The sequence below is a fragment of the Eptesicus fuscus genome, chromosome 7 (genome assembly GCF_027574615.1).
Source record: "Eptesicus fuscus isolate TK198812 chromosome 7, DD_ASM_mEF_20220401, whole genome shotgun sequence".
Taxonomy (NCBI): domain Eukaryota; kingdom Metazoa; phylum Chordata; class Mammalia; order Chiroptera; family Vespertilionidae; genus Eptesicus; species Eptesicus fuscus.
The window spans coordinates 20223251-20346128 of record NC_072479.1 but is presented as its reverse complement, the minus strand read 5'-3'; the positions used below and the strand labels follow the sequence as shown (position 1 = coordinate 20346128).

Sequence of the window (122878 nt, the reverse complement as noted above, 5' to 3'; positions counted from 1 at the left end):
GAGTAATTAAACACAGAATATATGAATACATATGCCAGTCATTCCCCAGTGGTTGCTAATTCACAGAGACATAGGGAGTCTGCGTGGTTTTAGAAGGGAACAAAGCCAGACATTGGCACATCCGTCAGGATATGTACCAAGAAGTGTTTTTTTCTACAATGTCTTTATATTCCACAATACAGTAACGGGTCCCGTGAGATGTTGAGAAGAAGTGAAACTGCTTACAGACTGCATGTACCGCACGCCTGGAAGGGAATCCCACGGCAGCATGGATGCAGGCACAGTAACAGGACACCACCTGGTACAGCTACAGTTCTGAGGAAGCTCACAGTAAAGAGCACGCTCACTGTGGGGAACAGTAGTCGGGACGTGAACCTTGGGCTGGGGCACGGAAGAGTACAGAGTAGGTAGGAAGGCTGGGGAAGCGTATTTCTAGAGGAAGGAGAAAGGTGAGAGCAGGCCCGGAAGTGGGGATGGATAAGACAGATCCTGTTGGGATGAGTTTGCCTCCAAGCAAATTACATTGATTGGGGTAAAGTGAGGCAAGTAAACAGAAACATCTCAACACCTTCAAGGAGCCGCTGTGCATTGTGAACCCCAAAGCAGCATGTGCAGTGTTTCCCAAACTTATTTGGCATTGGAGACTTTTTTCCCATGACACCACCTATTACCTTCTTTGCAAAGATTTGTTCTGTAGACACAATGAGGCAGAGGACACTCAGCTTTGGAGTGTGCCCGGAAAACTGGTGACTCAGAGGTCCCCGAAAGACCTCGGACCTTTAAAGGGCATGAACAGTGTGCTGGGTGGTGTGCAAGCAGCATTGGTTTATTCTCATCCTCCCACAATTCATTCCCACTGGAAGCAGCACTTTCTGGGTCACTTGGAAAGAGACTTGTTTTCTGAGACCTTCTTTGCCTTTTTTCATGATGATAAATCCGCTACATTTTTCGTCATATGATTCTCATATCCTTGCAACATCTCTTCCTGGCTTGGCAGGGTACTGCACTTAGTTTGAGCAACGGACTGTATTGCCTGCTCTTCAGCAGGCAGTGGGCACTCTCTCTGGTCATTGTCAGATGCCAGGCGGCACCTGTAAGACAAGCAGGAAGAAACCGGTCTGGTCCCATAACAGGAGCCCCAAGCCAGGAAGGCCCGTTGGCAGCCCCATTCTGCCAGTCCTCATTGGGCCCGACTTCCTATGTCTTTGGTGTCTTCCCTTTGGGTTCTCATTTCCTTACTCTTGTGCCTCCAGAACTAAGTCACTGGGTAATTGAACTTGACTTTCATCTTCCCTTCATTCTGTTTAGAAAAAGATCTGAAAATAGCCTGTTTGTTTTTCCAGTGGGGCCTGCAGCAAGCCCTCCCAGTGGTTCCCACCCAAGAGCGGTCCCACAGCCCCAGCCTCTACCAGGTGGCAGTTTGGAAATGTTTGGAGGCATTTTGTGTGTGTTGGGGAGGTGTCATCATACAGTGGCGGGGCCGGGGGGGGGGAGGGAAGGGGGAGGAGGGGGCACGGGTGATGGCACTGCTGCTGTGTAGTGGCAGGGGCTAGGGATACAAGGCCTCTGGCTGTGTGGGCAACAGCCTAACATGAAGGACAGTGGCCCAGCCCAACATGCCAGTGCCCAGTGGGAACCACAATGTTGCCTAAACTCCAATTGTTGATAATTTTCAATATCTGTGCCATCATGAGTTTAATATTTTTTCTTTGCATGAACTCACTTTTAAAAAATTCCTGTACTCTAAGCAATAGTGTGTTTTAAGTAATGGGTGGATATTGTTATTTCTATATTTTAAAGCACATATAAGCATAAATCCCTAACACCTTATATAGAATATTTTTCATTGGTGATTCACATAGGAAGTTTGGGAACCCTGGGTCCTTCTCATGGCCACATACCCTGCTGGGTTTTCAATGGGAACATCAGCCTTACACACATTTTCTCTTCGGGACTATGAAGGTATAAACAAGTGCACCTGATAGAGTCCTTGGCAGGGGCCTTATAAGGGCAAAGCCCACCTGTTTTAAGGTCCCTTACGGGCATTTGTTTTACATACAGACGTCTGTTGCACTTGACCCAAGCCAGCTGTCTCTTTGTCTCTCTGCTGGTTGCAGTGTCAGAGGGTTAAAGTTAGGCTCACTTGGCATTTGCTTCCTTGGACTGTCGGCTCCGCGAGGGCAGACCTGCGTCTTGTGCCCCAACCTTTCCAACCGCAGAGTCTGGCACACGCTTCGTGGTTACTGACCGTCTCTGTGAGTGAAGGAAAGCACCCGGCACAGACGACAGAGCACTGTCAACGCTACTGCCACTGAGTCAAAAGAGTCTCACGCACATGATGCTCGAGCAAGTTCTGTGACTTCTCTGCGCCTCAGTTTGCTTACCTCTGAAAGCAGGGATAACAGTACCAGCCTCGCAGCACTGTTATGAAGGGTCAATAAGATATTTGAAAGTGCTTAGAGCAATGTCAGGCATAGGATAAATGTTACAGAAACATTTGGTGATGAATGGATGGTGCCATTCTTGTACATAGGTCTTCACTGTTTGGTGAAAGAGTGAATGGACAGATGCTGGGCCGCCTGCTCCTGCACGCCACATCCCTGGTGTCCCGTGTTCCCAGGGGCAGCCGCGGATGCTGAGAGAACTTCCCAGGCTCCGGGCGGGTCCTGCCGCGGTTCTCGGCACAGAAAGGTACAGGCCACACAGAGATTCCCTCTTGGTATTTATTTAAGGCAATGCTAGAACACGTCCAGGTAACTGAACTCCTGCTCCATCTCAGCTGACAGACTCAGCAGGAACGCGGCTTTCACAGGCAATGAGCCTAGAGAGGCGGGGAGGGGGCAACAGAGAGGGATCAGCATTTCTGAGCCAGGTGACTGGAAGGTGACTGAAGTGTGTCATGTCATTTAACCCTCGGACAATGTTAGGAGCCAGGGTTTGGGCCTTATTTCCCTTATTTCCCAGGGCAGAAAACTGATGCCCAAGCCAGTTAACTAATTCAGACAAGGCTGTTCACTGAAATACATAGCAGTGCCAAAATTTGAACACAGGCCCATCAGAGTGATCTTTTTATTTTTTTAAACATATTTTTATTGATTTCAGAGAGGAAGGGAGAGGGAGAGATAAAGAAACATAATGAGAAAGAATAATTGATCGACTGCCTTCTGCCCACCGTACACTGGGGACTGAGCCCGCAACCCGGGCATGTGCCCTGACTGGGAATCAAACTGTGATTTCCTGGTTCTTGGGTGGAGGCTCAGCCACTGAGCCACGTTGGGTCAGGCCAGAGTGGTCTTTTAGAAACCCCTGAGGCACTGCCCAGAGCCTCTAAATGGCTATGTCAGCTCCAGACCAAAATGTTCCCAGCCCACCTGCTGGGTTTTGCTGTCAGCGCCGCTCTCCCCTCATATTACAGAGAATAAGTGAGTGGCAGTCCCAAAATAGAGCCGCGGTGTTCGCCCATCTTCACTCACGGCACATGAACTACTGCTAGCGTCCTGCGGCACACTGACATTGGAAGAATTTCATTCATTCACCCCGAATGGCTATTGTGCTGGCTGCTGTCATTTTCTTTTATTTGACAGTGTAAGGGAAAAGAGGGAGGTGCCCCTGACTAAATAGTCAGGCACTGCATGTTTTAAAAATTCTTGTGGCACACCGGTTGAAAAAGATACTCTGTAATAGCTCCTGCTTGCCACTGGCCAACAAGTCATGAGAAATAGCACAGCAAAGTGAGGTTGCAGTTATTGCCCCCTGGGATTTGGTCAAAGCCAATATAATCCCGGTTTTTGAATGGGGTATTTGTCGTATTGGCTGAAGGAAAAGAGCTCCATTCATAACCTCCTCCTGATAGCCTTTCGCATGCAAAAGTGCAGGACAGCCAGGGAAGAGGCCCGTTCCCTTTTGCCGAGCAGGGGATCCCACCTCCTGTTTCTGACAACACTGATTTTATTTTATTTTATTTTTTTTATTTTTTTTTTTTAATATTTTTTTATTGAGGTATTATATGTGTACATATCTTACCATTACCCCCCCCACCCCACACCCACACATGCCCTCCCCCCCCAGAGTTTTGCGTCCATTGTTTATGCTTATATGCATGCATACAAGTCCTTCATTTGATTTCATAACTCCCCCACCTCTCCCTAACTTTCCCCCTGTAATTTGAAAGTCTGTTTGATGCTTTACTGTCTCTGTATCTATCTTTTTGTTCGTCACTTTATACTGATCTTTACTATCCCTAAATGAGTGGGATCATGTGGTATTTTTCTTTCATTGACTGGCTTATTTCACTTAGCATAACTGATTTTAGATAAGCAGTTTACATTTCCTTTCTCCCACAGTTAAGGAGGCTGCGCAAGAGGATGTCTCTGGAGCTGGCTTTGGCCACAGAGCATTCTGGGGAGCATTCTGACTTGAGCCAAGTGAAACCTAAGCTCCTTCCTGACTTCACTGAAGAGCCCTCGGTGCTAGCTAGCTCCACCCCAAAGCAGACTCCAAAACTATTTTCGAAGTGGAATGTCATTAGCTTCCTCTCTGCTCTGAGGAATAATCCTCTGCCCTTTAAAGATGACTGACTGCATCCCACCTTCCAAACAGCGACTTTTTTCCTCAGTTGGGAAATGGTCTATCATCCGAATTTAATTCCAACAAAGGTTATGTGCGGTTGCTGTTGGTCAACCTGAAGTTTGGGCTCTTAATTAAAAATCTGAGGAATTCCCTTCCCAGCCACATTGTCTATGAGCTAAATTGCTCTCTGACGATGGGCCTGGCTCTATGACAGGGCTTGCTGGGGCAATCACGGCCCCGGGAGTCAAGGTTCACGGCGGGTGCTTCAGGACACCCCACCTGTGTGCGCCCCAGCTGCTGGAGTCTCCAGGCACAGTCGGCCCCTGTGAGAACCTCTTCCCTCCACATCCAGGCTGTGGGTGTCCCACATTAAGACATCATGGTTTCCCCTTTTTTCTCCATCCTCTGCATCTCACTTTGCCACCTCAAACTTTCCTGCTCTTACCTGATTCATTTATTCATTCATTTAACAAACAATGTTTGTAGTACCTCCTCTGTGCCAAGCACGGGGGAGGGATGTCATAGTGAACAAAACAAGCATTGGTCCTGCCTCCTGGAGCCAAGCTAGTGAAAAGTTACAGGCGGGATAAGAAGGGAAGGATCAGTGCCCTAACCCAGTGGTCGGCAAACTGCGGCTCTCGAGCCACACGTGGCTCTTTGGCCCCTTGAGTGTGGCTCTTCCACAAAATACCACGTGCGGGCGTGCACATACAGTGCGATTGAAACTTCGTGGCCCATGAGCAGAAGTCGGTTTTCGGCCTGGGCGAGTCTATTTTGAAGAAGTGGTTCTAACACCGAGCCACACTCAAGGGGCCAAAGAGCCGTGGTTTGCCAACCACTGCCCTAACCGGTTTGGCTCAGTGGATAGAGCGTCGGCCTGCAGACTGAAAGGTCCCAGGTTCGATTCTGGTCAAGGGCATGTACCTTGGTTGCAGGCACATCCCCAGTAGGAGGTGTGCAGGAGGCAGCTGATCGATGTTTCTCTCATCGATGCTTCTAACTCTCTGTCCCTCTCGCTTCTTCTCTGTAGAAAATCGATAAAATATATTGGAAAAAAAGAAAAAAAAGAAGGAAAGGACCAGTGAGCCAAGAGAGCAAACTGAAAGGAGACCTCCCTCTCCTGGGGGTTACAGGCTCCTGTGAGGGCACTCTGGTTCCCCAGCCAGGCTCCACTGCCTCCGGCCTGGTCCTGGGGTTCCCTTAGCTCGTAACCTTCCATCTTGGTGGCTCACTTGAACCATTTATTTGGCTTGTGGGTCCTTTTCACCCAAATGCCATCTCTCAGCAATGCCCCTTGGTTCTATGAACTGTAGCCAAAGACAACAGGGTAAAAGCTCTAAAAAGGCCATCTCTTTTACAAACGCCAGCCAAAGACTGTGGAAACAGGGAGAAGGCAGTTGACATGATACACAACAGCTTGAAACCTGGAGACATTACAGCAAATTTGTTGCACCAATTCTGTAGGACTGGCAGCAAGGAACCCTTTCTTGGGCCCGGCCCTTCACCATAGTCAGGCATCACGTACCATCCTGGGTCCTGTATCCCAGGACCCCAGTGTTCTAGGAGGTGGCATCATATACTATTATTTCATTAGCCTCTAATTTGCCTATAGGACTTAGTTTAAGAATGTTGTTTTATTTACTCACTGATTCAAAACGTATTCAAGCCAATGTGTCAGGTGCTGTGCAAGGCAATGGGGGCTGTGGGGACAGGACTGGAGCAGCACCTCGCTCCATGCAGCTGTGCCCACTGTTGCCAAGTTAGATGGAGACATCAGGAAGTCAGCGGAGGAACTGCCATCCCGAAGGGACAACCATCATGTTAAGGCCAACTCACATGGCCCAGACTTTCCAACACCTGCCAGGTATGGGCTGGAACTTCCAAATCTTTCCACATGGTCTTCAGTCACTTGCTCTTTAATTTTTACAGTCCTTGAAGGAATGCAATTCTGTAAAGACCCAAACAGCCTTGTAAGACTGATTACAGAGAATATCAGTCCCATAATGGCCTTCTCCCCTCATTTAAAGCCCCACGGTGGAAACCACTTTTAATTTATTTAGCTGTTTCATTTGGGGTTCACCGTATTTCTAAACAGCTGCCATGCATTTATTCTTTTTATGACAGTCATATTGAGATATAATTCATGTACCATAAAATTCACCACTTTAAGTAATTATAAAGTTCAGTTATTTTTTTAGTATATTTGTACAGTAGTTGTGCAACCATCACCACTGTCTAATTTTAGAACATTTTCATCACTCCAAAAGAAACTCCATACATATTAGCAGTTACTCTCCATTCTCCGCCCCCCCCCCCCCCCCCCCCCCCCCAGTCTCCAACACCATAGCTCTACTTGCTGTCTCTATGGATTTACCTACTGAGGAAATTTCATATGGTGGGATCCATACCGTGTGAGGCCTTTTGTGCTGGCTTCTTTCATTTAGAATAATGTTGTCAGGCTTCATCCTTGTTGTAGTACATATCGGTACTTCATTCCTTTCTATAGTTGGATGGTGTTCCATTGTATGGATATATGCATTATATGTTGTTTATCCATCCAACAATTGCTGAACATTTGGTTTGTTTCTGCTTTTTTGCTATCATGAAGAAAGCTGCTAGAAACATTTATGTACAAGTTTTTGTGCACACATATGTTTTCTATTGTCTTGGTTACATACGCAGGAGTGGAATTGCTAAGTCACTGATTTTTCAAGATTAGGGTTTATTTACTGCTTCTCATTGTGGACAACGGAATAATTTCACCTACATTTAATACCCCCTCCCCCACATGAACTTCCTCTCCTTCATTCTCCCAGTATTTATACCATAATTTTGGTTGGATTTATATTAATATGTTAATATAAATGTTGAACTATGATTGCTTTTCCTTACAGAGCTCTTGGTTTTACCTGGAGTTATTTGCCTTGTTTGTTTATTGTCTATGTATTTACCACTAATTCATTTTTAAAACTCTCCCTAGGGAGTTTAATATCCTCTCCAAATGTTCATGCACATTAAGCATCTGCCAATTTCATCTTCTTAGATTGCTGTCTTCTGACTGGCTCCAGTTTAGACTAGCGGTCCTCTAGACCTGCTGCGTGGCTCTTATCCTGAGATTTCCCTTCAACAATGTGCAGAGCGTTGCTTTCACTTCTCTGGCGTTGGATCCCTTTTCCCAGGCCCCAGGTCTTTCCCTTTCTGGCTCACTCCCCTGTTTTTGTGGAGCAGCTCATCAGCCTGCAGCCTTAGGACACTGCACAGTGGGCATGCCTTTTGAGAATCTGCATGTGTGAAAAAGCTTTATATGCTTTCATTTATACTTACTTTATTTTTATTAATTTTAATTTTTACGTTTCACTAGTAAAAATTCATTTTTCTACAGAATTCCTTCTAACATCCAGGGTTGCTGTTGAGAAGATTGAAGCCATTCTGGTATTTCTGTGAGATTCTAATCAGTTTTTCACTCTCTAGAGATTTTAGGATTTTTTTTTTCTTTGAAAATCTCCAATTTTCTTATATTTAAAACAGTGATATGTTTTGACTAATATAATTAATTTATTTTGCTGGACACTTGATGGATCCTTTTTATATGACAATGATTTTCAGTTTTAAGAAATTTTCTTGAATTTTTTTCAGAGATTTAATCTCCTCCATTTTCCTTTTACTATTCCTTCTTCCTATGACTCATATTGTTTGGATATTTGACTTCCTGGCTCAGTTCTTAAATGTTCTTATTTTTTCTCTCTTCTATTTCCTGTCATTTTGTTATCCTTTGGAAGGTTTCATCAAAAATTTTTGCTACTTTTTAATTGGATTTTTAATTTATGCCATTTTTAAGTTTTCTAAGACTTTTTTTGTTTTGTGAATGTTCCTTTTAAAATAGCATCCTATTGCATCGTGTTTGCAATATATTCTCTTAGCTCTCTGATCTTCTTATCTAATTTCTGTTTTCCCCAAATTAATTTAATCTGTTTTTAATCTCTGTCTTTAATGTCTGGTGATCCATGGATGTTCACTTATATTTAAAATGGGGGCACTAAAAAAAGCTTAATGGCAACTCTGTATTGTGGGTGGGCTTTGAAGACCACCTAATCATCGCGTGGAGATAAGGTGGGCATTTAATTGGATAGCCCTAATGCCATTCTCTTTAGGTCTTTTCTTTTGGCTTGTCAGATGTTTTTCACAGAAGAATCTTCTAACATCCTGCATAGTAATCTGGGAACCAAGAAATAAAAAAGGCCAGGAACTGTGGGAGAGGGACTGGATATTTAGTAGTTAATCCTTCTGTCTTCAAAACCATCACTAACCATGTATTCTCCGTCTCAAAGACCTCCTGTTTTCACTCTCTCCAGAGTATTAGTCCCCATTTTCTGCTGAGATAGGAAGGAGAACTAGCTACCTGGTTGTACAAAATAAGGAAGAGGAATTTTGTTGTTGTTGCAGGAGGGGGGTCGTCTAGCTGCCCCTTAGACTTCTGTCCTCCTCTTTATCTTTCCTCACACTTCTAATTCTTGAGACTTTGATGCTCTGTATTGGAAAATGGCTCCTACTGAGCTTGCTCACTTAGGATATAGCTTTCCTGGGTCAGCTAGCTCAGTTGTCGTTCCTCCTTCTGCTTTCTAACTTGCATCACTTTGTAGCTATTATTTTCTCTCCAATTCCCTTTACCTTTGGGTTCATATATATTTTTAAAAATCCCTTTGTGTAAGTTAGTGGGAATCCAGAGAAGTATGAGTAAACATGTCTGTTTCATTCTCTATCTTTAAAGTGCACTCGACTCTTTCTTCACATGTATTTTACTGAGAAAATGTTCCAGTATGCAATTTGCTCTCTTAATGTGTATCTTTTAAGTAAGGAAGGTAAGGAAGCGATAGCAGTAATTTTGGAGGCATATTAGAGCCTTTCCTGCTGACAAAGTTGGCAAAATTGTTGCAGGATCAAATGAAATTGCAATGACCTTAATTCACACAAACAGAACTATTTTAAATTTGGAGGAATGAGGTAAATTGTGACAGTGGATGAGGGGCTGTGAGGGGAATGAGGTAGGTTTGGGGAAGGGGTACCCAGGGAGCAGCAGCAGAAGGGGACAAAGCTTTATCAGCACAGCAGGGGCAGCATGCCTGGAGCTAGGACCCGAGTTGTTTTTGAGGAGAGCCCAGAAGACAGCATTGATTGTCCTGTTCAAAAGGCAGGCAAGACGAAGACGTGACGTTGGAAAATTGGAAGGGGCAAAAGCTCAGGGTCAAGATTGAGGACAGCAGAAGAGGGCTGGATATCCCCCTTTTATGAGCTGTCATATGCATAGTGTATGCTTATGGGAAAGAATTAAAAGACTAACAGTATCCAGTGTTATTTAAAATTATGAAAAAATAAGGATTCCCATATACTATTGGAGAGCAAATATTTATATAGGCTCTATTAGAGAGTAATTGGTAATTACACATTACATTTTTAAATGTAGATTTACTTTGACTCAGCAATTCCACTTCCAGGATAATAATTCTATTGGAAAGACCAAATAATTAATGTATAAGGATGTTCATTATATCATTGCTTATAATAGAGAAAACTGGAAAAAAACAAAATGCACATTAATAGAGTGTTATTTAAATTCATGATGCCACAGACCCAAATATAACTAGTATCTTATGGTCTATTTTTCATAAGGAGTTATATTAAAAATAAAGTAATTTAGTATCTTTAAAGAATATTGAAAAGATCTAACTCATAACTCTGGGCTTCATTGAAGAGTTTATCCTTGTTATATTGCCTTATAGATGAATACTTGGAGCACTGTATGTCAGACTAAGGAAATAAAGTGGGTGGATATATATATATATATATGCAGAACAATATCTAAAATATGTTGTTCAATTTTAATATGTTGTTCAGTGTTATAGAATAGCCTTGGCCAGGTAGTTTAGCAGGTTGGAGCATCATCCTCTGCATTAAAGTGTTGCTGGTTTGATCCCCAATTGGCATGTATACAGGGAGCAACTGATTGTTGCTTCTCTCTCTTCTCTCTCTCTCTCTCTCTCTCTCTCCCTCTCTCCCTCCCTCTCTCTCTCTCTCTCTCTCTCTTTCTTCTCTCTCTCTCTCTCTCTCTCTCTCTCTCTCTCTCTCAAATAAAAGAAAAAAATTGTGAAATAAAATATATAGCATGATCTCATTTGTTTTTTAAAATACAAAGACTTCCAGCTTCAAGTAGTGGCAGAGTTGTGTGTGTCAGACTAAACCTCTCACTGACAGTAATTACAAACTCTGTTTACATATTTGCTTCAAGGCACTGGAGAAGGGCTGAGAGCAGGCACAAGCTGAGGAGCTAGAATCCATTTACCTGGCTCTGCCCTGCAGATATTCATTGGTCTGCAGAGCACAGACTTATTGAATTAAATAAAAAAAGGCCAGTGCACAGACTGCCAGATCAACTGGGAATTGAAGGGGGCACTAATGGGGGGGGGTCCCCAGATCGATGTACAAACTCTTCCCAAAACCTTGGCTAACCCTCTAACTGCAAATGCACAGGGCAAGACTCCAAGGAGCACAGCAGAAAACAACAGCTGGGTGGCCGAAAGAGCTGAGCAGAGATTTCAGCAGCTGCCTGGTGCTGGGGAGGTAGAATTTGAAGTTAAAATCTACAAAATTAGAGGGGCTTAAACTAATAAACATCTCTTTTATTTCTGTGATATGCAGAAGCATCATATCTTAGATATAAGGACCACATCCCAGGACTCTGAGCTATATCCTAGGACTAAGGGCAAAAAATAAAATATAACTAGCCCAGTGAAACATAGAAAGAAGCCTGCAAATGATTAAGGATAGCCACAAGAAATTTAGCTCCTTTCTTAACCAACAGCCAATACTCATTAGAGGAAAATAACAGAATTTAGATTTTTTACAATGTATCGTTTTCAATGTCCGGTATGCAATAAAAACCACCAGATAAACAAAGAAGCAGAAAAATGAGACCCGTAGACAAGACAGATGTTGAAATTATCATTTAAGGACTTTAAAGTTACTATTATAAATATATTAAAGAATTTACAGGAAAAATAGAATGTGTGAAAATATGATGATTTCAGGAAAGATATGAAAATGATTTAAAAAGAACCATATGGTAATGATAAAATGAAAAATACAATATCTGAAATAAAAATACTCTATCTGATAAAATATTGTGTGGGATTAACATCAGTTTGAAAGTGGAAGAAAAAAGATCAAGAAACTTGAAGAAAAGTCAACAAAAATCACCAAACTGAAGAGAAAGAAAAAATATGAACAGCGCCTTAACTACCCATAGGAAAATAAGCAATCTACCATAAGTGTTATTCAGTAGTAGAGGAGAGCATTAATGGAACAAAGAACATTTAAGGAAGTTTGGCTGAAATGTTTCTAATTTGATTACTAATATCAATCTATAAATCTAACAAGTCCAGTAAAACCAAAACAGAGAAAAAAAATAAATCCATACCAAGGCATATCATTGTCAAGTGGCTGAAAACTGATGGAGAGAAAAAGTGGTAAGTGACATGGAGAGGGGCAGGACTTTCCAGACCCCTCTTCCTAGAAAAACAACAATTTAACTCATGAACATATCTATAATAATAAAAGAGAAATATGCTAAGTAGATCAGACAGCTGAATGACCTTCTGGACATCATTCTGGACAACCTTCTGGATGAAGCCGCCATGGTGGGGGCCAAGGCAGAGGCAGTTAGGGGCGATCAGGCAGGCAGGCAAGGGGTTAGGGGGGATCAGGCAGGCAGGCAGAGTGGTTAGGGGCAATCAGGCAGGCAGAGTGGTTAGGGGCGATCATGCAGGTAAGTGAGTAATCTGCATTAAAGTGTTGCTGGTTTGATCCCCAATTGGGATGTATACAGGGAGCAACTGATTGTTGCTTCTCTCTAGGGGCAATCAGGCAGGCAGGCAGGCAGGCAGGCGGTTAGGAGCCAGTGGTCCCGGATTGTGAGAGGGATATCTGACTGCCAGTTTAAGCTCGATCCCACAGGGATCCCAGATTGCGAGAGGGTGCAGGCCGGGCTGAGGGAACTCCCGCCCTGTGCAGGAATTTCGTGCATTGGACCTCTAGTATATGCCCAGTGCATGAAATTCATGCAAGGGGCTCAGCCCTCACAGCACTGGCTTCGTCCAGAAGGTCATCTGGATGGTTGTCCTGCTGTTCGATCTAATTAGCATATTAGCTCTTTATTATATATATATATATATATATATATATATATATATATATATATAGCTCTTTATTTTAATTTGATATTTTAGAACAGTAAATTATCTCTTACTAGAGGCCCAGTGCATAAAATTTGTACATGGGGGTGTGTGTCCCTCAGCCCAGCCTTCACCCTCTCCAATCTGGGATCCCTCTCACAATCCTGGACTGCTGGCTCCTAACCGCTTGCCTGCCTGCCTGCCTGCCTGATTGCCCCTAACCGCCTCTGTCTGCCTACCTGATTGCCCCTAACCATCTCCGCCTGCCAGCCTGATCTCCCTACCTGATTGCCCCTAACCATCTCCGCCTGCCAGCCTGATTGCCCCCAACTTCCCTCCCCTGCCAGCCTGATCGCCCCCAACTGCCCTCCCCTGCCAGCCTGATTGCCCCCTAACTGCTTGCTCCCTGCCAGCCTGATTGCCCCTAACTGCTTGCTCCCCTGCCGGCCTGATCACCCTTAACTGCCTCTGCCTCAGCCCCCACCACCATGGCTTTGTCCAGAAGGAAGTCGGACGTCCAGAAGATGTCCGGTTGACCTGGTCTAATTAGCATATCACCCTTTTATTACCCAACCAGCAGTGCCTCCTGGTTGGGTAATACAGTACCCCACTTCCAAATGCAGAGATTTAAGATAAATCAAAATGAGCAGTAAGGCATACAAACAGCTACTTCAAGTCCATTTTTAATTAACAAGGATCATTTTAACTTATTCAAATACATGGAATGTTGGCATGAAACTTGAAGCTGCTGTAGAAAGATCACAGATGTTCTGTGGGTTACAGAAACTTTCATTTCTCTAAAAACATACCCTTAAATGACCTTAATTTTACAAATTTAACTGTTAAGAAAATGTCTAAATAACAAGTAACAATTAAAAGACAATGTTTGTCTGTAAATTACATACAGAACACATTTTACTTTAGGACAAGGAAATGGGAAGCAGAGCCATCACCCTCCAGCAGCGCTGCTCACTCTGGGAGCAGAGATGGCCACCTTTCTCTGAGTCAGGTGCGCAAATCAGTTTGAATTTCCAAGTTGCAAAAGGAGAATTTGTAGCTAAACTAAAAGTGCTGTTGCAGTATTACTAGTTGGCTTTTTTCCACAAAATGCTTTTGAACCCTGTTAACTCAGAATCTTAGAAATTTCCTGGTATCTATAATAATAAAAGGGTAATATGCTAATTAGACTGGTCATCCTTCTGGACGTCATTCCAGGTGTCCTTCCAGAATAAGCCGGGGCTGGAGCAAAACCATCCGGGTCCTGGGTACCTGCCAGTGGACGGAGTGAAGCCCAGGTCCCGGGTGCTGGAGGGAAGCCGGTGCCAGCAGCTGGGGGAAGGAAGGCCTACTGTTGCACGAATTTTCGTGCATTGGGCCTCTAGTAATTTTATAATCAACAAAAGCTTAACTATCAAAAACAATGAGTTTAAACATTTCATTGCAACAAAACTATGAAATGGCTCCATAATTACACATAATCTGAAGTGTTGGTATTTCATTCTTATCCCTTTTAGTTATTTTTGATTAATCTAATAGTAAAAAGCCATACGACTATCAAAAATGCATTAATCTAAATGTCATTGTGGAAAGTGAACCTTTGACAACTAATGAGACCTACTTACTGTAAAATTATCAAATAGATAATACTTATAAATGGCCTTTGACTGTACTAATAATAGTATTCTGTGGAATGAGGGACTGAATAGTCCTTGGATGTCAAATATATTTCAGTAAGTGGATGTGAAGAATGCCACAAATGTCCTCTAGGCATCATGATTATCAGCCAACATAGAAAATCCAACCTTTTGTGCCTTTTTAGTCCCCAAATTGGGCAGATTATGATTTTTCATGTGAAGATTTAGTTGTTTCTCCATTGTCATCTTCTTCCTCCTCTTCATGATTCCCACCTGTTTGTTGTTCTGGTTTCTCTATTGTGATCATTTCAAAATCATTCCCATTTCCACTACTGTGTGGGATCAGTCACCTTCCCGCCTGTCACTCTGTGTGTCAGAATGCCATTCTCCACCTGAGTCGTCTATGATTCCCGGCCCTACTGTTCCCTCCTCATCTTCCTTTTTCCCCACTGTGACTTTTCCTCACTGTTGGACTTCTGCTGTTTTTTGGTTTCAGATTTCTCATCTTTAAGTTGCTTTTGGTCCTTTATATTCACACTAGAGGCTCAGCGCACAAAATCGTGCACTCATAGCTCACTGCTGCCTGCTGCTTGTCGCTCATGACCCCACCTGCCGCTTGTAGCTTGCCGCCCCGCCCACTGCCACTTGTCGCTTGGGCCGCCACTCATAGTTTGCCACCCCGCCTGCTGCTTGTTGCTCACCGCCCCACGCCCTGCCCACAGCAGGTTGGGGGAGGGACCGAGAGGTGGTCAATGCACCTCATGGTGACTGGTCGAGTGGGTCGTTCCGGTCGTTATGCTTATGGTCCCTGGCTTTTTACTATATAGGATTGTACAGAGGCCTGAAGGACACATCAGTGGTCAGATTTGGCAAGAACCAAAAGAGGCGCCTTCCTCCAGTTATGAGCTAAATGACGAGAAATAGAATGCAAGGAGCAGCAGCAAGGAGAAGGATGCTGGCCAAAAAACAGCCTGCACCCACACCTACTCCCATTCCTGCCAGTCAGAGGGTGGCTGCTATGCAAGCAATCATAAGAATTAATCCCATGACAAAGGTTTTAAAGTGAACTGGGTCATAGATCCTCACAAATACCTCATTTCCATCCAGAAAAACTTGATCATCATGTGGCTAAACTTGAATTTTTTCTTAGTTTCCATCTTTTGGGGAGTTTCTGGAATTTCCTCCTTCTTGGATTCTTCATTTTCACCATCTTTTTTTTCTTTTCTTTTCTTTTCTTTTCTTTCTTTTCTTTCTTTCTTTTCTTTTCTTTCTTTTCTTTTTCCTGTTTGGTTTTTTCATCCTTTAGATTTTCTTTCTTGCTCTTTTAATGTTCTTCTTTTCCACTTTTAGCTTTTCCTTTCCCCCTTTTTTATGTCTTTATCATACTTTGTTTTCATTATTTTTAGTGCCCAGTGAAAAATTTTTTCTTTAAAAGTCTGTTGCAGGAGTCAACCACAGAATCCCTTATAAATAAAGCTTCCTCTCCTTTCTTGCTTTACCTACTTTGAATCCAAAGGGCAATCCACTGCTTTTGAAGAAGTAAAATAATCAACTGGGTGACCCATCATATTGGTGGGTTTTGTTGGACAATTGAATTGAAGATACTTGGCTACAGAGTTCTCTTCTTTAGTTGGTTCACCAATTTCCTGAATTTACTTCTTGTGTCTGAAAAATATATATTTTAATAAATCATTCCAAGTCTCTGGAAATTGTCCTAAGGGTATACAGAAATATTCATTCAAGAAAATATACTAAATCTAGGCAAGAACAGTGAGAATCTGTGGCACTTAAGCCACAACTGTTCCATTACTCTCCCCACCCCCAGCTCTGCATATGGAAGCTGTGCCCTGGCTGTGTGTGACATGGGAGGGTTCCCTCCCCACACCTGCACCTCCTCTAGGGCTACAGTTTCACCCTTAGAGGGGCAGACTGCTGGCATTTTTAACCCTCTCCAGCCCCAGGTAGAAGGGGCTCTCTTGCTGTGATGCAGGGCAGAAAGGACCGAGATCTTTCCCCCACCCAGTCCCCCGCTGGTAGGGCGGAGCTCTGCCCCAGGTGTCCTGGATTTATCAAAACTCATTAAGCTGTTACAATGAAGAACCATGTGTTTTATTGTATCAAGTTTCACCTCAAATTTTTAAATTAGAAGGGAAAAATTTATTTGCAAATTTTAAAAAGATTTTATTTTAATTTGTAGATTTACCTGAGGAAATTTGAGTGTTTAAAATACTGAATCTTTCTAATAAGGAAGCTATTATTCTGTGCAGATACTGCTAATGGCCTCCCAGTATCCACTTTTCCCTTCCTCCTTTGATTTTCAGTTCAGCATACATTGCCATATAGTATATGAGATTAAATGTCCAGCCTCTCTTGCCCTAAGTATGAGCATGTGACTAAGTTCTGGCTAGTGAGAAGTAGTGAAAGTGTTGAATGGGATCCAAGGACTCGCTTTAAAAGATGTTATGTCAGTTGTGAATGCTCATTTGCCCTTCCTACTACCTGGACATGATGGGTGGAATTCCAGCAGGCCTGTTGGACTGTCAGATGGCTTAAAGATGACAGGACAGAAATTTAGGGGTTTAGGGTTCTGATGACATTGTTCCTGGTATACGAGCCCTGAACTACTTACCAGGCTTATTTTATGTGAATAAAAACCTCTTTTGTTCAAGTCACCTATTGTTTTGCTAATCTTTCTATTTTTAAACTCTTTGTGTAAAATATTTTTTTTTTTTCTGGAAATCATTTTTGTTTATGAAGTAGATACCTGTTATTCTTGATTTAAGTTTAAATTACACCACTGATAACCTTTTAATTTCTTTCTTGTTCTTCCAATTGCATATGTACTGTACAAACTTCTGAGTGGGGAAGCAATTCCATGTGTCTAGAAGCTAATTCTTCATTTTCTACTCAACCAGCATTTTCTAGGTAATGCCTAGGACTTAGTCTTATTTTATGTATCCCATTTCCCTGGGATTTGTGAAGGAGTAGCTGTGTTGGCTCAGTCCGCTATTTGAACTAACTTATTTTTCTTCAGGTGGAAGGAAGATGGATGGCTAGTGGAGTTCCCAAGTCCTTAGTCTATAATCTAGGAACAAAATAGGAGTCCCAAAGGAAGGCTTTGAGTGAAATTATTCTTACACTGGCTCTGGCCCTGGAACTGGAGTCTCTTTGGAGATGGAGGAAGAAATCACAGAGTTCTTGTTAGATTCTGGCATTTGAAGCAAGCTTAGAAGTGAGAAACTGTGCATCTTGCATTTTCATTCCACTTCTTCTAACATCCTCAATGATCACCTTAACAACTGTGACTTTAAAATATGGTTGAAAAGTGCCACTTTTGGAGCATCCTATATAATAAAAGGCTATTATGCAAATTGTCCCCTTGGGAGTTTGACAGACCAGGAGGTCAACTGACCAAGAGTTCTATTGCTAGTTGTGATGTGCGCTGACCACCAGGGGGCAGCGCGGAATGAAGGAAGGCCCCGGCCGGCAGCTGGAAGGCCCCTATCAGCCCTGATGTCCAGCCAGGCCTAGGGACCCTACCTGTGCACAAATTTCATGCACCAGGCCTCTAATAGGAACAGAAGAGCATTGGGTCCTCTCTTGTCCCCCACACATTCTTACCCCACACCCCGCAGCTATGCTTCTAAAGAAGGAGCTTTTGCTGACACTACACAAATTTCGCCTCACTCACTGCTTTCTGGAGATCAACCAGACAGGTGGAGTCTTCAGATCACCTTTAGAACCAAAAGATCTCTTTATACCATTCAATTGCTCTTATAGCTTTAATGGAAAACCCTATTTTCAGAACCAATATCAATTCTAGTTGGCTTTGTTGGTAAGTCTCCTCTCGCCCACTGGTTTAAGTACATTAGTTTTTGTTAGAACCAAACTGAGTGATAGGCTGCCTTCTCAGAAATGGCCCTCAGTTTCTCATCCTGAGTGAGGACCAACACCCTCAGTAGGCAAAAACCTAAATGAATATCTAGCAATTCCTTCTTTTGAAGCTGGAAGTAGGGGAGAGGGTCCCAGGAAGCCAAGTCCCAATTCTAAGAAAGTAAAGACACTATTCATGTTCTCTTCTTTAGATGATTATCATTTTTTACCTGTGGTTGCGTGGTCAACCTCTGAGACCTCTGTGACCACATTAAGGGGACAAAGTTATTACACCTCCACTGGCCTGCCTTCCCCAAAGCAAAAAAGATCTTGTCTTCTGGTGATTTTTTTACAAAGCCCAAGTCATCCTTGGAAGGAGGAAGTGAAAAAAGATTCAGACAGCACTTTTTAGGGAAGTAACAATATTTCCCTGGCTGGTCTCTTTTAACACAAAAAAGACTGTGGCTTTTCAGAGCTTTTTAGAGATGTGTCTTGTTTTTGTGTGTTTTGCAGCACTCGAAAAATAATAATAGTAAGGAAATTGGTCTTTTATGGATTCTAAGAAAAAAAAACAGTTCTCTCTTCTTTTTTGTTTGTCACACAGCTAATGCCAGAATCCTCTAGGAAGAGGGAGCGGATGAAGATTTTCAAGAGAACTGGCTGTCTCACTACCAGAGTCATATTCCACCCCACCTACGCAGACATGCATGTGCAGGAGAGAAGGCACTGTTTGTCTCACTGGATCATAATTTGGATGTTTGGTTTACGTAGAAAAGCCCTATATTGTAGCCAACATGGATTACATAAAATTGCCCCTGAGGCTGGTCATCAGAAACTGGATAAACAGAACTGTGCGCTCTGATAAAATGGCTCCTTGGGAGGTTCTCCCAGGAAGAGAAGAGAACGCTGGACCCTAAATCAAAGAAGTGGATGCTTTAAAAAATATATGTAACGTTTGCATATATGTATAATTTAACATGTGCATATATATACACACACATACATAAATGCACACACTCACCTAAATTTGTATATAGAGGTTTGACTATTTTTCAGAACTTTTTAAGATAAATCATTAACATAATGTCTATTCATACTATTCCTTTTGGTAACTCTCCCATTTCTCTCCTTAATCATCTTTAAAATAAATGTTGCCTCTTTCTGAGTGAAAGGTGTTGAACTTTTCAGTACCTACAAATAAATCAACTGGTTAACTTCTGAAGACTGCTTTGCCTTCAAGGGAAGGAGAAGGAATGCACAGGAAGATCGGAGCAGATATGCTGGGCCCTTTGGCTCAATGTGAGCTCAATTCTGAGAATCCAGATTTAGGAAACAAACGAAATGTCAGACTGTCCTCCTCTCCTTTGTCTTGCTTCTAAGAGGTCCACTCAGTCTTTGGAACTAACGCCTGCCAACCTCAGGGGACTGTGTAATTGAGTAAAAACAGACCCAAAGTGTCAATAGTAAGACTTGGAATTAATACATCTTTGGTCCAAAATATTCATCTTGAATAAGTGTAATTTGATAAACTAGATATAATTTAATTATGCATATAGACAAAGAGGTGAAAAAAATTAAGTTCTCCATTTTATGAAGAAGGGATTCACTCTATGGTACACAATAGAACTAAAATTATAAAGACAAATATGGAGACAGAATAGAAACCCCTATTTAAGTTCAAGGGATTTCTTAGACTTGTCTTTAATTTTCACACACAGTGATCTTAAATGTCTGTGAAATCAAGCATAGATTGCTACATTTGGCTTCTACTGAAATTTCAAACCCCATGCTTTTGACAATAAAATATGAATATTAATATAAATATTATTTAGCTTTAATAAAGAAGAAAGAGAAGAGAAAGGATTAGTTCTAGGAAGGAATCACAGAGGCCTCTCCAGAGGGTTTCTAAAGATATGGCAGCTGGCTTTCCCCAGAGCAAATGATTCGAGAGAGAACAGCCGAGACAGAAGTTACCTAGCATCACTTGTGCCATATTCTATTGGTCACACTGTTCAATCCAGGCACAGTGTAGGGGGGATTATAAAGAGGTATGAATACCAGGAGTGGGGCTCAATGGGGACTGTCTTGGAGACTGATTACCACAGTTCTGTAGAAAGAGACAGGTGGAAGGCATGAGTCAAATAAACAGTGCTGCCTTCTAGCAACTGAGCCACCATCTAATATCCTTATGATTAAAAAAGAATGGAAGCATATGACTTAGGGTTTGAGGCCTAAACAGGACCTCTTATTCCTTTACTCCTTCCTTCATTAAAATCTCTGGATCTTAGTACTCTCGAGAAGGGTGCATGAAGGAACAATGACCAAATGACAGAGAAAATAAGATGGCTAGTAATTTAACACATCTCCCTAAGCACCTGCATATAGGAGGCGGAGAGGAAGGGCTGAGCCCACTTGCCTATCCTACATATAGTAAAAAAGACAGAGAACCATTCCTGGGGACAGCGACTCTGCCCACTCATTACAGGGTCTATCTTGGCCCCAAACTCTCACCAATCAGGTTAGCAACTCCTCTTCCCTTGTGATGGGGCAGGGAGGGATGGGAGGAGACAAGATGACAGGGGGGAAGGAATTGAAAATTCCTCTTTCTCTGTACAGAAATATTGTCATCTCTGTTTTTCAGGAAAGTGAAATATGGAAAAGTTGACTGAAGTTGAGTGAGGACTATTACCAAGAAGCTATGAATGAAAAATCCCAAGTTTTGAATTCAGCCATAGTGGTCCCATTGAGTCAAAGATACCATAGTTGCTGTTGAACTTGTGATGAACTCCAATTTTTTTAAAGCATTTTTTCTATGCCACAGGTATTTGGGTTATATATTAAAATAACTAAAGATACACATCTAGTTATAAAGAAATAAACATGAGAGGAAACTTGGAATCATGTATTGCTACCTGTTCTTTGCAGAGTTAAGTAGACAGTGTCCCAGGAGTTAATCGTTAGACATGGGGCCTAGGCTTCTTCTTCTTTTTTTTTTTAACCCCAGTTTGATGCTTTTTCTCTGTGGCACTGGGAAGAGGTTCCGAGTATGTGCTTCCTCTAAAATTGACTGGAATCTTCCTCTTCCCCAGCTGTATGAGAGGCAAGAGAATGTGGTAGAAAAAAACACTGGTCTCAGAACCAGAAGCCTGAGGTTAAGTCCCAGCTGCATCTTGGGTAGGCTTGTCAAATCTCGGCATACTCTCTTCAGTTTCTCCTTCTGAAAAATGAGTATAATAATATTTGCTAACTTCTCGGGATAGTGGTAAGGAAGAAAGGAGATGTTAGCTGCGAAAGATCTCTGTAAGGTCCAGGTGCTGGGTAAAGGTAAGGAATCAGTATTTGGAAATCTAAATGTATTAGATGTCCACTGCCAAACTAGGATGGCCATACACCTCACTTCATTTTTTCTTTTTAATCCTCACCAGAGGAATGTTTTTATTGATTTTAGAGAGAGAGAGAGGAAGAGAGATTGAGAGATGAGAGAGAAACATCTATTGGTTGCCTACCCACCAGATCGAACCACATCCTTTTGGTGCACGGGATGGGACAATGCATCCCCCACTCTCTTTGCATGATTTTGTTGTTACTAATGGTGGTCCTGAATTCCGGAGCCAGAGTTTAAGTATTGAGACAGTGACTGGGTTTTCTATGTGGGATGAGGCTTTCTTTCCCTTTCCCAAGACTACAAGAATGAGCAGAGAATGTGAGCACTGCTGTGGAGGGGAGAAAGCAAACAATCCTATCATTTAATGTGAATCTTAAAAGCTTTAGCCCCTGGGGAGAATGTGGACACCCAGACTGGCTGGCAATTGCTCCTGCTAACAGAGTAGGTTTATTATCACAGAAAACCATTTCAATCCGCAGAGATTCCATAGGGGCCATTGCATGGTCAGGAGTATAATTAATAACAGAAGCATTTGGGAAAGATATTAACATTTATAGAGAGCCTTCCACGGTCAAGGCAGAGAGTGAGGGATGAGGTTGTGTTGCTCTTACTCTGCAGAGGAGAAAGCTGAAGTTCAGAGAGGCTCAGTAGCTTATCAAGGTCACAAGCTTATAACTGGTAGTTAAGACTTGAATCCAGGTCCTTTCACTTCCTGCAGTCTCACACCAGGGAGGGGCCAATGCATGAGAGAAAATGTGTTGGGAAATAAATAATTAAAATAGCGTAACCAATTGTCCAGAGTTTGGAAACTCTGGGCAAAAGGGAGATCAAAACATTGATCAAAAACAAAAATAAAAGCCTCATACTTCTGACTCTCAACAGCAGCCACAGAAGGCTTTTAATGAGAGCACTTTTCAGACATTGTCATCAGGGGAAAGTCTAACAGCAGGGCTTTTAATGAGTGGGCAGAAGGGAAAGTCACAACAAAATAGAGACCTACACCAAGCATTTGCCGTGTCAGTCTGGCAAAAAGAAATTAAGTGAAACTCAGAAAGTTCTCAAATACATAGAAAGAGATTTTGTTTCACAACTTATACAAACAAACTTCAAAATATGTGCACTTCTAGGAAACAGACTGCCAAGGGGTTAATAGTCAGTTCTTGGTATTGTTAAAGCACAGTCTGACTTACGTATCTGCCTGAAATATTTTCCTTAGCAAGCACACTCTTTCCTGGTAGTCATTCTCAGTGTTTCTTTTAAAAGTCAACTCATACATTTGGTAGTCTGGTCACAGTAATCAGAAAAAATAAAATTTATTGAGCATATGCTATTTGCCTGGCTATGACCTAGGTCCAGGGGATACAAATGTAAACAGACTACGTGCTAGCTTTCACGAAGTGGCAGCCTGTTAGGAAAAGCAATTAAGTCAACATGGAATTCTAACATGTGTGTTATGGTAGGACCTACAGTGAACACAAAACATGGTGCCCATGGCAAAGCAATAGAGGTGCATCTAACTCAGCCTGGAAGATCAGAGAACATTTCCTGGATAAAGTGCTATCTAAGCCGAGGCCCCAGGGATGCACAGGAGTTCATGGGAGTGTATTAGGCAGAGTTCTACAGAGAAACAGAACCAATAGGAAACATGGAGAGAGATATATGAGGAGTTTTATTATAGGCAGTGGCTATATGTCAGGGAGGCTGAGAAGTCCCTCGATCTATCATCTGCAAGCAGGAGAACCAGGAAAGCGGAGTGTAATCTAGACTGAGTCCAAAGGCCTGAGAACTAGGGAGCCAATGGTGTGAGTCTGGTTCAAAGATGGATGTCACAGCTCAAGCAGACAGCAAATTTGCCCTGCCTTCACCACTCTGTTCTATTCAAGCCCTCAGCTGATTGGATGATGCCCACCTGCATTGGTGAGGACAGTCTTCTTTACTCATCTCCTGATTCAAAAATGATTTCTTCCAGAAACACCCTCACTGACCCACCCATATGTAATGCTTTACCAGCTATCTGGGCATCCCTTAGCCCCGTCAAGTTGACACATTGATGAACCATCACAGAGGGCATATTCTCAGCAAGTGGAGGAATGCGAGCAAAGGAGTGGAGGTGAGAGAAAGGACTGTGTTTGGGGAACTGAAGGAGATGCAGTTTGGCTGGAATGTTGAGAGTAGAGATGGCTAGAGAGATGGGCAGGGGCTAGCCTTGAATGCCACGTGAGAGTTAGGACTTTATCCTAAGACAAATGGGAAACCATTGCAGGGGTTTAAGCATGAGGAAAAGATGATCATACTTGTGTTTTAGAAAGACCATGGTTCTGTGTGTATGTGTTTCAGAAGAGTTTGTTTAGTGACTTGGAGCATGAGGCATGGGATGGGGGACAAGAGTGGAAGAAGGATAACCAAGAGGAGGCAGTTGACATTCAGTCCAGAGATGGGGGTGACCTCGTCCAGGGTTACACCATTAGAGCTGGAGATAAGTAGACACATTCAAGAACTCTTCAGGGTTAGATTGAATCAATAAAGCCTTGACATTGATTAAACATGAGGAATGAGGTAGGGAAGCAGCTACAAAGGCTCCCAGGTTTCTGGGGTGAGAACATCAGCTCCTGAAGTACCCAACCCTGCTAAAGGAGCAGCTTCCAGAGGGATGCTGAGGAGTTCCATTTCGGAAATTGCTGGAGCATGTGTGGGGCATTCAAGGGAAAGGTACCTTCCATACAGAGGAGGAGTCAGGAGAGAGACCTGAACGGGTTATGGATTTGGGAGTCATTGGCTAGTAAGTCACTGGCAGTTGAAGTCAAAGCTGAAATCACATTGGAAAGGCTGCCTCCAGCAGTCCTGTCTTCAAAGTGGGTTGGGAGGCTCGTACTTTTTCTTGGTTTGCACTTGTCAGATCATATGCTTATAATTAAAACAGAAAACCCATTCTCATCTCTCCCCGTGTCCCTTGGACTATTGGGCAAGGTGTGTAGAGATACAGTGCACTTTTTATATTATGTCCAAGGTCATGAAGTGCCAAGCAGTGACAAAGCTCTGCTCAGGATCCTGCCTAGTGCTTCCCACTACACTCTTGAGACTGCCTTCCTGACACTCACTAAAGAATATGGGCAGCCATGACAGGACTGAAATTTATGCTGGCCCATACAAGACTTGAACTCAGAGAAGCAAGGGGGCAACCCTCCTACCAGGTTCAGTGGCTTTTAGCTTCCTCCATCCTCCCCCCATCTCCCTTTCCTCACTCAGCACATCCCACCTGTGTCGGCCTCAGCATAGTGTCACAGACACAGCGCTCCCTGTCCACACTCAGCAGGTCTCCGAGAAAGGTCCATGGCTCGGTGGCTCCTACATCTCTGGACGCTTGGCCAGTCTCCAGTTGTAAGAGGAAGTCCAACCGGCACCCAAGTGCTTAAAGGTAGAACTTAAATGTTGCAATACCATGGAGATATCTGGTAAGTTGGGAATGGGAGAAGGAAGTTCTTCTGATCCAGGAAATCATAATACCTTGGAGAGGACATGAAAAGGAGACCATCTGGGCTTGTGGCTTTGTTCCACTTTTGTTTCTGAGCAGTGGAATTCCTTTAAAAAAAAAAAAAGTTTGAACAAGACTCCAATATATGAAATTGGGAAAACAAAACTTCTCTGATAGGTGTAGGGGCCTGGGGGGGGGGGGGGGGGGGGAGTGCTGAGCCGCCTCCTTTGGAAGGGAGACCCCACACCTAATATACTCAGAGGCTTTGAGGCTTCTTGGAACACTTTTGAAAACCAGTAATTTAGTCCATGGCCCAGGAAGGGTGGAAGGTACAGAAGTATGAGAGCATAGACGTTAGGGTCAAACTCCCTGGGCTTGAATCTGGCCAAGCTACTTATTAGCTGTGTTATTTTGAACACATTTACGTTTTCTAAGCCTCAGATTCGTCATCTGTACAACAGGGGTAGTGAGTATGGCATTGCTGTGAGGGTTAAAAGAAGAGAATAAAGTGTTGCGCTTGTGCTTAGCATTGAGCATTTTCTCAATAAACGGGAATTATTATTATTGTTGTTTTAATCAGTTGCTAAACTTTGGATTTTTCAAGATCAGATGGAAACCTGTATTTTTTTTAAAGACAGGCTAGAAATTTGTATTTTTTCTGTGAATAGCTCCAATTTGTAAATGTTGTCAAGTAATTGATTTAAAAAACACAACTTTGTATGATGAAATACAATGTCCTCCAGCAGTCAGTTGGGGCCACTAGAGTAGTCATTGCACATGGTATGTACTGAGCCTGACTATGTCTGTAGTCTGCAATGGATGGGGCATCTGCACCAGAGAGGCTAAGCAGCTGGGAGGAGGAAGAGGCCCGGCGTTGGGCCTGGTCCCTGCTCAGGGGCCTGTGGGAGGCCATGTTCGGGGGAGGCTGGATTGTGCCACCCTGCTGTGGGTAGATGCCTGTTTCTGGGAGGTGGGACATCCTCATCCCTGACCTGCAGAGATGGTCTGAGGATTCACTTCCCCCCAGTTGAACTCAACTCAGGGGCTTCTGCACGGACCCTGTCTTTATTTGAAATGTTGATATTTTGTTCGTCATGGAATTTTTTGGCATTAATTTTGTTTTAAAAAAATATTGCATTAGAATGTTACTTGTGTGGAAAAAAAAAAATAAGAGCCACATGCTAACCTAATTCAGGGAAGGCCTGTGTGGTGGCCTTGCAAACTCAGAGACCTAAAGTATCCACAAAAGATGGTCTGAAATTAAAACTTTGATCGGGACTGAGCGAGATGGGCCGGACACACCTTGGAGCCCTCCCGCGGTCCCTCCCTGGCTGGCCAACCTTCTGAGTCCTTCTCAGGCCCAATTGTGCACCGGTGGGGTCCCTCGGCCTGGCCTGTGCCCTCTCGCAATCCGGGACCCCTCGGGGGATGTTGGAGAGCCAGTTTCGGCCCTATGGCAGAACGACCAGTAGCTATGATGCGCAATGACCACCAGGAGGCAGATGCTCAATGCAGGAGCTGCCTCCTGGTGGTCAGTGTGCTCCCACAGGGGGAGCGCTGCTTAGCCAGAAGCCAGGCTCATGGGGCGAGCGCAGGGGCAGTGGTGGGAGCCTCTCCTGCTTCCGCACTAAGGATGTCCGACTGACAGCTTAGGCCCGCGTGGGGAGCTGGCCTAAGCCATCAGTCAGACATCCCCTAAGGGCTCCTGGACTGTGAGAGGGCGCAGGCCAGGCTGAGGGACCACCTCCCCCTCCCCCACCCCCAGTACATGAATTTCGTGCACCAGGCCTCTAGTGTATAAAATAAGGGGCAAAACTGCCATTCTCCAGAGCATTATTCTGCTTTCCGGCAATTGTTGATAGTTTGCCTCAAATAAACTCACACAAATTCTTTACAAGTTTGAATGTTTCTTAAGTTAACACTCGTCTCAATTACTGAGTTTTGGGTGTCCCCTTAAACTTAGTGCCCAAGGCCAGCACTTCAGTTGCCTCACCCTAGTCCCTGCACTAAATCCCAGGGCGGAGTAGTGGATTGGTGGATTGTCGATGCAGCAGGTGGACTCTAGGAGGCCAGTGCTCAGCCCTCAGGGCCTGAGCAGACCATTTTGATTAGACTCTAAGAAATCTACTGGGGAGCAGAGGGAAGGAGCGACACACCCCAAAGGCAAATAAGAACCATTTCAGAGATTTATTCTTTTGGAATTTTTAAAATTTATTTTAGAGAGGGAGAGGAAGGGGCTGGGGAGAGAGGGGGAGGGAGAGAGAGAGAGAGAGAGAGAGAGAGAGAGAGAGAGAGAGAGAGAGAGACATCAATCTGTTGTTCCACTTATTTATGCATTCATTGATTTCTTCTTGTTGTGCCCCCACAGGGGGTGGCGGGGGCGGGGGGGAGGGAAGGGAGATCGAACTAGCAACCTTGGTGTATCAGGACGATGCTCCAACCAACTGAGTTACCTGGCCAGGGCTCTTTTGGATCCTTGACATGTCTTCCTTCCCCTGTTCTGTAGTAAGAAAATGCACGGGCTGACCTCCAGGGGATCCACTAAGACCTGTAGCTCCCAAGCTTACAAATAGCTTTCCCCCTTGTCCAATTACGAAAGCCACAGATTTGTCTCTGAGGAGCTCAGCTAGTCAAGGAGAAAACTATGTTACCTGAAGCATCTAATATCTGAAGCTTCCCCCAAATCCCAGCACGGGGTCTGAAAATGCCTGTGGGGCCCAACCCTGGGCTTCCAGGTCTCAGGTAGTGGGTGAGCCTGAGTCGCCACCAGCCTGCGCACCTATTCTCAGCATGGCTGGGCTTCTGCTCTCCTAGGGCAGCCATTACCACCAGGAGCACCGTCCCCCTGCGGGGCAGGTGGCTGCCCACTCGCTCAGACCCTTCGTGTGGATTGCCTCATCCACTCCCAGAAATCCTGGCTGCCTCTGAACCGAGGGACAAGGCCTGGAAGTTTGGCTAAACCAGGAGTTCTAGATGAGCTTGACCGTTTCAGACATCACGTAAGAAAAACTGACCAATAGATGGAACTTTCCATACCTCCCACCCACCTTCAGAAATAAAACATTACTGATACCATTGAGGCCCCCTTAAAACAACTTAAATGTCCACCCTTGGGAGAATGGCTATATAAGTGGAAGCATGTTCCAGAATATTCTACAGCAGGTAAAACAAATGAATCAGTTTTGTGTATCATCACAGATAGATTTAAAATAAGTTGTTGAGTTTGATTCTCTCCATGACGCTTCCCAGAAAACTAGGACTGACTTGCTCTCAGAGAGCTCTCAGCCTAAGACGGGGCCTGAGTGTCCTCACTTTCTTCTCTACCTTCTCTTCCTCCTTCCTTTCCTCTGCCCTCTTCCCCCAAATCCTGTTCTCTTGTTTCATCCAGTCTTGGCTTATGTTCTTCTTGCCTTTCCTGTTTCTCTCCTTTCTCTTTCTTTTCTATTCATGGGAGAAGCCCGAGGTGGGGGTGTGGGAATGCAAGGAGATGTGTGTGTGTGTGCGAGTGTGAGGGTGTGTGTGCATGTATGTGTGTTGTGTATGAGTGTATGTGTATAAGTGTATGTGTGCATATGAGTGTCAGTGAGTGTGTGTGTATAAGAGTGTGTGTGTGTGTGTGTGTGTGTGTGTGTGTGGTGGAAAGGGCCAACATCAGCTTACACCAGACTATACTGTGTGCTGTGCGCACATTACTTCATGGTTATTCATTATTATTTCCATTTTAAGACTGAGAAGACGGAAGCTCTGAGAAAATGGAAAATGGGCCTTTTCGCCCTTCCCACCCCACAGCTTGGCCCATCCCTCCTGCCTTTTCTCTCTTTTCCTCTCCAAAGCTGTTGCATGTCGCCTACTATGGACTACAATGACCAGCATTATTATTATACTTCCTGTGACACATTTTGAGGATGCCACAGGCTAGGGTTTATCAATGCTTTCTGAACAATATCCTATTTGGTCCTAGCAGCCCCTGTGAGGTAGTCGGGGCCAATATGAAGTCCATTTTACAAACAAGAGCCAGAACTCTGAGAGGCTGGGACATGCTGAAGGCCACTTAGCCACGAGCCACACTTCTGTCCCTGACTCTGCGCCCTGGTTGCTTGGCTTATTCTCCTTCACTGAGACCCTCCAAAGTCCTGAGGCCACGCCAAGCGACTGCTGGGTGCATTTGTGCCTGTAAGTTTCTCACCCGAGGTGATGCCTCACCCTCTCACCCTAGTCCCAGCCCTGCCTGTCTCTACCAAGTATCAGAAAAACACTGCTGGCTTCAAACGAGGTCAGCGAGTTTTACAGCAGTGCCGCCTGGCCCTTCCCGGAAGCCTGTCTGATCAGAGTGGTTCTTCGGGAACCGGTGGGGCCCTCGGGCCTGTGCTCCTCCACGGGCTCTGGCTGTGAGCGGATGCTCAGGGCTTTGAGAGAGTTAGCATAATGAAGCCTTTTTCAGGCAAGGGACAATTAGGGAATACACTTCAATGGATACCTCCTCACGCACCCCAGCCCCCTCCCCGCCACGGTTAGCCTTTAGGGAAATAGAAGGAACAGCCTGATCAGGCCTTTTCCTAGAAAAGCCCTTGGATGAGCCCATGATGGGAAATGAAGCTGTTTTTGTTGTCTTTGATTAATCAGTGTCCTGTTTCCCAAAGCAAACATGGCCTCAGATCTTCCAAGGAACACAGCTGCAAAGGAAGGGCCGCGGCTGCTGGGATCTCGACAAGGACCCGAGACGGGGAGGAGGGAGGCACTGTGACCTTTTCCTCAAGGACGAGGCCTTCATTTTATACCTTCAAGGGCGCCCAGGTTACTCATTTCCTTTATGTCCTTCTGCCAGTGTGAGCAGGAGAAATATTAGCCTTTAAAGATTTCTTTACAGTTCCTTGAAAGCCGGCAGGGTGAATTGAGCCAGAGAATTATATAACAGCAAAGCTCATTTAAAGCGACAGTGTCTTTCTACAAGGCTATGGCATTTGTCAGTTTTTTGTTTTTGTTCTTTTTACAAATTACAAAGAACGAGATACTAATTTTGTGAAGAAAATAGAGGGACCCTCCCATTTCCTTACTTTCTGTGTTTTAATGGAGGGATGCCACTTCTCACGTGTTGATAAAAGAAAAAATACAAAACCTCTTTCAAGGAAGATATGTTCCTTCACCTCAGATAGCCATCTTGTTTGAATTCAGAAGAAAAAAATAAATAAAAAGAAAAGTTTTCTAAAGCATTTGTTCGTTTACTTTAAGAGCCTTGGAACTTTCATGAATAGTCAGCTGTTTTCTCCTTTCAAAGGGAGCCAGGCCCTTTGAGGAAGGGAAGGACTGAGAAGCATTAGGTAATTGAAAGATGAAACAGAGGGCCGGAGACCGTGGGATACCTGGACACAGGCTTTATTGGAGATCACCCTGCCGGCCGCCTTCCAGAGGGGGAAAGGGAAGAGAGAGAGAGAGAGAGAGAGAGAGAGAGAGAGAGAGAGAGAGAGAGAGAGAGAGAGCCGGGGTGAGAGTGACTTTTAAGGGGAGGAAAAGAGGGGACAGGGCTTAGGGCACTCAGCACATGCTGATTGGTGGTTTCATGTAAGGCACATGGTTAGGGGCCTAGGGATTTAGGAATTGGGGACTTAGGGTATATGGCAGGTGCTGATTGGTGGTTCAATGTACAGTCCATATAAGGTGTTCAGGAATGTCCGGCTGCAGGTGGAGTTTACGTCATACTCCGTCCCTCAGTTGGGGGAAGGGAGGATCTATCAGTAATCATCTACGTTGTTTAATGTGGCCCTTCAATGCCTCTTGAAGTGCAAACCATGCATTACCTCAACTGACCTTCGCGTGCCCTTCATCTGCTCTTCTCTGACTTCCGTTTTAGAGAGGAGGAACCTGAGGCCCAAGGATTCTGCGACTGGCCTGGCGCCACACAGCTCCACTGGAGACCAGATGCTGAGCTTTTGTCTTCCTCTGCCCGGCCTCCCCAGGGAAGGTCCCATCTCCTTCCCTGGACACCAAGGGCGACTTTGCCTTCTCGGGGACATTTGGCAATGTCTGCGGGTGTTTTGGTCATCATGGCTGGGGAAGGGGGCGCCGGAGGAGGGGCTATCGGCTCCTAGTGGGTGGAGGCTAGGGGTGCTGCTCAGCATCTCAGAGCACAGCCCCAGCCCAGCGTCCCCCGCCCTACGTGCCAGCAGCGCTGAGGGAGAGGCCCTGGTCCTCCTGTGCTCCGCATCACAGGGGAATCCCAACCTCAGAGTAGCCTCGAGCTCCTCTGCCCAGCGACAGTCTTGGCCCCCTCCCCGGCAGCCCCAAGAATTAAGGCCGCTGTCTAGAATGCCCTTCAGCAGTGGCCAAGTGGCCCCTGCAGAGTTTACTGCAGGACACGCCGTGCATCGGCCGCAGCTGTGTTTTCAAGTTTCTGGTCACAGGACGCCTGTCTTCAGTTAGCAGCGAGCGGCTGGCAGCCTCCCTGCCGGGGAGGGAGGGAGGGAGGGAGAGTTCCAGGGCGGCCGACAGCCTGCGCGCTCCGCTCCTGAGGCCGGGCTCGGAGGCACCTGGGGGAGGCCTGGGGAGGGCGCTGAGCGCGTGCTCTCCCCTTCCGACCCATCCGTCAGTGGTGGCCCTGCCAGAAGATGGCCTATTGAACATTTCCAGGAATAGCACTGCCAAGCCTGTCAACTGCTTTCTTGGAAATACACTCAATAAGGATGGCAGGCCTCCAGGAGGGAGAGCAGAAAGCCTGGCCTGGACCGCGCACTGAGGAGCGGCAAGGCCTGGCTGCAGGCAAGGGGCCTCCTGGGGGAGGGGCGCCGTGCTCGCGGGGGCTTTGTAGCTTCTGGAGTCATTTAAAAATGTTCTCAATGGGAGGAGGTGTCACCCCCTCAGAGGCATGAGGCCCTGCTGACTTGATGCAACTCTGTGACCTTCACCTGCTGGCTGTTTGTTCAGACACCAGCAGACAGGAAGGCCACAGCGCTGGGAGGCCAGGGATTAACTGTCAGCAGCGACCAACCTCTATGTCATCTGGGGTCACTGGCCACCACTCCTGCTCTTATAAGCCTCAGTCCCAGCGAGAGCCATAGGAGCACTGAAAGGGGGAGTTTCTGCCCCCACTCCACCCCCCCCCCCAATCACTCTGGTGATGTAGCAAAAATAAGAGGCAAAGATGTGAAATTGAAAGAAATGTCTTTTAAGGCACCCTCCTCTCCCCACCCCCATGCAGAAGTAACCATTTCCCTCACAGAGGCCTGACACACCTATAGAAATTTGAGCCCCCTGGGCCCTCGGCTCTCTGAACTACAGCCTCTCCCATCTGGCGGGTGGATCTGGGGTGGCCCGGCAGGGGATGCCTTAAGACCAGCTGCCTTCAAGGAAAAGCTCTTTGAGGATGTGGGCATCCTATAAAAGCAGAGACCAAAACTCTCTGCTCTCTGTGTCCAGGGACTATTGGTTACTCACCTTTTAAAAATAATACTAGAACTACAAAGTTTATCATAGAATAGGCATGAGACATCTTATTTCCAAAAGCTACTGACCGACAGGACAAATATTTGAGGCCCACACTGAGCCACAGTTAGTTGTGGGTAGGGCTGCCAAATACAATATCAGATGCCCAGATAAATTTAAATTTCAGGAAACCAGCAAATAATTTGGGGGAGTATAAGTATATCTTGAATATTATTTGCTATTTATCTGAAATTCAAATTGACTCGTGTTTTTGTTTGTTAAAGCTGGCGGCCCTATTTGGGGCATAAATTGACTAGTTGTTAAAAAGAGGGAACATCAACACATATTGAACATATATGAACGACCATACCAGTTAAGAGAGGAGGAAGGCAGGGAAGAAGGAGGGTAGCAAGAGAAAGGCCAAGAAGAAAGGGAGATGGGCATAGTGAAAGACAAAACAACAACAACAAAACACACACACACACACACACACACACACACACACACACACAAAACAACCCCTGCTATGCCCGGTTCCATCAACCGATCTGGGCCCAGGTCCTGGGCGGGGCTGCTCCTCAGGGCTCTGGACAGGCCCAGGTGTGCACATGCTCGCGGGTTGGCCAGGCCAGCTGCCATGGCGGCAGGCTTGAGCCTGCATAGGTGCACATTAGTACCTGGCATAGCTCCTCTGCGCGTTTGCATGGTCCATGTCCCTTCTGACTTCATGAATTCAAAGATAAAACTGTTAAGAATTTCAAGATGGTGACAACCAAGCATGAAACGAAGCATGGTGTCCTTTCTGAGGGGCCCTGCCTGACTGCACGGGCCGCACACCCCTGGAGCCCGTCCCGCTCCTGGACTGACCAACACTAGCTTTGCTTATGGAACATCCTGTATTATTTTCTAACAATGTATCAGCCTAAATTATTTAATGTCTATTTCCCCCAATAGCCAGCTGCCTGTTTTGTAATATAGTTTTACTGGAACACATTGGCACTCATTGGTCTAGGTATTGTCTGTGGCTGCTATTATATTACAATGGCAGGTCTGAGTAATGCAACAAGGAATGTTTGTCCCACATTGCCTAAAACAGTTGCTCTCTGGTCCTTTATAGATGTTTGTGGGCATCTGCACTTCACTGTGAAACCCTTGAAGGCAGGAATCCTGTCTGTCTAGAACAGTGCCTGGCATGTAGAAAATGCTCAGTCAACACTCGCTGAAAGAAAAGAACGAAAGGAAAAAATGAATGCATGAAGAGCCTAGTTTTGGGGGACGTAATTATTTTACCTAAAAGAAAAACATGTAAGTTTTAACTTTGACTTAATTTTTTTTGTTTTCATATAAAAAATATATGAAACTCACCACCCTGTGAATTGGCTCTCCAGGGAAATGTAAGGTGTTTATCTTGTGGCTTGGCAGACCCACCCAACACACTGCTGCACACCTCAGTCTGAAGAAGCACAGGCGCTGCGTATGTATCATTCATCATTCAATAAATGTTTATTGAGCAAAGCATGGGGCGAGGCATGCGTTCAGGAACGACAATGATTCACTTGTGTCTTACCCAATAGACCTACAGAACCTATCGTCCAAAGGAGAAAAGACACACAAATATATATTCCATACCAATGCCAATGTATAACTATATGATAAACAGTGCTAAGTGCAGAGGAAATTTCTGGATCAATTTATGGGCTTTCAGAGTCAGGACAGATTCCTTTTGGCGGCAGAATCAGAGGAGGCTTCTCGCCAGTCTTTCTGTTTGGTCTCAGATCCAATCCCTGCCCTTCTGTTTTGCTCTGCACCACAAGGAGCAGACGCCCGCAAACTTCGTCTCCCTGCTGCCCTGCCAACTGGCTCCAGCTAGGCTCCATCAGTGGGAGGCCACAGAGCAAGGCTGGAGGACTGGAGGGAGGGAGGGAGGAGCCAGGCTCCCAGCTCCTGGCCTCAGTTTTCTCGCCTGTGCAATGGAAAAACCAATAGTATATATGTATAGAGTTTTTATGAGAATTAAATGAGATAAGACATGCAAAATGCTTAGCACAATCGCTGATATATAATAAGCATTCAAAGACTAGAGCTATTATTTCGGTAGCCTTGCTTAGATAAGTGGGAAGGAATGCAGTGATCAATTACTGAGATGTGCTAGGAGTGAAGGGTGGGAGAGGCATGCCGGGAGAGGAATATTTACCAACCCTAACATTTTGATACTGTAGTGTGGAGGTAAAATTGATAGGACCTGGAAAATGGATTGACAGAGTCTAGTAAGGTATTAAGAGAAATCAAACAAGAATGATGATACCACAAGTAGGTAGAAAGAAAGTTCAGGAGAGAAGGATTATAAAATTAAGTTTTAGAACAAGCGTGTTGGACTCTTTTCAGTTGAAAAAACAAATAAAACCAAAAATCAATGACATACTTGAGAGTACCTCAAGAGATTGAGGTTTTTGATAGAGATACATATATGTTCAATGAGTTAGCCATCTCAGCAGCTATACATCAGGCCTCATGGAGAATTGGAAGATGTTGCAAGAAACCATAGCAACTCTAGTCACCGGGGTCTGGTCTCCTCTGAGAGCAGAAACCATTGTTCTTTATTTAGCAACTAGAGGCCCGATGCATGAAATTTGTGCAAGAGTAAGCCTTCCTTCCCCCGGCTGCTGGCATTGGTTTCCCCCTGACACCTGGGACCTGGGCTTCCCTCATAGCCCCGGCTTCGTCTGGAAGGTCATCTGGCCTAATTAGCATATTATGTTTTATTATTATAGACTAGAGGCCCAGTGCATGAAAATTCATGCACTGGAGGGGGGGTCCCTCAGCCTGGCCTGCCCCCTCTCACAGTTCGGGAGCCCTCAGGGGTGGGAGACTACCTGGCAATCAGGGGAAGGCGACACCCCATCACACCTCTGCTGCTGCCACTGCCGGCAGCACAAGCCTCTGCTGGCCCGGGTTACCTGAGCCTCGGGCTGCCCTGGGTGGCTGGGCAGCTGCCATCTGAGGCTTGCCTGCGCCTCGGGCCAGACCTGGGTGGCTGGGGGGCTGAAGGGACTGGGGGACTCTGGAAGCAGGTGCACAGAGCGGCTGGGCCTGCCTGGGGGTGGGCCCGGCCTTGCCGCGCACCTGCTGCCCTGGCGGGGCTGAGGGGATTGGGTGTCTCCATCTTGTGGCTGTGGACACTGCCATCTTTGAGGGCGTGGCAGTCAATTAGCACATTCCCTCCTTATTGGCTGTGGGCACCGCCATCTTTGCAATGGTGTGAGGGTCAATTAGCATATTCCCTCTTTATTAGATAGGATTCTTCCCTGCTCAAGACTCCTTCCATTTATACTCCTCTCTTTCCAGTGTTCCTCTTTCTGCCTCTGTTGCTGTGGTTATATGCTCTGTGTCTTGCATCGGTTTGAATGGATATTAGCCATCTAATATGAAGCTTCCTAACTGGGCCCCATTCTCAGTGCAGGCCACTCACGGTCTCCTTAGGTCTGGTGCTTATCGGATGCTTTGGCTAGAGCAGTCCCCTGATGCAAGGTGTGAAGGCCCACCTTTCTGAGAAGAAGCTGTGTAACCGGCTGTGAAACCAGTAGGTCTCACGAGTGAGTTGGAGATGTCAGTGAGCTCTCCATGAAGCTGAAAAGGTAAGATTGGGTCATGTTGAGAGAGTCTCGAGGGTTCTTAATTACTTCTGATATTACACATCTCATATGGATTTGATCATACAAGATCAAAATCTGCCCAAGGTTTAGGGCAAAGAAGTCAGAAATTACTATGCAGAAGATTTTTTTTTTTTTCCCAGTGAAACTCAGAAAGTTAAACAATTTGCAGAGGGAGGAATTTTCTTACTGTCCTCACAGGGACTTTACTAATTTCTTAGAGAACAACTTAGAACTTGGCTTGCAAGGGTGGGTGTGGTGAGGTCAGGGTTTTCTTACTGCTTTGAGAATAAAATATTCTACAGTTCAGGAAAACCAACAAAGCAACCCAATCCTCAGTGATTCTTCCCAGAACTCTTCCAATCCAAGACATCCATCACACCGTTGGAACTTGAGGGACCCAGAGCTTGCAACACACATATTCCAAGGATAAATGGATACAAACTCACTTATATGAGTTTCTTTAAAAACAAAGAGAGATCCCTTGCTGATTTGGCTCAGTAGATAGAGCATCGGCCTGCGGACTAAAGAGTCCCAGGTTCGATTCTGGCTAAGGGCACATGCCCAGGTTGTGGGCTCGAGGCAGTAGATGCGCTTTTCTTTCAGTCCTTGAGAGAATCGCCCCTCCCTTCCCCCCGCCCCCCCACAAAGTCTTTTCTTAGAATAATTTCTATTAAAAAGAGGGATTTCAAAGACACTATTAAGAGATGTGGAAATTTTAAATGAAAGAAAAATGGTCAGCATCCTATCCTTTAACCATACCCCCTTGTTATATAAGCACTTTTATTATTCTCATTCACATGGATGTATAATTTTTATGTCATTGTTGTCAGAAGCCCGTGAGCTCAGCATACAGATCTGCTGGGTGTGAATGCTGACTTGCCAAGTTACTTGAACCCTCTGGGCCTCAGTTTTCTCATCTGAGCAGAGGGGGTAATAATAGTAGCTACTTGAGGATTAAATGAGACAACTTCTATTGAGTGCCTAGTTCAATGCCTGGAGCACACTTAGTCAATTGTAACGGTGATGATGATCTATCATGAAAATCAGGCAGCTCTGAAGTCCCGGGTTGGGCAGAAGAGTTGAGCTGTTGACATCTGTGTTTGCCTCTCCATTTTCTTCCCTTTCCCGCCATGATGTGATCCTGGGCCTCCTTGCTGCAAGAAGCAGCACACATTGTCAAGTGAGCACCCAATAGGACCACACTAGGCCTTGGGGAAACAGTGATGCTGGCTGAACCCGCAGAGGTGGCCATGCTGAGCGCTTCAAGGCACAAGCTGAGCCAGCACCTGCAAGGTGGCCACAGATCTTCTGAGGAGACTGTTTCTAAATATATTTTATTTATTTTTTTACAGAGAGGAAGGGAGAGGGATAGAGAGAAACAGGAGACTGTTTCTCAGGAAGATCACTATTACAGGCTGAAGTGTGTCCCCCAAAATTCATACGTTCAAGCCCTAAGTGCAGTACCTCAGAATGTGACCATATTTGGAGATAGGGCCTTTAGAGGGGCGATTAAGTTAAAATGGGGCTATTAGGCTGGGCTCTAATACAATCTGAGTGGCGCTTTTATAGGAAGAGGCAGTTTGAACACGGGAGATGCACACAGAGGAGAGGCCGTGCGAGGACAGCGGAGGTGGCCCTCTGCAAGCCGGGGAGAGAGACCGCAGAAGAAACCAGTCTGTTGACGCCTTCCTCTTGGACTTCCAGCCTCCAGAACTGAAGAAATCAATACCTACTGTGTAAGCCACCCAGTCTGAGGCCTTTTGCTGTAGCAGCCCTCGCAGATGATTATAGTTACTCCTAAGGGGGTACTCGGCCTTAAAAAGGAAGGGAATTCTGTCACATGCTACAACACACGTGACCCTTGAGGACATTGTGCTAAGTGAAACAAGGACAAACACAAGTCACAAAAGGACAAATACCCTTTGGCTCCACTCAGATGAGGTATTGAAAGTAATCAGAGTCATAGGGACAGAAAATTAAAATGGTGGTTTCCAGGGGCTGTGGAAGGGAAGAATGGCAAGTTAGTGTTTAATGGGCAGAAAGGTTCAGTTTTGCAAAATAAAAAAGGTTCTGGGGATGGATGGTGGTGATAGTTGCACAACAATGTGAATGTACTTAATGGCACTCTTAAAAATGGTTAAAATGGTAAATGTTATGCTATGCACATTTTACAACAATGAAAAGTTGCTTAGGGGCCTCCCACTCTTTGTGAAGTTCAGTCTCACTGAAATCTTGGCTAATTGCTTTTGGGGGGATGAAAGAAGGGGGTTGGAAGAAGAGGAAGGGGTTGGGGAAGGAGAGGCAGGACTCACAGGTGAGGGGGCCTGTTTGCTTTGCTGCTGTCAGAACATTTGCCTGCAAATCCGAATGAAAGTTGCCAGGTCCACCTGCTTTCCTGTGCCCGATCATGGAGTGCATACGAGGATCCTTGCCTTTGTCAATAGGGAAGATGGAGGAGAACAGGATTTCCAAACGCGGGGCCGAGTTCCCTGAGATTTTCCTTTTGTTAAAACGCCGTTTCCTCTTTTGTTTCCCAACATCTACTGGGCCTTCCCTTTATCACACACAGAAAGAAAACATTTCCCTCATTGGCGGTCAAAACACTTTTCAGATTTTCCGCAGCGACAACAAATCGGAACAGCCACCTCATGGCCACCTCAGACTTGATGGCTGTCAAAATTTATGACAGAGACCCCAATCAAGGCAGGGATGGGGAGGGCTGTGGGAGGAGCTCTCACACCCCTCTGTGTTTAGGACAGAGCTCTGTGGTTGGAACAGCCGCTGCCCTAACTTCCCCCCTCTCTGTGAAAGGGCCTCTTGCTTCCTCAGCACACGGCTCCCTAAGTCTGCATGTACTGAATTGCAGTTCTTCCTCTCCCCGCAATAAATCCTTTGTGGGGATGGAATGCCCAGTCAATTTTTGTTTAAGGTCAGCATGACCCTTTGCACTGGTTCCCCACCAAATCGAAGACCTGGGGGTTTGGGGCTCTTGGTAGACAGATGCCAGCTCTTTTGGTTTGAATTGCTCAGTGTGGCCTAGTGGGGGCTCCCCCAAGCAATCCACCCACGGACCCTAAGGAAGGCAAGCGCCCCGATCCTCTCTGTCAGCACTCTGCCTTCACCTCCTGCTGTGGCCCCTTCAGGGGCCTTGAAATCCTCAGAATTGTTAGGGCTGGGAAAGACAAGGAAATACTTAGAATGATTCTAGACTAAGAGAGACAAAAGAGACAGACAACCGACTGAAACTCGGTTCTGGACGGCGTTGTTTTGCTGTGAAGGACATGATTGGATAACTGGCATTACTCAGACAGGGTCTGAGGATTAGGTCGTACGGGTATATAAGGATGTATTTCCTGATTTTGATGCGTGGACTGTGGTTATACAGGATAATGTCTTGATTGTAGAAATTGCACGTTAAAGCCTTAGGGAGTGACAGGCCATTAGATTGGCAACTTACTATCAAATGGTTTAGGAAAAAATAAGTCTTTGTACTGTTCTCCAACTCTTCAATAAGTGTAATTTTGTTTCAAAGTGAAAAAGAAAAGGAAGGAAGGAAGGATGGATAGAAGGGAGGAACGGAGGGAGGGAGGGAGGGAGGGAGGGTGTCTTGTTTGGTTGTGAGGGAGGCCATCCTTATGTGAGCACGTTTTCTGGTGGTTTCAGGCACAAGCCTGAGAGCTTCCTTGAACGTGAGTCACCTCTGAGTCTTCCTGGTGATGCCAACGAGGTTTGGGAGCTTGTCGGACTGTGATAGCATGCCCTCCTTAGGCTGTAGTCTCATGGCCTTCCTTCCCTTTCTCATTGTTCTCCTGGCATAGTTCCTTGTCCTTGCCAACTTTTTCTTCCTTTTTCTCCCTCTTACACAGAATAAACAATGTGTTAATTTGTTATTTAGAAATCTGAGAAATGAATGCTCTGATATTGAATTTTTATTTTAAAATTTCTTTTTTCCCCCAATCTAAAAAAAATATCTTCAAGAATTACTGATACTTATAGGCTAAAATCAGTTTTAAGAAATTTCTTCTAGCCTCCTCTGTCCTCACCCTCCTCCACTTAAAGACTATTAGACTTGATTAAAAAAAACTGTCTGGGTAGAAATGGGTGGTGGGGTACCACATAAAAGATAAACAAGTTTGTCCATAATCTTGCTACTCATGATGATTCGATTTGTAAGCTTATAGAGGTGTGCGTGTGTGTGTGTGTGTGTGTGTGTGTGTGTGTGTAGAAACTTATTTTTTTTTTTTTTTTCTGGCAGATTAATTTTTTTTATTTATTTTTTTTACAAAAGATGTTGACCTTGTGGATTTTAAGGGGAAGGAAAGCAACTAATTCAATAAAGGAGACCTTTTCCCCTTACGATAAAGGATTAGGTCTTTAATTATACATCCTAGTAAGGAAGGGAAAAGTCTCTTTGATCTGTATCCTCCCAGAATACAGATCATATTCTGTATAACTTCTTTTTTTTTTTTTTTAAATTTCTTTATTGATTAAGGTGTCACATATTTGTCCTCATCCCCCCATTCCCATCCCACCCCTCTCCCCACGCATGCCCCAATCCCCTGTTGAACTTAACCGTTGGATAGGCTTATATGCATGCATACAGGTCCTTTGGTTGAACTCTCCCCCTCCCCCCACCCTCCCCCTACCCTCCCCTATCCTCCCTCTGAGGCCCGATAGTCCGATCGATGCCTCCTTGCTTCTGGTTCTGTTCTTGTTCCTCAGTCTATGTTGTTCATCATTTCCCCTAGATGAGCGAGATCATATGTCACTAGATATATACTAATAAGAACTGAATGTGAGACGAGCAATAATAGTTATGCTGACAGGCAAATGAATCAATCTGTAGCGAGCTTCCCCCTGGACCAACAGTTCTTTTGAGACCCAATTTCAATGTCCAGTAGTTCCTTATGTGTACATGTCAGCACTGACCCCTCAGCTCTGGATGGTGGACAAATGGTGGTAATGGAGGTCCGACTCCCTCTGGTTTGGTCTCGGCCGAACCCAGGGGCACGGCGTCACCCAGACTAAGGGGCACGTGGCCTCACCCCTACCCAAGGGGCGCGTGGTCTCACCCGGGCCTGGGACCCAGCTTCACCCGGATGGATCCAGGGGTGCACGGCCTCACCTGGACCCAGGATCTGGCTTCACCCGTACCCAGGGACGCTTGGCCTCTCCCAGACCCAGGGCCACTTGGGCTCACCCGGGCCTAGGTGTACGAGGCCTCACCCGGATCCAGGGACACATGGTCGCACCCAGACCCAGGGACGCTTGGCCTCTCCCAGACCCAGGGACGCTTGGGCTCACCCGGGCCTAGGTGCACGAGGCCTCACCCGGATCCAGGGACACATGGTCGCACCCGGACCCAGGGACGCTTGGCCTCTCCCAGACCCAGGGCCACTTGGGCTCACCCGGGCCTAGGTGTACGAGGCCTCACCCGGATCCAGGGACACATGGTCGCACCCGGACCCAGGGACGCTTGGCCTCTCCCAGACCCAGGGCCACTTGGGCTCACCCGGGCCTAGGTGCACGAGGCCTCACCCGGATCCAGGGACACATGGTCGCACCCGGACCCAGGGACGCTTGGCCTCTCCCAGACCCAGGGCCACTTGGGCTCACCCGGGCCTAGGTGCACGCGGCCTCATCCGGATCCAGGGACACATGGTCGCACCCGGACCCAGGGACGCTTGGCCTCTCCCAGACCCAGGGCCACTTGGGCTCACCCGGGCCTAGGTGCACGCGGCCTCACCCGGATCCAGGGACAAATGGTCTCACCCGGACCCAGGGACGCTTGGCCTCTCCCAGACCCAGGGCCACTTGGGCTCACCCGGGCCTAGGTGCACGAGGCCTCACCCGGATCCAGGGACACATGGTCGCACCCGGACCCAGGGACGCTTGGCCTCTCCCAGACCGAGGGCCACTTGGGCTCACCCGGGCCTAGGTGCACGAGGCCTCACCCGGATCCAGGGACACATGGTCGCACCCGGACCCAGGGACGCTTGGCCTCTCCCAGACCCAGGGCCACTTGGGCTCACCCGGGCCTAGGTGCACGAGGCCTCACCCGGATCCAGGGACACATGGTCGCACCCGGACCCAGGGACGCTTGGCCTCTCCCAGACCCAGGGCCACTTGGGCTCACCCGGGCCTAGGAGCACGAGGCCTCACCCGGATCCAGGGACACATGGTCGCACCCGGACCCAGGGACGCTTGGCCTCTCCCAGACCCAGGGCCACTTGGGCTCACCCGGGCCTAGGTGCACGAGGCCTCATCCGGATCCAGGGACACATGGTCGCACCCGGACCCAGGGACGCTTGGCCTCTCCCAGACCCAGGGCCACTTGGGCTCACCCGGGCCTAGGTGCACGCGGCCTCACCCGGATCCAGGCACACATGGTCTCACCCGGACCCAGGGACGCTTGGCCTCTCCCAGACCCAGGGCCACTTGGGCTCACCCGGGCCTAGGTGCACGAGGCCTCACCCGGATCCAGGGACACATGGTCGCACCCGGACCCAGGGACGCTTGGCCTCTCAGACCCCGGGGCACGTGACCTCACCCATGCCTAGGTGCACGAGGTCTCACCCGGATCCAGGGACACACGGTCTCACCCGGACCCAGGGACGCCTGGCCTCCCCCAGACTCAGGGGCACGTGGCCTCACCCGGGCCTAGGCGCACGAGGCCTCACCCGGATCCAGGGACACACGGTCTCACCCGGACCCAGGGACGCCTGGCCTCCCCCAGACCCAGGGCCACTTGGGCTCACCCGGGCCTAGGTGCACGAGGCCTCACCCGGATCCAGGGACACATGGTCTCGCCCGGATCCAGGGGTGCGTGGCCTCTCTCAGACCCAGGGGCACGTGGCCTCACCTGGACCTAGGTGCACGAAGCCACCCGGACCCAGGGGCGCGTTACCTCTCTCAGACCCCTGGTCGCGTGGTCTCACCCGGATCCAGGGGCTCACGGCCTCACCCGTACTCGGGACCCAGCCTTGCCCGGATCCAGGGGCCCACGGCCTCACCCGGACCCAGGGTTCAGATTCGCCCGGACCCCGGGGCACATGGCCTCACCCGAACCCGGAATCCAGCTTCACCTGGACCCAGGGGCGCGTGGCCTCACCCAAACCCGGAATCCAGCTTCACCTGGACCCAGGGGCGCGTGGCCTCACCCAAACCCAGGGGCGTGAGGCCTCACCTAGACCCAGAGGCGTGTGACCACATCTGAGCCCAGAGGCTCGCAGGCTCGCCTGGACTCAGGTCTCAGCGGGGTTTCGTCTTCTTGATCCCAATTCCTGTTGGTCAATTCCCTCTCAGCAATTCCTTCGGTCATTTTATCAGAGCTCCAGGGCGGCTGCCGCAGAACTCGTTGGGCGGCGGGCTCGGCAAGGCTCCGGTGTGCCCGGTGCCCGGCGGTGGGCTGTTCCTGTGTCGCTGCGTCGGCCCTTGGGTCTGCAACGGTGGCCAGTCGCTGAGCGTGCGCACCTGGCCACTTCGGGGCATTGAGATTCTTGAAGGACTCGGAGGTCAGCAAGCACGGAGTCTCCCACCCCATGTCTCCCAGGGGCTCGTCTGTCCGTGCTCGGCAGCGAGTGGAGCCGTCCCCTCAGCCGGAGACCGCCGGGGGAACTGCGCCGAGCACGTTCCTGGCCACCATTGTGTCGCCTGAGCCATAGTTCTTAAAGTGTGGACTTTGGGTCACCGGCATCAGCATCATCCTGCGTACCCCTCTCTTTTATTCTAGTTGTAGAGCATCTGCTCAGCCAGCCCCCCGGTCTTTCTGGCTGGTGTCTGCTCTGCTCTCCCGTCGTAGTCTCAATATTGTTGTGGTAGGCAACGATCAGGCTGCCGCCCTATGTCTCCATCTTGGTCCTCCTTTGTACAGTTAAGTCTTGATTGTTGTTGGTGTCACTGGGAGGAATTGTCCTCCAGGCCAATTGGCCGTGAGGACCCTCTTTGTCCATATAGGAAGAGTTGCTGTGCAGGAGACATGTTTGTGGGCCGGGTCTTGATGCAGCAATGCCTTGGCGCTCACTGAGTCTGCCTCTAGAATGCCTCCCTTATGCAAGTGATTGAAATCTGGTGTCATCTCCCACCAACCACCAGATGCCCTCGTTTCTGGGTCTCCAATGCAGTGTGGGTCAGCCACTACCTGAGGCACTCAGCAGGAAAAAGCTTCTGCTCAGCTTGGCTGGGGCGGAGCTACAGGGTGGAGCCTACAACCTTGGCTTCCTGTCTGCCCCGCCCTATGAGGCTCCTGTGTCTGTGTCCCTCTGTATTCCTTGCAAACACCTCTGAGAGAAACGCGCCCTGGAGTTTCGCCCACTGCCAAACAGTCCAGTCCCTCCCCTAATGAATCTGGACTCCCAGATTCTCGCCTGGAACTGGGTTTCAGTGCAGTTGGAACTGGGTCTCAGCGCAGTCTGGCGTCCCTGTCTCCTTCCCAGCAGGGCCACCCAGTGGCGCAGGCAAAAGTCCGTCCTCTGCGCACCTTCCAGTGCGCGCGTCTGGAGCCGCCGCTTCTCTGTGCCTCCGCCACCACAGCCCAAATTCATTCCCCCAGCGTACGCCTGGCTTCCCAGGGTTTCGCCCGGAACTGGGGTTCAGTGCAGTCGGAACTGGGGTTCAGCACGGTCCTGAGCTTATGTCTCCTTCCCGCTAGGGCAGTTCAGTGGCACAGGCAACAGTCCGTCCTTTGCGCCCCTTCCCGTGCGCGCCTCTGGAGCTCTGCCTTCCCCCGCTCCTCTGTGCCTGCGCCCCACAGCCCAGATTCATTCCCCCAGCCTGCGCCTGGCTTCCCAGGGTTTCGCCCGGAGCTGGCGCTCAGTGCAGTCGGAGCCGGCGCTTAGCGCACTCCGGAGCCTTTATCTCCTTCCTGCCAGTGAACGCCGGCCAGGCCGTCAGCCGCCCCTTCCTCTCCGGCTCCATCCTCCCCGCAGGCGCGCGTGCTCGTGTCTCCGCCAGTTTCTCCATACCTCAGGCTTTTACGGCTCCCCGGATTGTCCCCGTGGCCTTCTCCTTCCCCCCAGCTGTGGGCATTTCAGTCCGCCAGCTCTCCTGTGGTTCTGGACGATGTCCGTTCTGACCTCTAGTTGTGCCTTTGAAATTGTTGTGCCCGGCTGCAGGTTAGGTGTTTCACCTATGCCGCCATCTTGGTTTTCCCGAAACTTATTTTTTTAATGGAAATCATTCTATACATACTATTTATGACCTCACCTACTCAAAATATTCTTTTGCAACTTCATATGTAAAGGCTAGCTAGCAAACATCCCATTGAATATGAATTTTATTTTTGCTTACTAATCCCAGCTGGGGTTGGATTTGACATTCTTTGGTCCACCCTCCATGCCTCAGATTTTTGGCTCACATTGTGCCTCAGTGTGAAAGAAAACAGGAAGACTTGCCAGATTTCTTCGTGAGGATTTGTATTGTTAACCACTTTCCCATGAACAGAACTGGGCTCTGAAGAGGAGGTTTCAAGGAGTGATTAAGATTACACTCCTGAACAGGTGAGTTGGACTCCAATTTTGGTTCTCCTCTTATCAGCTATGTGAAGATGGGCATGTTACCTAAGTCTCTGTGCCTCAGTGTCCTGACCTGTGAGGTGGGCTGAAATGAATAGTGTCTGTCCCACAGGGTTATTGAAGGATTAATAAGCTGTAAGTAGCTGGCACATGGTAAGTGCTCATTGGCACTGGTCATTGTTAATACTACGAATAAATGAGGCAACTATCGAGGTCTGCAGAAGTCTAGAAAGACAGTAAGTGGAGCAAGCTCCTCCCAGGAAGGGAAATAGTTCTCCGTATTGGTGGCTCAGAGTAATTATGATGGAAAAAACATATTCCAAGTTCTGGAGTTGACGTGTACTCCTTGTGACATTTTAATCACTGAGTAATATATTCCATTGCCTGCAAAGCTGTGATTTCTCAGTTTATTGCTTTTTCCTCTTCTTTCTCAGACCTGAATTCCTTCTCCTCTTGGCTCCAGCCGGTCTCCAGCAACCAGGAACTGGATAGTGTGGTTATGGAACCAGTTCCTTACTTCAGAAAGGTAGTCTGAAGCCTCAGCAAGGTGCACTGCCTTCCCTGGGGAAGGTAGAAAAGACCTACTGTGTGCTCCATCCATCACATTGCCTTTCTTGCTCACAACAACCCTGCAATGCAGATACTGTGACAATCTCCACTCTAGGGTCCAGCAGAGAGTTTCTATGCATGTGCTTTGGAGTCAGCTAGCCCAGGTCTGGTTATGTCACTCACACACTCAATGAAACCTTTGGCAAATTACTTAACTTCTCAGAGGCTTAGTTTCCTCATACCTAAAATGAAAAGGATAATAATGCCGGTTTTAGAGGGTTGTTGGGAAGATTAAATGTGTAAAGTAAGTATGTGATATAGCACCTAGAGCATAGTACATGCTCAATAAATGTTAATTATTAGTGTTGTTATTATTTAGGATTGAAAAAATTGAGTCTCGGGGAAGTTATAATTATTACTACATTTTGTAGGTGAGGAAACCTCACTATTTCTTAGTCCTTTTCTCACTTATACAGCAGCTTGCCCCTCTGTGGCTAAGACTACCATTCTTCTGTCTTTTGAATTTTATTTTAATTTATTGATTTGAGAAAGGGAGAGAAATACCAATTTTTGTTGTTCCACTTATTTATGCATTCATTGGTTGATTCTTTTTTTAAAAAATGGTTATAATTGAGAGTATTATAGATGTCCACCTTCCTTCCCCCCTCACTCCCCCCCCCCCTTCATTTCCCCCTCCACCAATACCTGCCCTGCCCCAGGCCTTCACCACCCTATTGTCTGTGTCCATAGGTAATGCATATATGCATATAACTTCTTTGGTTAATCTCTTCCTGTTCGCCCCGCCCTCCTCCTGAGATTTATCAGTCTGTTCCATGTTTCCATGCCTCTGGTTCTATTTTATTCATCAGTTTATTTTGTTCATTAGATTCCTTGTTCATTTATTTTGATTTTTAGATTCAATTGTTGATAGATATGTATTTATTGTCTTCTTCTTCTTCTTCTTCTTCTTCTTCTTCTTCTTCTTCTTCTTCTTCTTCTTCCTCCTCCTCCTCCTCCTCCTCCTCCTCCTCCTCCTCCTCTACTTCTCCTCATCTTAAGGAATACCCTTCAACATTTCATGTAATAATGGTTTGGTGGTGATGAACTATTTTATCTTTTTCTTGTCTGTGAAGCTCTTTATTTGACCTTCAATTCTAAAAGATAGCTTTCTGGGGTAGAGTAATCTTGGTTGTAGGACCTTGCTTTTCATCACTTTGCATATTTCTTACCACTCCTGCTCTGGCCTGCAAAGTTTCTGTTGAGAAATCAGCTGACAGTTGTATGGATGCTCTCTTGTAGGTAATTAACTGCGTTTCTCTTGCTGCTTTAAGATTCTTTCTTTGTCTTTAACCCTTGGCATTTTAATTATGATGTGTCTTGGTGGGGGCCTCTTTGGGTTCCTCTTGTTTGGGACTCTCTGCACTTCCTGGACTTGTAAGTCTATTTCTTTCACCAGGTAGGGGAAGTTTTCTGTCATTATTTCTTTAAATACGTTTTCAATATCTTGCTCTCTCTCCTCTCCTTCAGGCACCCCCATAATGCAAATGTCAGTATGTTTGAAGTTGTCCCAGAGGCTCCTTACAGTATCTTCATATTTTTGGATTCTTTTTTCTTTTTGCTGCTCTGATTGGGTGTTTTTGCTTCCTCATATTTTAAGTCATTGATTTGATTCTCAGAATCCTCTACTCTACTATTGAATCCCTATAAATTATTCTTTATTTCAATTAGTGTATGCTTAATTTCTGACTTGTCCTTTTTCATGTCTTTGAAATTCTCACTAAGATCTTTGAAAGTCTCATTAAGTCCCTTGAAGCTCTCATTAAGATCCTTGAGCAACCTTATAACCATTGTTTTGAACTCTGTATCTAGTAGTTTATTTGCTTCCATTTCATTTAGTTTTGTGTTTTTTTCCTGGAAATTTCTTCTGTTCTTTCATTTATGACATTTTTTTTTCTCCACATTTTGGCTGCTTGACTGCCACATCCATTTGCAGCAAGGGTTCAGGATCTGACGAAGGGGCCAAATGAAATGCACAAATGAAAACACTAGACAAGAAATATGAATTTAGAAGGCATGGGGCCAGGTGGAAGACTTCCCTCTAGTGGAGAAGCTCCCTGAAGCCCTGGATCTGTTAGCTTTTATTCAATTTTAGATACACATCTTGCCCTCAGTTAGGCAAGGCAATCCGGTAGCAGACAGACTATCTCAAAGGTCAGTAAATATTAGTAAAGATTTACTTTGAGACTATTAGGTCAGGAAATTGCTTCGATCTTGACAGAATAATTGGTGCATAGCTTTAGCCCTTGCTAAAGCTCAAGGTTCATCTGTCTTCTGAGTTTCTTGTTGCACTTTCATGATAGTGTTTGACAATGGATGGCTTCCCGCACTTGCCTGCGTTTGTTTCTATGTATTAGGTAAATCTGCTATGTCTCCTGGAATTCGTAGAGTGGCCTTGTATATTAGGTGTCCTACAGGGCCCAGTGCCTCAGCCTCCCCAGTCACCTGAGCTGGGCATTCTAGGTAAGCCCCTGTGTGAGCTATGTGCACAGTCTCATTGTACTTGAGCCTTGATTGCTGTTGGCGTCACTGGGAGGAATTGACCTCCAGGCCAATTGGCTGTGAGGACCAGCTGTGTCTACAATGGAAGAGCTAGTGCAAGAGACACCCATATGGAGCAGGACTTGCTTCAGTGGGGCTTTGGTGCTCACTGAGTCTGCCCCTTGAGTGTGTCACTTGTGGATGTGTAGAGTTGTAATCTGGTAAGGTCTGAAGCTGTCCACCAGGTGCACTGGCTCTGGGGCCTCCTGGGAGGTGCAAGTCAGCCACTGCCTGGGGCCACCTGGCAGGAGCTACAGAGGGATTTGCAGATGGCTGCTACTTGTGTTGGGCTTGGAAGTGCCCAGGTGAAGCCAAAATGTGAAGCAAGGTAGGCTGGTGCTAGTGCCAGGACTTGGATCTCTTATTGATAAGTATGGGGCATGCTGGTGCCAGCTGCTGCTTGTTTGAGAGATTTTTAAAAAGTCTGAAGCCTGAGCCAGACAGAGCATTCAGATGGAAAAGCCACTGCAAAGAGCTTGGGTGTGGCTGCACATTGGATGGGGCAGGGTCTCAGGGAATCACCAGGGCAGAATGAACTGTGTGAGCCAGGCTGATGGAAAGTCAGATATGGCTGCCAATGAGCTCTGTGACAGGGGAGGTCTCAGCATAGGAACAATGACTTCTGAGAGCATCCCTGTCTGGGAGAAAGTTGCTCCCAAGTTCTTGCTCTGATGTCAGACAATCCAGTTCCTCCATATATGTCCCTGGATCCCCTCAAACCTCTGCCTCAACACTGAAGCTCAAAGGGAGTGAATCCAAGTAAATTCATGTGCCAGCCCTTTTAGAGGAATTGCCAGGGTCTCCAGCAGCATCCATGTCACTCAGCCACAATCCCCGATACTTTTTACAGCCCAGAGTTATGGAGATTTCTCTTCCTAGCTCTGAAACCCTGGGCTGAGGAGTCTGGTGTGGGTGGGATCCCTTGCTCCTCACAGGAGACTTCCACAGCTGAGATATCCCTCCTAATTAAAAATACCCCACATGTGGATGTTGGACCAGCCCATTCTGCACCTCTACCCCTCCTCCCAGTCTCAATGTGCTTTCTTCTTTACTTCTCTAGCTGTAAGAGAAATATTCAGCCATATTTCAGGTGGTTCCGAATGATTGTTTTTCTGTATTTTAGCTGTAATTTTGATGTAGTTGTGGGAAATGGTGAGTACCAGCATTTACCTATGCCACCATCTTGGTTCCCCTCATTGGATGATTTTTGTATGTACCCTTAACAGGGATTGAACCTGTAACCTTGGCATTGGGGCAACACTCTAAACAACTGAGCTACCCAGCCAGGATTTCCCCTGTCTTTTATAATAATAGAAAATTTTGATGAGGTAAAGGCTACATTTTTCAGCATCCCATGTCCTTAGATGTGACCATGTGACTAGTTTGGCAGTACAGTGTGCCTGGAAGTGATACCTGAAGCTTCCTGGTTAGGTGTCTACAAGGAAGGGGCTTGCTTGCCCTTGCTTTGTAATTGACTACATAGGCTTTTACATAAAAAGGATGTAAACACTATCTTGTTTAAGGCATTGTATTTTGGGTCTCTTTGTTAGAGCAGCCAAACCTATACAAAGTGGGGCTGCTGTGTTGGTGGTAATAGGGCTCTAGCTAGGAGTCAGGAGACCTGGGTTTCCTGGCCCTTCCCCTCATGTGATGCATGCCCAAAGTATTCATTTGCTCCCTCATCTCACAACATGTACTTTGCCAGCAACTGTACTAGACATTAGCAATACAGAGATAAATAAGACACAGCCCCAGAATTGATCATATCTACCCACAGGCTTGGTAATGTAATCCATGTTAATCTTTGAGAAGATTATATTTCCTTATATAGTATACACATTCAGTTTCAGAGGCAGGCCAGGGCAATTTCTTCACAGATTTCAAACCCTTTATGGGTTCCAAATCTGTTATCATAGTTAGAAAAATGCTCAAAACTATTTTAGGTGCTTACACACTAGTTTTAAGTCCTTAGCAAAATATTGACACTCAGGTCCAATGGTTCTGTGTCAAATGTAAATAGTGGTATTTAGAGGATTAAATGAGAAAACATGTAAAGCACTTATACTATATCTGACATTTGGAAAGCACTCAATAAATGATGATGAAGGTGTAGGCTTTTGCCTAATGGCTGCTCTATAAGTGAGTTGTGGTATGAGTTGTCTAAGAAAGGCCTCTGAAGGGTGATCATCATCAGTACTCTGTCACCGCTAGGCACCATGAGGTTTAATTGAGGCTGTGTATTATTTACTTATTTATTTATCCTTAAATTTCTCTTGATTTATTTGTGTTATTTAGTCTTTTTTGAGGCTGTGTTTATTAAAACACTTTTCAAAATGGTAACGTGGTAGTGGTGTGAAGTCAACATTCAAACCTGCAACTTCCCTGCCTTGGCACCATAAACTGCTTTCCGTGTCCTTGCCAAGTCCCCGTCTGATGACACTGCTGTGTTGCAATGCTTTGTTATTAATCTGAGTCAATATTATGGACTGATGCTCATCTAGTGCCAATGTCCATTGGGACCTGTCCACATACAAACACAGTCAGACAATTCAGGAAAAGGAAGAGGTTTTATCTAATCATTACAGTATGTTGTCTTTCTATATTTGAATATTTACAACACGTGGCCAATTTTTGAGTTCTAGAATGCTGACTTTCAATACAAGGTGCTGTATATATTACACTAGAGGCCCGGCATACACAATTCATGTGTGGGTACGGTCCCTAGGCCTGGCCTGCAATCAGGACCATCTTTCCCAGCTGCCCGCAGCTGGCCACGCCCCCTGCCACCACCCACCCCTGGTTCCCTGTTCACCATCTGATGATCAGTGCCTGACAGCCGGGGGAAGGGACCGAGAGGTCGGCTGTTCCTGTCCAATTACTGCGCCCCCCCTCCCCCGCCCCCCCGTGCTGTGGGTGGCCATCAGGCAATCGGAGCCTGCCAGCCAGGGAAAGGGACCAAGGGGTGGTCACTGCGCCTCACAGTGACTGGTCCAGCAGTCGTTCTGGTTGCTCTGCCATTAGGGTCAATTTGCATATTACCCTTTTATTATATAGGATTATTATATAGAATAGAGGCCTGGTGCACAGGTGGGGGCCAGCTGGCCTGCCCTGAAGGGGGTCCCGGATCGGGGTGGGGGGTTGTCACTGGGGGGTGGGGCTGGCTGGGGCAAGGGACAGTGGGCTTTGCAGGCCAGCCACCCCCTCGATCAGGGTGGGGGTCCCCACTGGGGAGCGGGGCCGGCCTGGGCAAGTGACCACAGGCGGTTTGCAGGCTGGCCACACCCCCGGCTTTGCCAGGAAGGATGTCCGGAATGATGTCCGGAAGATATCCGGTCTATCCGGTCTAATTAGCATATTATCCTTTTACTAGTATAGACTAGTGGCCTGGTGCATGAAATTCGTGCATGAGGGGTTGTCCCTCAGCCCAGCCTTCACCCTCTCCAATCTGGGACTCCTTGGGGGATATCTGACTGCCGGTTTAGGCCCGATCCCTGTAGGATCGGGCCTAAACCGGCAGTCGGACATCTCTCTCACAATCCGGGACTGCTGGCTCCTAACCGCTCACCTGCCTACCTGCCTGATCACCCCTAACCACTCTGCCTGCCGGCCTGCTCACCCCCAACTGACCCCCCACCGGCCTTCACACCCCCAAATCACCCCCTGCCAGCCTGATCACTCCCAACTGCGCCCCCTGCCAGCCTGCTCACCCCCAACTGTCCCCCCTGCTGGCCTGCTTGTCCCCAATTGGCACCCTCTGCTGGCCTGCTCACCCCCAACTGCCCTCCTGTTGGCCTGATCACCCCCAAACTGCCCTCCCCTCCTGGACTGATTGCCCCTAACCGTCTCTGCCTCAGCCCCGCCACCATGGCTTTGTCTAGAAGGATGTCCGGAAGGTTCCCCTGGTCTAATTAGCATATTACCCTTTTATTAGTATAGATATATAAGGAATACATATATACATTTCTGAATTCCACAGAGTAATGATTATAATCCTGATACTAGTAGCCCTGCACATGAATCTGAGCCAGTAGCTCGCCAGTAGCTCGCTGCCACCCTTCAGTAGCCCTTTGCCCACTGCCCTGCCCTCCTGTAGCTCCCCCTGCCCCCCAGTAACTCCCCCCAGCCCCCATCATAGCTTGCTGCCCTGCCCCCTCCTGTAGCTCTCTGCCGCCCGCTTGTAGCCAGTAGCTTGCTGCTGCCCTCCTGCCCCACCCTCCGCCCACTGCCCCACCCTCCTGTAGCTCCCTCCACCCCCGCCCCCCCCCATAGCTTGCTGCCCTGCCCCCTCCTATAGCTCTCCACCACCCGCTTGTAGCTCGCTGCCCCACCCTCCTGCTGATCCGTGATCCGGTCATTACATGGTCGGTCGTTACACTTCACGGCGTAATGACCATTTGCATATTACATCTTTATTATATAGGATTATAGCTGATTCAGAATGGTCATTATATAACTTTTCTCAGGTACCTAGAGGCAGGTCTACCATGAAGCCAATAAAGTTTAAGTTCAGGCCTCTCACTTACATGAACCTCTTCCATGGGCTGATATTGATTTTGAATCCATGCATTTGTACTCTTTTTCTGAAAGGTCTCCCCAAATTATATAAGCTTCAGGCCTTACAAAATCTAGCTCTATCCCTGTAGAGTCACACAGATGCTAATCATTTGGGATTTCAATTGAGTTTCAATTCACTGAACTCTTACAGTTCATTGTAATTTATGAAAATAGCTATTTTCACTTAAAGTTGTGCTGACGGACCAATATTAGTTCATGAGGTTCGGATTGGACTCTTTCAATGATATGTCCAAATGATATGCTGGATAATTTTATAAGGTCAATTTATTGATATTAGCACTTCCTGATACTGTCTAAAACACTACACTGTGATAATGACCATAGTACCTTGGTTTTCAGGGCATATTTCTTGACATGCTCAGTGATTGCAACCATTTTTCGTATGGGGCAGAATTACCACTTCCATTTGATAGTTGTTAATTGAGCCAAAGAAGCAAACATCTTAATAGAGAACTAGATTAGAGGATGAGATGACTGGTCATAAGGACATTCAAGACGCCCCTGGGAATTCCCAGATATGACTCAGTGATATGCTTGAAGGTGCTGGGCAGCTTGCTTTTAAAATGTGAGTACATGTAATTCTTCGCCTGACTCCTGTATGTCTGCAGCCTGAAAACTTCTAACGTATCTAATTTCTTCCCTTACACCTTCCAGCGTCAGATTCCTTTGTTCCTTCCTTCTGGACAATCACCATCTTTCAGACCTTGGATTGGGCACGGCGGAGGAATGTGGAACAGAGGAGATGACCACTCTCATCCAAGGGTGCAGGAATGTGAAGATGGGAAAAGGACACATGCGGCACCTTTTGAGCTGAATGCTAATGTAATACCAATCTTACTTCTTGGGCCCGTCGGCGAGAGGACCGTGGGATTCTCTTCCTGATCCATTCCACAATCTCCGTGCATGGCTTAAACCACCATAAGAGCTTCTCTTGGTAGAGAAAAACAAACACCCTTGAAGGTTCTGATTTTCCCTAATTCAAGCCTGGGAAATGTGCCATCTGCACAACTTCAGGATCAAGGTCTCTCCTTGTCTAATTGGCAAAATGCCGTTAAAAAGAAAAAGCACAGTAAAAACTATGACTCACATTCAAAACAAATTCATAGTCTTAAAGATATAGAGACGTTGTTTTCTTTACCCTTTGAATTATCTCAGAATTAGGATAGGACTAATTTTAATATTCCAGGAAAGCTGGGTGAATGTTGGGTAAGGAGATGGGCAGAGAACAAACCACAGCATCCAAGTGCTGTGACAACTACTCTACACATGGCAAAGTCATGTCAAGACAATGCAAAGATATGCTTATGGTGGTCAACTGTGAGGGCATTCAGAGAGGGTGATGGACTCCACCTAGCGAGGGGTCCATGCTGATCCACCAATGCAGGGAGATTTTCTCCCTCCCTGGGATTCTGAGACAGAGATGCTATACAATGTGTCCGTTTCCAGAACAGCTTCCATGGGCTGATTTCTGACTATTTGAGAAGGCTTTGAAATTTCTGAAACATCTCCTTTAAAGACAGACCAATGATATTCCCCCACCACTACCACCTATTTTAACATTGAAACATTTATCAATTAGTACATAACACAGAGGGGGGGGGGGATTAAGAATTTAAGATGACTTTATAATAAAGTCCCCTGTCCTGCTCCTCCCTAACTTGCTCCTTTTTTCTACAGACCATTACTATTTTTAAATTTCAAAGTTTTAAATTTTTTGGTGCTTGCTTCCAAATTATATTGACAAATTAAATTGACAAATAATTAGCTATACTGCCCTTTCATGATTTGGCAACATTATATTTTTTACATTGACTTCCTGTTAAGATATGAGTGTTTTGCTCCCTGAATCCCTTTCCTAATCCCCTCACCCTTCACATACTTACATCACTATTTTTAGTTCCCATCTTTTATAATTTAAAACACTATAAATTAATTTCTATTTATCATATTATCTTATTAATTGAAATCAATTCTTGCTAATTTATGCAAAAAGATCAGTATTTTTTTGTTTTATTTTTGGTAGGGGAAGGACAGATATCCATAGAATCAAAGAAGCCGAAGAGTCAGGCTTTAGAAAAGCCAGGAATAGGAGTTGTTCGGGGACTCTAAGGAGTAGGAATCAATGCACTGTCTCTTTAGGGCACTGCCCAATGTGAATTAATGGGGATTCTTAATTTTCCAGGAAGAAAAAATCTGATTGGCTTACATTGGGCTACATGCTCAGCCTTTGGCTAGCCGGAGGAGGCTATGTGGACTGACAGTTTCCCTAAGACTGCATGTGTTGGGGAGGGGAAATGACTCAAAAGGAAAACGAGGAGCTATTACTCGATGGCAGGGTGGGGTGATAAGGATGATGGACACTGTACTCCTTACTCTGTAAGATACCATTCTCTCACCTCTCTTCCCTCTTTTCTCATTTGAATTTATTTTTTACATTAAGATTCATAATATTTTTAGTCTTTTCTGTGCATGCTTTGTCTTTTTGCTGATTTTAAAAATTGAGAATCATTAAACAGTCTTTACAGTATTATCTTTCTGGAGAGAAGAGTAGTATGCTACGATTACATTCATCATCTCATACTTTTGTATTTTTCCTGGAATTTCTAATTGCCTTAAATTTTGCATTCGCTGCCTTTATCATATTTCTTATACTTCCACAATGTCTCCAGCTTACTGCTATCCAGGTTATGAAACTTCTTTTCTCCCCAGGGCCCTCCTCTTGGAAGTCTCCATTTACCTCTTCTAATTTAGGCAGATCGCCTTCTGGGACTGATGATTTGCTCTTAATTTCCTTCTGTTCAGTTCTTCTCTAAATTGGGCACATCATTTCCTGGGTCTTCTGACTTTTCTTTCTTGATTTACTTCCTCATTCTACTGGAGTGCATCTCAAGTAACTCCCAAGTGAAGGGTGGATAAGAGATAAATGTTCTGAGTCTTGCACATATAAAGATATCTATTCTGCCATCATTATTTAATGACATCTTATCTGGGATAGACTTCAAGTCTAAGAACATTTTTTCTTCAGTTGTAAAAGTGTTGTTCCATTTTTCCTTAAGCACACGGTGTTGCTTTGACAGTCTATCTTTCTTGATCCTTTGTAGATGACTTTTTCTCTTTCTGAAGCTTTTAGGATCTTTTCTTTACCTTTGGTATTCTGAAATTTCACGCAGCTGTGTCTAGGGTCTTGTAAAACTCACACTGCTTAGTGTGGAAACTCTTGGCCTTCATCTTGGGAAATTAATTTGTGTTCTTTCTTTCTCTCCTTTTTCTATTTCTGGAGCTCCTATTGGTCAGATATTGGATTTTTACACTGATCCATGGTGCTTATTTTTTTCTCTCAGATTTTAAGGAATTCATACCAAGTGAAAGAGACAGTGGTGTTATGAAGCTTGACACACACATGTAGTTGGGTGGTTCACTCAACATACCTCCTACCATGCTTCCTTCCTCTGCTACAGAGACTAGAAAACTAAGCCCTACATTTCCCAGAACCACCTGCGGGTAGGGTTCAGACAAGTGGCTGATATTCTTCCAATGGGATGTTCTAGCACAGGTGGAGGCGGAGGTGATCCACAGGAGGTGGCAGCTGTACACGGGAGATTACATCTTCCAGTGAGAAGAGTGGCAGAGACGTCAGTTCTGAGGTGGCTGTATCCATGCTTATTATATCCTCAGGTCTTCAATGGGTGGTCAGCACTAAGGAGCAGCAGAAGCAGCTGCTATGTCTCCTGACTCAAGCAGCTAGTATACTAGTAGTTGGGCTCTTTCCTGGCTGTTATTCCCAGCTTGTTAGCATTGAGCTGGTTTTCTATCTCTCTCCAAAATTCTGTGGGTCACTCAATATCCTTTAGGTGTTTAGCAAGACTCTTTCTGCTTGAACTGGCCAGGGTGGGCTCTGTTGTTTGCATATAGAAACCTTGGCATGGATGTATGGCAAGCATGTCAAACTCATGGCTTGTGGGCGGCATGTGGCCCACAATGAATATTTTTGCAGCCCAGCCAATATAATAGTATGTAAGAAACATTTTAATAAAAATTTTGAAACTTAATTTTTACAATATCCTGTTATACATAATTATTAATAACGAACCACAACATTCGCTAATGACTGATTACTATAATTGTGTTGCATTCATTTCCCTTACACGCCTTACACACAGGCGCACCATTTCTCTCCACTAATACCAGCAGGGAATATTTTAGCAGCTGATTGCCGCGTCATTAGTCTTGGACTGACTTGTTTGGTGTGCGCAACAGGAAATATTTCGCTTTCGGAGAACAAGAAAAATAGGGTTATTTGCGTTATGCTTATTAATTTGTGCAGTTATTCAGTGTCTGGTAAGTTAATGTTCAAGAAAAAAATATTAATTTTTATTAAAATGTTTTATTATTTTATGTTAACGATTACTCATTTATTTCAGCCCTTTGTATTCAGCATGTCTCTATAGAAATAAACCTACGTTTCTATGAAAATTGAAGCTTTTGTTTTGTTGTTTTAAGCCCACATAAACTTAAACCTAATTTATTTGGCCCATGTTCGCCTTTGAGTTTGACATGCTTGATGTACGGGATTCTATGGGAGCAGAGGAAAGGGCTTCCCCTACCTAAAATGAAAGAAATGATTTCACAGAATGAATGGCAACTGAGCAGATGCTTTTAGGATGAGTAGAAATTTACTGAGAGAATAAAGGTAGAGATTTCAGACAGAGGCACAAAAGTGAGAGAGCTCATGTACATTCATGTATTCAACATTCATGAATACATACTGTGTTTTAGGTACTGTGCTAGATTCTGGTGTACAGAATTCCTAACCTGTAACAATTTAGATATGAAAGTCACAATAAAGAAATTGTGCTTCTTTCTGTTCACTTATGTACTTATATTTGTCTCTTAGGAAGTGAAGAGGAATATATTTTCTTACCTGCCTTCCTACAGGTAAGTAATGGTGATATAATCCTCAGAATATTGTGCATATTTGGTTACATCCAGATGAAATGGATTGTCCTTTTCTGAATAAGTAGGATAGTCTTGTCTATTTCACTTAATCCATGTCCAAAGGGATATGTGTTGGCACCACAGAAAACCAGGGCTAGAGGAGGGCAGGCTGTGAAAAGAGGGGTGGAAGCATGCCTGTGTCGAGGCCCACTTGTCCATATCAGGTCTCATGGTGAAAACAGTCCACGTTGGAACTGAAAAATACTCCAGATGCCCACTATCGTTGAGGTCCCCTGGCTTTGTGTTTTGGACTCCAAACGGCCAAGCCCAGTCATGGCGGTACATGCCCCGAGGGACTACATGTGATGATTGGGGCTGATGCTCCTATCCAAGGAAGTTTGCTGTCGGCCACCTTCTGAGAGCCCATGAGCCCCCTCCCTGGAAGGCTTGATGCCTTGGCCAAGTTTCTGATTCATTAATGACTTGAAAGATAATGCCCCTTCCTGATTCACAATGAGTTACTGTCTTTAATACCAAATATCCTCCTCCCATTTCCTTGGCTTTAGAGTTCAGTAGTGAAGTCATGAGAACTGGTGGGGAGTCAATGGCAATGGCGATCCGAGAGGCAAATTCAGGATTCCAATAGCCAGTTGAAGAATCACATTTTGAAAGATTTCATTGCTGGGAACTTTTGTGAAACCAGCCTATAGTACCCATAATAGTTAATATTTATAGAATGCTTCTTATGTGCCAGTAACTATGATAAGCATTTAATTACATTTTCACCTTTAGTCCTCACATAGCCGTGACTTACGTGTTCTTATTGTTGCTATTTTGTGATGTTGAGGTTGAGGGTGGTTAAGTAACTTGTTGAAATTGAATCAGCTAATAAGTGGCAGAGCCAAGAATAGGACCCAGGGCAGTGAAATCTAAGGCCTGAGCTCTGAATCCATACACTCTATTTTCTCCCTGGGACAGCTGCGTTTTTGTTTGGATAATGTATCTCTATTTGACACCCTTTCTCACCCCTGGAATAGACTTTAAACAAAATTAAGACTTACTTAAGCCAAAAGTTTGATCAAATTATGAATTGAACTTAGTCAAATTATTTTCCTGTGGAGGCATAACCTAAAATGAAGCATTGGAAGTTCCCTCTCCGATTGGTCTGACTGGCATATAAAATGCAAAATTTATGGCTCTAAGTAGTTTGAGTTTTAACTCAATAAATGAAAGAAAACAAAAAGTGGAGCATATTGAAATTTAAACTGTGAATATATCCTCTTTGAGGTTCCACTATGGTACGAGATGATGTTTTACAATGTTCAATGATAAACCATTGGTTATCTATTTTAATACAAATATTTATTTCTAGAATGTTTAAATGGCATATCACAGAAAGTCAGCTGAGTTTTTATTTTTAAAAATATGGACATGACCGAAATGTTTTTCTGGATTTAAGCAAGAACATCTCCCTGCTAAAAGGGCACTTTGATTAGATTCATTTTTAGCACTGCATTGCTAACACATGGAAATGGCATACATTTGTGCTGAACCATCTGCAGATGGTGGTTTGTCCCTCCCCCCATCCCCCCAGTAAACAGCCAGGAGCTGGGAAGTGCTCTTTAGAACAAACAGCATTTCATTCTACAGCCTCTTCATGTTTGCATAGCAATGTCCTGTTCCTTGAACTGGGTCCCTGGTTCCTGAAAACAAGGCTGGTTAACATTGGTGACTGCATCTTGAAAACAGAGAGCTTGCTTCCTGGTGAAAAGATGGCCTGTTTTCTATGCCACCCTGTTCATTTGGAGGGTGGAAGGGCCAGGGGATGAAAGGAAGCAGTAGGAAGGGGAAGGAATGCCAGCTACAACTTTAGAAGGTCCCACCCCTTGTGCTCACAGCGTGCCTCCTGAGTCCTCCTGGTGGACTGGGAGGCGGCAGCTCGGAGGACAGGGGCTTTCTAAGAGGAGGTATTGGGGCCCACCCCTGTTCTTTCTACCTGGGTCCTGTGGTCCACACTCTTGCCCATCTGGATGCAAACACATGGGGGCGGGGGGAGGGGGGTGGGAGGTGGGAACTTCCCTGGTCCTAGACCTGGGCGCTGGAACCCATTTAGGAAGAACCAAGGGTTCCGATCTCACCTCTCACCCTGATTGTGGGGATGGAGGCAGACAGGGAGGGGGAAAACCTTGGAGGGAAATACTCTCCTGGGGAGAAATGTGCTTTCTAACACTAACGTAAACATGATTTCTGCAACTCCCACGGCCAGGCTCCTTTCATTTCCCTGACTCGGAAACACAGGGTGGGGTGGGGGGTTGGGGGGTTATTACTTATCTTCCGTCCCAGGAGGGGCCATGATCAGGGGCTGGTTTTGCTCCAGCATCTGAAGTATAAACCGCAGCCTTGAGACAGTGCCAAGGCAGCCAATTAAGAAGGTGCTGACGATACTTCCCAGGAGCATTTTTCTAGATGTTTAACTTTGACCGAAAGTTTAAGCTTCTAATAAACCCCAGGAACTTCACATTTTCCAGGGAATATTGCCTGGGCTTTTAAGAACTTCCAAGAAATGCTGATTCTCAGAAGACTGCAGCTTTCAAGCTCACCCGCCCATTCAGGAGCTTTCGGGAAAAACCAAAGGCGAAGGAAAATGGTGTGTTATCACAAGCCCTGAGAGATTTAGACAACTAACCTCTGATAAGAAACCTGGCACTCACTGGGTCACCTCATTGGCTTTAGAAAACGAGGCCCCGCCTTTGGGCTCTGCCCTTGGCCCTGGGTGTGACAGGGTTGGCCAGCAACAATGCCTGTCAGCCAAGTGGCTCAGGTTAGTGCTGGCCAGACTTTGCTTCCTTCATCCGGATTCTCTTAGCATTCTCGTTCAGATTCATGTGGTATTCAAAATGACCACAACCTAGCTATTGAAATCTAAATTGTGTGTATCTACTGACCCAGCAACCCTACCAAGAGCCCTGCAAGTGGACTTCCATGCCCATCTTACAGATGTGAAAAGTAAGGCTCAGGGGAGTGGAGGGGTTCATGAATCAGATATTGGACTTGAACCTGGGAGTTCTGATCCACACTGGGAATTCCCAAAGTGAGAGCAGGAGCATATCTTGGCCAGGGTGTCGGGGAGGGTCCTGCTGCCCACAGCATCAATCCTCCAGTTTCTGGGTCCTGGGTGGTGTGGAAAGTGCTAGAGGAGGGAGCCTGGTGGAGCAGGGGCTGGGGGAGGAGGCACATGGGAGTCTTGGGACAGCGGCTTTTTAATCAACCTCATGTAGCATTTCAATAAATTTGCAACTGGTGCAGCCAACCTGGTGCATGATGGTTGAATTTTAACCCTAGTCATAAATACACTGATTGAGATCTAAAGCAGTGAGATAAGGGTGGGAGGGATCAGCTCTCCTTGGACGGGAAGTGGAGGCATTAACAAGATGTCCACCAGCCCATCAAAGGGTGGGTAAAAGGCAAGGGCGTTTCAGGGAGGCGGGAGGTCTGTGAACTGTTTGTTGTGGCCAACTGAGGGGTTAGGAGGGTGGGGAGGGAGAAGATCGACAGATAGGGGCTGGAAAGACACACAGAGACCTGGCACCTGATTACTTGACTAGGGAATTCTGATAAAACATTGTTATGCTTTGGACATGGGGACACTCGTGGGTTATTTCTTGACTCTAAAACACAAATGACCAAACTTTCAAATAAAAGTGTTAGCCAACTATTGTATCTACCAGACATCATCCCACCATGACGTTGATGGCATCCTTGGTGCCTCCTGTGCCCACTGAGACACCGGGCCCTGCTTGCCACTCCCCAGTGGTCTTGGCTTACAACCGAAACTCAGCTCCCAACGATCTTGCTGGAACTGGATCCCTTTTTAAAACCCCCGACTGCTTAGGTGACTCCTGCCTGCCTATTCCCAGGCCCCTCCCCGGTGGCTGGATGACGATCCCTTTGCTCAACCATGGACTGCGGATTTTCTGTGAAGAAAGTTATCAACCAGAACCATGCCACATCTTCCCATCTGCCTGATTCCCAGTGCTCAGCCCTCCTGCTGAACCGGATCCCCCGCACTGGGAGGCCTGCAGCGCACACACCGGAGGAGATGGGTACTGCGGAATGTGCTTCCTGCCCTCCCCGCTCAGGGGCCAGTGCTGCACACAGGGGCATTTCTCCAGCCCTCCATTCCTGCCCCACTCCACTCCAACTACCCCACAGGGTCTACCCTTCCCCACTCACCCTGGTTAATGGAGACCCAGCTAGAGCACCTTGTAAATTAGGGGTGGGGAGCGTCCGGCCCTCGGGCCCTTTAAGGCCTGCGAAATCATTCGGTCTGGCCCTGCCAAGGCATTAGGGGTGAGTTAATTAAATGTTTGACCAAATAGAGCAGGCTAATTTTTAAGTTGATAATTTTGTATGGCCCATGAATGATGTTAATAAATACCCAAATGGCCCTTGGCAGCAAAAAGGTTCCCACCCCTGTAATGCATGCGCGTATCCAGGTTAAACGTTTGCAGCTGTGGCCACTGTAATTCAAGATTATCTTCGGTAAGGTTAACCTTGTTCAGCCTCAGAGCAAAATTGTATTCACCTGCGGCTTCCCACTGGGACCAATCCAGTTTATAAGTTAAGCCCAGCCCAACCCTGACCTGGTCCGGTACCTCAGTTGGCTCCAGTCCAACTCCAGCGGTTTCTGGACCCAGTTCTGTAAAAGAAAAGCCCCGATAATGTCTGAAAGCTCATGACACTAAAGCCACAAAGCTAGGATCACGGAGGGACTTACCCCCACCTCCTGCGGCAGCGAGAGGATGGAGAGCTCCGTGCTGAACAGGTACCCACCTCTGGTTGTCTCATGCCTCTGGGGACAGTTGGGGGCGGGGGGCTCCTTCAGTTCCATCTTTTTACACCAGAACTCTTAAAAAAATCAACGGAGGCACATTACACTTTTTATGAGTTTATTTGAGCAAGAATCCATTCTTATTGGGCAGCATTCAACCTAGCAGATAGAAAGGAACTCCAGGGAGCTATACAAAATGAAAGACTTTTACAGGCAGAAGGGAGTGGGAACAAGGAACAGAAATGGTTAAAAAGTCATTACAAGGTTACTTTCCTTTAGGAGTGGCAGGAGTCTACCAGGCAGATTATCCAACTCGTGCTGACCAGGCGATTCCTGACTGACGGGTTTAAGATTCCATTTCCCGGGAAGCCACACTGTAATTAAGCCTCAGTTTGATGACATAGAGCCTAACACAAGCGACTCCATTTGGGGCCTGTTGGCTTGTTTTTAACAGTTGTTAAATGTTTGTTTTGGGGGCAGTACATTTTTGGCTCCGCTGTATTCCTATAAATAATTTTGCATTTCCTCGAATGCCCTTTCCTAACATCTGTTGGTTTATTGCTCTGAGCACAGAAAATTATGATCAGTTTAGTTGCTCTTAATACAGTTTGAGACTTGTTCATCAGAGAATGGAGAAGGTTAAAGCTTTTCAGAGCTAAGCAGCGGAGAGATCAAAGGAAATCCCTATTTCACATCATATAAAGTGTAACTTATCTTTAAACATCAGAAATGGACATTTGGAATTCGGGTTTTTATCATAAAAATGCTTTCTTGCTTCTGAGAAAACAAGTTAGTTACTCAGCCACAGCCCACATTTGTGCCAAGAAATGGGGTGGGATTGAGAAGCAAGGCCTGTGATCTTCCTTTGCCTCTCTAGTGAGTCTCATTCATCGGTTTGATGACTATGTTTTAATGTCTTTTCTGGGCCAGGCATGTGCTCAATGCTGGGGATCTATTGGTGACTGAAGCCGGCGAGTCTCTGTCCTCATATAGCCTGGCTGGGAAGACAGGCGATTACCTCACACGGTAGGGAGTGTTACAGCTAAGGACACAGACACCGAGTGGCGGGGGGGCCCGTGGGGGGACACAGCCTGTCTAGGCATCCGGGACGAGCTCTGTAAATAAACACCTGGGGACAAGCAGAAGTGAACAAGTGAGGCATGGCAGTGGAACAGCATGGAATAAGGACAGGAGGTGAGGACAGATTGGTCCTGAGCAGGAAGGGAATGAGAGGAATTCAGAGTGGGTGGAACAAAGAATGGAAGGTGACATTGCCAAGAAGGACAGCTGAGCGGGAGGCAGCAGCCAGGGCGCTCAGGGCCTTGTAAGCCAAGTTACACCGCAGGAAATCACCGCAGGGTTTCAGGTGGAAGACTAACCTGATTGGATTTGTGCTTTTGAAGATGCTGAGAGTTTATCTGCAAAGGCTGTCTCCCCCCCCCCCCCCCCCCCCCCCCCCCCTCTCTCTCTCTCAGGAAGGAACAATACATAAGTGTGTATAGGCATTGACCATCTCTGGAAAGACACCTAAGACGGGCACAATGGTTGCCTCTGGAGGGGAGTGAAGTAGAAGGAGACTGACTTTCCCACCTACTGAATTATGTGACTACATTATCCAATTTAAAAGTGTTTTTCAATCTGAGCATTAAAGATTTTCTTAAAGGAGACAGAATCCAGTTCTTAATCCTGTCCTTTTTCCATCTATTCTCAAGATAACAGAGGAATCCCATTGCCATGTTCCCAGGGCATCTGACTGTCTAAACACTTGCTGTGACAGTCTCAAGACTAAGAAGTCAAGCATTGAAAATTCTTTCTAACAATGAGCTGAAGTTCATGTTCCTAGAATTCTGCCCTGCCAGAGTGAAGCAGGCCGAGCCTAGACACCCCGGGCACTGGGTGACCCCCCACCTGGAGACGAGGATGGGAGGAGGAGGGGTGAGGCCCTGCCCCAGAGACAGAGAGGCAGCAGCTATTCTCCAAGGAAACCCTGCCATGGAGGAAAGACGACCAGATGTTGCCATATCCTCCCGGGGATGTTGGAAACAGATCATTTATTTTAAATAGCTCAATTGAAAAATGTTGGCAACGAAACCAACTTGCTAAACAGCATTTGGGAGGCTAGAGTGGAGGAGCTGTGCACCTCTATTCTCTCTCCAGGGCTGTGCTTTGGCCGTGGTTCTGTGCCTTGATGTCCTCACGGCTCTGGCTTATGGTGCATACCTATGGCTACACCTCTCACCCAGGGCCAGTAACAGCTCCCCCTCCTGTTCCTTCAGTCTAGGGGTGATGTGGTGTCCCACCGTTCCTAGTCCTGGTTTCCTTACCATTGCCCACACCTCATGTGTGGTCCCTTCATTAAACTCTCTTCAATTCTCCCCATCTCCTTCCTGCTGGACACTGTCTGATGTGCCCTTGCTGTGGACAATCCTGCTCTCAGGTGTGACAGTGTTGGCTTTCACCTCGAGGCCAGTCAGAGCACTGAACCGCCCAAGCCACAGTCATCGGTTCACATACAATTGTTCCAATTGCACAGACTAATAGTACTAAGTAGAAGCTATCAAGAAGTGCTATCTATTCCCTTGGATTGGAGCCTGGGGGAGTATAAATTTGGAGCCTCCAGTAGCTATTTCGCGAAGCCTGAGGGAAAGACCCAATGCCAAAGAAGGCAGAGTCCAGCAGTGCCCTTGTTTGAGTCCCTGGAACTAAATCCACTTCTCAGTGTCCTTGTCACTGAGACAATACGTTTCTTTTTTTTTTTTTCTCCTAAAGTCAGTTTGAGTTAAAGTTTCTGCCACTTGCATCCAAAAGCATAATTTATCCAAAAAATCCCCCAAAACTTGTTATACTTTACACAAATGTCATTATACTCATTGATTTAACTAAGCATAAACCAGTCCTGTTTCATCTTTGCACTAGCTTCACACTAATGCAGTGTAGGTAAACCCACACCGGTTTCAGCAGTGACAGCAGCTAGAGAGTTGGTTTGCCATCCACCAACTTCCAAAGGGAACCAACGGGGGTAGAGCAGCATCTCTGCAGGCATTGCTTCCCGTGCCAGGAAGAACACCTCCCAAGCCATCATCCTGCCCACTTTGACACTTGACAATAGCAAAGAGGGAAAATCTTCATCTGAATGAATGGGAAGATTGATGTTGGCAAGGCAACCAATTGAAGCCTGGTGTTTATTGACCATTGTAAACAAATTATGAATTTGTGCCAGTAACCACAATATAGACAACTAGGCATAATAAACCTTAATTCTCAAAGAGATCATGTAACAAATAACCCAAATAGCAAATAATCTTTGTGGGCTCCAAGGGTGTCAATTAAACTAGACCTTATTCTATTCATTAATTTATTCAAGAGTTTGTTGAGCGAATGTCGGCCTAATTCAGTACAGGGATGCCAAATAGTTCTCATTTCTTGTACTAATGTGGTTGTGGCTGCTCAGTGTGCTGTGTCGAGAAAGATTGTGGTGCCAAATCTGGGTTCAACAAGCATGAATATCATAGTCAGTAAAGGTGTCTTCTGTAGAAGAAAGGACTGCCCAAGGTTTTGTCATCCTTTTGAATTGAAAAGCGCCTCATCTAGAGTGAGGAGTCGATTTGGGGTAAATCACTTCCAGTCTTTATTTCCTCAAATTTGTAACATGGGGAAATTGATCTAAATAACTTGTAAGGTTCCTCCTTCCTTCCTTCCTTCCTTCCTTCCTTCCTTCCTTCCTTCCTTCCTTCCTTCCTTCCTTATGTACTTATTTATCCATTCTAATTATTTGTTGGCTTATGTGTGGCAGCTATGGTTGAAATTTGTTTTTGTGTTTGGGGTAATTTTCCATCTCATGAATTCAGTTCCCTCTAGTATAGAAGCCAGAACCTCACTTTCCCAGCCTCCTGTGTAGCAAAAATGCAACCGTGGAATCTAGGTCCACCAATCAGGCACATCTGTTCTGAATTTGTTTGGAAGCTGGTGATGGCGAGAGGCAAGGCTGCACAGAATCCAGTTGGCCAGGGTGAAGGCAGAGACATCCAGTTTGTCGAAGCTGCACTCACAGAGGGCCCGCTGGCAAAGTCCAGTGCCTGGCTATGGGGCAGCCCAGGGGAGGGGGCGGGCAGGTGGGCAGGCTCTGATGGCTTCACTGGAGCAGCTCTGCAGCGCAGATGGGGACATTGATCCGGTGGCCAGCTTCCAATCCTTCATCTGTGGGCCTCCTTTAGTGACCTTTAGATGTTTAATTCTTTTAAAAATAAAATCATTTCACTGCTGAAATTAGCCAGAGTAGATGTCTTTGTTCTGCAGAAGCTCAAATACTTATAATCAAGACTGAATACCATCAAACAGATTTTTTCTCCTTTAACAATGAAAAAAAATTAATTCTCATTTATGAATTATAAAGTGTATGCTTAGCTAATAGCTTGCAAAATGTATTTTGTTGCAATTATTAGCAAGGTAATTGTTTTAATTTGCATCACAAAGGGAGTTTTTTCCTCACTTTTATCTCTTGATTTTTCTCAGTGCACTATAGAACATGTAATTCCTTCAGTGTTTATGGTTCACAGATTTACACTGAGAGAAGGACCCCTCTTCTTATCATTGCTAGCATGGCTTTCAAAGAGTTTGCAGGAGTGTTTTGGCTAGGTTTCTAAAGTTTAAGTAAGTCCTTGAATTATCTAATGATTAGAACTAAGTATCTTATGAGGTTGTATGTCTGCAGCAAAGAAACTCACTTGACTAATTGCCTTTATGAGAGTTTCTTAAGAGGATTTGAAATTTTTACCCCAAACTGTGTACAAAAAAGATCACATTGCTTTATTTTCTTTAATCAATTGAAATTCCACTTCACCCTCCAGCCTACTGTAATTGGCACCAGCCTACTGCTATTGGCTGTCCTCTCCTCAGTTCTTGTCAGTAAGAAAGATTTCAAATGAGTGACAGACAGCAAGCAAAGCAAGGGAATTTATTAAGGAAGCAAGGCAAGCAAATTTATTAAAATAGTAGAGGCCCGGTGCACGAAATTCATGCACAGGGGTGGGGTGTGTCCCTCAGCCCAGCCTGCACCCTCTCCAATCTGGGACCCCTCTATGGGCAGTTGGACATCCCTCTTACAATCCAGGACTGCTGGCTCCCAACCACTCGCCTGCCTGCCTGCCTGATTGCCCCTAACTGCTTCTGCCTGCCAGCCTAATCATCCCCTAACCACTCCCCTGCCAGCCTGATCGACGCCTAACTGCTTCCCTGCCATTGTGGTCGCCCCTAACTGCCCTTCCCCTGCTGGCCTGATCACCCACAACTGCCCTCCCCTGCCGGCCATCTTGTGGTGGCCATCTTGTGTCCCCATGGGGACGGCCATCTTTGACCACATGGAGGCGGCCATCTTGTGTGTTGGAGTGATGGTCAATTTGCATATTACCTCTTTATTATATAGGATATACTTGGCATAAAGTCCAAGCGGGCAAGTCAGATGGTCTGAGCGCATGCCCCGTGCAGGATCAAGGAGTTTTATATCCTTCTTCCTATAGGTTTCAACAAGCAAAGCAAGAGAATTTATTAAGAAAACAAGGCAAGCAAATTTATTAAAATACAGATATCTTGGGTAGCAGATTAGGTTTCAGTCTCCCTTTTACTTTGTTGTGGTTTTTCTTGGGATGTTTGTACATACACCTGGTCATCTTGTTTGGCAAGTCCTAAGGCAGTTGACTTCTTTGTTCACTGAGTGAGATAAAACTCTACCTTTTTAGCTCCCTCCTCCCCTCCTCCTGCCTTCTCTTCTATGGCTAAGGGAAGAGGGGTATTAACCATTTGCTCTCAAGTGTCCTGGATTGGGGAAGATAAGGTCTTGAGATTCATAAGCTGGATGCAAGCTGCCCCAAACTGATTGGCCTTACTTAATTTTCTTGTCTCAGTGTGCCTATTCTACTTGCCCTGGGTTACTGACCTGTCTCATTACCATACTGTTAAAAAACATGCTTTTAGGAGTCTGCCTCAAAGTAGGCTAAAGGGGCTTTGCTTCCTTCATATTATCCACCAACAAACCATCTTCTCATTCTTTGAAACATAATAGGTATTTTCTTGATTTTTATGCAAAAGTGTTATTCACATATGAATTTAAGCTCTTTCTCTGGGATCTGATTGTTGATCTTAATCTCTTCTAGTATTGAGATTTTGGAGCCTAAATATAAGGGGATTCTTCCTCCTCTTTTTCTATCAACCCTTCCTCTGCTAAGGACAAACAAATTCCTAGGGTCTTGCAGCAGAGCAAAAACTGGGTGCAACTTCCGATACCAGCCACAATAGAAAAGTTGGTATCAGATTGCCCTCCCACTTTAAATAACTATAATGCTGGGCAAAATGTATGAAGTAGTGGTATGTGGGCATTAGACAACAGGCAATCGAGAGGCGTAATCCTTGAGAGGAGGAAAACACACAAGGTGAACTTCTCCTTTAACCCTGTGAAAAGTTCAATACTAGGTGAAAAGAAAAATCTGGTTAGAGTCATGTTGCAAATCAAGGCACAGAGAAGTAGAGCCCAAACAGATGCAGTGGTTTTTCTAGGTAGAGAGGAGATAGATCAGAATTCAGGGATGCTGAGGCTACTGGAATTGTCAGGTAGGGCAGCTGAGAGGAGAGAGGCCCAGAATTATGTAGCGAGCTCCTTGAATCTTGGCTCAGTCCTAAGCTGCACATGTTCAGGATGAGGATTCAAGGGTTCTGACAGAGAATAACTACTTATGAAGTGTGAGCTGAATAAGGATTCCAGAGATAGTTCTGTTCTGATAAACCAGAGAGTAAAGATTTCACTAAAAATCCACAGCAGTTAGCTGAGACTCCAGAATAACCAAACATCAGAAATAATGCTACGCTAGCCCCCAGGATAAGAACTTTAGACCTGCCCTAACAAAGCCTAAAAGCAAACCCTGAAAAAGTCTAAGTTGCACATAAACTAACTGCCAGCCAGAACAAAACTCAACACTTAATAAAGGAAGGCCCTCGACAAAACTGCATCCCAACTTTGAGCACATAGTAACAAATTACTAGATATAGAAAGAAGCAGAAAAACATGCTACATATTCAGGAGAAAAAAATTCAATAGAAGCAAATTCAGAGGTGACAAAGATGTTGAAATTAATAGACCAGTACTTAAAGCAACTTTTATAAATATATTCAAGAATGTAAGAGAAAATATTCATACATTTTGTGTCAATTGGAAAGGAATCAAAATAAGGAAATGAAAACCATAAAGAAAAGTAAGTTCTCAGAGTGGAAAATACAATATATGAAGACTTAAAAAAAAAAATCACCGGATGGACTTAACAGATTTGATGTTGCAGAAGAAGAGTTCAGTAAACTTGAAGAAAGGTCAAAAGGAATTATGTAAAAATTTTAAAAAGTTATAAAAATAAGCACAGTCTCAGTAACCTGGAGGACCTTACCAAGAAGTCTAACATATTTGCAATTGTAGTCCCAGAAGAAGAAGAAGGAAAGACTGGAACAGAAAAAAAAGTTTGAAGAAATAGTAACTGAAAATTTTGAAGTTTGATGAAAAATAACAATCTGAATATCTTAAAAATCTCAATATATTCCAAGTAGGATAAACACACAGAAAATTCTTTCTAGTCATGTAGCCTAATTGCTGAAAATAATACAAAATTCGTAAAGGGGGGGGGGGGATATCACCTACATGGGAATAATGATTAAAATAAGAACTAACTTCTTATCAAAATCAATGTAAACCAGAAGATAAGGGAATAACATTTAAAGAGAAAATGGGAGGGGAAAAACTCTTCAACCCAGAATTCTATATCCAGAAAAAATATCCTTAAAGTAAAAATAAAAACAATTCCATATAAACAAATGCTGAGAGAATTCATTACACTAGACTGCAGCATAGGAAATATAAACAGAAGCTCATTAGGCTGAAATAAAATAATAACAGTCAGAAAGTTGTATCTACACAGAGAAATGAAGAACACAACACCAGAAATGGTAAATATAGTAGGTATGTTTCTTGTTTATTAATTTGTTTAAAAGACAATTGACTATTGTAAGTAGAAATAATAAGGTAGGGAGTTTGTAACATATATAGAAGTAAAATATATGACAATAATATCAGAGAGGACAGGAGGAAGAGAAGTATATTGCATAAGTATACTGCATATATGTGAGGTGGCATAATCTTAAGTCATAGTAGACTAAACTAAATTAACATTGTATTTTGTAGTTTTTCAAAGAATATGCCAATAGAGGAGATAAAATGTAATACTAAGAAATACTTGTTTAACACAAATGGAGGCAATAAAGAAGGAACAGCAGAAAAAGGACAGATGTGTCAAGTGGACCACAATCAGCAAAATGATAGTCAAATCCAGTGGTATCAATAATTATATTAAATGTAAATGGAGTAAATACTATAATCAAAAGACAGAGATTGTCAAGCTGGATTAAAACAAGATCCAACTATATGTTGTTTATAAGAAAAACACTTTAAATAGAAAGGTACAGATTAATTAGAAGGAAAATTATAAAAAAAAAGATGTGCCATGCAAATCCTAATATATATAAAGAGGTATGTGGCGTCACAACCGAATGGGTGACGGGTCACCATGAAGTGAATGGAGCACCCAGCCCCCGAGCCGCTCACCATGAGGTGGGGCTGGTGGCGGGATGGGACTGGCGACTGTTGAGTGGCAGTGGCGGGCTGCTTCGTGGGGTGGTTGTGAGCTTAGCGGAGCAGTCACCCAGGCGGCAGCGAGTTTCTCGAAGCAGTGATGGGGCAGGGGGAGTTTCCTGGAGCGTCCAGCAGCGAGCTTCGCGGGGCAGCAGCAAGCTTCTCGGAGCAGTCGAGGGGTGCGGGGAGCCTCGCAGAGCAGTCGAGGGGCCGCGAGCATTGCAGAGCATCCCGGGGTGGGGAGCTTCATGTAGCGTCGCAGGGCGGCAGAGGCCAGCGACGGAGGCCAGGCTAGGCCTAGGGACCCTAACCCCGCACGATTTCCTGTGCGCTGGGCCTCTAGTACATATAATAAGAAAGCTAGAATGGCAGTATTAATAAGACGCAGTAGATTTCAGAGCAAAGAATATTACCAGAAATAAACAGGGACATTTCTTAACAGGGTCAATTTATCAGAAATACACAACAATTTTAAATGTGTATGTACCTAATAACAGATCTTTAAACTACATGAAGCAAAAACTGACAGAACTAAAGGGATCAGCAGACAAATCCACAATCACAGTTAGAATTTTTAATACCTTTCTCTTAGTGCTTGATAGAAAATTTATACACACACACACACACAAAAAAAAAAATTTAGTAAGGATCTAGAAGGCCTGAGTAACACTATGTCTAATTGACATTTATAGAACAGTATGCTCATCAACTGCAGAGTATACGCTCAATTCGCCCATGGAACATACACTAAGATAAAGCACAGGCTGGGCCATTAAACACGTTTCAGTAAATTTTACAGGATTAAAATTATACAGACTTAGTTCTCTGATTAAAAAGAATTAAGTTACAAGTTAATAACAAAAAGTTATCTGAAAACTTTCCAAATCTTTAGAAATTAAGCAATTAAGTAACCCCATGGATAAAAAAATAAATCACGGGGAGGGGGAGAGTTCAACCATAGGACCTGTATGCATGCATATAAGCCTATCCAACGGTTAAGTTCAACAGGGGATTGGGGCATGCGTGGGGAGAGGGGTGGGATGGGAATGGGGGGATGAGGACAAATATGTGACACCTTAATCAATAAAGAAATTAAAAAAAAAAATAAAAAATAAAAAATAAAAAATAAATAAAAAAAAAAAATAAAAAAATAAAAAAAAAAGAAAAAAAAAAAAAAAAAAAAAAAAAAAAAATAAATAAATCACAAGAAAAAAGTTTAAATATTTCAAGCTAAATAGTAATGAAAACACAACATATCAAAATATATAGAATGTAGTTCATGCAGTGATTAGAAGAAAATTTATAGCTTTAAATCTTTAATAGAAAAGAAGAAATGTCATTTTTATTTTTTTATTTTTTTTCCATATATTTTATTGATTTTTTACAGAGAGGAAGAGAGAGGGATAGAGAGTTAGAAACATCGATGAGAGAGAAACATCGATCAGCTGCCTCTTGCACATCCCCTACAGGGGATGTGCCCGCAACCAAGGTACATGCCCTTGACCGGAATCGAACCTGGGACCCTTGAGTCCGCAGGCCGACGCTCTATCCACTGAGCCAAACCGGTTTCGGCAAGAAATGTCATTTTTAAATTAGTGACATAAGCTTCTACTTTAAGAAGTTAGAAAAAATAGAAAATTAAACCCAAAGCAGGTAAGAACAGAGATCAGAAAAGGCAGAGAACACTAGAGAAAATAAAGTTATTTCTTTGAAAAGATTCATGAAATTGATGCACCCCTAGAAAACTGATCAAGAAAAACAAATTCACAAACTACCAATACCAGGAACGAAAGAAGGAATATCAATTCATATACTTCAGCCAGTAAAAGGATAATAAGGTAATTGTATGAAAAATTTTATTCCAATGAATTTGACAACTTAGATAACAATAAATTTCTTGAAAGATACCAATACTGACACACACAAAAATGAAAATCTGTATAGTTACATGTGTTAAAGAGACTGAATTTATAGTGGAAACCTTCCCAATGAGAAAATTCTAGGCCAGCTTTACTCTACTGGTGACTTCATCAGACACTTCAGGAAGAAGTAATATATATCTTATACAAACTCAGAAAATATTTAAAAAAGGAAATACAATTCATTTTATGAGACCATCAAAACCCTGATGCAAAAATAAGATAAGGACATTACAAAAAAAAAAACCACAAAAAACAAAAATTGCAGTCCAATATTCTTCATGGAAGTAGATTTTGAAAATCCTTCACAAGGCATTAACGAATAAAATCCAGTAATATAGAAAGTAAGATGTCCTGACTAAGTGGATTTATCCCAGGAATACAGGGTTATTTTAACATTGAAATATTAAGCAATACAATTCACTATTTAACAAAAGAAGAAAGTGTGATAATCTTAACAAATGCATAAAAAGCATATGATAAAATTCAACTCAGCAAACTAAGGTGAAAAATTTGGCAATATGATAAAGACTTTTTATGAAAACTCCAAGATGATTATGAATTAAGTTTGTTGGAATGTTAACAAACTTAAAAGCATCATTATAAAGCAGTATTATACATAATGTCCCCAATCTGAAAACTACCCTAGTGTCTAACAGGAAAATTAAGATACAAATTGTAGTTTATTCATACAGTGAAATAATCCTCATTAATAAAAAGAATAAATTACCAATATATACAACATCAATGAGTTATAAAACATTATGATAAGTAGAAGATGCAAGGCACAAAATTGTACATACTGTATGCTTCTGTTTATATGAAGTCCTAGAACATATGAAATTCATCTATGTTGATAGAAATCAAAATGGTGGTTTTCTTGAGGATGCTAGCATCGGAAGACATGAGAAAGTTTTCTGGGGTAACTAAATGTTCTGTATCTGTACAAGTGTGTGGGAATATGGGTTACACAATTGTCTGCATTTGTCAAAACTCAACAGGCTATGCATTTAATATCTGTACCAGTACATTTCATTGTATACAAATTATAGCTCAATGAACTAAATTAAGGGGGAAAATCTTTACTAGATGTACCTCTGATCTTTGGTCCACATTAGTTTTCTAAGGTCACATAGTAGAAAACCTTTTTTATATTTCACTCTCACACACACACACACACACACACACCTCTGAAGCCATCTCAAATCTAAGTCATCCTTAAGAAAACACCAATATCTGGATCAAAACCCTGGAGACTGATTCAATTTGACCAGACATTGCTCTTTAAAAACAACAACAAAAAACTCCACAGGAGATTCTAATGTACACTTAGGATCCAGAATCATTGTTTAGATATTGCCACTTAGCTGGGACACAGAGAACTGGAGCTTAATCCTCACTACTCATGGAACTCTTGGCTGAGTCCCTTTCAAGCCTCAATAGTCATTGTCCTACCGGACAAACATGAACCACTCAGGATTTGAAATAGAAAATGTAATGCAGGGGATTGGTTACCCTGGTAATAGAAGCACTGAGAAGCCAAAAAAATATAGTGAGGCAAACATTAGCAACAGCCCAAAGTCACTGAAAAGGATCAATGTCTCAGTTCAAGCACGCTAGCAAGAGGGTCAACTTTTTGTTCTATTCAGCCCTTCAACCGATTGGATGAGGCCCACTCACATTCGGAAGTGCACTTTGCTTTATTTGGTGCACTGACTCAAATGTTAAACTCCTCCAGAAACCTTTGCAGACACCCAGAATAATCTTTAACCAAATGACTGAGCACCATGTGACCCATTCAAGTTGGCACATAAAAGTAACCATCACAGTTGCTCATAGAAAAACCCTAGAATTGTCCTTGAGTTCTCTCTCATACCCCAGATCAAATCAATTAGCAAGTCCAACGACCCTACATTCAAAATATGACCAGAACGCGACCACATTTCATCACCTCTGCAACTACCATCCTAGTCCAAACCCCCATCATCTCTTGTGTAGATGATTGTGATAACTGTCTCTCTGCTACTATTGCCCTTGCATCCTCTTCTCTATTTAGTCAAAATATAGCCATCAAAGTGATGCAATAAAAATGTGTCAGCTACTGTCACTCCAGCATAAAACACTCTAATGACTCCTCAGACCATTTTGAATAAAAAGGTCTTCCTACCACTTCACTCACCTCTTCTCCTCCCAACTTCCCCCTTTACTCATGCCACTTCAGTCACTCTGGCCTTTTTGCTCAATCATGCCCAGCACAGACATCTCAGAGCCTTTGCACATGCTTTCCCTTCTTTTTCAAAGGCTTCTCCCCAGATATTATTATGCCTCACTCCCTCACCTTCTGTAGCTCTCTGCTCAGCTCAAAGGAAACCATATTTAAAATAGCACACTCCATTGCCACCCCCCCAATTTGTCATTGTTTATCTATGTTCTCTGCATTGTTTTCCTTTACAGAACTTATTACGACTGGTACCTAAAACAGTGCATGACACATAGAAAGCACTCATCAATATCCTATATAATAAAAGGGCAATACGCAAATTGACCCTAATGGCAGAATGACCCGGGACGACTGGTTGCTATGATGCATACTGACCACCAGGGGGCAGACGCTCAGTGCAGGAGCTGCCCACTGGTGGTCAGTGTGCTCCCACAGGGGGAGCGCCGCTCAGCCAGAAGCCGGGCTGACAACTGCAAGCACAGTGGCGGTGGCAAGAGCCTCTCCTGACTCCTTAGCAGCGCTAAGAATGTCTGATGGCTTAGGCCCGATCCCCCGGGGAGTGGGCCTATGCTGGCAGGTGGGCATTCCCCACGGGATCCTGGACTACAAGAGGGTGCAGGCTGGGCTGAGGGGAAACCGCCCCCCCCCCCCCCGAGTGCACGAATTTTCGTGCACTAGGCCTCTAGTTTATTTAATAAATAAGTGGTTGAACAAGCTACATAACTAATTAACATCACAAACAAATAAAAGCTGTTGGCTTAACCATTCTGCAAAACTATTACCACACAAGGAGCTGGCTTAAAGCAATAGCTCCTATAGAGATTCATAATCATAGAATTTCCCTTGAGGTAGCAAATTCTTATCCTTCACATAATTATAAGCCAGAATACTATTTACTAATTCCCTTCCCTTCCAGGATTCTAGGAATGAAGATATTAGTAAAACCTCAAACAAACAAAAAAAGAGAGAGAGAGGGAGAAAATGCTCTTTAAATATCAGGCTTTAAATTGCTAGTATCTATTTCTCAAGCCTGAGGGTACCATAGTCAGTGGGAGGTGTGGGATGAGTCAACAACTGTGTACAGTTGTAGAAAGTGGGTAATGAAGTACTGTCCCTTCATATCTCCACTGAGCTTGAAGGAGGTACCTTTATATTGCATCTTTATAGTTACAAAAATAATAACTGTTGTTTAACGAACCTCTACTGCTTGCACAGTACTGTGTTAAATGCTTTACCTTAATCTTCATTTTAGACATAGGGGTAATATATTTCCTTGTTTTATAGGGTAAGAGACAGACACAAAAGTTATGTTCCCTTAAATAAAAAGAAGGATAAAAATCATATTATCATATCAACATATGCAAAGAAATACATTTGACAAATTTCAACATTCATCCTATCCAATAAAAGAGTAATATGCAAATAATAGTAGGGGAAGAAACCAAGATGGCAGCATAGGTAAACACCTAAACTGCTGCCTCGTACAACAATTTCAAAACTACAACTCAAAGACAAAACGGACACCATCCAGAACCACAGGAAGGCTGGCTGAGTGGAAATTCTACAACCAGAAGGAAAGAGAAAAGCACAGTGAGACTCAGAGGAGCTGTAGGAGGCAGAGGTACTGAGAAGCGCGCGTGCGGAGAGAACTGGCAACTGAGTGTGCAGCTGGCTTTCTCAAGCGGGAGGGAGACAAAAGCTCCCGACTGTGCTGAACTCAAGTTCTGGGCAAGACTCTGGGGACCCAGACTCATACGAGGAGAAACTGGACTGTCAGGAAAGAGAAAAGCACACTGAGCCACAGAGGAGCTACAGAAGGCAGAGGTACCGAGGTGCGCACGTGGAGAGGGCGGGCAACTGAGTACGTGGCTGGCTTTCTCAAGCAGGAGGGAGACAAAAGCTCCTGGCTGCACTGAACTCCAGTTCCGGGTGAGACTCTGGGGACCCAGACTCATTCAGAGAGAAACTGGACTGTCTGGCAGTGGGCAGAACTCAAGGGCAGCTTTGTCCCAGAGGTGCTTGCAGTGATTACCACAGGACACTGAGACACAGGGGCCTCATAGGGCAGGGCTGACAGGAAACCAATGCTGTTTGCTCTGCCCTGAGACTCCGCCCCATCCAAGCTGAGCACAGAGGCTTTTGCAAATCTTGTCTCATAAGGGTGTCTCCAGCACGGAAGTTCTCCCAGTGTAGACACAGCTGATCCTCACAGCCAATTGGCCTGGAGGTCAATTCCTCCCAGTGATACCAACAACAATCAAGGCTTAACTACAACGAGACTGTGCACATAGACCACAAAGGGGTGCACCAAGAGTGTCCACCTCAGGTAACAGGGGAGGTTGAGCCACTGGGCCCTATAGGACACCTAGCACACAAAGCCACTCTATCAACTCAGAGAAGAAGCCAAAATGTGGAGACAAAGAAACAGATCACAAATGAAAGAAATGGAGGAAAGCAAATGACAGGATATAGAGTTCAAAACCACGGTTATAAGGTTTTTCAAGAATTTTCTAGAAAAGGCCGATAAATTTAGTGAGACCCTTGAGAATATGAAAAAGGACCAACTAGAAATTAAGCATACACTGACTGAAATAAAAAATATTATACAGACACCCAACAGCAAACTAGAGGAATGCAAGAATAAAGTCAAAGATTTGAAATACAAAGAAGCAAAAAAAAAAAAAAAAAAAAAAAAAAAAAAAACTCAACCGGAAAAGCAAAAAGAAAAAAGAATCCAAAAATATGAAGATAGTGTAAGGAGCCTCTGGGACAACTTCAAGCATACCAACATCCGAATTATGGGGGTGCCAGAAGAAGAGAGAGAGCAAGATACTGAAAACCTATTTGAAGAAATAATGACTGAAAACTTCCCCCACCTGGTGAAAGAAATAGACTTGCAAGTCCAGGAAGCGCAGAGAACCCCAAACAAAATGAATCCAAAGAGGACCACACCAAGACACATCATAATTAAAATGCCAAGAGCAAAAGACAGAGAGAATATTAAAAGCAGCAAGAGAAAAACAGTTAGTTACCTACAAGGGAGCACCCATATGACTGTCAGCTGATTTCTCAACAGAAACTATGCAGGCCAGAAGGGAGTGGCAAGAAATACACAAAGTGATGAATAGTAAGAACCTACAACCAAGATTACTCTCCCCAGCAAAGCTATCATTCAGAATTGAAGGTCAGATAAAGAGTTTCACAGATAAGAAAAAGCTAAAGGAGTTCATTACTGCCAAACCAGTATTATATGAAATGCTGAAAGGTATTCTTTAAGAAGAGAAAGAAGAAGAAAAAGGTAAAGATAAAAATTATAAACAACAAATACATATCTATCAACAAGTGAATCTAAAAATCAAGTGAATAAAAAAATCTGATGAACAGAATAAACTGGTGAATATAATAGAATCAGGGGCATAGAAAGGGAGTGGACTGACAATTCTCTGGGGGAAAAGGGTATGGGGGGTGTGGGAAGAGACTGGACAAAAATCGTACACCTATGGATGAAGACAGTGGGGGGGGGGTAAGGGCAGAGGGTGGGGTGGGAATGGGGTGGAGAGGAGCTATGGGAGAAAAAAGAGGAACAATTGTAATAATCTGAACAATAAAGATTTATTAAATTTATAATAAGAAATAATAATAGTATGAAGTGATATGAAAAATAGCAAATAAAGTTTCAAAACATATAATAGAGAACTGAAATGCAAAAAAAGTAATATGCAAATTAACTACCACTCTGCTACACCCACAAGCCACGCCCACCAGCCAATCAGGAGCGAGTATGCAAATTAACCCAACCAAGATGGCTGTGGCCACGGAGTGAGCAGGAGGCTTGGGTTTCCCCAGCAATGGAGGAAGCCAAGCTTTCCGCACACCCTGGCGGGCCCAGGCCTCCACTCAAGGCTACAAAGTTTCAATTATAGAAGATAAATAAATCCCAACAAAAATGACTGCAGCCATGGAGCAAGCAGGAGCCTTGGCTCCACTCAAGGCTACAAAGTTTCAATTATAGAAGATAAATAAATCCCAGGTACGAGGGCCTCTGCTTTTGTCACAGGGGGGCATGTCTGGCCTGCAAACCACCACAGGCCCCTCACCCAGGCCACCCCATGCCCCAAGGGAACCCCCACCCTGATCTGGGACACCCTTCAGGGCAAACCAGCTGGCCCCCACCTGTGCACCAGGCCTCTATCCTATCTAATAAAAGAGTAATATGCAAATTGACCATCACTCCAACACACAAGATGGCTGCCCCCACTTGGTCAAAGATGGCTGCCCCCATGTAGACACAAGATGGTTGCCACAAGACGGCCAGCAGGGGAGGGCAGTTGGGAGGGACCAGGCCTGCAGGGAAGGGCAGTTAGGGGTGACCAGGCCTGCAGGGGAGGGCAGTTAGGGGCAAACAGGCTGGCGGGGGAGCAGTTAGGCGTCGATCAGGCTGGCAGCGGAGTAGTTAGGGGGTGATCAGGCTGGCAGGCAGAAGCGGTTAGGGGCAATCAAGAAGGCAGGCAGGCAAGCAGTTGGGAGCCAGCAGTCCTGGATTGTGAGAGGGATGTCCGACTGCCCATTTAGGCCCGATCCCAGTAGGATCGGGCCTAAATGGGCAGTCGGACATCCCTCAAGGGGTCCCAGATATGAGAGGGTGCAGGCTGGGCTGAGGGACACACACCCCTGTGCATGAATTCCATGAACTGGGCCTCTAGTTTATAATAAAAACTCAGTGGGGAAAAGCTAAAAGTGTTTTCCTTAAGATTAGGAACAACACAGGAATGTCTATTTTCACCACTTTTATTAAACATAGTATTGGAAGTACCAGCCACAGTAATCAGGCAACAAAAAGAAATAAAAGGCATCCAAATTGGAAAGGAAGAGGTAAAACTGTTAATATTTGCAGATGACATAACTAAAGCATTCACAAAGAAAAAAAACTATTCAAACTGATAAATTCAGTAAAGTAGCAGGTACAAAATTAATATTCAGAAGTTAGTTGCATTTTTATACACTAGTAATGAATTATCAGGAAGAGAAATTAAAAAAAAACACAATTCTATTTATAATTGCATCAAAAAAGTAAAATACCTAGGAAGAAATTTAACCAAGAAGGTAAAAGACCTGCACTTAGAAAATTATAAGACATTGAAGAAAGAAATTGAAGAAGATATAAATAAATGGAAGCATATACCATGTTCATGGACAGGAAGAATTAATATCATTAAAATGTCCATACCACCCAAAGAAATCTGTAGATTCAATGCAATCCCTATCAAATACCAATGGCATTTTTCACAGAACTAGAACAAATAATCATAAAATTTATATGGACCACAAAAGATTCTGAATAGCCACAGCAATCTTGAGAAAGCAGAACAAAGTTATGCTACCTGATATGAAATTATACTATCAGGCTACAGTAAATCAAAATAGCATTGTACTGGCATAAAAACAGACACATAGAATAGAGACCCAGAAATAAACCCACGCCTATATTGTCAATTAATCCATGACAAAGGAGGCAAGAATATACAATGGGGTAAAGATAGTCTATAATAAATAAATGGTGTTGGGAAAATTAGACAGATACATGTAAAAAAATGAAACTATAGCACTTTGTTACACTGTCCACAAGAATAAACTCAAAAGACTTAAATGTAAGCTAGGAAACTATAAAAATCCTAGAGAAAAACTTAGGCAATAAAATATCAGACATTTTGCATAGCATTATTTTTACTGATATTTCTCCTCAGGCAAGAGGAACAAAAGAAAAAAATAAACAAATGGTACTACAGCAAATTAAAAAATATTTGCACAGCAAAGAAAACTACCAACAACAACAACAAAAAAAAACAACCTACCAATAGGAGAAGGTATTTGCCAATGATACATCCAATAATGAGTATACCTGGGTACACATTTCTCCAAAGAGGAAATACATATGACATAGATATATGAAAAGATACTCAAAATCACTAATCAACAGAGAAATGCAAATCAAAACCACAAAGAGCTATTACCTTACATCTTTTGGAATAGCTTTCATCAGTAAATCGACAAACAAGTGTTGGCAAGGATGTGGAGAAAACAAAACCTCCATGCACTGTTGGTGGGATTGAAAATTGGTGCAGCCATTATGAAAAACAATATGGAGTTTCCTCAAATAATTAAAAATGGAACTACCATATGACTTAGCAATTCTATTTCTGGGTATTTATCCAAAGAAATCCAAAATACTAATTTGAAAAGAAAAATGTAGCCTATGTTCATTGCAGCATTATTTATTACTAGAGGCCTGGTGCACAAAATTCATGTACTTAGGGGGGGAGGAGGGTGTCCCCTCAACCTGGCTTTCATGCCCTTGCAGTCTGGGAGCCCTCAGGGGATGTCTGACTGACGACTTAGGCCTGCCACTGCCACTGTGCTTGCCAGCTGTGAGCCCGGCTTCTGGCTGAGTGGTGCTCCCCCTGTGGGATCAGGCCGAAACCAGATCTCTGACACCCCCCGAGGGATCCAGGATTGCGAGAGGATGCAGGTCAGGCCGAAGGACCCCACCAGTGCACGATTGGGGCTGGGGAGAGACACGGGAGGTTGGCTGGCCAGGGAGGGATTGTGGGAGGGCTCCAGGATGTGTCCAGCCTGACTTGCTCAGTTCCAATAGGCCGGACCCCAGCAGCAAGTTAGCCTACCAGTCAGAGCGTCTGCCCCCTGGTGGTCAGTGCATGTCATAGTGAGCGGTTGAGCAGCCGTAGCATATCATTAGTGTATTACACTTTGATTGGTTGAATTGCCGATGGGTCGACCGGACACTTAGCATATTAGGCTTTTATTATATAGGATAGCCAAGATATGGAAGCAACCCAAGTGTCCATCAGTAGATATGGTACATATACAGTATATGTATACAATAAAATAGTACTCAGCCATAAAAAGAATAAAATCTTGTCATTTGTAACAACATGGATGGACTTAGAGGGTATAATGCTAAGTGAAGTAAGTCAGACAAAGGAGACAAATACCATATGATTTCACTTATATATGGAATCTAAAAAACAAAATATATGGACAATCAAAACAGAAATAGACTCAGAGAACAAATGGATGAACATCAAACACATGGGGGTTGGGGGAGATGGGTGAAAAAGGTGACTGGATTAAGAAGTACTAATTGGTAGTTACAAAATAGTAATGGGGATGTAAAGTACAGCATAGATAATATAGTCGATAATATTCTAATAACTATGTATGGTGCCAGGTGGTACTAGACTTTATTGGAGGGTCATTTGGCAGATCATTTTATAAGTTATAAGAATGTTTAGCCACTATGCTTTACACCTGAAACTAGTATAATATTGAATGTCAACTGTAATTGAAAAAAAAAAAAAAGTTATGTCCCTTGCTTGGGTCATACAGTAAAGAATGTGAAAGTAGGGTTTCAACCTAAACCTGTGTAATTTCATAACCCACAAGACTCGTGGGAGTGTTTCTTTCCCAAAATGTAGGGCAATTTCTCTTCATTTTAAAATTGCATTTCTTAAGAATGGCATTTTGATCTCTTTTGCCCTGCGTCTCTTTATTACTATTACTGAGAACCTTCCCCTTAGAATTTACAACCTTGCCAAGAGAGAAGATAGGTACAGTCTGGCTAGTGGAATTTTCATAGACTCAGTTGACTCCGTAATGGTGATCTTGTATCGTGTGATTTGTGGTCCATGTGATATATGACACAGATGATAGAGACTATGTGATATCGCAAGTTAAAGTTAAAGGTGTAAACTAACACAACAGTTTTTACAAGTGAGGCCTCCTTACCGCATTTAGATACCTTTTTCTCCTCAGATGTTTAGTAACTTCTACTCCAAAGTAGGCAGGGAGGCTGTGATGAGTAGAGATGGTCTCAGGAAGGATGAACACTGTGAGCTCTGCCCCAATTTGGAGATGTTGGTCCATATTAGACAGGTCTCACCTGGTGACCTTATCTCCTTAAGTTCTCTCAGCTTCTTGACATCTGACGCTCCAGGTGCCTTGGCTGTAGGACATTTAGAATCTCCAGGGTCTTCTCTAATATTGAGCAAACTCCAAAATGTACATAAATCCCAAGCATTCCAGCTTTGTCTGTGTAATCACACTACAGTTACAAATGCAGACTACACATGTTTTAGCCAAAAGGAAATTGGGGCTCCTAGAGAATGATAAAAGCACCTTCTAGGCGGCCTAAGGAAGGCCAAGTTGGGTTGGTTGCATACTTCAGTCCTTTAAGCTGACTCCATTTCCATTTTTAAAGTTTCCACTATAGTTACTTTCTTTTGATCTTCTTGTGGGTTGCATAATAGGCATTTCCTCCCCAGTAATTGAACAGTGGAATTTGGTTATGATTTCCTCCTAGTTCTAGCTGATGGCCTCTGCCGAGGATTGCTAGGCTGTTATGATGTAGTCTTTTGGTTTTTGATAAAGATATCCTGGCAGTCAGCATCTTTCTATTTTCTGGAGGGAATCGAGTTTGCTCACACTTCTCCCCAGATTTGCGGTGATCTGTTCTCAGCTTTAATTGTTGCATTCATGAAGTCTTGCCATAATCATTTCTTTAAACTCTGCACAATTCATAGATATTTGACCATAGCAGCAGCCAAGGTTCTGGCTCGTGCTTTATTCATTCCCCATTCTGAGACTCCTGGCTGCCTTTCCCGTTCATCTGCAAGGATTGGCTTGCCAAAACACTATTGCCTATTTCAAGAATTTTTTGTTTTTTACTTTCTTTTTAAGTTTCATGTTAACCTGTTATTTGGTCAGTTTCATTGTTTCTCTTTATCTGAAGGTTGTTATTTTTTAACTTCCTACTTGTTGGAAGCTTGCTATCTCAGGACTGTCACATTTCGTGTAGAAATCAGATTTTGGCTTGCTGCTTTGGTATATTTCTCATAAATACTTCTGTTATATTTTCCCTTCCCTTAATGACCTCCTCAGCTGATGTCATATTTGGGCTGTTTGCCCCAAGAAATGGGAGCGGTTGGGTATGATGACACTAAGCAAGCATCCCGAGGCTGCGATGAGTTGGAGAATGACAGAATCTTAAAGCTGGGAGGGCACCCAAAGGTTAGTAAGTTCAGCTTCCCTTCCAATGCAAGAATTGTTCTACAGCATACATAATTTCGTCCTCTGCTTGACTCCTTTCATGCAGGGAGAATTCATTAGTTGGCTAGGTAAATTGCTCCCTTGTTTCCCGTTTTGATTACTGAAATTATTATTTTTTTCTTTCATTGAACTGAATTCTAACTCCCTATAACTTCCTCCCATTAGTTCTAGGTCTGTCCTCTGGAGTGAGACAAAACAAGTAGATTTAATCTTTTTATAATGCAGTATAACTAGAGGCCCAATGCACAAAATTCATGCAAGGGCCATGGCCCCAGCCCCTGCCTGCTGCCTCCCACCTCCGCTGCAGCCACTGGCCACTGGCCGCTGGCCGCTGGCCACTGCCCACTGCCCGCTGCCTCTGCTGCAGCCTGGGGCCCTCTGCTGCGGCTTTGTCTGGAAGGAAGGACATCCAGTCTAATTAGCATATTATGCTTCTATTATATAGATTAGAGGCCCGATGCACGAAAATTCATGCAAGAGTAGGCCTTCCTTCCCCCAGCTGCCGGCACCGGCTTCCCTCTGGCACCCGGGACACGGGGTTCCCTTCTCTGGCCGCCGGCAGGCACCCAGGACCTGGGCTGGCTTACCCTGGGTCCCCCGCAGGCACCTGGGACCCAGGCTGGCTTCCCTCTGTCCCTGGCCTCATCAGGAAGGATGTCTGGAATGACGTCTGGAATACGCCCAGTCTAATTAGCATATTACCCTTTTATTATTATAGATAGTAATTGATACCAAGTATTGAATACTTGCAGGGTACTTTGCGAAGTGTCTTATACCCTGTAACAATCAGGGTTCTTCAGTTGCAAGCAGTAGAAACCAACTCTGGCTAACTGTATTAGTTCTCTTTTGCTGAATAATAAATCACCCCGAAACATAGTGGCTTAAGAAAATAAACATTTATTATCTTACTATTTCTGTAGGTCAGGAATTTGTAAGCAATTTTGTGGGTGATTCTGGGTCAAGGTTTCTCATAGCGTTGCAGTGGAGATGTCAGCTGGGGCTTCAGTCACCTGAGGTGTGACTGGGACCGAGGAATCCACTTCTGAGGTCCCTCACGGGGCTGATGGCAAGTCGGGGTCCTGTGCCCTGCAGACCTCTCCACAGAGCATTCCTAACATGGCAGCAGGTCTCTCCTGAAGAGAGTGACATGAGAGAGCGAGAGAAGCCCTAGTGCCCTTTATGACCTAATCTCTGAAGTCACTAAGTTTTATATCTGTATTTTATTTTAATTGGACAGTAAACATAAGGCTTCTAGGTCAGAGTCAAACTGAGCATTTAGCTACAGAATATCTCAGTGGCAGTTCACCTTTCCTGATTCCCCGTCGGGGTTGGTTCATGCCGAGAGCCAGGTGGACGCTGGCCATGGCGAGGGCGGGGTGGGGCATCTGTGCCACAGGGGAGGAATCGGAAATAATGACTCTCAGAGCTTATATAGAAGCTGGGCCATCTTCCCCTCCTCCAGAGAAAGGGAGAGAGGACTTAGAATGTATTCTTTTCTTAGGTGGAAAGAAATGTTCCTATCTCAGAATGTAAGCCTTTAGCTTCAGAGAAGAAAAGGTTTTATTATCCTTTGAATGGAGTGTTTGGCTCCACCAAAAAGGAGACCAGTGGCTCCAGCCTAGCTCCTTTGGAACAGGAAGAGCAGATGGCTCTGGAGAAAAAGGAGATATTCTCTATCTTTATAGTCCCCCTAAATTACAGGGAGCTCCTGGGTCTAGAATTCAGACAGAATTAGGAGTCTGATAAGGCTCTGGCTGGCATGGGGAAAGCGGAGGGCTGAGTCCGCACCTTTAGTGCCCAAAGCCAAGTGGGAGCAGGCTCAGGTTAAGAGCTGTTCTAAGCCCTATAAGCGTTTGGGGTTAGTTACCACACAACATGATGCTCAAATTCCTCACCATCACTGGCCTTTCTCCAGACACGCTGTTGTATCAACATCCCACTGACAGTGAGAGTGTAGTGCTCCAACCCTGGTCTGTCCAGGGCAGGGAACAGTGGGACCATTAAACCCTCTGAAATTATGCCCCAAGTGCTTATTTGTGGGAGGAATCAAACCAAAAGCGCTTGTCAGGACTAGAGCTTGGGTGAGGATGGAGAAATGTCTCTGGGATTCACGGGATCCAGTTTAGTTAAGTTCAGCATGTATGGGATCCTTTTCTATCCCTAGGCCACTAAGTTAGCGTTGGGGAAGTGGACGTGAGCACCACGCATATTTCTTGCCGATTGAGGAACTCCCATCCTTGATTCTCAACTTCTTCCAACAGCCTCTCCACTAGCCCAGCCACATCACCTTCTGTGCACCAGGAATGCACCCACCCTTCTCCCTCTCCACTGTCACCCAGGCAAAGCCACCATCGGCATTCTCCTGGAAGGACACTCCTGTGTCCCTCTGATTCTGCACTCCACACCGCACCCAGAGTGTACTTTTAAACCTTACACCAGATGTTTGTATACAATATTAATAAAAGATCACTCCCCTGCTTAATTCTTCTATTGCTATTTAATTCCCTTTGAATGAAATTCAAACTCCTTACCAAGGCCCTTTGGGATCTGGTGCCTGCCTCAGTTAAACCACCTCTTTCCATTTGCTCTCACTGCTGTCTCAACCACATTAGCCCCCAGTGCCGGGAGCTCTGAGGCATTGCACATCGTTCTTTTTTTTTTTTTTTTTTTTTTTAATATATATTTTTTTATTGATTTCAGAGAGGAAGGGAGAGGGACAGAGAGATAGAAACATCAATGATGAGAGAGAATCATCGATTGGCTGCCTCCTGCACACCCCTCACTGGGGATCGAGCCCACAACCTGAGTATGTGCCCTCGACAAGAACCAAACCCAGGACCCCTCAGTCCACAGGTATCCACTGAGCCAAACCAATCAGGGCACTGCAGGAAAGATTTTTTTAAAGATATATTTTATTGATTTTATTACAGAGAGGAAGAGAGAGGGATAGAGAGTTAGAAACATCTATCAGCTGCCTCTTGCACACCCCCTACTGGGGATGTGCCCGCAACCAAGGTACATGCCCTTGACCGGAATCGAACCTGGGACCTTTCAGTCCGCAGGCCGACGCTCTATCCACTGAGCCAAACCGGTTTCAGCTGCACATCGTTCTTGACTCAGGACCTTTGAATGTGCCAGGAGGCTCTGTTTTGTTCCCGTCCCCACTCTAAGACATATCCTTGCCCTGTTCTCTGCATGTTCAGATCCATTTCATCTTCCAGGTTTTCCTCAATGTTCTCACCTACATCATCTTATTTTCCAGTCAGGGCGCCATTTGTTTCCACCAGAGGATGCATTACACATTGTAATTATATGTTGTTTGCTTCTTTACAAGCTTTCTCTCTTCACCAGACTAACGCACCTTGGGAGAAGAGACTATACTGTGTCCTACCCGGTCAACATGAGCAGTCCCTAGACTAATAGTAGTTAAATGAATGTTTATTTAAATTATCATCTACATAATTTACCCAAAATAGTTATTAGGAAACATGAGACATGCTAAATTTTTGTGAGGATTAAATATGTTGTTGTGAAGAACAATTGAGATATGTGAAAGCCTTTAATATACTGTGTGTCCTCCTTCTCTCCCTGCCTCCCTTCTAGGGCTAAGAGAAACACAGGACTCTCTAGAATTCTCTTGATTACAGTCTTTCCCGCCCACGGACAGTTGACTGTGAAGAGATTTTACCTTTCTAAAGAATCTCTCTTCTTTGAAAGACATGGATTATAGAGAAAAGAGGGTTTTGATGATCTTTTAAAAACACCTGTAAGGAGCATTGCTCTGCAAAAGTGCTCAAGCCTCCCTACCCCTGCGAGAGATTCCTGGGCAAAGTTGTCATTGGGAATTTCCAATTCATTCTCAAGAATCAAGGCACAGACCATCCCTGAGGTAACTTTAGAAATAATAACACAACTAGTACTGAAAACGCCAGGCGCTGTACCTGCCTCATGCAACTGACTCCACCAACACGCCGAGGAGGACCGTGCGGTGATGACCCCACTTCACGAAGGAGGCTATGGGTACAGCAAGTAGGACCCTAATGCAGGCTGTCCAACTCCAGAACTCTGACAATCCCCTAGCTGTGTTCCCAGTGTTTATTCTCCTCTTCCTGTTTTGAACTTCAATCTGGCCCAAATCTATGCCTCACCCTCTCTTGCCACACTCTTTTAGGTTTCTAGAGGACTGGAGGAGTGTACCTAGTTCTGGTGTAAATTCTCCCCACTCGCACAACCTCTTACATGGTCTTCCCACCTCCCTTTCTTGTAAGTTAGTCCACATTCTGTATAGATTAATATTTCTGAAACACATTTTTTGTGTATCACCTCATCTCAAAGGTATTCATTCTCCTGGCGTTCAAGATATCATTTCCAGTTCTGTCTTTTCCTAGCTGTGTGTCCTTGGACAAGATGGTGAATTTCTGAGTCTGTTTTCTTATTTCTCAAATAAAGATATCCACTCCATGAGGTTGTTGAGATTAGACAAGATTCTCCGTTAGTCTGGATAGGCAAGGTTGTGCTGCTATGATAAATGAGCCCTAAAACTGTGGGTTTTTTCCCCCCACTCACACTGTATGCTGATCCCATGCCCATTGTCTTCACTTCAGGGCTATAACTGATGGAGCAGCCTTCATCTGAAGCACTGGCAGATGTGGGCCAGTGAATATGGCTGATCAGTAATACAATCCCCCACATATATTGTAGAGGCCAGGCCCTGGCACAGTGTCTGACATGTGGTAAGAGCTAAATAAGTGATTTTTCCTTGGTGTGTACCCTCAAGTAGGAAATGTGTTACCCTGATGTCTAAGACTTTATGTACAGCCTGTTCCTGCAGGATGTATGGCATTTAGATGCCAACCATAGTACAGACCTCTCCCGGTGGGCTTGTTCCTCGGAAAGGTTAAATTCTCCTTTATGTCTCCTCGCTGCAAAATCTGTGTGCATTGCTGTAACTGACTCCTGGAGTAGCCATCACAACCTTTCACAAAGAATCTTTGTTTCTTCAAGCCCCTGGTGGCTGTCAGCATTTCCTGACGTGTGGCTGTGTCACTCCAACCTCTGCCTCCACGGTCCTGTCGCCTCCACTTCTGTGTGTTTGCTCTGTGTGTCTCCTCTAAGGACAGTCATCATTGGATTTAGGACCCACCTGGATAATCGAGGACAATCTCCGTATCTCAAGATATTTAAATTAATTATATTTCCGAAAGCCCATTTTCCAAATAAGGTCATATTCATAGGTTTGGGGAATGAAAATATGGACATATCTTTTTTTTTTTGGGGGGGAACCCTTCAACACTACAGTTATCAAATGAGTACTTTGAGCATTGCACTCAAATGACCCAGTGGGGTTTTTTTATTATTTTAGGATGAGGTTAATTTTAGACATAACCTTTATGTTTTAGTGATCAAATGTTTTATGTAAACCCAGAACGCAGTGAAGAGATTTCATTTCCACCACAGCATTTTGTGTCTCTGAGAAATTGCCTGAATGTAGACCCACATTGTCACATCAGGAAAGCAAAAGAGTTATTATAGTAAGAACAAACTAGGTACCCTCTCTTCTTTCCTTACTCTTTATTTTCTAGGACCATTGGTTCATCAGGTATAACCAGTTTTGCTGAGATTGCACATACAGACTGATGGTGCTTCTAGGAGTTCTCCAATGTGAAAAAGACATATTTTTCACCTTTGACTAACTTAGAAATTTTCCATGTAACTTTGCATTGACTGAGGTCTTCTGGAAAATTCCTCTGAGAAGTCTCTGTACCTGAAACACAACATCTTTTAGAAAAGATACCCTAAGATTAAAGAAAAATCATGTAATCATATAATCTTATAATAGAACTTGGCATTTAATTAATTGCATTTCTTAATGAGTTGTATTTTCTTTACTGCCTTTTGGAAGAATTAAATATAATTTACATTTAGGGGGGAGGGGCGGAAATCAACCTCTTTGTGGACATATTTGGTTTTTTTCCTAGTGTTTGTTCATAGTTAATGAGGCATATTTTCCTGTTCACACAAGTCCCTACTCTTGGCATGACAATATATTGACATTCACTGCCCTTTCCATAGTGTGTGTAAATGAAGGATGAAGGGAAACAGGGAAAGAGCAGTAATTTGTTGTCATGGAAATCAGTTAATACAAAAGCTGGTGGTTTGAACTATTACTACTTGAGATGCTTAGGAGGGGGAGGAGGAAGGATAACATCTGTATCACTATGAAGCCAAAATCCTTAGAGAAATATTGGCAAATACCTGGCCAGGTTTTTGTCCCCTCTCTCTCTGTTCCCCTCATGTGAGCCTACACTGATCTACCAGAACCAGACAAGGCCCCACGAGTTTCTTATCCCTCTGAGCATGGCACGGCCAAGTGTGCTGATGGGTAAAACTAGCATTCAGTGTCTGTGTTTCTTGGACAAGTATGACTCTAGTTTAGATAAAAAGAAAAAAATAGAGGCATTTATGCTGGAAGCTAATTCCAGCATGTCAGCAGGGCTGAATCATCTGGAATGGCTGAGGGCATTTCCCCAAACCTGAAAAGAATGCATAAATGATTGCTTGCTGCCAGACAGCTGAGGGCATTTCAATCTACATGTTATTGCCTCCTGCTGGCCAAACACCTGAACAGCCATAGGCAGTTTCCCCCAATCTGACAATGGATTCTGTATACTAAACCCTGGCCTTTGATATGTATATCTACCTTGCTTTAGGACAATTTGTGTTAATAAAAAGCAAGGGGTCCAGAGAGACAGGAGAACTTGTTTTCTTTAGCTAAGTCTTATCTGGCTCACCAAAATGCCTTCCAAAATTATGTTTTGTCTTTAGACTCTTTAATCATTTACAGCAGCCCCTTCTCCAGATTCCTGAACCCCTTCGAGATGCTGGATTAAGACACCCGGCATTACATTTATAGAAGCGTCCCTTCACTCCCTGCAATTGGACTGATACCAGTATGCAATGATACCCCTTCTCTGGAAATGACCCTAAGTCACAGAGTTGTCCCTTTGGCCATATCTGGACTATTATCCTGACTCCTTCCATTGGGTACCATTATGTAGACATCCAGCCACTGGTACAGGGGTGGGACCCTGAATTTTTAAATTTCAATTTGGTCAATCATGGTAATTTGTCCTCTGGTCATAGTTGATTAGTCCAGGAATGAACATCTGAGTCAAAGAAGACCAATCAGAATAATTCCCAGAACTTTTCAAGTTGAAACTAAGAGAAGACCATTGCCTCCATATTGGAGGCAAAGGTGTGTGATGTGAGGCCTGACACCTGAAAGTGGCCATGTTTCAGCATTCTTCAAAGACGTCTTTTTAAGCAAATAAAGTGTAGAGTGGCAGATGAGAGGTGTAGAGTAAATCTACTAGCAGAGCTCAAGTCCCCAATTCAGTTGTCTCTAAGGTCTAGCTGCACTTTGAACCTTTGCACAGTTATGAGAATCTGCCTCTACTAAATTCCCACAGCTTAATCAGGTAACTTAGAAATGGGTTTCTATCCTGGAAAGCATGAGTCCTAACTAATACACTCCCTTCACCCTTTTGAGTGGTGACTACAAGTATGTCTCAGTCAGTTCCTAAGCTTCTCAGGAGATGCTTGGATGACCCAAATTAATGAAGTCACAAAGCCCTTAAGATACTGCTGTGCCACACAAGCTAGAGGGAACCCAGGGAGTTCAGAAGTGGGAGTGTTCTGTTTTTGTTTTGATCAGTTTGCTGAGATATGCTGAAGACTCCCTCTTGGATTAAACACAAGCACCCCTTCAGGTTGCAGAAATTTAAAAAAAAAAAAAAAAAGCAGTTCTTGATCTTGGCAGAGCTCTTTATGTCTTCCATGTCTCCTATGGCACTTTCACATCCATTATCATACTTTACCTCTGAACAGCTCTTGGAGGCCAGTGGGGCTCAATGTCAGCATTGCTGTTTTAAAAGGAGGGGCAGCAGTGTTCCAGAAAGATTAAATGTTTTGTTCAAGGCTGCTGAGTTAGTTCAGGACAAACCAACCCAGAAGTTGGGTTTCCTGACTCTCAGAACTTTATCCCTGTTCTACCCACAGTTGACTGGAAACACATGAGTCTTGTGGCTTTCACTGTAGGTTCTTAGTGGGAGGAGGCAGAGAACTGGACTGGGAAACGCCCCTCCGCTGGTGTATGTGGACTTGTAATAGATACACAGAGATCATGGTGGGACAAGGGGGCGAGGCTCATTTTGCTGCCTTCTCAGAAAGTGGAATGGGAGAATTAGATGCACATTATTAACAGTCTGGTGAAGTAGATTAAGGATGACAAGAACAATGTGAACTAAGTCTGAGGAGGACAGTCTGACCTGAGAAAGACCAAAAAGTGCGTGTTTCTACCATCTGCATCTGCCTCAGGAGAGTTGGCATCATGGCTCAGGCCATTTTCCAAATTGGGAGAAGGAATCTCTCTATGCCAGGAGGAGTGCTGGGAAGGCTTCTTGGAGGCAGGAGTCTGCCTGCAGAATTGCTTGGCTGCAGAATTGGATGTGATAAAACTCCTTTGAATAGGCAAAGAGTCAGGAAGGGCTAGGGTTTCCAGATGGTTCTTCCCAATGCACACCTAGGAAAAGGAGCCACTGAGACTCCATGAGTGGGGAAAGGGAATATAGTTGGAGGCTGCCTTCAGCCACAGATGAAAGGGCTCCTATTTGTAGCGCAGGGCCCTGAAAAAAGAAGCTTTGTCAATAGTATTTAACTGTTGTTGGTATTTAGAACACCCCAAATTTAGAAATGGGAAAAATAGGACTGACTTCATGAGCATTAAGCTTGAATGCCAATATTTATTGGGTTGTCCGTGAAAAGTCAGTAGAGAAAGACAGGATGGCTTCCAAGGCTCTTGGACTGGTTGGGCATGGGAAGTGATGTTGTAAAGAGAAGTGGTAATAGTCATGGTCAACCATGGAAACAGAAAAGAGACAAGCACAGAAATAGTGTTTCTTCAAACCCTGTCCAGTGGAGAAGGAGCCTTTGCCAATGGAATTTGAGTATGAAGTACCATTTTTAATGCGTAGCCATATGGAGAGTGTAATAGCCATTGTTTTGAGAATTCACATCCTACCTGCAAGAGTATCTCTGTGTGAGACTATAATGGTAAACTCAAAACTTGATTTTGTCACAGATCAAAGATTTGGTAAACTCAAAACTTGATTTTGCCTACCATTAGGCCAGCTTGCCCATAGCTGTAAACTTTTGATTTATCTAATTCCCCTAGGCTGATGTCACACTCAGCTTTTTTTTTTTTAAATCCATACCCGAGGACATAGCTCAAGGTGAGAAAGAGAGAGAGAGAGAGAGAGAGAGAGAGAAAAAACATCAATGTGTGAGAGAAATATCAATGAGTTGCCTTCTGTATGGTTCCCAACTGGGTGGGGATCAAACCCACAACCCAGGTATGTGCCCTTACTGGGAATCAAACTGGCAATGCTTTAGTGCACAGGATGACACTCAACCAACTAAGCCATTCCAGCTGGGCTATTGTCTAGATTTTTCAAGGAAGTAATGTACTAATCCTAGAGATTCCAGATAGTCATGGTCCTTTTATAGGTGGTTTCTCATAAAAAGTGAGTAAGTTGGCATTCTCTCTTTTTTCCTTTTTCATATCAGCCTCTTGGACATGATTAGCATGAGCTTACCCTGGAAATGAACTGTATGATCTGTGACAAAATCAAGTTTTGAGTTTACCAGACTAATTATCTGACTGATGATGAATGTACATTTGTTAAGTTTGTAAATGGACACCTTCCGAGGCCATTTGGGAGACAACCAAACAGCCTTTCCCTGGTGGGGTATCCTGGCATTGACATTTGGGTGAGAAATCACATTTTGAACTGTAACACAACTCTTTGAGGGGGAAATAGATACAGCAAGGTAAACATTAGGGTCTTGGTGTCAGGAGGGGGGATACACACAAGCTTTAAATGGTGCTAAAAACACTGGATGCGTGTGGCGACCACAAGAATGTGCCTCACAGACCTTCAGCCATGGGAGGTAGCTGTGCTCTCAAACCCAGCACCGCATTTATACAGAAGCCCCACTTCTCGTGAACTGCTCCCCACTACGGACTAAGCATGGCAGGAATATAAGACAGGCCTATTCACAGGGGACCTGGGGCTCCTCTGACGGCTGACTGGCTTGAGAACTCTTAGCGGCCTTGCCAAACCTGCCTTAGCGCATGGCGGTCTAGATTGTTTCCATCATTCTCCTTTACTGAAGGTCATATTTCCATCATGTTTCCTACACATATGGTCAGTCTTGGCATCTGCCTCTCAAATGCTTCAGGTGGACACAATGAAGAATGTACATAGACAGGATCCCAGCAGGAAAGCGATGACACACTCATATCGGGACACTTTGAATAGGAATTCTTTTCAAAGGTATGGGCAGAGTATAGAGAAAACACGAGGAAGTGTGTAGTTGCTCCAGGCCAGTGAGGCAGTGTTCCCCATTTCAGGCTGGAGGGAGTAGTTACTAGAATTCAGAGCCTGAGAGAGGAGGGCTTGCCTCGGAGGAGCTGGAAACTGCCCAATGGACACAGCCCTCTGCAGGGCCCCCGGCTGGAGGGGCTGAAGGAATCAGTACTCTTGCTTCACTGTTCTCCTCTCTCTGATCTCTTGCTGGTGCTCCCATTGCCCAGCCCACCTGGAAGCTACAAGGACGGTGAGTCTGTTGATGCAGTCCCCAGAGGTCAGCCTCAAGCATCCTGCAACAGGGAAGAGAAAGATGGAGAGTGAATCTGGAAAGGCAAGAGGGACATCCCAGCCAACGGACAAGAGTGAGCTTTTGTGTGGTGGCAGCAAGCCTTTCCTCTAGGCTTCCCTGTAGCAGCAATGGCAGGAAAAAAACCCGACCTGGCAATTTACAGAGCTCGGAACCACCTCCCTCTGCATCTCTTAGTCTCAAACTCCCCCGTGTGGTAGCTTCCACCTCAGGCTAGTAGGCTGATAACCATGCTCATTTCTGATGTCATATCCAGTTCCTGCAATGTGGGAGATAGGAAATGCTATCTTGTCTCTTAAGCATCACTCAGGCATGGGGAAAGCTATCTAGAAGCCTCCAAGAGAATCCCCTAATATACATGGCCACTCAGAACAAGCTGGGAGTTCTGTTAAGAAGGAGGAAGGGGGCTGCTACATCCATTTTCTACATAGCAAACTGAGTGCTTTGTAAATGCACAAATCTGATCATCTCATTACCTGCTTAACAATCCTTCAGTGGCTCCCGCAACTCTCACACAAAAGCCCACATTCATTGTATGAGTATACTAGTACCAGGCCCTTTATGCAATGGCCCTAGTCTACCTCCTCCTTCTCATTTCTCCCACTGCCCTCTATCCTGCAGCCGTAAGAAACTGCTTGCACTTATGCAAATAAGCCATGCTCTTCCCTCTTTCACTTGTTTCTGGGCTTCTGCGGTGTCTTCCATCTGGAGAACACTCTGCCTCTCTGGCTCACTCAGCTCCTCTTGGGAAACACCGCATAGGTATCACTTCTCAGGACACTTTCCTTGGCCCTGCTGCGTGTGCACAGCACCTTGTACTTCCCCCTATGGTATCTGGCTGCATTCAGGTGACAGGAGTCTCTCCTCCTGGGCTCTTTGCTCCAAGAGGGGCAAGTCTGTGTCCACTGTAAGGAGCTGTCTGGTGTCCTGGCTAATGGCTCAGGTTCTAGCCTCAGACAGCCTGGATTTGGCTCCTGGCTTCATTACTCATAGTAACCTGGGGCTAGTAATTTAAACCCTCTAGGCTTCTGTTTCATCATTTGTAAAGTAGGAACAATAATAGTAACTATAAGATTACAATGAAGGTCAAATGAGATGATTCATGTAAAAGCATTTAGCACAGTGGCTGGTACCATGTTGGTGCTCCATAAATATGTGTGGAATGGATGGTGATGTGGTAGACAGAGCTGAGCCTATCCCACTGTTCTGGGAGTGTTGCAAGGTGCTCTGTCACTCTTGCCCAGACAGGGGACTTCCAAGGCCAATCTTGTATATATATACGTGATTGAGGAGGATATCGGAGTATGCTGGCCTCTCAAATAACCCCCTTACTAGCCTGTCAGGTTGCTCAAATTCTGCCACTAGGAATCAATTCTTTCAGATTAGCAATCAACCCACACGGACTCGCTTCCTGCCCCAAAGACACTGGCTTGTTCAATTAGTCAAGGTATAAACAGCAAGTGTAATTGGACTCAAAGGAAAAGAACTCCACATTGAACTTGGAGGACGGGTGGCATTTAGACAGGTGGAAAGGGAAGGAGAAGGTGACTCGGATACAGGGGAGAAAAGAAAGGGGCAGGAAAGCTATTTGCATGACTGAGGATAGCATGTGCACCTTGGGTGACCAGAGGGTCCTGCAGGGAAATCTTCAAAGATTAAAAGCATCCCCCGAAAAATATAAATTCACTTGAAGTGATATCATAGAATTTTAGACACAAAAGTATTTTAAAATTCCTTTACTGGAGAAACTGGAACTCAGAAAAATGAAATATCTTGATCAAAGTCACCTAGTTTGTTGGCAAGAGAGAAAATATAAATCCAGACCCCCTTATCCTAGACTCTAGAGTACTTTTACCCACTGCCTCTAAATTGTTTAGACAGTTTTGTTTTCTCTTAATAACCTGCTGGGGTAACGCAGTGGGGAAATTAGGGTATTGTTGTGGGTGGAGAGCAGGCTGGTGGGAATAGTCCATGGGGGAGAAAAGATTTAAAAAAAAAATCCATTTTGAGTTAATTTTTCTGTATAGAGTCAGAAAGCAGTCTAGTTTCATTCTTTTGCATGTGGCTTTTCAGTTTTCCTACCACCGTTTATTAAAGAGACTTTCCTTTCTCCATCCACAGAAAATTAGTTGCCCACATGTGTGTGGGTTTATTTTTGGGAGCTCAGTTGTGTTCCATTGGTCTGCGTGTCTGTTTTTCTGCCAATACCATACTGCTTTGGTTATTGTAGCTTTAGAATAACTTGAAGTCAGATAGTATGATTCCTCTGTCTCTGTTCTTTTTTATCAGGATTGCTTTGGCTCTTCAGGGCCTTGTGGTTCCATACAAATTTGAGGATTTTTTAATTCTATTTTTGTAAAAAATGCCATTGGGATTTTGATGAGGATTGCATTAAATCTGTATATTGCTTTAGGTAATATGGCCATTTTAACAATGTTAATTCTTCTAATCCATGTTGGAGAGGATGTGGAGAAAAGGGAACCCTTGTCCACTGCTGGTGGAAATGTAAATTGGTGCAGCCACTATGGAAAACAGTATGGAGGTTCCTAAAAAAATTATGAATAGAGCTACCATATGTCTCGGTAATCCCTCTTCTGAGTATCTACCCCCAAAATTTGAAAACACTTATTCATAGATATATGTGCCCCTATGTTCATTGCAGCATTATACACAATAGCCAAGACATGGAAACAACCTAACTGTACCTTCAGTGGATTACTGGGTAAAGAATATGTTGGAATACTACTTAGCCATAAAAAACCTAACAACATGGATGGATCTTGTGAGTATCATGCTAAATGAAATGTCAGGTGCAAAAAGACAAGAACCATATGATTTCACTCATATCTATAATAATAAAAGCATAAAATGCTAATTAGACTGGACAGCCAAACGACCTTCCGGACATCCTTCCAGATGACCTTCCAGACAAAGGCGGGGCTGTGAGGCAAGCTGCCGTGGCTGTGAGGTCAAGCCCCTTGCACGAATTTTATGCATCGGGCCTCTAGTGTGAAATATAAAACAAAAAGCAACAAACAAACTCATAGATACAAACAACAGAATGGCAGTTACCAGATGGGAAGGAGGTGGGGGGAGGAAGAAGAGGGTAAAGGGGATCAAGTATATGTAATGAAAGGAGACTAGACTTTGGGTGGGGGGACTTTGGGTGATGTGTTATGAAGTTGCACACCAGAAATTTATATAATGTTATTAACCAATGTTTCCCCAATAAATTCAACTAAAAAATTAAAATCATTATTTTAAGGAGATTAACTGGGCTCTGTACAGGATGGATTAGAGGAAGACAGGATATTTTCAAAGAAACAAGTTTAAAATGATCTTGTAGTCTGGTAAAAAAAAACACATGACAAAACAGCAAAACTTAGTTCCCAAAGGAGGCAAAATAATGACATAAACTGGTGGGAGGCAGAGGGGCTGAGTCAGAGTCATTGAGAATTAGCTCACATGGGCAGAAGGTCACAGCGGCAGAATCAGTGACTCCTTATCTCTCCTGAGGAGGGACCAACAAGTCAGAACATCTGTCCCCCCATCCTTCCAAATTCCAACAGGCATCTGTATCGAGAGCAACAGAAATCTATGTCCAGTACCACTTGCCAATGGAGAGAATTTGTCTATATCCGTTTCTGCCAAGCAATTTGCAGATGGAAGATGGAATGGGCTGGCAAAATGAAGGACTGGGGAGAGCTGTGTTTGGATGGCAATAAGTGTGAAAATAGAAAGAAATGGGTAAGGAAATGTTTTAAGAAAGAGAATTGGTGGGCCTTTTCTTACAGTGGAGACAGCAAATGCATGTTGTCTTGCTCCAGGCCAACCTCACTAATCAAGCTACACTTTCCTGCTCAGCCTGGGTTAAGCTGTAGAACCCTTTTCTAATTTATCGCCCTAGCCTACACACTTGGGCTTTAAGAGTCCTCCATCTCTGAACATTCATTATGTGTACCAAAATCTTGCTGTTCAATATATGGAGACCCTATTTTTAAAAACAGACCATAATTTTCTCATTCTTGTTTTGTTTTTCCATTACTAGTAAATGTCTGGGTTCTGCTCACCGAGTTGAGGCAGACACTGTTTGTAGGCATCCTGAGGTCAAAGAGACGTTGAAGGTGCTGGAAACAAGGCCAGAAGGAAAATCTAAACTCTCATCAAGAAAGGCAGTAAAAGGCTGTAATTAGAAAACCGGTGCCAGGTGTGAGATCTAGGAGTGAGGCCAGGTCACAAATGGAAAAGCAGGAGCTTAGGAGCCAGAGGATGGGAAGCAAGGCAGGTTGCAGAGTGCAAGTTGGGACAAGGCAAATGCTTTAAAACCAAGCTTGTGGAAATACTTCTCGGAACTGTCAGACCTGCCTTTGTGCAGCCATTAACAGAGCCATGCATGTACTATGCATTAATGCATAAATAGAGTAAAATGTACATCCAAGTAATACTGTCTGATCCTATGTTAATATTGTATTCAAGCCAGAGTGGAAAAGGTAGCCCTCAATACACGCGCTAATAACAAAGCAGACCTTACAGTGGAAGATGGAAACACGAAGGACTCCACCCAGAGACGTTTGCAGATTAGATCCCCATGAAGCCTTTGTAGCCCCCTGTTCCTGCTAAGCCTGAGGGCCCGGCTTCTTGCCGCAGCAGCCTTTGCAAAAATGAATGTCTCGCTCCTGTCAGGAAAGCAAGTGACAAGCTCAGCGGTTCTCCTTTGCTTTGTTTTTCTCTGCAGCAGGAGACACGTGCCCCCTGAGTAGGCATTTTTCTGTGCCATCAGTAGGGCTACCAAAGCAAAGGCAAGGAGATAAAGGTGAGTCAGGAAGGAGGAAGTGGCACCTGGGAGCAGAAGAAAATACCAAAAAGCCAAGTCATGGGAACAAGGCCAGCTGGCATTCACCCAAGTTAATGGGACCAAGTTGACTCATGCAACCTTGGGAACAGCTAAGATTGTTTGCGTGCACATGATGAATCATCTACTGTGTAAGTCAAGATACCAGCTAAAATTAATCTTGTGCATGAAAACAAATTTAAATATACTGAACAGGAGCTAAGAAGATAGACCTGTAGGATCATGCAGTGCTCATTGCTGGGCAAGTGCATCGAGGACAGAGGAGGAATCTGGGGGTGCCCTCGGGAAGTTCTTTCCCTTGTGGCCTGCAGTTTCACCTGTGCGGTGCTCCATGTGGGCTGTGAATGTTGGCAGTATGTTGGGCTGGATGGTATTTGGCTCACCCATGCTGCCCGCAAGTCCTCATTACTTACAGGGCTATGATGCTTTCTGGAATACAAGGACTGTAAGGTGTGTTTATGGTTCTTTCCAGTTTGCAAGGGACTTTCATAATGGTCTTGGAACTTAGCATGCTCGGATGACCTCTGCTGGTTGTTATTATTCAACTTGTTAGTGGATATTTGTTGGGTTTTGGCAGGACAACATCTATTCCATATTCCCTTAACAATAGTGCCTGCTTCCTTTTAAGATTCATTTCTCCCCATGGGAGACAGCTTGGTCAGACTATAATCAAGGTGCCCTGCTCTCCCTCAGCTAAGGAGCAGGCACATGACCCATGGCATTCATGAGCTCATTCTTCACATTTTCAATCTTGACCAGAATAGCAAACAGATTGAAAAAGAGTAAACCCATTTCATCCAGCAGGAGCTCCAGGAAAGAAAGCCAGAGGTTCCCGGCAGCAAAAGACCCATCGTTTGCCCTGGCACCAAGCTTGGTTCTCCAGCCACTTCTGAATTTGGTTACCTGAATTTCCCTTGTTGCTTAAGTTGGCAAGAGTTGGTTCCTGCTGCTTGTCACCAACCTTTATCGATACAGATTCATGTATGCAAAGTTTCTACTACAGATGTTCAGGGAAAGAAGATTATTAGCAAATCCAGTTACATGATTACATGGATTTTGGGTTAAGAAAACTACAAGGCTCATTAACACCAAGTATTCTCTTCCTTATTGTCCCTGCCTTGATGTCTATCTTCTGATTAACTTGTTGTTGTTTCTTCAAATCCTTTATCAAGATATTATAAATGGGTGATATATCACCTGAAACCTTGCTTATCCACAAATATTTTTTACCATGACAGGTCTCATAAGGGTAGAGTTAGGAGGGCAGATGTATTTTGTTTTCTTCTAATATATGAGGTATGTATTTGACTATCAGTGTGTAAAGAGAAAGCTAATCACTTGTGAAGTAGAAAAATACAGTACAACATCTAAAAATGGAGAAAAAGAAGCAAATAATAAAATTCTATTGAATCAAAACATTCTTATTTTATTTACCACTAAGAATGAAAAAAATCCTACCAAACAATTTGTGCCACACCATCCCAACTTCAGATGTGTTGCAAAAAATTCAAGAAAGCATGTTCTACTTTACTTTATTATTTTTTTAAATTCATATTTCCTGTTGAGAGTATTACAGGTGTCTTCCATTTTTCCCCCTTACCCCCCTGCATCCGGCTCCTGCCCCACCCCAGGTCTTCACCACACTATTATCTGTGTCCATGAGTTATGCTTACATGCATACTAGAGGATTGATGCACTAAATTTGTACAAGATTAGGCCTTCCTTCGCCTGGCTGCCTGCACCGACTTTCCTCTGGCACCCGGGACCCGGGCTTCGCTCTGGCCCCGGCTTAGTCTGGAAGGACGTCCAGAATGAGGTCCGGAATGACGCCGGGTCTAATTAGCATATTACTCTTTTATTATTATAGATTATTATTATAGATAAGTTCTTTGGTTGATTTCTTCCCACCCCACGTCTCCCCTTGCCTCTGAGATGTCAGTCTGTTCCATGCTTTCATGTCTCTGGACCTATTTTGTTCACCAATTTATTTTGTTCATTATATTCCACATATAAGTGGGATCATGTGATACTTGTCTTTCTCTGACTGGCTTATTTTGCTTAGCATAATAATCTCCAGGTCCATCCATGCTGTCTCAAAGGGTAAGAGATCCTTCTTTTTTTACTGCTGCATGTTATTCCATGGTGTAAATGTACCACAGCTCTTTCATGCACTCATCTACTGATGGCATTTAGGCTGTTTCCAGATCTTAGCTATTATAAATAACATTTCTATGAACATAGGGGTGCATATATTCTTCCTGATTGGTGTTTCAGGATTCTTAAGGATATATATTCCTAGAAGTGGCATTGCTAGGTCAAACGGCAGTTCCATTTTTAGTTTTTTGAGGAAACTCATACTGTTTCCACAGTGGCTGCACCAGTCTGCATCCCCACCAGCAATGTACTAGGGTCCTCTTTTCCCCACATCCTCACCAGCATTTGTTGTTTGCTGATTTATTGATGGTACCCATTCTGGCAGGTGTGAGGTGATACCTCATTGTAGTTTTAATTTGCTTCTCTCTGATGACTAGTGATGTTAAATATTTTTTCATATGTCTATTGGCCATCTGTATGTCCTCCTTGGAGAAGTGTCTATTCAGGTCCTTTGTCCATTTTTTTAAATTGGATTGTTTGTCTTCCATTTGTTGAGTTGCATATGTTCTTTATATATTTTGGAAATGAACCCCTTATCAGGTATATCATTGGCAAATATGTTCTCCCATATAGTGGGTTCCCTTTTCATTTGTTAATGGTTTCTTTTGCTGTGCAGAAGCTTTTAGTTTGATGTAGTCCCATTTGTTTATTTTTTCTTTGTTTCTCTTGCCCTAAGATGTATCGGCAAAAATTCTGCCATGTGAGATGTCTGAGATTTTACTGCATATGTTTTCTTTAAAATTTTTATCATTTCACAACTTACATTTAAGTCTTTTATCCTTTTTTAGTTTATTCTTATATATGGTATAAGTTGATGTTCTAGTTTCATTTTTTTTGCATGTACCCATTCAATTTTCCCAGCAACATTTATTAAAGATTGTCTACTCCATTTTATGCTCTTGCCTCCTTTGTCAAATATTAATTGACCATAATGGCATGGGTTGGTGTTTGGGGTCTCTGTTTTGTTCCATTGATCTATGCCTGTTCTTGTGCCAGTACCAGGCTGTTTTGATTACAATGGCTTTGTAGTATAGTTTGATATCTGGTATTGTGATCCCTCAAACTTTGTTCTTCCTCAAGATTGCTATAGCTATTTGGGGTCTTTTTTGGTTCCATATAAATTTTTGGAATATTTGTTCTAGGTCTGTGAAATATGCTGATGGTATTTTAATAGGAATTGTGTAATGTATAGATTTCTTTGTGTAGTATGGACATTTTAATGATGTTAATTTTTCCAATCCATGAACATGGTATGTGCTTCCAATTGTTTGTATCTTCCTCTATTACTTTCTTCAGTATCCTATAGTTTTCTGAATACAGGTCTTCTATCTCCTTGGCTAAGTTTATTGCTAGGTATCTTATTCTTTTTATTGCAATAGTAAATGATATTCTTTTTTAAGTTTTTCTTCCTGAGAGTTCATTTTTGGTGTATAAAAATGCCATTGATTTTCTGATATTAAATTTGTATCCTGCTACTTTGCCAATTTATTTATTAAGTCCAGTAGTTTTTTGGTAGCGTTTTTAGGGTTTTCTATGTGTAATATCATATCATCTGTTAATAATGACAGCTTTTCTTCTTTCTTTCCAATTGGGATGCCTTTATTTTTTTTCTTCTTGTCTGATTACTGTGGCTAGGACTTCTAGTAGTATGTTTTTATTGATTTTTAGAGCTAGAGGAAAGAGGGAGGAAGAAAGAGGGGGAGTGAAAGAGAGGGAGAGAGAAACATTGACCAGTTGCCTCCCATATAAGCCCTGATCAGATCGAACCCACACCTTTTTTTGGTGTATGGGACAATGCTCCAACTAACTGAGCCACCTGTCAGGGCAGAAAGTGTGTTTTCAAGTGATGAAGTTTGGTTATAAAAATGATAACTAAATGTATGGAGCTCTAACTACATGATAGTTCCTTTTCTAAGTTTTTCACATATATTAATTCACTTAACCCTAACAATCTGATGAAATAGTATGAACTGTTAATATAACTAATATCCATAAATTCAAAGTGGAGTTAACGGTTCTATCTGAATTGACAAATTTATGTTTTAATCAAAGCAACACAATTGTGAAAATATTTGCTCTGATGTTTTATAATATAAATTTCTAAAATGTAACATTCATCTCAAAACTTTATTCTTAGTTTTATTTCAATACTTGCAATTTTTTTAAAAAAAATGCCATTATTTCTAATCTTTGTTCGGTAAACTTTAGAAAACCATTGGACCAAAAGCAATAAATATTTTTGCTTAATTCCTTATCTCTGTTCCTGGTTGTGTAAATTGAAGAGCAGTGTTGTCAGCAATTCTCTAAAGATACTAGTATTTATGGAATGCTGGTGTGGAAATGTTCTGTTGTAACCTGAATAAGTCCCAGGCCTCCGGTGGCGAGTCTCAACATGATGAGTGTTGAAAGAAACACAGTCCAATAACAAGGCATACTCACTGTCTTTCCCTTTCTTGCATTTCTCGAAGACTAGTAAAGGAGATCCAATTCATAACTCACAATATCATTTCTTAAATTTTTCTTTTCCTCATTTTTTTCCTTCTAAAATTGTCTCACATCTCAGAGGTTCCCAAGACCTCTCTTCCCCTATTTCTTGTGCTCAACTCCCCCTTCAAACTATCCAATACATCCCATACCCTTATAAGATCTTCACTTTTCTTCCTTTCCCCTTATTTCATTTAAAATTTATTGTAAGAAAGCCCCAGCCCTGTCTGATGATAATCACCTATTCCAGAAACTCCGAGTCTTCCACCCTTTGAGTAGTTGGGTTTGTATAGGAAGGACCATGAGATGATATCAAATTAAGAGAGAGATACTGAATAAACTTTGTAGGAAGGTTTCATAGAGAATTCGGACAGGAAATACATTTGCAAAACACTTGCTTCTATATTAATTATATTTTGTTTCTTTATTTTAAAATATACTGTGATCATTTATATTAATAAACACTAGGTACTCCCTGAAATTTTACAATTATAATAGCATATTAAAGGCACTGAGAAGTCTTATAATAAAAAATCTTGTTTATCTTTGTTTTATCTAGTATTTCTCAAATGCATTTAAAAACGAATACTTTTTCTCTCCCATACTCCCTTCCACATACATGCATAAGTACCAGGGAACAAATTTTGGTAAAGGGGTCTTAAATTATAAAATATATAACAAAAGTAATAATTAAATGTATGTTTGTAACATGTACCTAGAATGGTATGATGGATGTTTCAATGAGGACAGCCATAGTTTGAATGTGACCTGCACTTTTCACACGCAAAGTAGTGTCATGTTGTCTCTCATCTTGCAGTTGTGATGAGACAACTTAGCCACACTAACCACTGACTGAGTCTATCCAGCTAATATTTACATAGATACCAATTGCACGACTGGTTTTGGGCAACAGTTGTTCTTGAATTTGATTTTGCCAAGATGTTTTGCATTATTATCTCCATGGGTATCTTGATTTACCTTGGACAGTAGCCAGCCACTCAAGCTAACGTTATTTATTAGCTCCATTAGCCCATTAACTGATATATAAGTGTGTGAAGGGTATGATTAGATTGTAGACGGACTTGTCCACAGCTAGAGGTAATATGCACCTAGGTGCAAGTTTCCATGTGGGATCACCCAGGAAAGATTGAGAAACAGCACCTGAAGCAACATGTGCTCATTTAGGCCTCCAAAGAATTGCAGAGATGCAGGAGGGCAAGAGCTTGATGGATAATTTGCAAACTGATGAAGTTTTAGTGGGACCTGATAACATTGGGAGTTTTCCGAAACAAAGGTGTAGAAGAGTAATTATTAATTAAAAAACAGACAACAGGGGGAAAATTCTTAGGTGATCTAAGAGGGTAGATTTGAATGACTCTTTTACCTACTTTACTTTGAACTATTGTTACTTGGAGTAATGCTGGAGGTCAAGCTCTAAGCTTGGGGCTTGATATATAAGGTTTGCACAAAGTCAGTAAAAATTATTGGGTTCATTAACATTTGCACCTGAAAATCTTTGGAAATCCTTGAACATCTTAAAGAAATATGCATCCAAAAGGTTATTCAACATAAGAAAAATTTGGAAAAGAACATTTATCTAAAAATAGGGTATTCGTTTATTATGTTATATCCATACTAGAGGGCCAGGGCACGGATTTGTGCACAGGTGGGGTCCCTTGGCCTGCACTGTGGGGATCAGGCGAAACTGCTCTCTGACATCCCCTGAGGGGTCCCAGATTGCAAGAGGGCGGTTCTCAGGTGAATCGGCCTCCCTCCTCTCTGGTTCCAGGTGCGTCACCCAAGAACCGCAGCTGCCAAGTTACCACAGCTCAGCAGCTCCTGTATTGAGCATCTGCCCCCTGGTGGTCATTGCACATCATAGCTACTGGTCAGACAGTCGAACAGTCAGACGGTCACTTAGGCTTTTATATATATAGATATGGTAGTCATTAGTACTACCCACAAAATGTTTCCAAGTTTCCTTCTGGACACATGGTAGGATTACATTTCTTTGCCTGCTTTATGCTGAGGCCAAGTGACTGCCTTTAGCCAAGGAAATGTAAAAGCAAAACATGTTGCTTCCAGGCAAAAACTTTAAGGATTAGTGTATCATTTTATTTTTTTCAATATAGTTTTAAATATTATGTTTTTTAAAATTGATTTTAGAGAGAGGAAGAGAGAGGGAGAAAGAAACATAGATGGGCTGCCTCCTGCATGCCCATTACCCAGGATCAAGCCCACAACCTGGGCTTGTGCCCTGACTAGGAATCACATCGGGCAGTGTGTCATTTTGTATGGTTACTTTCCCTTGTGCCTGGGTCCTAGGGTGAGAATAATATGAAAAAGATCCCTCCTGGAGCCCTAGCTGACCCACAATCCTATATACTAAAAAGTTAATATGCAAATAGACTGAAGAGCGGAACGACCGGTCACTATGATGAGCACTGACCACCAGGGGGCAGACGCTTAATGCAGGAGCTGCCCCATCATGGTCAGTATGCTCCCACAGGGGAAGCGCTGCTCAACCACAAGCTGGGCTGATGGCTGGTGAGCACAGTGGCCTGCCTCCGTAGCAGCGCTAAGGATGTCTGACTGAGGCTTAGGCCCACTCCCCCCGGGCCTAAGCCGCAGTCGGACATCCCCTGAGGGCTCCCGAACTGCAAAAGGGCGGGCTGAAGGACCCATCCCCCCAACCCCCCCACCAAGTACATGAATGTCGTGCACTGGGCTTCTAGTAGACACATAGAGTGAGGAAGAAATAAAAAATTGTTATTTAAAGTCACTGAGATTTTGGGAGTGTTTGCTACTGCAGCTTAACCCAGCTAATTCTGGCTGTTATAATATCAATGGAACATTAAATAGTCCATGAAAATCACAGAGTAGAAAAATTTTAGATAATGAGTAAATCTATAATAATAAAAGCATAATATGCTAATTAGACCAGATGACCTTCTGGACGAAGCCAGGGCTGCGAGGGAAGCCCGGGTCCTGGGTGCCAGAGGGAAGCCAGTGCTGGCAGCCGGGGGAAGGAAGGCCTACTCTTGCACGAATTCATGCATCGGGCCTCTAGTATGCAAATAATATATTAGGTAAAAATATGTTTTAACAAACTTTTATTCAGTCATTGCAAAATATACATGAAATGGGGTTTCGTGGGATAGATTGGATCTTTGGAATTTTGAAGTTGGAAAATATTCCATTAAAATAGTGACTGTGGGTTGAGACTAAAAGTTGACCTTTGGGTCTAACTGCCTTTTGAATTTGGATTTATAAAACAGCTGTTTATTCCTTCTCCTTGGAAAGAAAATGACGCCCTCTTTCTGGGCTTGGGGGAGGACATAGGACCTCTCCTCCAAGAGATGGCCAAGCTTAGTGATCCCTGGTGTTGGGGAGCAAGCTCGCCCTGGCCACAGAGACGTCAGTCAGTGGCCGGGCAGGAACCAGCACAGGTGAACCTAGGCCTTCATATGCAACTCGAAGAAGCGTCTAGACCTTAGGGATGGAGGGCCTGTCTTGTGGTTTGAAGGAGAGGGTGTGCCCTTCCTTGGCTCCCTGTTGACCTATGACATCCGTCAACAAGCCAACAACAAAGGGTAGCTGACAGCAGCGGGGCCATCGAGGGAGGAGGCCGCCTGAGAGAGAAAGCAGGGAGGGTGCTCAGCAAGGGTCATGGTTTAAGCATTACAGTTCAGAACTCCCAAGGAGACTCTCAGAGAGAGAGAGAGAGAGAGAGAGAGAGAGAGAGAGAGAGAGAGAGAGAGAGCTCACACCTTCCCCCCTGCCTCCCCCACACACACCCTCTGGATGACTGTTCTCAGCTCTCAAGGTGCCCTGAGATGTGCTGTCATGATGACGGGGCAGGAGAATGCTAATGTGTGACAGGCTCATCCTGTCTCACACTTGTGCTCTCCCTGAGGACAAAAGAGGACGACTAGGAGGAAAGCTCGCCACAGGAAGCTTTTCTCTGAGCACATAAGCATTCCCAACAGGTAAAAGAGAAAAAGAGAAAACCATCATCTGGAAAGGCTGCAATTAAAGGTGCCAGGTTTAACCTTTGTTCACTGTCAGAACATCTGCCCTGAACAGCACCCGAGCCCCAGCGCTCTGGCTACAAGGCGGCTTTGTCAGCAGGCAAGGGGTGTGTGCTAACCACACCCAGCGCCCGCCTTCTCAGAGGGCCGCGTTCCTCCGAAGGCAGCCTGTCAAGGACCCCGGAACTAACCAGGAGTCGGTGCCTCTGTCTTCTGACTATTACCTAATTAGCCCTTTCTGTACTGCCTGCCAAAGAACCTATCTCAAGAGTGACATAAATGCCATTTCTGGTGTATGTTTAAAACTGTGGCTATGGAGCAAAAATAATTGAAATACAAATTGGAGAAACTGTGTGAATAAAATAATTATGTGAGTGGTGAAAATGGAAAGTGTGCATGCATGTGTGTGTGTGTGTGTGTGTGTGTGTGTGTGTGTGTGAGTGATAAAGAAATGTCCATTTGAAAGAGCATTAACAGTAGCTCTCTATGGGGCTGGGAGTGGAAATCCACATTTTAGTGCTTCTTTTTCCATCTTCACAGTCAAATGACTTTTTTTTTTTTTTAACATCTATTCTGTGAGCAATAGGGGAGGGACATACTTCACTGCTAAGTGCTCAAATGAGGAATTATGGAGAAACACTACCCACTTAACTTACCTCAGCTCTGTGAAAGATTGTAGGGTTTGGGCTATTTCTGACCACATCCAAGTGTCTGTGAAAGTGAAATAAAACCATTAAGTAGAATGGGCATTTATGCATTGGTCATTTGTGTTGAGTCAGAAAGTCTAGACACCCCCATCCCCCGAGAATGTGAGGGTGTAGTACATTGATAAGACCTTCAGGACTCTTGAAACAGGAAAGGCAAACCTGCTGGGAGACCCTGGAGCAAATGGGCCCTAACTAATCCGTAGTTCTCCATGAAAGCACCTGAAGCAAAGTGGAAGTGCAATGATCTGTCTTTCCACAGATGCCAGGTCTCACCCAACCCAGGGAGAGGCAGCCTGAGCCAGCAGAAGAGTTCAAGACCTCAGCTAGAACTGGGTGCCACCAAACCCTACCTGGCAACCTGAGGGCAGTCATTTAATCTCTCTGCATCTCAGTTTTCCTTCATCCAGTGAGCAGGCGCAATCACTTTAGCAGCTGGAATCACTAACATTTATTCAGGACTGCCTGTGGGCCAGGCATCAGAAGAAACACTTGATTCATTTACTCTTCTTGGCAACCCTACAAGGCAGGAAGTGCTAGTATATTTCACTGACTCTAAGATGTTCATTTTTTCTTTTATATTTTAACATTAGAGACCCGGTGCACAAAATTCATGCACAGGGGGGGGGGGCGGGGGAGGTGTCCCTCAGCCCATCCTGCACCCTCTCCAATCTGGGACCCCTCGAGGGATGTCCGACTGCCCGGATCGGGCCTAAAGGGGCAGTCGGACATCCCTCTCACAATCCAGGACTGCTGGCTCCCAACTGCTCACCTGCCTGCCTTCCTGATTGCCATTAACCGCTTCTGCCTGCCAGCCTGATCACCCCCTAACCACTCCCCTGCCAGCCTGATTGATGCCTAACTGCTCCCCTGCCAGCCTGTTTGCCCCTAACTGCCCTCCCCTGCAGGCCTGGTCACCCCTAACTGCCCTCCCCGGCAGGCCTGGTACCCCCTAACTGCCCTCCCCTGTAGGCCTGGTACCCCCCAATTGTCCTCCCCTGCAGGTCTGGTCCCTCCCAGCTGCCCTCTCCTGCAGTCCTGTTCCCCACCAACTGCCCTCCCCTTCAGGCCTGGTACTCCCCAACTGCCCTTCCCTTCATGTCTGGTACCCCCCAACTGCCCTCCCCTGTAGGCCTGGTATCCCCCAACTGTCCTCCCCTGTAGGCCTGGTATCCCCCAACTGCCCTCCCTTGCAGGCCTGGTCCCTCCCAACTGCCCTCTCTTGCTGGCCATCTTGTGGTGGCCATCTTGTATCCCCATGGGGGCAGGATCTTTGACCACATGGGGCAGCCATCTTGTGTGTTGGAGTGATGGTCAATCTGCATATTACTCTTTTATTAGATAGGATAGAGGCCTGGGGCATGGGTGGGGGCCAGCTGGTTTGCCCTGAAGGATGTCCCGGATCAGGATGGGGGTTCCCTTGGGGCGTGGGGCGGCCTGGGAGAGGGGCCTGTGGTGGTTTGCAGGCCGGCCATGCCCCCTGGCAACCCAAGCGGAGGCCCTGGTATCTGGGGTTTATTTATCTTCTACAATTGAAACTTTGTAGCCTGGAGCAGAGCCAAGCCTTCTGCTTGCTCCGTGGCAGGCAGCCATTTCTGTTGGGACTTATGTATCTTCTATAATTGAAACTTTGTAGCCTTAAGCGGAGGCCTGGGCCGGCCAGGGTGTGTGGAAAGCTTGGCTTCCTCCATCACTGGGGACAACCCTAGCCTCCTGCTCTTTCCAGCTCTGTGACTACAGCCATTTCTGTTTGGATTTATGTATCTTCTATCATTGAAACTTTGTAGCCTTGAGTGGAGACCTAGACCAGCAAGGGTAGGCAGAAAGCTTGGCTTCCTCCATTGACAGGGAAACCCAAGCCTCCCTCCTGCTCTCTGTGGCAGTAGCCATCTTGGTTGGGTTTATTTGCATATTCGCTCCTGATTGGCTTGTGGGCATGGCTTGTGGGCGTGGCTTGTGGGCGTGGCTTGTGGTGTAGTGGAGTGGTGGTTAATTTGCATATTACTTTTTTATTAGATAGGATTCTCTATTATCAGAATGCTTTATATATATATATATTTTTAATGAGAAATGTTTTTGTTTTGTTTTTTTAATATATTTTATTGATTTTTTACAGAGAGGAAGAGAGAGGGATAGAGAGTTAGAAACATCGATGAGAGAGAAACATCGATCAGCTGCCTCTTGCACACCCCCTATTGGGGATGTGCCCACAACCAAGGTACATGCCCTTGACTGGAATCGAACCTGGGACCCTTGAGTCCGCAGGCCAACACTCTATCCACTGAGCCAAACCGGTTGCGGCAGAATGCTTTATATATTAACTAGAGGCCTGGTGCATGAAATTCGTGCAGGGGGTGTGTGTGTCCCTCAGCCCAGCCTGCACCCTCTCCAATCTGGGACCCCCTAAATGGGCAGTGGGACATCGCTCTCACAATCCAGGACTGCTGACTCCCAACTGCTCGCCTGCCTGCCTACCTGATTGCCCCTAACTGCTTCTGCCTGCCAGACTGATCACCCCCTAACCACTCCCCTGCCAGCCTGATCGATGCCTAACTGCTCCCCTGCTGGCTTGATTGCCCCTAACTGCCCTCCCCTGCTAGCCTGGTCACCCCTAACTGCCCTCCCCTGCCAGCCTGGTCCCCCCTTACTGCCCTCCCCTGCCAGCCTGGTTGTGCCCAACTGCCCTCCCCTGCAGACCTGGTTGCCCCTAACTGTCCTCCCCTGCTGGCCTGGTCACCCTAACTGCCCTCCCCTGCCGGCCTGGTCATGCCCCCAACTGCCCTCACCTGAATACCTGGGTCCCCCCAACTGTCCTTCCCTACAGGTCTGGTCCCTCCCAACTGCCCTCTCCTGCAGTCCTGTTCCCCACCAACTGCCCTCCCCTTCAGGCCTGGTACCTCCCAACTGCCCTTCCCTTCAGGCCTGGTACCCCCCAACTGCCCTCCCCTGTAGGCCTGGTACCCCCCAACTGTCCTCCCCTGCAGGCCTGGTCCCTCCCAACTGCCCTCCCTGATGGCCTTATCGCCCACAACTGCCCTCCCCTGCCAGCCATCTTGTGGCAGCCATCTTGTGTCCACATGAGGGTGGTGATCTTGTGTGTTGGAGTGATGGTCAATTTGCATATTACTCTTTTCTTAGATAGTATAGGAAAGCATATAAGTAATGGCTCAATTTATACTTTTGATGTTTTCTTAGTAAATTGGTAATGTGTTAGATTCAATGAGGAAACCGAGGCCCTGTTAGGTTAAATAGCTCACCTACGACCACACAGCTGGAACTTGTTAGAATTAGGATTTGAATTCAGGCTGTTTCCAGAGTTGAGTTTTTTATAGGAACGAGATCTCCTGGTCCTCCACTAACTAGCTGTGTGCCCTTGCACAAGTTCTTAATCTCTCAGTGTGTCCATTTGTTCATCTGTCAAATGGTGATAATAATAGTAGTAACTGCTTCATAGGATTGTAATGGGTACTTCAATACATGTTAAGTTCTTAATATAGAACCTGACATCTGGTTAGTGTTCAATAAAATTTAACTATTATTAGCTTTAACTATTATATATAAAAAAAACTATCATCACTTGTTAGGAAAAAGGATATAATTAGTAAAAGAAGAATATGCTCATCAGCATGTCCCTAAAATTATCGTGGCCCAGGGTAGATGTGTATACCATATTTGGGAAATACTTTTTTGTTCTGTCTCTCTAAAACTGAGAGATCAGCCCAGCTGGTGTGGCTCAGTGGTTGAGCATCAACCTATGAACCAGAAGGTCATGGTTTGATTCCTGGTGAGGGCACATACCTAGGCTGCCAGCTTGATCCCCAGTAGGAGGTGTGCAGGAGGCAGCCAATCAATAATTCTCTCTCATCATTGATATTTCTATCTCTCTCTCCTCCTTTCCTCTCTGAAATCAATAAAAATATATTTTAAACTGAGAGATCAGATAAAAGTGAAATGGGAGAAAGAGCTGAGAAGGAGTGGTCATTGGAGATGAGGGAGAACGGACAAGGTAAAGCGGAAGTGGGGCAGTGGGTTTGCTTGAAGAGGTGGGCCTGGATCTGTGCTTGTGCTGTGGATGGGCATTGCCCATTGAAGGAGCTGCACAAAACAGTGGCTGACCTTCTGACTGTTTTCAGTATGCTGATCACAATTTGGTAAGTAACGGGATTGATCTGGTTGGTCACCACAAGCATCTTTAAAAATGCTGGAGAAATGAAGGGAGGTGAACACAAGGCACATATCAGAGGGTATCAACCTATCTAATAAAAGAGTAATATGCAAATTGACCATCACTCCAACACACAAGATGACCGTCCTCTTGTGGTCAAAGATGGATGCCCCCATGTGGACACAAGATGGCCACCACAAGATGGCTGGCAAGGGAGGGCAGTTGTGGGCGATCAGGCCAGCAGGGGAGGGCAGTTGAGGCCTGCAGGGGAGGGCAGTTGTGAGAGACCAGGCCTGCAGGGGAGGGCAGTTAGGGGCAACCAGGCCTGCAGGGGAGTGCAGTTGGGGGGAACCAGGCCAGGAGGGAAGGCCAGCAGGGGAGGGCATTTGGGGAGGGACCAGGCCTGCAGCAGAGGGCAGTTAAGGGTAACCAGGCCTTCAGGGGAGCAGTTAGGTGTCAATCAGGCTGGCAGGGGAGTGAGTAGGGGGTGATCAGGCTGGCAGGCAAAAGCAGTTAGGGGCAATCAGGCAGGCAGGCAAGCAGTTGGGAGCCAGCAATCCTGGATTGCGAGAGGGATGTCCGACTGCCCTTGAGGGGTCCCAGATTGGAGAGGGTTCAGGCTGGGCTGAGGGACACACCCCCCTTCCCCCATGCACGAATTTTGTGCACCGGGCCTCTCGTATATAATAACAATGAACACTGTTTTATGAAACTTGGGGTTTAGTTAAGAATGAATTAGATGTCTGTAATGGGTTCTGCTATAAAATATATTTCTCTCTGTGGGTCTCAGTTCAAAAGTTTAATAAGAGGAAATTGAAGATAAGAAACACATTCTATCTCATCTCATTGGTGCAAAGTTCAGGACAACCAAAACTTCTAGAAATTAGTGCCAGAAAGACCTCCCAATAATGTTCCATTCTGTGGTAAAATTCCCCTTCCTCCTCAGGACTGAAGAATAACCAGCTTAAATTTGGGAAGAATAATGGAAAGTTCAGCACTTTCTTTGTTGAGATAAGTCATACATGATATAGTAGGAAAAAGTTAGAAAATAGAAATAATAAAATAAAAAACCTGGCATCAAGAGATGAACCCTGTTAATATGCTTTGACATTTATATGTAATCTTTATGTGTTTAAGTATATAATTATGTACATATAAGTAGATATACACACATAAAATGTATCTTTCTCCCAAATGGTATACTATGGGTGCTTTTAAATAATTTTGCTTTCTATTAACACTAAAACATGAATATTTTATATGTCAACATATTGCAGTGTTTTCATAGATGGATCATAATTTATTTAGCCAAATCCTAATTTTGGACATTTACATTTTTATAGGTTTTTACTGTTTATGAATAATATATGGGATATCCCTACTTAGGCATACAGCTTTAAGCATTTGACCAATTTCTCCTTTCCACAATGAAGAAAAGTCTATTGCCTTTTTCCTGCTGATATAAATGGAAAATATTCATTGCCAAAGAAAAATCAAACAATATATTGAGGAAAAAATTAGAAGCCACCTGAAATCCACCTTTCTGAGAGAACAGCTATTAACATTTCAGTGACCATCCTTTCATGTAACTCTTTATGCATTAGGTACACATAGGTATAATTTTACATACATACATACATGCCCACACACATATATACACATAATACCCACACACACATCTACACTAATAAAAGAGAAAGATGCAAATTGACCGTACCTCCGCTACGCCAATCAGCCAATCAGGATGAGTATGCAAATTAACCTGAAAAGATGGCAGTTAATTTACATACACAGGCACTGAGTGGCAGGGGGTGGGGTGACGCCAAGCATCCTGGGTCCCTGGGACAGGTGCCACGCAGCCTCCCGGGACTGCTGGCCCAGGAAGCAAGGGCAGCCCCGCCCGCAGCCTCCCAGGACCATCGCTGGCCCTAGGATGCAAGGGCGGGCCCGCCCCCACCCACAGCCTCCCTGACCGGCGGTGGGTCCTGAGAGGCATGCCCACAGCCTTCTGTGCCAGCAGCAGGCACTGAGAGGCACGCCCACAGCCTCCAAGGCCAATCGCAGGCCCGGAGTAAAATGTTGACAGCAAGTCCTTTCAGTATACCTGGGGCATTAGAGGCCCACAGAATGATCATTTCCTTTTCTATGAAACACATAACTCTGACACACTATTTACAATTAAATAAGTTCCATATACTTTGACATTTTACAGCCCTGGAAAGTTACATATAATGATCAGCAAAGTGAGAATATGAAAAGAATTTTTAGGGTTTTAAAGATGTAACTAATTTCTGTCTAGAAGACACACCAATTCAAAAAGTGATTATTTTATTGTCCTATAGGACATTAGCCAGATTGTATCTAATTTAGCAGTTTTACTAAAGCCTTTCATCTTTGGCAATCTTATTTGGACAGCATATCATCCTGCCAGTCCCTTCACTGAGTTAAACAGAACTTTTGCATCTGCTATTATGTATTTGAATAAGAATTATGTATTTAACACATGAAAAATTTTGTTTTGACACAATAAAACAAAAGATCATTTGATTCTTCCCTGGAACACAGAAAAGCACAAACTTGAATCATTGGTATGGCTTAGGCTAATTTTCCAAATATTGTTAATAAAATTCATGTAGGGATCTTCACAGAGCCAAGAATTCTCTTTCAGGCCTGTATATTCAGCATCTCCAAGGAGGAGGCCTTTTATTCTGTGTTTTGTTTTGTTTTTTAATACTCACCAGAGGATATTTTTTTCACTGCTTTTTAGAGAGAGTGGACGGGAGGAAGAGGGGGAGGGGGGGGGAGGGGGAGAGGAAGAGGGCCTCTGCATGTGAGCTGCAGAGGAAACACCTTTTCTGAAGGCTCATTGGCTAAGCTCCCTGTAAGCTGCCACTCAGTGTTCTTGATAACTTAACTAATAATAATCCAAGAAGGTGATCTAGAGTTTTTCCACCTCACTCCTGGAGGAAAAACTAAGGTCTGCTGCTGGAGGGGCTAAGAAATGTCATATCCTGCCCTAGCTGGTTTGGCTCAGTGGATAGAGCCTCAGCCTGCCGACCGCAGGGTCTGGGTTTGATTCTGGTCAAGGGCATGTATCTAGGTTGCAGGCTTCTCCCTGGCCGGGTCCCAGGTCAGGGCTCATGCAGGAGGCAACCAAACTCAGTGTCCCTCTTGCATTGATATTTCTCTCTGTCTTTCCCTCTCTCTTCCAAGCTCTCTAAAAATCAATGGAAACATATCCTCAGGTGAGGATAAGAGAGAAAGAAAGAAGAAAGAAAGAAAGAAAGAGAGAAAGAAAGAAAGAAAGAAAGAAAGAAAGAAAGAAAGAAAGGAAGGAAGGAAGGAAGGAAGGAAGGAAGGAAGGAAGGAAGGAAGGAAGGTCATACTCTATGAAAGAGACATCTTGAAAATGCCTAAAGAAAGTTGTCATTTTTTCATGTTGAAGGGACTGGAGTCTGTGTTGATGAAAACACCTTGGTGGCTGCTGCGGCCAGCAGTGGCAACAGTAGCGGGGTGATGGGGGCGGTGCCTTCCCCTGATCAGCCAGATTGCCTCCTGCAGAGGGAGGCCTACTGATGACTTAGGCCAGCAGGGAGGGGGCCTAAGCCCTCAGTAGGACATCCCCTGAGGCAGCTGGACTGTGAGAGGGGGCAGGGTGGGCTGAGGGACCCCCCCCCCCACCAAGTGCACAAATTTCGTGCACAGGGCCTCTAGTATACACATAATACACAAGGCTTAAGAGGGCATTTTAAAAGTGATTGATGATGGGCAGTTCCCCACCTGCTCTGGTCACGTCTTTCAGTTACTTACGGAGGCTTCCCGGGTCATGGTGCCAGCCTAACTGAGAAGAGGCCACTCCCGGGAAATGAATGAAGAACCACTTTCGCCTGTTGTTCAAGTACAGAGGCTTAGACAGCAAAGGGAAGAAAAGCAAAAGACGAAAATGGCTAACTTCGTGATCTGCCCTGCCACCGCCGCTGCCGACTGCAGTGACATCCTGCGCCTGATCAAGGACCTGGCAAATATGAAGATACTAGAGGCCCGGTGCATGAAATTCGTGCATGAAGGGGGGTTGTCCCTCAGCCCAGCCTGTACCCTCTCCAATCTGGGACCCCTCAAGGGATCAGGCCTAAATGGGCAGTCGGACATCCCTCTCACAATCCAGGACTGCTGGCTCCCAACTGCTTGCCTGCCTGCCTTCCTGATTGCCCCTAACCGCTTCTGCCTGCCAGCCTGATCACCCCCTAACCACTCTGCTGCCAGCCTGTTTGCCCCCAACTTCCCTCCTCTGCCGGCCTGGTTACCCCTAACTGCCCTCTCCTGCAGGGTTGATCACCTCCAACTGCCCTCCCTTGCAGGCCTGGTCCTTCTCAACTGCCCTCCCTTGCAGGCCGGGTGCCTCCCAACTGCCCTCTCCTGCTGGCCATCTTGTGGTGGCCATCTTGTGTCCACATGGGGGCAGGATCTTTGACCACATGGGGGCAGCTATATTGTGTGTTGCAGTGATGATCAATCTGCATAGTACTCTTTTATTAGATAGGATAGAGGCCTGGTACAGGGGTGGGGGCCAGCTGGTTTGCCCTGAAGGGCGTCCCGGATCAGGTGGGGGTTCCTTGGGGCATGGGGTGGACTGAGCGAGGGGCCTGTGGTGGTTTGCAGGCAGGCCACGCCCCCTGGCAACGCAAGCAGAGGCCCTGGTATCTGGAATTTATTTTCCTTCTGCAATTAAAACTTTGTAGCCTGGAGCAGAGCCAAGCCTGGGGCTCCCTCCGAGGCCCACAGCCATTTGTGTTGGGGTTATAATTGAAACTTTGTTGCCTTAAGCGGGTGGGCCCGGCCAGGGTGTGCAGAAAGCTTTGCTTCCCCTGTTGCCGGTGGCAACCCTAGCCTGCTCTCTCAAGCTCCATTCTGCCGCCATTTGTTTGAATTTGTTTACCTTGTATAATTGAAACTTTGTAGCTTGAGTGGAGGCTTAGGCCTGCAACGGCTGGCAGAAAGCTTGGCTTCCTCTGTTACCTAGGAAACCTTGCTCTCTGTGGCTGTAGCCATCTTGGTTTGGGTTAATTTGCATACTCGCTCTGATTGGATGGTGGGTGTGGCTTGTGGGCGTGGCTTGTGGGTATGTCAGAGGTATGGTCGATTTGCATATTTGTCTATTATTAGATAGGATGGAAGAACAAGTAATAACAACTGAAAAAGATCTGCTGGAGGATGGTTTCGGAGAGCATCCCTTCTACCACTGCCTGGTGGCAGAAGTATCTAAGGAGCATATCACTCCGAAAGGACACAGCATTGTCAGTTTCGCCATGTACTATTTTACCTATGATCCATGGATTGGAAAACTCTTGTATCTTGAGGACTTCTTCGTAATGAGTGCTTTTAGAGGCTTTGGGATAGGATCAGAAATTCTGAAGAATCTACGCCAGGTTGTGATGAAATGTCGCTGCAGCAGCATGCACTTCCTGTAAGCAGAATGGAATAAACCATCTATTAACTTCTACAAAAAATGAGGTGCCTCTGATCTGTCCAGCGAGGAGGAATGGAGGCTCTTCAAGATTGACAAGGAGTACTTACTAAAAATGGCAGCGGAGGAGTGAGGAGTGCTGGTGTAGACTACACCTTCCATTTATTTTTTTAGAGCAAATTCTCAACTTACCTTCTTTCTATCATGTTTGTAGTGAAATAAGAGAATGAGCACCCATTCCAAAGCTTTATTACCAGTGGCGTTGTTGCATGTTTGAAATGTGGTACTTTAAGATGGCAATGCAGTTTGGAGTCAGATTTATCCTTGAACATCTTTTGATAACATAATATGGTGGTGTAATCTTAATGTATATGAAAAAACTTCATTCTTGTGAATCATTTAAATGTATACAATGTATACACTGGTACTTAAGAGTTTCAGTTTTGATTCTTTTTTAAATGAATTACCCTTTGATTTAAAAAAAAAAATAAAAAGGATTGATGATGTATAATTCTCTGTATCTTAACAATATATAATGAAAATTCCTCCAGGTCAAGTAGTACAGATCATTAATTTTTAATTCTTGCATAATATTCTACTGTGAGGATTATCATAATTCACTCAGCTGTTCTTTTATTAATGTACTCTTGATTTGCTGCCAGCATTTTTACTTTTTATTAAAATAATGCTGTAATAATCATTCTTGAATATATATACTTTTGTACTAGAGCCTTTATTTCTATAGTATAGAATCCCAGGAGTGGGATTGCTGGGTTGAATTGTATATGCATTTAAATTTTTAATAGAGTTCATGAATTGCCTTTTCACATTTCCACCAGTGATGTACGAGAGTGCTCTTACCCTGCCTCCCATCTCTGCTAATAATAGGTGCTATTACACTTATTTTTTGTCACTCTGATGAGTATCATCATGGCAATTTTAATTTAGATTTCCCTATCTATTGGGGGATGGGTGAACATTTTATCAAACTTACTCTTCTGTCGATTGCCTATTCATATACCCAACTCATTTTGCTATTGAGTTGATTGTCTTCATCTTATAAAATGTGGCTGAGATTTTTGTACAGTATAGATAGTAATTTTTGCTATCATTTGAATTTAAAATACTTTTCCTAATCTGTTTGTCTAGTGACTTTGTATTTCTTGCACTACAAAAATACTTTGAAATTTTATGTGTATGTATGAGATAGATATATGTCTTAGTTAAAAAGATTTCTAAAATTTGTAGGTGTGCTGGAAGTACTAGAATTCTTTCTAAATTGTTTTACATTGTTATTATTTTTTATTTTTAGTTTCTGCTCTTTAATTGACCAGGAACTTATAGAATTAATGAAAGCTAGGGACCCCAAGTTAATTTTCTTCTAGAAGTATATGCAACTGAGATGAAACTATTAATACATATACACTGAGTGGCCAGATTATTATGATCTCTGAACGCATAATAATCTGGCCACTCAGTGTATATCCTATATAATAAAAGGCTAATATGCAAATTGTCCCCTCGACCAGGAGTTCAACCAGCAGGCAGGCCGGCCAACCGCCCATGTCCCCTCCCCCACCCATGCACGAATTCATGCACCAGGCCTCTAATATATATACTGAGTGGCCAGATTATTATGCATTCAGAGATCATAATAATCTGGCCACTCAGTGTATAATAAGTATTCACACAATACACACACACTAATATCTGATTCTGAGCTCTCTATTGTTTTTTTACTGATTTTTATACAGTCTTGTGTCACAATTGTACTTTTTATTTTAATATAGTATTTTAATGCCACATTCTTTATTCATTAATTTAAGAGCATTTTATCCAATTAAAAATTCCACTGGGATTCTGTTGCTGTCAATTTATTTACTGTCTTCAGGAGAACTGATTTTTTTGTTAATAATCATTATTCCTTTTTAAAAACATCATATAGATTACTATTTGTTCAGATTATATCTTTACCCTCAAGTAGGATTTTATTTTTAATATAAATCCTATTTCTTTCTTGTATAATTTATTCCTATTTTATTCTTTTTGTAATTTACTATGAATGGAATATTTTCCTTGTTCCATTTTTATATGTGTCACTCATACAGAAAAAGCTAATAATTTTATATCTTTATGTTGTATCCACTCAGTTTATCAAATTATTTTATTACTTCTACTTGTTTTTACTAGAGTTTTTTAATGATAGCAGCTATGAAATGATAATATCAGCAAAATATTTCACCTCTTTCTTTTTATATTTACATAGTGCATTTTATGCTTATTGTATTTACTAGACTTTCCAGACAATATGAAATAACTAGTGGCCCATTGCATGAAATTCGTGCATGGGGGGAGGGTGTCTCTCAGCCTGGCCTGCACCCTCTCCAATTTGGGACCCCTTGAAGGATGTCCTACTGCCGGTTTACAGGGACCAGGCCTAAACCGGCAGTTGGACATCCCTCTCACAATCTGGGACTGCTGGCTCCAGCTGCTCACCTGCCTGCGTGCCTGCCTGATTGCCCCTAACCACTCTGCCTGCTGGCCTGCTCACCCCCAAATGCCCTACCCGCCAGCCTGATCACCCCCAACTGCCCCTCCTGCTGGCCTGCTCGCCCCCACCTCCCCTCCCCACTGGCCTGCTTGTCCCCAACTTCCCCCCTGCTGGCCTGCTCGCTCCCCCCCCCGCTGTCCTGATCACCTCCAACTGACCCCCACTGATGGCCTGCTCACCCCCAACTGGCTCCCCTTGCTGGTCTGCTTACCCCCAATGGCCCCACCCCCCACCAGCCTGATCACCCACAACTGCTGTCCCATCCTAGCTTGATCACCCCCCGGTGACCCAAGCTCCTAGCCCCTCCTTTTTTTCTTTTTTCTTTTTTTTCAGCGCCTCCTTGAGCAGAGGCCAGGGCCAGCTGGAAGCAAGTATCTGGGATTTATTTATCTTCTATAATTGAAACTTTGTAGCATTGAGCAGAGGCCAGGGCCAGCCAGGGTGGGCGGGAAGCTTGGCTTCCTCCATTGCCGGGGCAACCCAAGCCTCCTGCTCACTCCAGCTCCGTGGCCGACACCATCTTGGTTGGGTTAATTTGCATACTCGCTCCTGATTGGCTGGTGGGAGTGGCTTGTGGGTATAGT

The 122878-nt window shown here is 44.5% G+C and overlaps 2 pseudogenes; one reads left to right on the top strand and one right to left on the bottom strand.

The window, feature by feature from the left end:
- Positions 1-14630: 14630 nt before the first annotated feature.
- On the bottom strand, positions 14631-72139 carry LOC103288121 (translocation protein SEC62-like; annotated as a pseudogene).
- A 46083-nt stretch (positions 72140-118222) lies between these two features.
- LOC103304790 (diamine acetyltransferase 1-like) lies at positions 118223-119876 on the top strand (annotated as a pseudogene).
- Positions 119877-122878: the final 3002 nt, after the last annotated feature.